Source organism: Lemur catta, chromosome 2, assembly GCF_020740605.2.
Source record: "Lemur catta isolate mLemCat1 chromosome 2, mLemCat1.pri, whole genome shotgun sequence".
Classification (NCBI taxonomy): domain Eukaryota; kingdom Metazoa; phylum Chordata; class Mammalia; order Primates; family Lemuridae; genus Lemur; species Lemur catta.
The window spans coordinates 61,719,086-61,863,264 of NC_059129.1; the positions used below are offsets into that span (position 1 = coordinate 61,719,086).

Genomic DNA, 144,179 nt, shown 5'->3' on the forward strand with positions numbered 1-144,179 from the left:
ATGAAGAAATCTTCTGGAAGATTTATATATTGTTGGTAATATTAAATTTCTAACTAACTCTAATTTTACATGAATATTTAATAACTTAAATATATGCCTGTTAGAAGTAAATTTACAAAAACTGTTGACTCATCAAATTGCAATTTAAAAAAAATACTTAGAATAAGATATTAGGTGAACTTTATAAAAGCATTCACCATAAATAGTTTCGATGAATGGGAAAATCAAGTTCAGCGACATTGTTTAAAAGAAGACGTTAATTTGAAGCCTAGATATCAGAATGGTATTTTAAATTCATAAAAAATTATACCTTTATATGTTTACTATTCAACAAATATTTATTATTGATTTTATTTAAAAAGATTGAAGTTGATAAGGATATCAAATACATTATGTAATTAAAAGAAAGGCATTCTCTAATATAACTATTTTTGATCATATTTTTGTCTAAACTTAAAAGCATTGGCTCATTTGCTTTTTTAAAAGTAAAAATAGCTGTCTAGGCCAAATGATTTATTCCCTTGCCCTAATAAGATTGGTACAAATTATTAACTTTTTAATAGAGACTTTCTTTTATTTGACTCTTTATTCAAGTCAAATATTGGTAATTCACATATATTGGCCCATTATTCACTAAATAATATTCAGTGAATTTTTATTCATCAGGCAGATTTCTGTCACAGTTTTCAATACACATTTTTTGGTTGCAATCCTTCAATTGTAAGAATAAACCTCCTACTTGAATTTATTAAAATGAGAAGACAGACGAATTTCTGTGAACTTGTAATATAGTGAAAGAATCTCAATATAATATCATTAATTATATGAATAAACACAATCTTTACCTATTAATATGTATTACATTCACACGTACTAGAGGCATCCTGTTTTTAGGAGGGATTCTCTAATAGCAGCACACACAAGTGAGACTTTATTAAAATGCAGATGTTTTGTACATTGTGATTCATTTGACCTAGTGCTGGTATTTCAATAAGACAAAATCATTTGGCTTACAGTCATTCCCTATGTGGCTTTCAGATTAACTTTGAGAAACATAGCTTTGTAATATGAATTATGTCGGTAAAACATCTTCAGTATAGAAGTCAGTATGCTTCCGTGTGAAAGCAATTTAATCAGGAAATGTTGATAATCCTTTTTAAATAAGATTTTTTTACCAACTACAGTATATTTATAATATTCTTAAAGATAATTTTAATAAAGGTAAAATATATTTACAATTTTTTGTAATGTGCAGTTTCTTGCATCATTCTTCAGCAATATTTTTGTTTGTTTGTTTTTGTTCCTTTCCGTCCCAATTAGGGTGAGGGTCATACTTATAATTTATGATAACTAATAACCTTGTATAACTCAAATAAAATCCAGAGAGAAAGGCTACTTTATGACAAAGTAATTGGGTGAGAGGCTTCACTCTCACTGAGATAAAAGGTCTGATTATCTTGATGCTTCACCCTAAGGGCTACTTTAAATTGTACTGACATTCACCTGATACATCACAACGCCTTCTACCTCCAGGGGGTAAAATTTGAAAAAAATGAGTGGTTGACAATCCAAGTAAAAGGTCTGACCTGAAGCCAGAAAATGGCATGTGTATGGAAGCAAACAGGGTCATTTATGTGGAAGGAGAGAAGGTGACATTACAGAACGATTTCCTGCAAGAGCTGGAAAGGGACAGGGAAAGGAACAACAAAGGCTGTTGGTGGGCAGAGATGAATGGTGTGCAACAGTCACTTCTGATTCCCATTCAAGATGGACTCTTCATAGACCACAATGATGGTTTGAAACTTGAGATAAAGGATGATTCAGCCCAGCTGGACTTCATCTTGGTGCTTGGTCACCTAAGAGTTTTTTTTCCCACCAATGGAAAAAAACATATAATTTGGACACGTATGTTAAGGAACTAGCAAAGGGATAATACGTCTTTTCAGGAGATCCTGATTACCTAGCTTTTTAATTTAAGATCACATAACAAAGATAGTAATAGTAAATTGAGTAGTATTTATAACACTAAAATATTAATACTCTTTTGGGTAATAATTCTAAATTGTTAATTTTGAATTAAGGATCTGTTATTTATTTGTCATTAAATGCATTATATTAAATCCAGTTACATTCAAATTAAGCATTTACACTTCCTAGATGGAAGAACATTGTAACATTATGTAATTGAAATCAGAAGTCATAGATTCTAGACTAGATCCCAAGACTTTACCCTAATTAGCGGTGTAATTTTTGGAAGGCAGCTAACATGTCTTGCTATTTTGTTTCCCCATCTATAAAAAATAATATCTCTTTGTTCACTATGCTTATATCACTAAAATGTAAGACTATTTATGTGAAAATGTTTTGTGAACTATAGAGTTCTGCAAATATAACTTATTTCTATGGTCATAGTGAATAATATAAACTTTGTATAAAAATGTAGAATATTTCTCTTACCTATTTTAAAATAACCAGTTATTCTAAGAAAACTTTTATCTTTTAGTATGAAAAAGACAAAAGTTTAAATTCTTATAAAAGCCTAGGGGAAGTTGAACTTTCAGGGATAGTTTTATTTGTTGGGACAACCAGTTCATTTTAGTAATCATAAATGCTTCATACACTGATTAGGCAACCATATGAAAATGAGTATCTAGCATCCCTGATCTTGTAACTCAGGATTTGTTCTCTTTCTGAGCATACAAGATTAAATATACTTCTAGAAAAACAAGCTTTATATACTCCTATACAACTTTTACACTATGACATTATTTTACTTGTTATTCTTAAACAGGTCCCTAAGTTTTCCTACATCTACCCCATTCTCTATCAAATATCCTCTCCATTTCTGCTTGTCAAAAGTTGTAAGTTTAATCACAGTGTTATTTATTATATTAATACACTTAAAACAACATAGGTGTCCATTACAGAGACTATCAATAATAGTCCACTACTTGTTTTCCACGTTTTACTTGAAAATAGAAATGATTATTTTTTTAGCTGTTTCTTAGTTACCTGAAATAAAGGCTATTTTTCTCAGATTCTCTTGCAGTTATTTGTCATGTTGTGACTGAGTTTTATCCTTTGGATGTAAACAAAAATATTGTGTGCAACTTGCAGAAATGTCCATCCTCCTGAAGCTTAAGGAAAAGTCAGAGATTCTATATCCTGTGGCATCATATGAGCCCAGAACTTATATTATGCATGTAAGAAAGAAACTATGTCTCGTTTTATTCACTCTTGGTTTTCTCCCACTTGCAGCCCAACCTAAAACTAAGAAACACAGCTTCCTACTTGAGAAAACAGGTTAAGAAAATTATTTAAACATTAAAATGATGTAACCAAATCGAAAGATAATCACAATCTATTGAGTTCAAAAATCAGATTACAAAATATGAGCATTTACAGTGTGATCTCATTTTTATAAAATACATTATCTGAAAGAACAGAAAACACTATTAGCTATTGACAAAATTATCCTGTATAATAAATCACCCCCAAACTCAGTGGATTAAAACAATAATTATTTATTCTCAGTCACATGCTGTTTGTTGTCTGGGGATTGACTAATCCAGTTAGACTCTACTGGACTTGGCTCCAAACTGTTGATTGGGTACAGGTCTTCTTTGCAAGTTCTTATCCATTTTGGACTAACAGTCTAGCTTATTTTTCTCATGGCAATAAGAGAAATATAAGAGGACAGAACAGCCGCATTTCAAGCCCTGCTTGTATCACATCTGCTAATATCTCATTGGCCAAAGCAAGTCACATGGATAATCTGGAAGTTAAGACACAGGGAAATATATACAGCCTTTGGTGGAAGGAAATTCGTGTCACAAGGCAAACACTATAAATATGCAGAAGGGATAAAACATTGGGACCAGTAAGTCAATTCTCCACAATCACCAAATTAATATTGACTGGCAGGCTTATAGAGTATTTCCTTCAATTTTAAGCTTATTATTTTTAATTTGTAGGAAATAAGCAGGCTTATTTATATATTTATAGAATAAGTTCATAAAACTATATTTTAAAACATGACAACCATGCTTCAAGGGTCATTTCAATGAGACTTTCTCTTTAAAGCCTTCTTGGAGACTCTGGCAGGCTCTAATATTTTCTTCTTCTGAATTATGAAGTATTTGTTTATAATTTATATCTCTTATATGGAATTTCTCGTATATTGTTTTTCTTGTAATTATCATTATCAGCATTTATTTTCCATTAGACTACAGACCAGAGATTATGTGTTGTTCCAAAATAAATCTAGGCCGGGCGTGGTGGCTCACGCCTGTAATCCTAGCACTCTGGGAGGCTGAGATGGGAGGATCACTTGACCTCAGGAGTTTGAGACCAGTCTGAGCAAGAGAAGTAGCTGGGTGTGGTGGCACACGCCTGTAGTCCTGGCTACTTGGCAGGCTAAAGCAGGAGGATCACTTGAGCCCAGCAGTTTAAGGTTACAACGAGCTAGGATGATGCCACTGCACTCTAGCTAGGATGACAGAGTGAGACTCTGTCTCCAGAAAAGAAAAAAAGGGAAGGGAATGGAAGGGAAGGGAAGGGAAGGGAAGGGAAGGGAAGGGAAGGGAAGGGAAGGGAAGGGAAGGGAAGGGAAGGAGAAAGGGAAGGGAAGGGAAGGGAAGGGAAGGAGAAAGGGAAAGGGGAAGGAAAGAAAAAAGAAATCTATTTAGCCCAAATTTTGCACAGAGAAGTTACTGAAGAAATATTCATGAAAATGAGTTGGTAAAGTACAACAAAATTTTTAAAAGACAGGAAACTTCACATATGAAACTATTTACAAAATAATCACAAAACAGACGTTGACAGCTCATACACAAAAAAATATGAAACCCATGCAAAAATAGTATTCATTAGGACAGACTCCCATGAGAGATGCTGTTTGCCTGGTTTTCCCACTCTAATGACCTGAATCTTGCCTCTACAGACAAATGGGAGCATATCCATTTTCGTCAGCTAATTCTTTACCTTAGTATCTTATGAATACCACAAAAAAGATTCAGTGAAAATGACTAAGCAGAATATTAGCACTCCTCTGAGAAATCGCACGAATTATTAATACTTGAAGAGATGTAAATGGTGGGATTGAAGTCTTGCTCTCATGAAAATGAGGAAGACAATATTTTTAATGTGATATTAATATGCCTTTATTTCTGCCGGCTAGGAAGTTTACATATACAGTCAAATCTACTAAACACGGAGTGGGCTATGTTATCATTCTCTAGTGCTTCATGATAGACTTTGAGAAAAGCCTTATCTGAGGAAGTAGTTGTATCTGGTCCAGTTCCCTCTTTCAGATGTCTCACGTAATTCTTGCTCTATGCCACTTGGTCTGTTCAAAGTGTATCAGCTCTTTCTTTTCACACTCTGTCATCTACATTTTTAATGGACTTTTTCAAAGTGCCAGTGCTCACCAACACGTTTCTTCAGAAGTCTTTCCATCTCTCCTAAATGATCTGACTGGGGCTAAGCAAGACCATGGGTGCTACAGCTCTCTGTCTCTCTGAGAGGAGGACTCTTAAGTTGTGTTCTATGATGTAGGCTGAGGAGGATGCACTGCAAAAGAAAGTTTTCGCTCTCTTTAGCTATCAATTCACCTCCTGGTAGAAATGCTACCTGAAAACAAATGTGTCATTATACAAGGCCAGGAGGCCATAGACAACATATAAGACTATTAGACCACAGTGATTTATTGAGAATTTAACATAGTAAGTTCATCATTAGCTTGATTTTACTTCTCATTACTATGAGCCCTTTTAGAAGAAATCAGAGTTATTCTCCTTTAGCTTCACAAAAGGGTAGCCAATTCTTATTTGTAAAGTATGAATTTTCCTTCTTAGGGTGAGGATATCAGGGGAAAAAGTAAATAGTCCTTTTGTGTTGTGGGTCTAGAAAGAAGTTGCAGGTGTGGATGAAAACCCTGATTGGTACCCTTTACAACATTTCAGGCAAGTAAAGTATCCAGAAGGGAAAGAAATGGCAGCTTTGTATTTAGTGTTGAGGTGTGTACATGGGGAAGGGCATAGAAAGAGAGGACTCCCAGGGCCAGGGAAGAATGCCAAAAAAGAGTATTTTCAATATTTTTATCAGGAGTTAAGATCTCAAAAAAAAGCACGACTTCCTAGATGCCTATTAGCACTGGGGGCCCTAAGTAAAGTGCATGACTTGAGAACCCAAGCAAGGGTTCCCTAAGATAGAACTTGGGCCTGAGGGAAAGGAGTCACAAGTTGAATGGTTTCTAGAAAGCCGGGAAAGACGCCATGTTAGATGCAACTTCACCATTGAAAAGAGCCAATAGATTAGAGCCCATCAAGATATTCAACATCTGCTAGGAACTGAGGTTGCTATGGAAACCAACCAAATAAACAAATGAGCCTATATGGCTGTACAAATTCAGTGATAGAGAAGTTCCAAGAAAAACATTGATAGAGGTAGCTCCAGCTGCACTAAACTTAATTTGGGTGATCCGAAATCCATGACACCACTTTTTTTTTTAACTGTGGTCAGAACACTTAATATGAGCTCTACCCTCTTAACAAACTTTTTAATTGTACAATACACTATTGTTAACTGTAGGCACAATATTGTGGAGCAGACATCTGGCACTTACTCATCTTGTATAACAAATTTTACACTTGTTGTCTAGCAACTCTCCATTTTCCCTTCCCCTCAACTCCTGGCATCCACCATTCTAATCTTTGCTTCCATAGGTTTGACTATTTTACGTGCCTCATATAAGTGATTTCACAGGACTTGTCCTTTTGTTATTGGCTTATCGCACTTAGCATAATGTTCTCCTGGTCATCCATGTTGTCTCATATGGCAGGATTTCCTTTTTTAAGGCTGAATAATATTCCATTGCATATCAATACCATGTTTTCTTTATTTATCCCTTGATGAACTTTTAAATTGTTTCCACATCTTCACTGTTGTGAATAATGTGCCAATGAACATGGGAGTACAAACATCCCTTTGAGATCCTGATTTCAATTCTTTTGGATAATCAGAAATGGGATTGCTGGATTATATGGTATCTTTATGTTTTATTTCTACTTTTTTCCCTCTATGTCCTAATTTGCTGTAACTGCATAGCCCATATTCCTCCACCCACTCACCCATGGAGTCAGTGCCCAGAAAGCCTTTTGCTGCTCTGCCAGACCCTGGGGCTCCCCATGAGTGAAGGTTGGCACAGGCTGACCAACTCACACAGAACCCTAAGTATTGCATTCTTTGTGATGCTATTGTAAATAAAATTGTTTTCTTAATTTACTTTTAAGGTGGTTTGTTCTTAGTGTTTAGAATTGCAACTGATTTTTGTATGTTGATTTGTATCCTGCAATTTGACTGAACTTGTTTATTAGTTCTAATGTTCTAATAGTTTTGGGGTCTTCTTGGTGGAGTGTTTGGGGTTTTCTACATATAAGATCATGTCATCTGCAAATGGAGATAATTTAACTTCTTGCTTTATGATTTTGATGCCTTTTATTTCTTTTTTTCAACTGAGTTAGCAAACTGAATTCAATAGCATATTAAAATGATCATATACTATGTCCCAGTGGAATTTATTCCTGGGACACAAGGGTAGTTCCACATATGAAAATCAATAATTGTGATATGCCACATTAACAGAATGAAGGATTAAAACCATATGATCATCTCAATAGATGCAGAAAAAATTGACAAAATACAATACCATTCATGATAAAACTCTCAACAAACTAGAAATAGAAGGAAATTACCTTAACATAATAAAGGCCGTATATGAAAAGCCCACAGCTAACATACCAAATGTTGAAAACAATGAAAGCTTTTGTTCTACGATCAAGAATAAGGCAAGGGTGCCTACTTTTGCTACTTCTATTCAACATAATACTGGAAGTTCTAGCCAGAGCAATTTGGCAAGAAAAAGAAATAAAATTTAAACCACTTTTGTATCCTGAGCATGCTATCGTGGAGCAAATGAAACCTACTACCCTAAAACTATTGGTGTTTATTTTGTCCAAAAATGGATGGGTTAAACTTTTATTTTAAAAAGAGTTCCTAGTGAGTTTGATGTATGTAAAAATAACATAACAAATAATTAAATTATGGTATAAAAATTTTAGCAATTCAGTGTGGAAATGGATATTACCCCATTAGTTTTCTAAAGTGCATTGGAGTAGGGTCCCTGAGATTTTTGTTTTACATGTTAGAAATATATTATTTAAGGTCAGGTTGTGCCAAAAACATTCTAATCACAATGAACTTATTTCTAATTCACCTTCATAATAATTCACCTTATATAGACATATTATGAAGTGATTGGCAGTAGGATAGAGGTATAGATATATGTTCTTCACTGCATAAATTTTTAAATATTTTTTCAAGTTTTATTAGTCTGGAAAATTTTATTAAGTTCTCTCATTTATTAGTCCTGATGTAATATAGTTATATTGCCCCTTGATTCACACCAAAGATACTAAGACAGATTCTCCTTAATTAAACATGTATACATATATATATACACACACATAAATATATATACACACATAAATATATATACACACACACATATATATAGAAATCAAAACTTGGTCCCTCTTTGTGTTAAGTAGTTGTACCACATATCTATCTGAGACTCTACTGACTTAACTGACAATTTGACCTAGGAGCAGCTTTATGCAATAGGTAAAAGCCTCTTAAATTAATTATTGGAAGTATTTAGATGGAGTTTTAATTACTATACATAATCTATGCATTGTCTACTGAGAGCTTTTCATCATTTCAGTGAAGCTAATGTGACTAATGACACAAGTATTTAAAGCTCTTTTCTCCTTATAGTTTGCTTAGGTCAGAGAACAATAAGCCTGGAAATGACCAGAGATAAGTAAGCCTCTCTACATCATGGTGAACATAGGCTAGGCTCTCTTCAGCATTTCCTATGAGTTTTGGGGCTTGGGAAGCTATTGATTCTGTTGGTAATGCCTAGGTATAAAACAGCAGATAGACGAAAGTACAGCAAAAACAGCCCTGAGAGTCTGCTACCACCAGTGGGCAATTTATGGCTTTTTCTAACCTAGTAAATTCTTTCTGCCTTTTTTCCCTTGTAAAATTGAAATAATTATGTTTACCAACGTTTTATAGACTGTGGTTTGGGATACTCATTTGAAATATGTTATTAGATGTACAGAATATTTTACAGACATAATCTAATTACCCAGACATAATCTGGTTTGAAGACATAATCTAATTAACCTCACTTCTTGGGTTAAGTGCCTGTAATTATTTTTATGTGATCATGGAATCTAAGAAATGATGGGGTTAAGTGATATGCTGAGAGAAATTTGGTAAATTAGGGACAGTGCTAGAAATATAGCCTGTTGATGATAAAACTTACAGCTATAGATCCAAATAGAATCAAAGAAATTCACTGGCCATTTGTTTTAGGTAGTTTTTTGACTGGTTTGGTAAGTTTTAGTAAGAAAGACACTATAATCTAAAAAAAATAGTATTATAAAGTATATTTTCTTCTGAAGTTCTTATATTTTATATTCATTATATTCATTGACATTATAGTTGTGCCAATCTGAAAATTCTAGAGATAGCATGAACTACTGGTCTGAGAATGGAATTAAAATGAAAATGCTATAGGAGCTAATCTGAGCAGTGAGATCTTTTGGTGGGAAATATTATGGATTTTATAAATCCTGAATCAAAGCCATTTGTTCTCCATCCTTTTCATCTCCTGAACTTTCCAAGAGTCCAAAACTACTTCTCAAACTTTATTGGGTACATGTTTTGCAATATATCTTTTACATATTATAATAGTTTTCTACTGCTGCTGTGACAAAATACCACAAACTTAGTGGCTTAAAACAGCACAAATTTATTATAGTTCTGGAGCACAGGAGTGTAAAATGGATCTCATGGGCTAGAATCAAAGTGTCAACAGGGCTTTGTTCCTTCTGGAGGCTCTAAGAGAGAATTGGTTCGCTTGCTTTTGCAGCTTCTAGAAGCTGCCCATATTCTTTGATTCCTGTTTCTCTTCTGTGTTCAAATCTATCAGTGGCCCTTTTAGTCTTTTCCATGTTGTCATCACTCTGGTTCTTCCTCTTTGGCCTCCCTTTTATATTTATATAAACCCTTATATTTATCTCAACCGCCCCCCCCCCCCCAATAATCCAGGATAAACTCCCCATCTCAAGGTCAGATTATTGACAACTTTAATTCCCTCTGCTACCTTATTACTTCCACTGCCATGTAAAGTAACATATTCCCAGGTTCTGGGAATTATTAATAGGATGGGGACACGCTAGGATGGACATTATTCTGCAGACTGCATATGTTAAGAAATAAGGGCCCTCAAATGAAAGGTAGACACACGGAAATACATTGCCAACTTAACCTTGTTAATTTCAAAAGTCCTAACCTTCTTTAGTATGTTAAATACCATTTTAATTAGATAATATTTTTTAAAAATCAAAGCTTTTGTATCTTAAAATTTTTTTCTTATTAATAAAGATGAAAATATTCTGGGCTGATAATTATTTGAAAGCATACAATAAATTAAATTATATAATTATATGTGACCAGTAACAATATCATTCAGGTAGCACAAATACACAGAATTTATAAATCTGCATGATTATAGGAATAGAAACTCAAGCTAAGAGAAATTATTTTGGGCATTTTGAACAGAAAACACAACCTTATTATATTTGAAAGTGATCACATACAGTTTGTGCTCCTTGAGGGTTTTCTTTTTAACAATAAGCTGCATTAGGCCGGGCGTGGTGGCTCACGCCTGTAATCCTAGCACTCTGGGAGGCCGAGGCGGGTGGATCGCTCGAGGTCAGGAGTTCGAGACCAGCCTGAGCAAGAGTGAGACCCCGTCTCTACTAAAAATAGAAACAAATTATCTGGCCAACTAAAATATATATATAGAAAAAATTAGCCGGGCATGGTGGCACATGCCTGTAGTCCCAGGTACTGGGGAGGCTGAGGCAGGAGGATCGCTTAAACCCAGGAGTTCGAGGTTGCTGTGAGCTAGGCTGATGCCACGGCACTCACTCTAGCCCGGGCAACACAGCGAGACTCTGTTTAAAAAAAAAAAAAAAAAACAATAAGCTACATTAAAGTCAGAGAGAAACTTTGTTACAGGTAGAATAGTTTTAAATTATAAATATAATTTATATCATATGGTTTTCTTAAAAGGTTGATTGAAATAAATATATTTTCAAAGGAATTGGCCAAATTCAACTTTTAAATATAAGGATTTTTTTCAACTTCCTCAATACTAAGAACACCACTGTTCTCCTACTTACCCAGCATTATAATTTATGCTATTATTTCCTTCATACAGATATCAAATTTTGTTATTCTTTTGAAATGATATTCTCACTGTTGCCTACTATAAACCCTAAGCAATTAATACCAAAATTCCTATAAGAACAGACTTTAAGGATTGGTCTACATTGATTTGTTTATTTGAAAGTTAATGGGAAAAAAATCAACGCACATGTATTGAATAACTTACCATGTCCTAAGCAGCATTCCAAAGACTTTAAAACTTTAATCTTCACCTTGATCCTATGAGTTAAATACTGTTATTAACCTAGCTTCACATGCGAGAACACTGAGACATGGAGAAGTTAAATAATTTGCCCTAGGTTGAAGAAACATAAGCAGTGAAGCCAGGATTCAAATCCACCATGGTCTGGGGGGAGCATTTACATGAAACTGCTCACTGTGCTGCCTGAACAATTTCATGGGAAGGAAATCGGCTCCATTTGTGTCTTTTGGGGTTTGTGTGACCCATCATCCTAATTCTAATTATGTTCTCCCCCTGATGGATTCCATAAGGAAATAGAGGACATATTTATACTGGGTGTGAGGAGGAGCAAGTCCTACCACCCTCAGATAGAAACCAGCAGAATCCTGTTTCCTTAGTCTTGCCTTGTCATCCTTCTTTGAACCTAGCTAAACAAAGCTACCAGGTAATTTGTCGCATAGCACCTCTTACATCATGTGATTCTACTACCTAAGAACTAAAGTGACTTTGTGATGCTTGCAGGAGCAAGTCCAAACTACTCCATCTGGCACTGAATGTTCTTTTTACTCAGCTCCATTGTATTTATCTAATCTCTCACTTCTTCCAAACACAAATCTTCCATTCCAAAACCTTGGGGTCACCCTTGAGTCTTCTCTTTCTCTAATGTAGCTAATCTATCAGCAAATCCCACTGACTAACTTTAAAACACATCCCAATCCAACCATTTCTGGGCACCTTTGCAGCTACCGCCCTAGACCATGTAACTATTATCCCTCTTTTGCACCATTGACATAGCTGCCTAACTGGTTCAACTGCTTCCACCCTTACTCTCCTACAGAAAGTTCCAAACACTGCAGTCAAAGCACTGTTTTCATATAAATTACTCCTCTGCTAAAATCCTTCTAGTATCTCTCTATCTCATGCAGCATAAAAGTCCAAAGGCTTTATCAGAGCCTACAAAGCATTACATCATTTGGCCCTAGCAATCTCTCTGATTTTATCTCTTTCCACTCTCCCACTGGGTCACTTTTTCTAGCCACATTGGTAGATGGTAATCTTAGTAGTTTTATATTTAGGAGTAATTTCCAAAAATATAGATAGTTTCTATGCATCATTCCCTGGAGCATTAAGATAGACTAAAATGGAAACCCTGGGCTTTATATATGAAAATATTGGTTGAAATTCCTGTGGGTAAAAATAATGGTTATTAGAGTTGAAATGTAGTCTTTGGAGAAATATAGTTTTTTATATACTCCTGTACTTAGATAACAACAGAGATTGTAGGTCACCCTTCAATTCTCTTAAAGGTTTTGAAAAAAATCATTTAAACTAGACATAATGTACCACTGATGAAAACATAACATCAGAAACATTAATAAATTGACATTTTCTAAAAGAAGAGAGCTTATGCATATGAAAATCTAACCCTGAATTATCTTTTAGTAAGATTATTTAATTTGAATTTTGGTAATACCTAGTAAAAATTGAGCCTGAGAAGTAGCCAAACCTTTTTCCTTCTTGAAATAAAATCACTGTTAAAACTAATAAAAGTGGATTTTACTTTATCTTCTGTTTAAATATATGCCTCATAAAAGTCAACACAATGGAGGGTTTTTTTTTTTTCAGCCTTTTAAAAAGAAATTCCATTTTAAGGTTAAACTATTATAAAACAGAACAGATAAATATCTTTATGTAAACTTATTTAGCATTGGTCCAGTTCTGGCAACTGACCAATGAATCAAATATTAAAATTTAAAAAATGAAACTATAAAAGTACTAGATGATATCTTGGGACATTTTTTTTTAATTTTGGTAAAATATACATAAAATTTACTATTGTAACCATTTTTAAGTATATAATTCAGTGACACTAAGTTCCTTTACATTGTTGTGCAGCCATTACAACTATTCTTCTTCGGAATTTTTCCATTATCTCAAATTGAAACTTTGTACCAACCAAACAATAACTCCTCATTTCCCTCTCCCTTAGCCCCCGATAAGCAATATTTTGCTTTCTTTTCTATGAATTTGATTATTCAAGTTTCTTCATTTAAGTGGAACCATACAATATTTGTTCTTTTGTGCCTTGCTTATTTCAGTTAGCATAATGTCATCAAGGTTCATCCATGTTGTAACATGTATCAGAATTTCATCCCTTTTTAATGCTGAATAATATTCCATTTTATGCGTATACTACATTTTGTTTATCCATTCATCCGCCATCTGAATTATTTCCACCTTTTGATTATTGTGAATAATTCTGCTATGAACATTGGTGTACAAATATTAGTTTGAGTTCCTGCTTTCAGTTCCTTTGTGTATATGTTTAAAAGTGGAATTACTGGATCATGAGATGATTCTATGTTTCATTTTGTTATTTTTTTGAGAAAGGGCCTCATTCTGTTGCCCAGGCTAGAGTGCAGTGGTGTCATAATAGTTCACTACAACCTCAAACTCCTGGGCTCAAGTGATCCTCCCTCCTTGGCTTCCCAAAGTGCTAGGAATACAGGCGTGAGCCACCACACCCAGCCTATGTTTAATTTTTTGAGTAACTGCCATGCTGTTTTCTGCAGAAGCTATGCATTTTACCTTCCTACCAATAATGCCCAAATGGTTCTTTTCCACATCTTCTCCAATACTCGTTATTCTCTGTTTTTTGTTTTATGTTCAACACTCATACATAAGTGAAATTGCTAATGTTCAAGTTTATTCACTGATGCATTGTTTATCATAGTGGCAAATAGATACAACACAAATGTCTATTAGTAGGAGATTACTTAAATACGTGTCTAGAATGTGTTCATCTGATAATGCGGTTGTGGATCTGATGAATTGATAATGATGTTTGACATGGGGAAAGTAGCAAAAGTGAAAATGAAATTGCTTTTTATAGCATCTTAAGCTGATTCCAGAAATAAGAAATATGGTGAATTAGATATTTGTTTGAAATAATGTAAGGATTAGAGAGATATTGTCTACAGGAGTAGTCAAGAAAAATCTCTTGTTAATGAGGTCATATCCAGTAAGCCATATGAATATTTGAGGGAAGTATATTCCAGGGAGAAGTAATGGTGTGTGCAAAGGCACTGAGGTAGGACTATGTTTGAAATGTATGAGTAACAGCGAGAGGGTCAATGTGTGTGTGGAATATTGAGTGTGTGTGTGTGGGGGGAATCAATGGCAATGAAATCAGAGAGGTAGCCGGAGGCAATTTTGTGCAGGACATTGCAGGCTCTTGTAAAGACAGTGGATGTTATTCTGAGTGGCATGAGATGCCATTAAAAGGTTTTATGATATGATTAGATATATTTTTAAAATTTCGCTCTGCCTGCATTGTGAAAATAGGTAAGGGCAGGAAGACCAAGTAAGAGGCTCTTTCAGTAACTAAGGTGATAGTCTCTTTTCAGTCCTACACAGGCTGGGTGTCTGAATAGTTGTTCCTGTTGAAAACAACTGAATGTGTTGAAGAATACACTATAGCAAAGTGTGGTGGAAACTGCAAGCTATCTCCCAAGGTCTACTATTCTCTTATTTTCTGGTAACAGAATCCTCATTTTTAGCTTGACACACTGATGGGAAGCTTCTATTAACAATACTTCCCCACTTCTCTTACAGTTATGTATGTGAAGTGACAAAGTTCTTGGAAATAAGATATAAGGAGAAATTTTATGCAAAGACTTTCAGGAAGACTCCTTAAAGGGTAGGGCTTTTTGCACTCTCATCCCTCCTTGCTCATCAGAATGCAGATGGGTGCCCAGGCTAGTGTGGGCATCTTAGATTGTAAAGCGATTCTCTTAGTATGATGAAGCAGTGAAATAGGAGCCTGGGTCCCTGATGACTATGGAATCTCCTGGAAATGTCTATATTCTTCATGCCACTGCTGTATATTCCTATTAAATATCATGGAACTTGAGCTTGGTGAACATAGGAGCAAAGCTGAAAGCAGATCGATTGTCCAAGATTAAGTGGCCAAGATTAAGAGACAGTAGAATAATACTAAGTGATGAGATTCAGGATAAATTTTAAAGGACAGTACAATAGAACTTGATGGATTGAATGCAGATTAATTATGAAGGTATAAATTGAGCATGCATCCTTATTTTTAGCCAGAATGGAGTTGCTATTTATTGAGTTGAATAAAGTTGCATGTGGGGCAGTGATTTTTTAAATTTTGTTATTCATTTAAAAAGTCTAACTAAGACTTTATTTTTGGATATGTTTGTTTTAGGTGCTATTATATTTCTTAATTGAAATGTGATGGGATCACTTGATAAATGACAGCATTTTAAGGGAGAGAACTGGACTCGAGATACAATTATGGACATATCAAAGGTCACCTAGGGAATAAGTATAGATAAAGAAGAGATCAAAAGACTCAGTTGAGGGGTGCTCTGTTGTTTGCAAGTCCAGAAGAAGGTAAGGACAGCAAAGAAAACTAAAAAGGATCAGCCACTGAGGTGTCTTGGAAGCGAAAGTCTTGTGTTTCAAGAAGAATACAGTGATCAGTTGTAACAAATGCTGCTGATAGGTGCAGTTAAATAAAAATCAATAAATGACCACTGGATTTGGCAGCGTGAATGACATGAATAGTCTTTGTCAAAAGCTGCTTTTATAGAGTAAGGAGAAAAAAGCCTCACTGAAATGGATTCAAGAAAGAATGAGAAGATAGGCACACATGGTACAAAAATCTCTTTAAGGACCTTTCTTATAAAAAAGAGTAGAGAAATGGGGAAGTAACATTTTTGAAATTTTCTTTTAGATGGAAAATGCTATAACATGTTTCTACGTTCATGGAAGAGACTCAGTAGAAAAGATCACTAGAAAGAATGAAGCAGGAGAGAAGGAAGCCATGTCCTATCTTTGCATGGGTGACAGAGGATGGAATCCTGAACACATGAGAAAGGGCTGGAATTTTGTGTGAGTGAAAATAGTTCATCCAAAGGACAGAACAAGATTGTTTTAGGATTTATATTTGGTTGTTGGAATGTTGAGATATTTTCTTTTGGTTTCTTCAGTTTTTCAGTAAAATAATAGACAAAGTCATCAGCTGAGAGTGCACGGATGGAGATGTTAGAGTGTTGGGGATGGATGAGAAGATGGGAAATAGAAAAAAACAGTGGGAAGAGTGAATTGAACAAGGGAAATGCAGTAAGGCAGTTGTCCTAAGGGTCGCTAGCAGTTAATAATCATAAATGTAAACTGGGAGCAGTCAGCACTGTGGTGAGTTTTTCTTCAGCTATATTCTCCCCTTAAGTGTAGGTTCAGAAGGGGTGGAGGGTTATATTCACCCAGGATTGGAAACTTGGCCAAGAGAATACAATGGAGGGAAAGAACAGGGAAGGAATTGCAAGCATAAAAGGCAATGATTATAGTGGTAGACCATAGAATCTAAGCCAGGTAGGAGAGAAGTAAGGAATGAGGGAGACCAGAAGGAGTAAAAAAGTGTTAGAGTCAATGAATTGAAGGTCCACTGGAGTTGAGGTTTTAGATGTTGGATATCTAGTAGGGACAAACAAGAATGAAAGTCGTGGTCAGAGTGTGTAATGTTTGGAATTAATATTGTAGAGAGGGTATTGTTGGTAATGGCAAAGACCAGTATATGACCACGACACAGTTACCTGAGGTAGGCTGAAGGCTAAGATTATTGGAGAAGAGGTGAAAACTTTGTGGTCAGGGTATTGGAAAGATGATTTATATGGATATTCCACTCACCAAGAATTAGAGAACAAGCCATGTGCTAGAATCTTCCAGGGAATAGAGAGAGTGATGTAGAAGTCTGTAGATGACAGCAACAAGGACAGATAATAGATGGCCAACTCCTCATAACTCTTTAAAATTGAACGGTCTTACGTACGTGAATGCACTGGAACCTTGAAATGATTCTGTGTTTGATATAATATTGGTTCACTTTACCTGTTTGTATCAAATGCTAACAATGGTCTAGGCACCAAAGAAGGAAAAGGAAATCAGTCTAATAAAGGTAGCAAACCTGAAAACAAATCATAATTAGTGAAAATACAATTTGTGGAACATTAACAGGAAATGATGTTAGTGACGAATTGTTGCAATGAAAGCCTTCTGGATCACATACAAGTCGTCCCTGGATGCAGTTCAAAATTGAATCCAACTTATATTGATTTTCTCAAAAATATATAGTGCATGCTACATAATAGTGTACAAAGTGTGGTGGAAGATAAAATGATATATTAGATTCTAACCCTGGCTTTATATTGAATTATATTATGGTAGGTCATGGCATAGGTAAGAGTCCCTGTGGTTAATTTTTTTCCAGACATTTTATTTAGACAGCACATGAGTTCTGTTCAGCTAGGGGCAAAGTTTTTCTTTCATGTTACATCAAATTGCCTGAGTCATGTAAGCATTTGTTTAAAGTTTAAAGGCAGAGCTTCAGGTAAGAAAAATATCAGGGAGAAAACAAAACCGGATACTGAAGATGGAGTATACTATTATCTCTCTGTACATAGTCACAAGATTTTCTCTGAGAACTTAAAACAGGCTCAGTATCAGTAGGATACTGAGTTTTTGGTTTTTGGTTTTAGGGGAATTTTTTTGATCAAGTAATAGTATCTGTCAGAGTGACTCATAATGCCACCTGATGACTAGAATTTACCTCTCAGTAACAATCATAATGTGCTAGTGAATAACCAATACCGAGAAGAGAACTTGCTGCCTTCCTAGAATTATTTCTCACCTTTTTGGTCGGAAGTTTATTATAATATCATAGTTTACTTAAAGGGACTCAATATCTATTGATATAATGCATGCATAATAACAAAATACTCAACTACTTCATATCTGGAGGAACCTAAAATTGTGTGGTCATAGGCTTGGCTGAAGCCAATCATTCTATTTAAGAAAAATGGGGTACTATCTGTGGCCAGTGCAGTGTCATGTGTTTACGTCTGAGGCTGGGGCATATAGATGGGGGAGGATGTGATCTATGATTGACAGCCCCACCGGAACCACATAAATGGGGACAGAATGGCTCTACAAAGGTAGAAGTGCTGACAAAATATTTTCCAACCCATTGGTACATTCCAACCCCAGCTGCTTAGCATCCACATTATTAGCAAGTATTAAATATCTCCACCTAACAAACTATAATAATCCCCCAAACACCAATGTACACTCAGTGCCTCTCCAAAGGGCAATAAATCAATAGCGTTTCCAGACAACACATATGCTGATGTGCATTCCCCTGATCGGGTCCAGATGTGGTTCTCTGTGATGTATTTAACCACTCTAAACACTTAAAATCCATCATGAGGGTAAGTGAGGGATGTGTGTGTGGGGGGAATAACCACAATATACCTGTTATTTGTGAAAAGGTAGAGAAGGAAAACTAACAAATAACTGTCACTAAACCTTTGCATAAATCTTAATTTATAGGAAGGGGTAGTAAGGCCCACCACCTTGGCCATAGAATAAATTCCTGGTCACATATCTGCCTCCCTTTGCTCTGACTGCCAGGAGGATTGCCAAGGTCCATTTTCTTCCATGATCATGTTTGAAAGGAGCATATAGTAAGATTTTCCCTGTAGGAACATAACTGCCTGGTCCACTCATTTTCTGTGGATATGGTTATAGTGAACTGGGAACTGAATTAATGGTTGAGCAAAAATAGGTTCTTGTTTTATAGGCTTGGGGGTTTTCTGACAATTATATTTCTTAAAATACCTATGCTTTTGCTTATTAATTTATTTCTGAAATCCCCACAGGATAATAATCAGCATTAGCAATCTTGGCTCAAGAACACTGAATTTAATTCTACTGGTATTTCTCCCAATAACTGCTTTAGGTGCTTTGCTGGTCTCTTGAGACCACTGGCTTGAAGCTTACTCTCTTCCACTGAGCCCTCAGCTGATAAGAGGGAACTCATCTCTGCCCTGGCCTGCTGCATCCTAGTAGAGAGTGCTTCACGGTATCCACCACCTGGAGAGAAAATTACCTCTGTAAGTCTGGGAGCAAACATCAAGAGATACTTGGAAGATAAAAATCTATGACTTAAGCTACTCCTGGATACCAATCTTATTTTCTCACCTCCTTCCTTTTGCCCAGTCTAACTTTTGCTTTGGAAAAATATATTTTTTTTCTTTTAAAATTCACAGAGCACTGATTTTTCTGACTCTAAGCCATCTCATATTCTTGTGCTGTGCTTTATTAACAAAGCTAAATGCTGTTTCCTTTCTGCTTGCAGATAACTGGCTTAACAACCTAAGCATGTCCCTTTCTTGCAGGATCTTACTGGAACCTACCAAAAGTATTTGCTAACATTCTCATCTATTTCTCTTAGGTCTCCCAAAGTTACACCTGAGGAAGGCAAAGGATTTGAATTCAAGGATACACCAGAGGCATAACAAGCACTTCCAACTTCCTGTCCAGAGATACAGAAATCATTGCTGTTTGCAATAACATCTGGACTCAGATAATTTCCCATTTCAGGGTTTTGTTACCTGCAGTGTTCCTTTCAAAATACCAATTTATATATCAGCACTCTTTTGGTTATAGGAACAAAACCCAACTCATATCAGATTAAGTTTAAAATGGGAACTGGGTTGATGGTTTTAGGCTTGGCTATATCCAGGACTCAATCAATTTAGTACAATTTCTTCCTTATTTTCCTCCAAAAGTTGGCTTCATTTCCTACTCCTTTATACATCATTCCTCCGTGCAGTTAGGAAAGATGGAAGCCAACATTCCAGGCTACTCACCCCAGTTTAACAAGCTAAATAGAAAACTTCTAACTTCTCTAATTATACTATGATATATTGATATATTTTTTTAAATTTTTTAATTGACACATTATGGGTTACAATTTGATGTCTTCATGCAAATACTGAATGATCTCACTCATGTGGAATCTAAAAAACCTTGATATCACAAAGGCAGAGAGTAGAATAGTGGTTACTAGAAACTGAGACGGGAGGGGAGAGGGGAAGATGGGGAGAGGTTGGTCGGTGAGTACAAAGTTATAATTAGTCACTAGAGTGACAATGGTTAGCAGTAAAACATTAATATAGTTCTAAACTCTACCAAATAATCCTATATATCATTTAGGGATGCATATGTATATATAAAAAAGTATCAGGACAGACATGAGAATGATAAACACGAAATTAAGGAGAGTACTTACCTCTGCAGGACTACAAGAGAGTGAGCTGTGGTGGGGGATGTACAAACTTTAGCTGTATTGGTTAATATTTTATTTCTCAAATTAGTTGGTGGTTATATGCATCCTTGTAAAACATTTTAGCTTGGCCAAGATATTTTATAAGTTTAAAAAAGAATTTGGGTGCTAGAGACAACCTCTGATTGGCCCTATTTGGCTGATTCGAGCACCCTGGTCCCTCATTTGTCCCAGTGAAACATGGATGGCTAGACCCAGTGCTGATCTCTGTGGCTGTGGGGCAGGTGGGGAGATACTGAGGTTCCCAGTTCCATTACATCCAAAAGGAATAGGGAAAATATGACTTTCCAGAGAGAAGGATGTTGGCCAGACAAAAACAACTGAGGACCATTTTAGTCTGGGTTAATTTTTCGTAAGTGAGGCTCGTGCCTTTCTCTAGTTCATTCTCAATCTGTTCAGGCATGAATTCTCATCACCTTATAGACTGTGCCCTACAATTATAAATTTAACCATGGCCAACACACCTGATTAACAATCGTGGAGGGAAAAAAAAAAGGATTTTTTTGTTAAACAAATCTTAATCTTTTCCTTATGTAGTGCTGTTCAAAGCCGCCCTGAGAGGAGCATGAGGAAGGCTCCTCTCTGAGTGGGCGTGTGTGTTTACACACACGCATAGGTATGCAAACACCACTGACTTCCTACTGGTGGTTAAATTTGGATCTGAGGATGACCTAAGTAGTTAACACACTCCCCACTATTTGTTATCATGGGTCACTGTTCCTCACAGTTTCAAATTGTCTTAATACTCATGGGCTGCCTTTTGAATCAGCTTGCTAAACAAAAAACAAAAAACAAAAACCATGTTTCCATATGACGCTCTATAGAGACACTCCCCAAACCCTATTCTACCGTGAAAGCTCCCTGCCTGTGATGATGAGCTATCTTTTCTCTGCTGAATGAACTCAGCCGCAAACCACTAATGGGTAGCAATGACCACGGTAACAGTGGGATGAGGAAGAAGCCTTTCTTGCCCTGATCTCACCCTGCCCCTTCCTCCTGACAATGTTGTGATGAGTTTTAAAATGTAATGTGGAGATTATTATTATTTGGAACAAATGTTAGAGGACGGTTTTAAAGACCTAGGGTTAGAGAAAGGGAAAATGGTCAGGTTTTATATATGCATACCCAATATTAGAATTCGGTAGTTTTTCAATCAGCATCAGTATTATCCATTGTTCCTACTGAATCTATCTACTGCCATTCATTTGAGTCATGATTAATTTTTTTTGGCCTGGACCTCAAATATTTTAAACCAGTAACCCAGCTCTTTATGTACTTACAATTGAGCACAGGATTGGAGCATGTTTGGGGCTAAACCTAAGAATCTCAGGGTGCAAACAACACAGTCCAATATGTGCAGTTATTTGCTACTATTTATGCTAAAGTTTCATCATTGGTAAGCACTCAGCCTAAATGTCAAGAGACAAGTGATAATAGCGTCACCAAAAACTTCATGATGGTATGGTATAGACTACTAATTTCTCCCTCTGGGTCAGGAAAACTCTCCCTGGACCTGAACCTTACCTGACTTAGCCAGTTCCAGATTCTCAGCCCTTTACGTGATGCTAAAATCAGTTATGAGTTAGAATTCTTTAGATTATGAGTACCAGAAACCTGCTTGTGTTTACAAATATAGGAATGGGAAATGTGTTACAAGGAATTATACATATCTCCCAGAGCCTAAGGACAGGATCATATTCAAGCCCCCAAAAGAACGTCAACCTAGGAAGTGGAAAACAATTAGGACTCAGTTTCATCTTTTGTCTTTACTTCATTCTATGCCTCTGTGTCCTTGTTCTCTTTGCAGACAAGTTTTTTTTTTTTCTTTACCTGATTATATATGGCTATTCAACACGTTAATTTTATAGCTCCAGACACATGCTGAATTTGTCTCTAAATTCCAAGAGAAAACCTGATTGGCTTAATTTAAGACAAAGTCTTCCCCTAGTCCATAGGTTGTGCTAGGTGAAAATTTAATTTTGGGGAGTTATTTTGAAACATCAGCTGATCTATTTAAAACACAATCATTCAAGATAAATCAGCAGAATGGAATTTTTGCCACTTAGCAAATAAGACTGTGTTTCTGTTTTAATTCATCTTAGAGCTTGTCTTGGCTTTGATGTCTGAAAGAGGTGTGGAATGTCTGCAGTAATGATAACCATAGTAATACTGGACTTTTGTATGATAATTGCAGGTTTTATAAGCTACCTAACATCTCTTTGAGGTTGGTCAGTATTATTATAATTATGCTAGATTTAGGGATATGGAGATGGAGACACAGGAATTTAAGTGGCTGTGCTAAGGGGTCATGACAAATCCAGAATCAAACCAGGATTTGAATTACAATCAACTAGCTATAAAACTTGGGCCTAGACTTACTAATGGCATTGGATTTTAAATTCTATTCCATCTGGATTTTTATTTTCTTCTCACTATTTCTCATTTCAGATGCTCAATGGCCCAGCTAATTTCATAATAGATTTTTAACTAAAAGATAGTCTGTTCTTTATACAATAACAAATAGCAATGCATCTGTGTATAGCAATAGTATCCTACATGTTTTTGTAAATTTTTCATTTGGTTAAACACTCTCCCTTAATTCCCTTTTTTCAAATAATAATTATAGTGATCAAGGATTTTATTTTGCCAACAATTATAAGCAGGAATTAAAGCCTTAAGGAATATCTACTTAAATCAAGTTAGAAATATACTTTCGATTGGAATATGGGGGTAGTGAAGGCAGAAAAGGAAATTATTCAAAAGAGTATCTGTTTGTGATTTAAATATGAATAATTTCACCCTGAAATATAAATAGTTTCACTCTAATGCTTAGAGCAGTGATTAGGAAATAAATTTTGATATTGGAAGTTTAATATGAGGAATGTAGATGCCAAATCCTTCCAGGCTCAGTTTCTTCCATTTATCTTTTTTGACACCATATCCATTCTCAATTCTCAGAAGGAAAAGAGGACATGTCAGCCATAGAAGTTGCTAAGAAATAAAAGAGAGAGTATGAAATCATTATTTGCAAGCATTGGAGAGGATGCTGTCAGTTATAATGCTTGATGAATTCACTCACTTCATTCATCCCCTCATTCATTCTTTGAATATTGAATGAGCCTCTACCAAGTACCTACTTTGCACTGAGGGTACAGTGGTGAACAGAAACAGACACATGCTTGTTCTTTGGAAACTAGTGAGAGTCCTCTGGGAACTAGAGGAGTTGATATTTGGCAAAAAATAAACCTCAAATTATAATTATGATAAATTTTTTAAAAGTACATGGAAGCTTAAAAACCTACAACTTACCTGGTCTGAGATGCCAGGAAAATTTCCTGTAAAAGGGAGTGTCGAGGTGAACTCTGAAGGAGGAGTTCATAGTAAATTATTTTTCTTAAACACACAAGGATGTTGATTGCAACATTATGAACAGTAGGAAAAAAACCTGGATATAAAATTGTAATCAATAAGGGAGTGTCACATATATGTCATATATCCTCACAGAAGTATATTATGTACCCATTAAAAGAATCAATTAGAGCTCTGACTTTTGACATGGGGGGATTTCCATGAAGTAATACTGAATGAGAAGAGAAGCGTATATTTTAAAAAGCACAGGGATAGTTCCAGAGAGAGGTTTCCTCACGGGAAAGAGGAGAATGAGGGTGATATATAAAGATGAGTTAGCTATCTAGGCATAAGGAACAGCATATGTAAATGCCCCGAGGAATAAGAGAGGCTGGTGAAACACATGAACTGAGAGGAGGTTGATGGAGCTGGAGCTCAGAAAGTGAGGTAGGTCATGGGCTGTATAGGATGAGGGGAGGTGGGAGGGATACCAGGTGAGGTAGAGAAGTAGACAGGTTAGAACATGCAAGAGAAGGTCACATTAAGGTCTTTGTTATTAACCTTCAGTGAATGTTTTATACTCTGAACTATTTCTTCTTTCATTACTTAATGATTGCAGGTCATCATGGGGCTAGCCCTGCAGAACATTCAATATATATTAGAATCTAATACATTGTGCCTGGTACAAAGGAAATACCCAATAAGCCTAGTTTTTCAGTTCATTTTCTCCTTGTTTTCAGTGTTTTTCTCCTGTGAATGGGTATAATCTGGTTCCGTAGTTCTCAACTCTCAGATTCATTGCCTCTTCTTGGTTTTAATGTCCTCTTATTATACTGAAACATAAAGGAAATTTATTGATAATATAATTTAACCTACACATATAATTTTAAAAAGTAATATTAGGTTCTAATTGTAATACAAATGCATTTATAAAAAATTCTATTTGTTGCAGTATTCAAATGTTCATACACAAATATACCAGAAGACAAGAAGTCATCAGATGCTTGAACTTTGGATGTGAAAGGAGACTGATGAGTTTTCCTGTAACTCTAGAGCAGTTGAGTTAGTGCTATGATCTACAAAATGATGAATAATTCTTAGCAAATGTCTAAATTAAGCAAAACATATTGTAATTGGATGCCTGTAATTCAGTGTATATTAAAACTGTGCCAAAATATTTCTTTTATTGGTATGTAAAACAGAAAGAAGTTCTAGACTTAAGTAATTATAAATGGATTTTTCACCTTCATTGTGTCTGGCAGCACTGCTGTTATTTTCTCAGGATATTAGATAGTTTTCCATTGTACAAGACACATTATAGGACATTGTCATTTCCTGCCCACCAAATATCAGTAGAGCCCACAATCATAATATTTTCCAAGTATCCCCTATGGGTTGATCCACTGAGAACCACTGATCTGATTGGAAGATGAGACATTGGAAATGTTGAATTGTACCAGAAGACTTCATTAAGGAGCCCAGAAAAACAATAAAAGGAATATTATAAAGTCACATATCATTGGCAGAGACACAGTAAAGGGCTTAAGTCTTAGGCATTTTGCAGAGTCCATACTAGTCAAAGCTGATGTAGAAATAGAGATGGCTTTTGAACAATGGCCAACCTGAAGAGAGACAGAGAGGAACAAGGGAGGCATCACAGGCTGGAGATCCACCGAGTAGAGGTAGGCAAAGATGTGATGTGCAAATAAACATGATATATCTGGGAGTCAGTGATACAGAATCGCAGACATCCCCAAATTAAGCCTTCCAGAAAAGGCAGTTGTAGTGGCAGTTTACTGCCGCTCCCCCCGCCCCAGTTTTCCTCTCCCTGTCTTAATTATAAAAGTACAAGTTATATCCCAGATCTCAGCTGACTTGTGTGAAATCCAGTCCAGGTAGTAAGTGACTCTAAGGACACCAAGAATGATCACTACTTATGTATTTCTACCTAATTCATACAACATAGGGTAGCAATGGATTTCTATGATTATGTTAACAATGTCAGTGATAATGACCTTTACATATCGCTATGCTAAAATACCTTTTAAAATGTCTATTTGTATTCATCTATAACAATAAATAGCTAATGACTTCAGAAGTTAGATTTAATATTTTAAAAGATGTTTAAAATGTACAATTTTCATATGTCTTAACAAATACTGGTAACAAAAGACTAATGGATTTTTTTAAATTGAATAATTAAAATAATTATTACTTTATATCAAATATCTTCTATTTGTTCACTCTGTGTTCTTTCTGTCCTTCCCCCTAATGACATGATTATGCAATTTACCAGTAAATACCAGCAAGATTTTTAAAGTTATTTATGTGTATTATAAAAACGTAAGAACTCTTTTTCATATGCTTGATCTGCCCAAGAGACAGAGAAGAGGAAATGCATCATAAAAGGGTAGGATCAAATGAATTTATTTATTTAAAAATAAAAGAACATGATTTTATGCTGCTTTAATTAAGTCATTTTATTTCTCTTTATCTCATTCCCTAAAATAATTTGCTACAATTATCTAACCTTTTACAGATGCTTGTAGGTTAAAAAAATTATTACCCAGTACACCACCATAATTGTGAAGAATGGAGGAAGCACAAAGTAGAATAATGTGTTTCTCATCCTTCTATAGGAATTTAGTGATGGAAAAAATAAAAAAATTCTTAATCCACATATCTGTTTAATTTTAATTAATTACATTTGTTTCCACTCCGCTTTTTACAAATGCTTGTATTTAATTTGTTTCATCTTTACATATATGAACACACACATACCAGTCAAAAAATCATATAAACATAGATAACAAGTTACATTACCTGCTGCTCTTTATTAATCTTTCCATCCTCTGCCCCAACCAGTGCCTTTCGTATAGAAAACTTTCAATAAATGTGCTGAATTAATGACACTTACATAATGTTTTATGTAACAATTTAAATGTGTGCAATATATGAAATGATTATGAAGTTCATTTCAATAATTTTCACAGTAGTCTTATATGAAATGTCGTAAGACTATTACACTAATTTGATGATTCATCCAGCAGTAGGTTTTGCCAACACTAACAGGAATTTTGCTTGTTAACTTCCCCAAAGTACTTGGAGAAAATGTTTTTGATAAACACATCTATTTTCTTATTGTTGGATGTGAACTCTTTGTGTATTAATGGCTTTATTTGCCTGGAAGCCATTGCCCTGTACTGCATTAAAATATACATATATTCTAAAGCTCCTGAAGGAATTAGAATCCTAGTGCTTCCTCTGTGGGCAAATAATGACTCAGACCTGGTAACCAATTGGAATAGCTACTTATCATAGTTCTAAGAATTTTTGAACACGCTTGTTAAAAGCAAAATAAACAATTAAAAAAGAAAAAAATTTCCTCTAGATTATAATTTCCTTCTTTCTCAATAAACTTTAGCTGCTTTCTTCTATGATTTCTGTCTGTTTTTATCTATATCTTTATTTGTGTATGTATTATTCTTTGGATTATTCTAATTCACATATATTTTATCTTTTCAGTTAAATTATAAGTACTTTGAGGGCAGAAAAAAAATACCTGATTACTGCTTTTGAACTCCCTTGTGTACTTGAACTCAATGTGGGAGGCAAATAAAGATCTTTTGAATGTAATTTAATATTTCTGCTAATTTATTCTTAGATTTCAGACTAAATTTTGTAAAATGGGATAAAGGTGTAATGAAGATTGACTTGTTTTGTCTATAGATATTGTCTTAAGAGCCTCTTAATCATGAGTATGATCTTCTTACTCATCCTGTTAGTTACTTTTAGTTGTAAAATTGTAAAATTGTGGTTTTAGATCCTGTCTTCAATATAACCTATCCATTTTTTTTTAATCATAGAGTTGAGAATTTATTAGGCATAGTTTTCATATGGAGAGACTGAGGTTTTCTGTCTCCCTTCCCAAACCATCTGGACCTTCCTTGTTCATTGCTCACTATTCTTTCTTTCCTCTGCTATTTCCTTTCCAGAGTCTTTTTCTGAATACCTATAGCTATAGAGATGTCCCTAACATCTAGAAAATAACCTTTCACATGATCCTGCTTTTGCCTCTTCCTACTTTTCACATACATGGCCATTTTATAATATTTCTTTCCTCTGCTCCTCTGATGACTTTTAGCAGCTTAAAAACCCAATTATTGCTTTTTCTCTAACTTCCACATCCAATTTGACTCAAACCATAGTTTTCCAATCTCATTGGCTCTCAAACTGGTCTCCACCTTTTCATTTCCACTACTCTCACCCTTGTCACACTTTCATACCACAGCTAGGCATAACTGCTCTTCCTGACTCCCTAGAATTTCTACCAAAAGGCACTGTTAGATTATTCACCATATTCCCATCACTAGACACCACTTCGTATTTTTCAGCTTGCAATCAGGGTTCTTCACAATCTGACACCCAGTATAATAGCAGTGGCCACTTATGGGGCTTAACACATATCTCAAATCGAGATGCTTCAGATAGACTATTTCTAATTCATAATTCTCACAACAATCTTAGATCTAAATAACATTGTCTTCATTCTGTGAGAAAATTACTCCAAACTTTATTTCTAAACTTACCTTCCACCACAACCATGCCATGGTCATGGCCAAATCTGGTAATTGATCTGTATGGTCCTGGAATTTGCTTTAACATTCTGCCTATATCCTTTACTCTGCTCTTTCAGCATCTAATGGCTCATCAGTTAGGACCCAACTCAAATTCCAAACATTCTATGAAGTTCTGTCAGCATTCCTCACCTACCTTCTAGGCTCCTTAAGAGTGTGGTCAATTTTATATATCTTCCCATCCCAGTAAGGATGGAAAGCTCTTACATAGCATAGTGCCTTTAATGGATTCTCCCTCTCCACTTAAATTTTCCTCTCTTTTATTTGTTTTTAATAATTAACACTCTAGTAGACATCCTTCTTTCTTTGTGATTTCATTTGACCTATACAGGAATGCATATCTTAATAAAATTATACTTCCTGTGGGCCTATTTCAATTTGTTCAGTGTAAATATTCTTGAACTCAATGCTTTTAAGGAGGGATAAGTATATATTTACAAATATAGTCTCAGAATATGCATAAATATTTCACTTTTAAGAAACATCCAGAATTATTTTCAAAGGCTGTAGAAGCATACCAGTGTATGAAGTACCACACAGACAACGTGAATTGAGTTGAAAAATTGCATGTCAAAAATGAAGACCCAGAATTGCTAAAATATTAAAAAGTGAGACATGGAAATTAGTGGGAATAGAAGGAAATAATTGAATATGTAAAACAAGACAATTCCCTATTTTTTTGGAGAAAAGAAACTACGGTGCACAGATACCATGATTTGGAAGCTTTGCTTTGTACTATCCTGGAACTTGCTTTTACTTTCCTGCCTTTGGCCTTTGCTCTGAGGTTTCAGTATCCAGACTACGTAAATTTTATTTTCCAGTCTACATCAGCTCATCAGTCAGGGCCTAATTCAAATCCCAACGGTTTAGGGTTTTCCCAAAGTGTTTTATTTGGGGCAAAACAGCCATAAAAGTCATTTTTAAGGGTCAGTTCCCTTTTACGATGATTTACATATCATGCCAGAAGCTTAAAATATGCCTATTATTACCCTAAATTTCATTCTTCCCGTACTAGGCTGCATTTTAAACATTTGCTGCAAATGGCTATATCTTGAAGATTACACGATTATACAAGTTATTATAAATACTCATTAACAGATTAACTGAGATGTAGGCAAGGAAATAAAAAATGAATTTTATTAATTGCCGTATATTATGTTAAAACTAAATTATAATTTCTCTTGTTCCATAACATTGCTCCACAGTATCCCAACTAGAGTGACCTGCTTTTCATGCATATATACCTATTTTGAACAGTGCTCTTTCATCCCAAATCAGTAACTAGGACAGTTGAAAGTCAGTAGTAAGCCTTTGATGATATTTAAAATTCTTTTACATTAAAAGGTAAATGCACAAGCACTTTTCTTTCACTTTTCCACCTCCTAGTCTTTTCCAAGCCTGGAAACATTTCCTGCGGTTGAGTAGGGGTCCGCACTGCGGGCTGCTGATTGGAATTCCCTACCGTGGGCTGAATCCGCCCCACACTCTGGAGGGTGGTACAACCCTTGCTGTCACCCTGCGGCCCCCAGGTCTCCCCTCCAGGCATTCCGGAGCCCAGGAGGACGGCGGCGGGGACCGCAGCCCCGCGCCGCCGAGATCCACCTTCTTCCCAGGTGCGCGTCGCTGTCCTCCAGCGTTTCTGCTTGCGCCAGCCCAGGTGTCGGGACTTGTCATTGCCCCATGGCCCCAGGGGCGGGCGGGAAAGAAAGGCTTTTTTATACTTCGCCGGTAGAGGGTTGGGTTTTTGAGTTCAGACAGGTTCCGAGGCGCTTTCTGGCTGCGCGGGGGTTTGGCGTGACACCACTAAGGACTTGTTGCAACCGGTCCCCGCACCCGCCCTTTCTCAGCCCTGCACCCAGTCAGCCCTCAGGGGGCGCGGCCCGACCGGAATGAGCCTCCCCGCGCCGACCTGACGCCCGGCAGGTAACTCCCCTCCCCTGCCCGGGCTCCCGCTTCCTGGGAGGCAGAGCTTCGGCGGCGGGCGCGGCGGCGGGGGGTCGGCGCGCTGCGGGCCGTAAGTGGGGCTCGGGCTGCCCTCCCGCGCCTCGGGAGGCGGGTGGGAGGCGGGCGGGCGCGGGGCGCGGGGGGCCGCTGCGCGCGCGGGATCGCAGATTCCCCGGGGTGCAGAGTTGGGCGTCCTCGGTCTTTTCGACTTTTCACTAGGGTGTAGGTGCAAGTGAGTTGAGAAGTCTGAAAAGTTAAGTCTCGGGCGGAGTGGGCTCGCGTTCCCCGGGGACAGGCGCCGCCCACCACGGAGTTGGGTTCGTTTCCTCTTTCCTCCGGGAGTGGGCGGGGGGCCCCGGGAGTGGGCGGGGGACCCCGGGAGTCGGCGGGGGACCCGGGAGGAGTGGGCGGGGGACCCCGGGAGTCGTCGGCGGGGGGCCCCGGGAGAGGGAACGGGAGCAGCGCGCGGCCGGGAAGAGCCTGGGGCGGGAAGTGGAGGCGGGAAGCCGGGGGCGTGGGGGCCGCCCGGGAAAGGCGGGAGAGCTCAGGCTGCAGGGGGGCGTGGGTGCTCTTTGGATCCCGAGTGGGGAGCAGAACTGGAAAAGAACAGATGTAGTTTTTCCGCACAAATCTCTTACTTGGGGAGGACCCGTTTCTGTCTGCTGATTGGTAGAAACCTGTGGTTTCCTAACTTGGGTCGGCCTGAGTCTGGGTGTGTGTCCTCTGTTAGCTCTCCGGGAGCTTGCGGTACAGACCGAAGTTGGAGAACCACGGCTGTAGATTGAGGAGAGTGTGACTCCCGGTATGGAACTTGGAGACCTTAGGCCTGTTCTGTGGGGTATGGCGAGGGACTTCTTACCTGTGAGCCAGGAAGCAGAGAATGTGCGTGTGTTCCTCGCAGGAATCGTGGGCATGTAAGGAGACAATAGTGCTTTATAGGGAGGAGAGTGGGAGGTTATGGAAACACAGGATAGCATGTTGGCCTGTGCTCAGAGTGATGAAGTTATAGGTCTCTCTGACCTAGAAGAGGAGATGAGAGCTAACAAACAGAACATTCAAAGAAGGCATGCCGGTGGCAAGCAGTCACGGCTAGATTTTAATGCCCAACAGCTCATGTACAAATTCTCACTTGCTAAGCACCTTGCCAGGTTACTGGCAGGCACCTCCCTTCTTTCTCTTTCTCATCCCAACAAGTGCAAGAGTCAGGAGGAAATCCATGACTGAGGCTGAATCAGTGCTGACAAGCAACAGGAAAGGGGACAGTGATGAAAGGGACTCAGAAGAGAGAGCTGGGTGTTTTTTTTTTTTTTGGTTATTCACAATAACTAATGAATGAGAATGACGTGAACCGGGGTGACAGACAGGAGGGGTGGGAGTGTAGGTCTTTGTTTTGTTTGTTTCTCCCTGTCTTACTACTGTTTCCAGAATGGCAGAAGTCCCCACAGCTTCCAATTGCATATTCCACCCCCTTGCTTTTGGGACTCTGGCCCACGTGGTGTGTACACCTATTGAGGGTGCTGGTTGCACCATGCAGAGCCTGCCTGAGGGGCTGGGAGGATCCTGCCTTTAAAGCTGGCAGGCTCTTGACCGCAGATGCTGAGGATTTATTGTGGGAAGAATCACCAATTGCTGAAAGAGATTGCATAGATGGAGACAAACCACACCTCTGGTGCTGATTCAGTGACGTCTTTTATGATTATACTTTTGAATTTATGATTTAAACTATAACTGACTAAACTCTTTGGGAATCAATTGATTTGATCATTCCTTCTATTTTATCTCTTCTTGCTACCAAGACCTCCACTTACAGTTGACAGTGGAGTTTCGTTCATTGAGCACCTTCTTGACCATAACTTGCTCACCTTGCAGTGACTCACCTAAGTTTCCCATTCAGTTATAATACAGTATACAAAACTGAGTTGCCAAAAATGTAACAGTGTTATTCTTTTAAATCTGCAAGATCTTGTGGTGAAACTGTGATCCCAGTAAAGCAGGCCTCTTCTAAAACATAAATCTAGTTGAAGGAGGCCTTTTGGTAAGGCCCCACTTAGCTTAATTTAACTAATTAGTGGTAAAGTTACAAGTTGCCCTTGTTTAGCTAGTTAGGTAAGTTTGCTTGTCTGTTCCTTTGTAAGTTGCAAAATGTGAATGTCCCAGGCTTGTTTCACAATTCAGAGTCTGTTAAGCACAATGCTGTTGTTAATTTGAAACGTACTTTTGTTCATTTAAGTTCTAATCTGGGACTGGAATGTGTTTTAGAACTTTGTTGTTGAATTTATCATCTGAAAATCGGAATACATCCTGACCCCACTCCCATGGAAACAATTCTAAATAATGGTTATTCACAGCCCAGCTTTAAGGATGCCATGGATAAAATTTTGTACAAATAACACTTAAACTTCATCAAGAATCAAAGCCACCAACATTTCTCTGAGAAAATATGTCAGAGTTGTCAGAATGAGTTTTCTTCCTACTGAGAGGGATGGTGTGGTGGGCATGGGTACTGTCTTGAGGTGTCCCAGCCTACAGGGCAGAGCAAGCTTCCCAGGAGGGTTGGCACTGCCAGTTGTTGGCAGGCTGAGTGCTGAGGGCTGTTGAGATAGGAGGGGGAAGTGGTGCACTCTAGTGGAAAGGATATGTGTGGAGGTGAAGTACAGTGGGGGCAAGTTGGCTCTAGATTGGGGAGGAGGGTGCATTAAAGAGTAGGGATGGGGGGGTTGAGGAAGCAAGGAACATTTTCAGTGGCTATGATGCTGTGAGAAAGATGAACCTGGGTGGAGAGATGATCCAAATATAAGGGATATTCATTGGGCACATCTATGTTGGGAAATGGTTGAATCACATGATCATGAATGATAGGAGGAAACTTTCCCTCTGGGGACATCTAATTACTACCCAGTTTGTCTTTTATTTTTACACTGTCCTTAGGAGGGGGGCCAGATGTCCCCTAAGGACACATGACCCTTATCTTTTGAGTAGTTTGTCAAGTAATTTGCAGACTACTCATCCCTGGGAAATGGGCAGCCTCTCTTGAATAATGGCATAGGGTTATGTATAATCTCCAGGTTACTGACGGGGGCCTATGTTGAAGAGTTTATACAAAACTTATACAGTGAAGATGACATGTAATGGCTATACCTTTGTGCTCTTCTACACTCTCCGTTCAGTAAACATATATTTATTGACCATTATGTGTCATTTTGTTCCCCTAAGAAGATAGGAAAGTAACAAAATAATCCTGGATCTTAGGAAGCTCACAGTTTAGCACCCTAGTAATAATTACAAATACACACAGAAATAATGGATCAGGTCCATTGATTTAGTATTTCCTTCATATTCTCTGAAGGTCCCAGCAGATATTGTTTCTGTTCATTAATCATTTGTGAAATTAAACATTAGCAGACCTGAGTTAGTCATTATTTTGGACAAAGCATTTAAATTCTTTTGGCCTTTCAGTTTTTTCACTGGTGGTATGAAAGCTTTGGACGATGTGATCACTCCTGTGTCCTACCCTGCTCTGAAATTCTGTGATCAGTTCTTATTGAGGGTACCATAAAATAATGTTAACTAAGATCTCCCCGAAGTATCACTAGGAAGTTCATTATTTCCACTTCTATTGCCAGATTTTCATTTCAAAGGGTTTTAGTTCTCTATTTAACATCAGGTTGCCTCTGTGATTGTATAAACATTATTCACTTGGGGAAGAAAAGGCAGTTTTCAAAGCACTAAAAAGTCACATCTTCCACCTCGATGGTGGTAATAGAATCATTCAACAAGGAATGTGTGGGCTATCATTTATATACATGCATAAGCAATGATGGCTTTAATTCTTAACAGCACATTGCTCCAAATACTTAGTCTCATCTGAGTCATTCAACAACTGTTTCCTGCTGTTTTAAAAGAATTGCATTTTCCTCATATAAATATAACTTCACAGTTATTTATTAGAGAAGGGTGCAATATAGGTAAGTTGTTTTTAGAGTAACTATTGACAATGGCCCCCATGAATCTTTTCTTTAGTCTCAACCCTTCCTTTCCATTTTCATCTTTATTGTCCTTTTCATCTTTCTTGTCTCATCTCATCCTTTCCAGCCCCCTTTTATCCAATTTTGTTCCTTTTCTGTTTTTTCTTCTTAATGGTTCTTTTCTCTTCCCTCTTTTCCTTTCTCATCAATTCCTTTCCTTTTTATCCCTTCTTATCCCTTCTCTTGTTTTATCTTTCTACCTCATCTTTCATGTTTCTTTTTCTGTCTCTCCCACTCCCTTCTTCTATTTGTCTATTTCTCCATCTGCTCACCTACTTATTTACTTATAGCTCTTTATTTCTGTCATCTCTATCAACACAGTTCTCCACATTGGTACATTATATGTTTCTAGACATTTATGAAAGTCAAATTATAGGCAAACCTCATTTTATTGCATTTCACTTCATTGAACATCACAGATGTTGTATTTTCACAAATGGAAGATTTGCGACACCTCTTCATTGACCAAGTCTGTTGGAGCCATTTTTTCAATAATATGTGCTCATTTCTTGTCTCTTTGTCACATTTCGGTAATTCTCATAATAAGTGAAACTTTTTCATTACTATTATATCCATTATAGTGATCCATGATTAGTGATCTTTGATGTTGTTATTGTAATTGCTTCAGGGCACCAACAACACTGCCATATAAGATGGCCAACTTAATAAATGCTATATGTGTTCTGACTGCACTGCTGACCAGCCTTTCCCCTATCTCTCTCCCTTTTCTTGGACTTTCCTATTTCTGAGACACAATAAGATTGAAATTAGGCTAATAACCCTACAATGGCCTCTAAGTGTTCAAGTGAAAGAAGAGTCCCATATCTCTCACTTTAAATCACTAGAAGCTTAGTGAGGTTACGTTTAGTGAGGAAAACATGTTGAAAGCCCAAGATAGTTCAAAATCTAGGCATCTTATGCCAAAGAGCCATATTGTGAATACAAAGGAAAAGTTCTTGAAGAAAATTAGAATCGCTACTCTAGTGAATCCACAAATGATAAGGACATGAACAAGCCTTATTTCTGGTAGGGAGAAAATTTTACTGGTCTCGATAGAAGATCTAACCAGCAACAACATTCCCTTATTCCAAAGCCCTAACTCTTCAAATCTATGAAGATTGAGAGAGGTGAGAAACTGCAGAAGAAAAGTTAGACACTAGCAGAGGTTGGGTCATGATGTTTAAGGGAAGAAGCCATTTCCATAACGTAAAAGTGCAAGGTGAAGCAGCAGGTAATGATGAAGAAGCTGCAGCAAGTTACCAGAAGATTTAGCTAAGATCATTGATGAAATTGATTCCATTAAACAACAGATTTTCAGTGTAAATGAAATAGCCTTAGATTTTAAAAAGATGCCATCTAGGACTTTCACAGCTAGAGAGAACTCAATGCCTGGCTTCAAATCTTCAAAGAACAGACTGATTCTTGTTAGGGGCTGATGTAGCTGGTGACTTTAAGTTGAAGCCAGTGCTCATTTGCTATTCTGGAAATCCTAGGGCCCTTTAAGATTTTGTTAAATCTACTCTGCCTGTGCTCTATATATAGAGCAACAAAGGCTGGATAACAGCACATCTGTTTACAACATGTTTTATTGAATATTTTAAGCCCACTCTTGAGATCTCCTTAGAAAAAATGATTCCATTCAAAATATTGCTGCTTATTGACAATACACTTAGTTGCCCAAGATCTCTAATGGAGATATACGAGGTGATTAATGCTGGCTAACACAACATTCATTCTGTGGCCCATGGATCAAGAAGTTATTAGATTTTCAAGTCTTTTTATTTAAGAAATAGCCTTTAATAAGGCTACAGCTGTTATAGATAGTGATTCCTCTGAGGGATCTGGGCAAAGTAAATCATAAGCTTTTAGGAAAGGATTTACCATTGTAGATATCATTAAGAATAGTCATAATTCATGGGAGGAGGTCAAAATATCAACATTAACCAGGGTTTTGGAAAAAGTTGATACCAACCCTCATGGATGACTTTGAGGGTTTCAAAAATGCAGTAGAGGAAGTAACTACAGATGTGGTTGAAATAGTAGGAGAATTAGAAGTGGAGCCTGAATTGCTGCAATCTCATTTTGAAACTTGAACAGACGAGGAGTTGTTTCTTATGGATGAGGAAAGAAAGTGGTTTCTTGAGATGGAATCTACTCCTGGTGAAGATGTTATGAACCTTGTTGAAATGACAACACAGGATTGAGAATACTGCATAAACTTAATTAATAATGCAGTAGCAGAGTTTGAGAGAATCGACTCCAATTTTGAAAGAATTCTCCTGTGGGTAAAATGATAGCATCACATGCTACAAAGAAATCTTTCATGAAAGGAAAAGTCAATCGATGCATCGAACTTCATTGCTGTGTTATTTGAAGAAATTGCCACGATCACCCCAACCACCACCTCTATCAATTAGTAGCTGTCAACATCAAGGCAAGACCCTTGACCCTCTGACTTGCTGAAGGCTCAGATGATTGTTAGCATTCTTTAGTAGTAAAGTATTTTTTAATTAAGATACATACCTTTTTTAAGACATAATGCTATAGCACACACGATAGACTACAGTATAGTATAAACATAACTTTTATGGGCACTGGCATACAAAAAAATCATGTGACTAGTTTTACTGTAGTATTCACTTTATTGTAATGGTCTGAACTGAACCAACAATATCTCTGAGGTATGCCTATATATTATACAAAAGTCAAGTAGTCAACATATATCACAAAGGGAATTTTATTCCCTATTAGCTAAATATAGATTATAAATGAAATCGACAATTATACTTTGAAGGTTATATACAATAATCAACCGTACAGTACATTTCAAGCATTTTATACATTTTAAAAATAATTATTCTCTTTCTTTACAATAAAATATATGTACAACGATCATCTGATCAAAACCAAAGATTTGCTTCTTCTGGTATGACCAAATATTTCCACCTTTGCTTCAATTATCTTTGACTTATGAGGTAAACATCTTATCATTAACATTAGGACTTTCATTTTTACCATTTTTAAAAACTTATAAGTTTAAGTCATAATAAAATATTCAAGTAAGTATGCAAATAAAATAGTAAAGTGAAAAAATATGTAGTTATTGAAACTATATATTGGCATACTGACAGCCCCACTGTACAGTTAAGTTGAAATATTTGGTAATTGATGGATTAAAGACTAGAATTATCAAAGGAAAGTTATTTTCAGTGTCATTGTCTCATGTTGAAAAGTTCAGCTTTTCAAAGATCAAAAGAACTAAGTAGAAGACCACTTGTACTTATGACTGAACTTTTGTTTTAAAAAAATCTCAGTGGGAAAATATTACTGAAGAAAATTAAAATTATAATATGTCTACAATTTCTGTCAATGTTAGGCAAAAAACAGTCCATAAACAGTGAAAGTAATGTAGAAAGTGCTTTACTGCAAAAGTACTTATTTGTGCAATACTAGGCCAATTCATGTACACTCATATATAATATACTTTCTATGAAATTAGTCATCTTTTGTTCATACTCAAAACTATGACTCAGAGCCCTGTTATTAATATAGGGTCTTCAAACTATTTGAAATATTTTGTTTACAGAGTAGATTTATTCCTATTTAGCATGTTAAATCTTACATGTAAAAGAGTTAGAATAGGAAATTTTAAAGGAAAAGAGAAAAAAACCTCCCCAAGATCTTTGAGTGCAAAATGTGATCCCTCAGAAAGCCAGGGCAGATCCAAGACAAGACTCACCAGAAAGTTGGGGCAGAAGCCTTTGACTTTCCTAAGTAGGGGTGTGAATTGATCACAAAAAGAATAAAGGGGTTTATAAAATCATTAATTATTTAGTTAAACTAATCATCATGTTTGACTTTAATAACATAGCGATGCCATTGTCCCCAAAACAATTCAGCTTATTTTGTATAAATAATTTTCTTGATTTGTATAGAGAATGGTTAAAACTAAAGCAACGAGAAGGTAGTTTTAGATAATGTAATCAATGATGACATCATAGGAATATAGTGTTTATGGGTGATGAACATACTTATAATTTTGACTGAAACTGTACAAAACCAATTCTTGTAACCAAAACGTTTGTACCCCCTTAATATTCTGAAATAAATTAAAAAAAGAATATATAGTGTTGCAGGAATTGCTGAGTACTCCCACAACACTATGTTGAAAGCTTAATTGGGAGACTAAAAGAGGAGCTCTGCCTTTGAAATCAGAACTTTGAGATGCAAAAAAAGTAGAAAAAGCAAGATTTATGTACCTGCACACACGTACACACACATAGGTAAGTTGTGCAGAGGAGATAACAACCAGTGAGGGTCTCAATACCATGTGGCCAGGCTGTCCCTTTCTCCCTCACTGTTAGGCTGGCATAGGCCCTAAGGACTAATGAAAGTGAAACAAAGCAGCTGCCAGGTGCATTGTCTGGTTCAGGTGTGGTTTAAGCAACTGTGACTAGAGTTGTATAAACATCAGCTTTGTCTCCATGTTACAGTCTCCCAGTGTCAGCCCCACTGTCAGAGGAATTGAGCACAATTTTGCAGAGAGAAAGCAGGAACCCAGGTTACTGTTCATGTGACATCCCCAAGACCTAGAAATTCAGCAGCATTTTACACATTTGAAGATGGATTTCTCTATCTCTATTTATTAATCCTTGTTTATAGAGAACTTCTGTGTGCAAGTGATCTATAAACAAGTGAGAGGGACTACTGAGGAAGGTTATAGAAAAGAATAAAAAGTTTGAACTAGAGTCGGCTAGTTTTCAGATCAGATTTTGTTGGGAGTTTCTGGGGAAAATAAAAAGAAAAGCACTTTATTTCACTCATAATATAGCTAGCTATCTAGGCAGGTTTGATTAAAAGTGAATCCTAAAGGAAATGACTAATAAAGAATTGGTAGGATTGGGATTATTTTAGACATTGTGATTATTTGTATGGCTCTTTACCTAAGTTAAATCTTTCCCAGGTAGATTTAATTAACATTTAATGTTTTTTTTTTTTTTTTTGCATTCTAAATAAATTTGTGTCCACTTACACAATATCCACAAAATTCTTTCTGGTTTTAAAGCTCTACTTTCCAACAGTCTGAGAGTGCTTTTCTGCTGCTAAGTATATAGAACACTTTTTACTTTTGATAGCTATTCCTAAAATAACTAAGCAAAATACATTTTCTTAAGACATCTTATTTACAGACTTCCACTTTTTCATAGATGAGGCACACTGCTCTTGTTAAATGTACTTGGGAAACCATTTTAAGAGTTCATATTGGAGCTCATATTTATTATGTTTTCCTACAGCATTTACTCTGTAAATGTCAGCAGGTACCAAGAGTGACTTTTTTTGTGTCTTAAATAGACCCAAGAGGTGGGACAAGAGTGCCTATGACACATGTTCGACATTTCACTCCATGCGGCTCTTGCTGCCTGTGGTATTTGTGTCTAAAAATATCTGTTATAAATTATACTGAGGTTTTGAAACCGAGGTCGAAAGAGCCTGGACCCTACTTCCTATGGTATTTAGGGAGTTAGGGATGGGTGTTGTGAAGGGAGCAGGAGTAGAGGCAAGGCAAACAAGTAAGGGGTAGTTGGATAGATCCCTGGTTATTTCTCCTTTGTAATTGCACAGTGAAGGCAGAACTGAACACACTGGGACTGGAAGAAAATAGGCTTTGTCCAAGACAGTGGTGATACGCAAAATATGGAACCAACATGCTGGACCACTGATAAAGTAGAATGTTCCAACTCTGTGGCCTTTTAAGCAGCTTCTGTTCTAGTGAGGGGGATACAGGCAATAGCAAGTACATAAATACCTTAATTATTTCATATAGTAAGTACATAAAGCGGGGGTAATAAGATTAAGTATGGTAGAGAGGGTGGGTTCTCTTTAAAATGAGTAGTCTGGAAGACCTCTTGAAGAAGTTGACATATGAACACAATAGGAAAGGAAAAAGAGCATTCAGGTAAATGGAACAACTAGCGCAAAGATTCTAAGGTGGGAATTAACTCAGGAGGTTAAACGAGGAAGGGGAAAGGAAACCTGTTAGATAGCCAGGCAAAGTATCCACAAACCAATAGAATATGTGAGTCTAGAGCTTAAGGGAGCAGTTAAGTCTGGAGATTTGCAAGTCATCCGTGGATATAAGACAGGATCATCCTGGGAGAGTAATGAGAAAGAAGAGTGAAGAAAGATAAGCAGACTCCCATGTCCAAACCCTGACTGGCAATAGGAAAATTAATAGCTTTGATGATGTTTGAGGGAAATTCTTAGTTTTCTGTCCCAGAACCCAGTATTCAGGATATCTTAGCAATGATTTTCATATACCATTGGAATTAGCAATAGCCACTATTTAGTGTTTTGAAGAAAAGGAGATCCTCATCCTGTTGCAAGTTTTGCCTACCTTCAGAGTGGACAGATACACATTCTTCTTAAAACCAGAATCTGGGTTCATATCTGGATGATTTATTGGATTAACTTAAGCCTTTCTCTGCTCTGTTTTATCAAGTTGGAAAATATAGATTTCACTTTGCAGGGGCTGCTATGGAATATATAGTTTAGTCCAATTCACCTTAATTATATACCAGACATCTGTAATCATAATTTATTTAAATACCCAATTAATCCTTTCTTCCTGTTGAAATAAATTTATATAATAACAAAACTGATACCAGAAACACAGGAAAAATCAGTAATGCTTTGCGCCTAATTTGTATCACTACTGGTGTTGAAAAACAGAAGACTTAGAAATAAAGAACTTTATTTCATTATAATTAATTTAAATGCTCAGAAACTGCTTGGAGAATGACTTGAACATAATTAAACAATGAAAAAGAAATTAGGGAGAATCTCCAAAAGATACGTGATATCAACTCTATTCTTCTGACAGAGTTCTCATTTGAAATTAATATTTATGTTTTTGATATGGATCAGTCAATCTACCTAATTACTTTTACAGTACTCAATATATTCCTGATTACTCTTTCAGAAGGCTTTCAAAAATGGGTAATATTTTATATTGCCAAAAAAACTAACCTCCACTTAACAGAAGCAAATATGTGTTTAAATCTTAAAAAAGTTCTGCAGGGGTATTATAATTGTTAAAAATTTAACCTTCAGCATTTTCTGGCTGCTGCTTTAATCAACTCTCATTCGGATACCTTGAGTTATTAAGGCAGTGTATTATTAGCTTATTATTTAGCAATTATGTACTAAGCATTTAGAATTGTGTTAAAGAGACACAATCTCTGCCCTCATAGAGCTCATAGTCTGCTGGAGAGGGCAGAGAATGATGCTTTTAAATAAAGCATGAGAAGTGATAGCCTTGCAGGGGATTGCTGTGAGAACTCCTTGAGGTGCCTATGGTACTAGCCCGAGAAGTAGGAATGATATTGTGTGTCAGTGAGCTGCTTACTAACTCCCGGTTAAGTGCATCAGGTTATTTTTTATTTCTTTTTTCCTTTGTGGTTCCTGTACTCATATAGCTTTAGTTTCTGGATATTCTTTACTTGTTAATGTGTTGCTCTTCAGAATTATTAAACTTTGATATACAGGGTTTTGAATCACCAATTAGTCAACTCAGTACATGAATGAAAAAAGAGGTGGCTATTCCAAAGTCAAAAATAACTATTAAGGTACTTCTTTTTAAAAACTTCTTTTTCCTCATTGCAAAATAATGCATATTCATTGATAAACATTTGTTAAATACAGAAGAGTGAAGAGAAGCTTCAAAAATATCACCTGTAGAACCACCAATCAAAAAAAAAAAACTGTCCTCATTTTGTGTGTGTGTGTGTGTGTGTGTGTGTGTTTTCCTTTTGTTTTTGGATGAATGTTCTCCAATTATAATTTTACTCTTCTATAGTTTTGTAGCCTGCTTGTTATCTACATAGCATCATAACAAGCATTTTTGAATGCTATTAAAACCATTAGAGGCTGCTTTCAACATTCTTGTTTTGCATTTGCATTTGAACACAGATGTATATAATGTTGTTTAGTTAGCTTAAAAAAGAAATGAAGCTGAAGCTTCCAGGTTGGTGAACACATTGACTTGCTGAGAGGGGTGATGTGCCAGGAGATGGCATGGAAGCTCCCCATTTCCCCCACCCTCCTATACCTTGCCCTATGCAAGGAAACTGAACTTTGAAGGCTGACTCAAGAAACTGAGAAGAGCTGTATAGTTTTACACAGCTTTATTATTAAAGAAAACTCCTTCCCAGATTATTACCTAACAATTTTTAAAGCAGTGTTTTATGGCAGGTATAGAGTTGAGGCCTTCATCTCATTTAGTTCCCACAGAAACCGTTTGAGGTTAGTACTATTATTTTATCCATTTTCCTGGTTAGGAATACGAGGCTGAGTACCTTAAATAATGTGACTGAGGTTTTACAACTAAGAAGTGGCAGAGCAGAAGTCAAAACCTGTGCCATTTTAGCCACTGTGCCACTGAGAAAACCTGTGATTTTTGTCATTTGGTCCTTAAAATACTTCTGCTTCCCTACTTTATATAACCGAAGAGTAATCTTATGTATCTCTCTTAGTGTTCTTTTTGGACTAAGCATTTGAATCTTTAGCTGTTCTTCATGGACCTAAACCCTGCTCAATACCGTACTTGTATAGTTAATTTTTGATGTAAATTCAAACTCGAGCTTAACATCACTCATGTTGATTCATTGTTTCACCACCTTAACATCATTTCGAATGTTTATTCTGGCAACTAGCTTATATACTATTGTTCACGTCTTCAGATTATATCAATATGTTTCTATTTATTTATCCAAATAATTGTTGCACTTACTGATCAGGGCCAGACCAAAAATGAAGTACTTTGGCACAGCACAAAATACAACTTCATAAGGATGGCCTTGTTCCATTCATAAGGCTTCTGGGATGCTGATATCATGATGGAATGCAATTCAGGAGTAGTTTAGATGTTGCTAAAAGAATAATTTGCCTTTGATTTACATTTTAAACTGTGCACAGAGTAATTCTCTGGAATTTGAGCATTTAATATAAGCTCGCTCAGTAAACTGTTAATTGTTTTTCTCATGAATTTCTCTGTAGGAATTATGCAATAAGTGGTTCTAAATGACAATGAATTATTTTTAATGTCATTGCCATATATTGGGAAATTTTTCCCCCTGCCCCTGATATCTGAAATTTCTATAGTTTAGATCAGGAATGGCAAATATATTGAATAACAGCTAATGTAAACAAACCCTGGTGTTATATTGGTATGAAAGTGGTATTGCTACCTCCGCCCTTCAGTTAAAAGAAATTGAGATTAAGAAATGAGTAGGTAATGCACAAATAGAATTTCCATTTGGGATTTATAAAATAAATTGGAGGCATTTATGTTTGTCCTTTTTATGAGTTTGATAAGATGGCTGATTCAACTGGTGATGCAAATATGCAGATGTTTGCTCCCAATACCCTGTGACTGAGTGTGGCATGTGTTCATGTATTCCTTGGCCTGCTGAAAATCATACTGTGTGGATGACTATAATCTTTGCTGTTGGGCCATTTTGTCATAAGCGTTATTATGAAGCCAGTTTAGAATCTTTTAATGAGTTTGGATGCCAAAATTAGATATAAATTGCAGTTGACAGCTTGAGTATAATAGTGGATTTTTAATTTAATAGTAGATTCTTTAATGTTTTAATTGTCATCTTAAATTTCTGGTAATCATATTCAAAGGCAAACACAATCTTGACAACTAAACATTTGGAGAAAGAAGAGATCTCTGACTTTCAACTGTTATGGGACATGGATTATGATTTTATAAGACAGATGTTCTGAAGCAATCCTTTATGAAACATTTCCTTACCTTCTATAGGCAGACATTTTGGTATACATTAGAAAGTCAGTTACCAAAACATAAAATACTGATTTGAGAATTTTCTTGTCAATATTTGAAAGATTGCAAAATGTTTCTTAATGACCTTTGCTTAACATTGAAGTTATATCAGAGAACTAGTTTCATTATATCATATAAACTACAACCCCCCCACAGTTCTAGATGTTAAATTTACTTTTTATTAAGTTCTTTTATTTAAAAAGTTTGAAGTTAAAATAAAAATGATTTTGGTATGCGTTTGTATTAGTTTCCTAGTGCTGCTTTGACAAAGTACCGTAAATATTGGCTTAAAACAACAGAATTTATTCCTCTTAGTTCTGAAGACTAAGTGTTTGAAGTCATGGTGTTTGGCAGGGCCCTGCTCTCTTTGAAGTGCTCTGGGGGAGAATCTGCTCCTTGCCTCTCTGTTATCTCTGGTGTTACTGGCAATTCTTGGCATTCCAATCTCTGCCTCTGTCTTCACCTAGAGTTCTCCCCCTGTGTCTGTCTTTGTGTCTCCTCTCTCCTTATAAAGATACCAGTCATTTTGGAGTAGAGTTCTTCCTTGACACAATATGACCTCATTCTAACTAGCTTATATCTGAAAAAGCCTTATTTCCAGATAAGGTCCCATTCAGTGGTATTGCAGGTTAGATCTTCAACATATCTTGTTGGAGGACGCAATGCAACCCGTCGCAGCATTCAACAGTTGAAGAAAAACAGCTTTAGGAAGATGTTGGAAAAGGGACCACAGCAGTATTAGCCCCTGTGATCCTTTTTGTATTTCTTCCCATCAAAGTCCTGACTTTGGGTCATCTCCTTGCACATTAGGTAATTATAGCCTCAAACTATTTGTGATTTAAGAAAGTTGTAAATTTCCCTTGGGAGCATTTTTCCACTTACCTATTATTTCAGAAGTCTTTTCAATGAATCTTCTAAGGTCAGAAACCATAAACAAACTGACTGGGTTTGGCTGTCTTATACCGCCGGTGATTAAATGATTACAAATTATATGACTTTGCTAATGACATGACAGAAAACATTATATTTTTTAAATCTTCAAATACCTTATGATCAGACTTATTTGTATATTTATATTAATTATACTGTAACAGATTGTGAAAATGAAAAATAGTCATAATAACAAAAATAATAGTAATGTTAAAAGCTAAGCACTTGAAGTGAATTACCTCATTTATTTCTTAGAATGACCCCGTAAGATAAAGATTGTTGTGATTCTTCTCTCTACATATGCCCACACTGAGGCTTGTGGTCATGTGTATCTTGTCCAAGAGCTTCATGGTAATTGATGAAGCAGGGTTTAAACCTGGCAGTTTGAGCCTACACATGAGCTCCCATCCTCTGTGCTACACGTTGTTTTGATTTTTGTTATTTTTCTGTCCAAGACTTGTGACATTGCTCGTCAGTATGATTTTTTAATTAAACTTTTTATTTTGACATAATTGTAGATTCACATATAGTTGAGAAATAATACAAAGAGATTCCTTGTATCCTTTACCCAGTTTCTCCTAGTGATACTATCTTGCAAACTTTAATACTGTTTCAACCAGTATATTGACATTGATATCGTCAAGATACAGAGTATTTCTAACATCACAAAAATCCCTCTTGTTGCCATTTTATAGCCACTTCTACCTCCCCAGCCCCCACCATATCCCTCCCTTCTCCACTGGCAATCACTAATCCAATCTCCATTTTTATAATCTTGTCATTTCAAGAGTGGAACATGTAACCAAATGAAATTATGTAGCATGTAACCGTTGGGGATTGGTGCTTTTTCTCTCAGCATAAGTCTCTGGAGATTTGTCCAGGTTGTTGCCTGTATCAATAGACCATTCATTTTACTACTACTAAATAGTATTCCACAGTATCAGTGTACCACAGTTTAATACTCACCTGTTGATGTTTGGGTTGTTTCCAGCTTTGGGCTATTATGGATGAAGTGGCTATAAACATTCATGTACAGGTTTTGTGTGAAGATAAGTTTTTATTTTTCTTGCATAAATCCCAAAAATGGAAGTGTTGTATTGTATGTTAGTTGTAAGTTTTATATATGAAATTGCCAAAGAGTTTTCCAAAGCAGCCAATGAATTGAAATCACTTTTTTATGCCTTATTTTATAGCTGTGTATTTGCAGAATTTACATTTGGAATTTCTTCTAGCTACAAATGACCCTAAATATTCATTATCAAGTGTAATTTGCAATGCTTTTGAGGCCTAGATTTATAAGGAGATTTTTTTTCTGGAATGAGTCAGTTAACTAGTAGATAAGCCTAGTGGTCTGCTCAGCTTTTATATCATAGTGAGATTTTATTTTTCTCCTTAACTCTACTTTGTACAATAAAAGAATATACATAGTAGGGGTTTTTAATAGTTATTAATAAAATAATGGCTTACTTTTATATATTAAAAGAGCACTTGATTTTGTACTTGAATGAAACCCTCCAAATGTTCAGTGATTGAACTGTTGAGAATGCTATATTTATTCTGTAACTAAATACAGGTGATATTTTATTGCAATACTCATTTATGCAAGTGTCATTACTTTGTTTTCCTCTGATAAAATTTGTTTGTAGATGGTTCCTTCACAAGTATCCCTTGTAAACATCTCTTGTGATAAAGGAGTCTTGGAGTGGCTAAAGCTTTCCAGCAGGACAATATCGAGTGTATTTATCAGTCTTAACTCATGTATATTATATCTTAACTTCATTGCTCGTGGCTGTTGTATTTTTCCTATAGTATGTTTTTCTGCATGGCATCTGGCATTACTACTTGATTAGTCCTATGTTTTACTTTTTTCTTATTTCCAATTTTTTTCATAATTAATATTTCATTTATGTCTTCATGGTTTTATGTGCTTTCATAATCCTTTTGATCTCTATGATTTCTCAGTTTACACATAGTTCAAAAATGAATTGTTTATAGTTGTATTTATTTGCAGATATAGTTCAGAAATTAGTAATATTTTTAATGTACTTTATGCATTTTAACTTCCAAATAGGTAACAGATGTTTAATGTCACATTATAGGAATTTGTAAGTTAAATTTTAAAAAATAAATTCTCAGACAACTTAGATTGTTTATGATCAACTAGTAATTCCCTAGACTTTTAACAATTATGAGTTATAGATGTGATTTCTAATGTAGTCACCAGATGCTTGTCTCTTTATGGGCTGGAATTATCAAATGAAAACTATACCTCGCTAAACCTTGGGAAACTATAAGCATATGAATTGATTCTGTCAAGTGAATACAGACCTTATTTGTTTGTTAAAAATGAGCATAAAGTGCAAAAGAGAACTTTAATGAATGTGGTTGATGGTTATTAATTAGTGGTATATCATGCATATGAATGCAACTTGGTGAAGATTTCTCAAAGTTGGCACTATTGACATGTTGGGTGGGATTATTCCTTATTATGTGTGGCTGTCCTGTGCTTTGCATCATGTTTAGCAGCATCCCTGGTCTCCTTGCACACAAGATGCCAGTAGTCCTCCTACAGGTGGTTACATTTAAAAATGTCTCCACATATTGTTACCTGGGGAGCAAATCTCCCCGGTTGAGACCAGTGAACTTGAGTGAAAGGTAATTGGGAAGAAGATGGCACCTTCTTCTACAATGATTGAGAAGTTTATGAAAGTTTCAGCATGTGTCCTTGGTACATATCAATAGATTATTAACTTTAATTAGATAAAATAAATAAATTTATTTTATTTTGGACAAATGATTGAATGAATAACATTGTGTGGACATTATGATGAATGAAGTGTGAGCTTGGATAGACAGATTTTGATTTCTAAGGGAAATTCCCAAGTTATCTTTGAGTCTTAAATTTCTTCATCACCTATATGCTGTCAAGTAACCAAATCTCAGAGGTTCTTTCTTTGAACTGCCTCTTGAGTAGTCTTGTCACTTCCTCACTGGGTGTTTGAAAGCTGAAAGAGTCTCCTAGCTACCTGTCTCTCCTTTAGTCCCCTGCTACTGCTAGACTAATTGTTTTAAACACAAGTTTTGTTGAATCACAAAAATCTCTTTTGTTCTTCCATGCCTGACTTTATCTTGTCTATTCAACTTTATCTCCAAATCCTAATAAAAGGAACCTGTTTTCCAGCATGCCAAGTTTTTTTTTTTCTTTCTCATTCCTGAATATACTAAGCTCATATCTGTTCTGTGCTTTTGCTTGTTTTTACCCTGGTGTGGGATAAAGGTATTTCTTCTTGGCCTGATCAGATTCTTACTCATCACCCCAGGTTCACCTAAAGCCCACCTGCAGCACAGGGCTATCCAAAACTCATTTACTCCATACTGGTCTCAACTTGCTTTTATTCTTAAAGCACTGAATCCAGGCATTACTCATTTTGGCTCTTAGCAATACATGGCTTTGTTCAAAATATAACTAACAGTTTTGTGTGTACAATTTGTCTCTTCAACTAATAAGTTCCTGGAAGACAAGTGTTTCGTGCTTTTTACATTTCATCTAGCACATTATTATAGGTATAACATGTACTCAGTAGTGACTTGTATAAATGGGTGGCTAGTCATTGATTGTATTCTAATTCTGTTTTAATACCTAAATGGTTTATAGCAACTGATAACAACACATGTAGTCCCAGATTAAAGTTAAGAAAGACTTTCTGGATGTCAGAGAAAGAAGGTGTATTATCGTAGGTGAAAATTTGAAAGTAGAGACACCTTGGAAAAGGAAAATCAAACAGCAGTCTGTAAAGGAAATCTGTTTAGCTTATTTGTGTTAGATATGTGAATTATGGTGCTATTAATGTCATTTTGGATATGAAATATATGTCATTTTGAGCTGTTAGTAATGGAAATGAATAAATGTAAAAGTAGTAGTTGGCATGTATCTTAAAACATTTGATTACAGAATTCTAACTGACCTTAATTTCCTTCTTTTCAAACACCAGATACATCTCACTACTGCATGAATGGACATTTGAAAGTGCCATAGTCAAATGCTTGCGACCATGGAGACCTCATCATTGCTTTCTTCACTGAACGATGAGTGTAAATCTGACAACTACATTGAGCCGCACTACAAGGAATGGTATCGAGTAGCCGTTGATACTCTGATTGAATATGGGTTAGAAGCATATCAAGAATTTCTTGTCAAGGAACGAGTCTCAGACTTTCTAGCTGAGGAAGAAATTAATTACATTTTGAAAAATGTCCAGAAAGTTGCACAAAGTACAGCACATGGTACTGATAATTCCTGTGATGATACCTCATCTTCAGGGACTTACTGGCCTATTGAGTCTGATGTGGAAGCTCCAAATCTTGACTTAGGCTGGCCCTATGTGATGCCTGGACTCTTAGGGGGAACCCATATAGACCTCCTCTTTCATCCACCAAGAGCACACCTACTTACAATAAAGGAAACTATTCGGAAGATGATAAAAGAAGCCAGAAAGGTAATAACATTCTATTTTGAAATGAAAAATTTGAAACATGTACAAAAGTGCAGAGTGGTATAACAGATATGTATATTAATAAAATAATCTCTGTATGTATAACATAAATCTGAGAGAGTGGCATTAGGTCCCTGTTAAAGGTCGAGATTTTCTTCTCTTCTTAATGTACCCAAAAGACCTTCCCCAGAAGGCTAAGGTATATGGGCTGGGTATAAGGTGCTTTGACACTTTCATAAATTTAAAACACCTACATTTTTCTTACTCTCTGAAAGGAAACATGTTGGTGGATCTGGTGAAGTTTTCCTTGTTCTTAACAGGACTGAGTGCTAATTCTTGCTTTGAATGTTGTATGCTATTAAACCATAGGTTAAGTATTTCCTGAGTTGTATGGAAATAGTATAAAATCAACTTGATAATGTAAGATTCTAAAGTAAGTTCCTGATATATTTAGCATTTTAAGGCCTTAGTGATCTTTATTATATATTTATATTGTCTTATACATCCTATTTTAGAACTCAAAACTATAGAAATTTTCTTTTAATCATTCAATAAAAGTTATTGAAAATTTTCTTTGTACTCAGCAACATGACAGGCACTTTATAGAATACAACAAATTCCCCAAGCTCAACCTAGAGTTTTAAAATGTTATGGACAAAAGGTTTTGATTTTTAGCTTTAATAAATTGTCTATTTTTTTAGCTACAAAGACTAGACAATAGAGAAATTTAGCTCTAAGAGGGACCTCTGGATGCACATAGATATGACATTGCTTTCTTCTGTGTCAACAAGACACAGAAATGCTTGAAAAAGCATGCTTTTATGAAGTACAGAAATGTAAGACCCTTGAAATTTGCTGTGACATGGTAGTTTGCAAGATAGGCAACTAAAAGCCTAGCAATCATGTTAGGGAGACACAATGTTCTGAGGCTAATGTCAAAGGTAGACTTTACAAAAATAAAGTGATTTTTCCCCAAACCTTTTGAGCCGAAATAACCTGACTTTTTATCTGTGTTAACTTCTTTAGCAGTATCATGTTAATAAATTCTAATCTACTCCAATTGTTAAAAAATTAGCTATGGAATCTGGCACACAGTAAGTGGCCAAACTTTTATTGAATTAATTGAACTGTCAATTCAATTTTCTGAATTGAACCATGAGTATTTTTTAAACTATACTATCCTGTGCTCTCTGAACAAATGATACAATTGTATTTTGTAAAACAACAGAACAAAATTCAAGAATAAATATGAGTCTTTATAATTGCAAAATAATAAATATCAAGTACTAACATTTGCTAATTTCTATTTGGGGACACAATATGCTTTTGAAACAAAATGTTAAAGGAAAATTGAAAAAAATACATCAGTGAAGATTAAGATGATTATTGTAGTAACTTTGTAGTTATGTATTCATCAGCCTACACCATAGCTAGTTTCCTTTGGGGCATTGCATTTCTGTGATGTAAAATGTTCATTCAGGAGCTATCATAAGTTTTTTGACTAGCACTCACTGGAAACTATTAGTCATGGCTGTTTGATGTATGTTTCTCACTAATCTGTCAGCTATGTATTTAATGAGTGTCTACAAGTAAGTATCCTCTACCTGGTCATTGTCTGCTGGGAACTCCCACTTGAATTAGCAAGCTGAGGAAATTAAAGTCTATCCTATAAAATAGTGATCTAATGTTCTGCTTCTCTTCCATAAAATCAAAGTGGCATAAAATAAAAAAGAATTTTACTTTTATTTGATTTATATACATATATCTAAGCTGAAATCAAAGAAATAATTTTAGATCTTGTAAATTGAGTATATTGTAATTGAATATAAATCATAACAGATAACTTAGTTGTTGGTTTTTAAAGCATTGGAGAATGTGCTAATTGCTCCCCAGATGCAATAAATATTGAGTTCAAACTGGCTATATATGCATGGAATGTATATGTCTCAAGTATTTTGGAAGTTTCTTCATGTCACCATGTTTATATAAAGGTTTTTGAAGGATCAAGTATTCTGGAAAAAAAGTTATTGACCCCGTTTTTTAAAAATTAAGATTTTTTATCTTATAACTGGAAAAACTCCGTGAAAACTTTTAAAAGGAGAAGAGCAAATATTATGAAATAGAAGCTTGTCAGAACACATTGTTTTTTAAAGATTAAATATGGTTTTCATGACTGTCATTTACTCAACAGATAAATCACATTATCCTTCAGAATCAATGGAAGCCTGGTAGTCATCAGGATAAACTTTGGGTTTGAACCCATTTCAGAGGATAAATTATCTTTATTGGTAGCTCAGTGAATTGTCATCCCCACTATAAATGGGATGATCTTTTTTTCATAAAGTGTCTGAAAAATATATATTTTAGTAGGGGTAGAATAAAGTTTCTTGCCTGCACATTTCTCAGGGAGATTCTTTTGGTAATCAACATTGTAAAACTCTGTGGAAATATGAGGCCAAACAAGTAGGGCTAGGAACCAGCAAAGCAGAACCCAAGAATTGATCTCAGATAAGAATTTAAATCCATTTTCACTGTTCTATTTGCAGTTGAGATAAGGTACTTATGAAAATAAATGCCATTTTGTGGAAAAATCTTAAATTAATGAAAAGACTCCAAAAGCAGTCTGCTTAGAGGCCAAACATTTGAAGTCTGATTATAAGCACCAGCTTAACCTTCCAGTCCCTGTGAAAGGAATTAAAAATGATACTGTATTCCATCTGTCTTTACTGGAAATATTTGAAATATTTTGTGTTTGAATTTCACTAATTTATATGCTCTTATTTCTAGCTTAAGTTATATAGAATCCTAATCATTTTGTTTTTATAAGCAGAACGTGATCTTTATAGTATTTCAAAAGTCTGTTGGTTTTTTCATTAATTTTATTTATTTTTGCCAATTGTCACTTAGAAGTTGTTTAGAGGATATTTTTCCTTTCTTTTACTTATTTTTGCATATGTTTGCTTGTTTTGTTTGAGAATTTTCCTTTGGGAAAATCTAATTATAGATAATATCTTACTTGTACCCTAAAGGGACATAATCTAATTTACTGGCTCTTCCCCCTACCCCACCCCTTTCTATTTTTCAGTATGTTGTTGACAGAATTACATTTGGGTCAACTTTGTAAAGTCTGATAGTGTCTAGCAAGACTTTTCCCATGTAATTATTTGTCTCCCAAGAAGTGTTCCCAAGATGATATATGCATATATTCCTAATTACTGTGAACTCCCCTTATGAAAACATCCCCTCTAATTACTTAAAAAAGTCATCTTTCATTAAAGTAATTTGTTTCCTAGCCACTCAGTGGTACATAAAGTTATAACTTTGGATCTAAATGTTTCGCCAGAATGTTGTTTGCATCTCTGTTTCCTAATTGTAGGCTAGCTTCTTTTGTGAGAAGTGAATCTTACTCTTGTGAAATACAGAATCAAAAAGACACATAAGCAAAAGTCTAGTGAGAATTAGGGCAGAGTAATTCTGTACCACATCACCTGAGTTCAGGGCTGGGTTCTTCCCTGAATCACTGTTCCTGGGTGTGTCTCTTATGGCTTTGGGAGTTATTAGTAATATAGAGAAATATTAACTCTTGATTGGCCCCACAGATGCAAAGGGAAAGAGGAACAGATGATGGGGACTCTTTCCAGGAGTCAGCTGGTGTTATAAAAGTACTCCCAGAGGCTTGGTCACCAGGACTCTGCACTGACTGTGGCATTAAACGGGTCTTTGCACCTCCCCAGGCATCTTCATTTATTTAGGGAAAGATATGAAGCAAAAACCTTTTAGTATTTTTTAAATCTAGTGTGCCTACCCAAATCTCTAATATTTCTTACCAACTTAAGATTATTTTAATGTGTTATATGCCTTCCTAAATTAGTTCTTGATATGAACGATTTTTATTGTGTCATGGCATGTTACTTCCATCTGTATCACTTTCACTTTGCAACCATATCCTGCCCAGCTAAGTGACATTTATATATTTATCAGTGCCTTCTTTAAACTAAAATTATCTCTGTCCTAATATTCCCAATTTTTATTAAGAATTTCTTCTCTGCCCTGTCCCTGTTGGCTACTCCCACTCTGAATCCTTTCATTCTTTGAATTTGAGTCAAAATTAATTTTTTTCCAGGAAATATATTTTGCTTAGTAAGATTTAATGACCTTACTATTCTGTGACATTAATTTGAATATCTATGAATAAAATATTATATACTAATATATATTTAGGTTTGAGTGTGTATTTATGAGAAAGAATGAAGGAGGAAAAGAGAGAGGGAGGAGCAGGAAGGAAATATGGAGGGAGAGAGGAAGGGAAAGAGAGGGAAGAGGGAAAGTTGCAGAAAGGAAGAGTAAGGGAATATGGGAGGGAGACAGGAGAGAAGGAAGGGAGGAAGGGAGAGAGAGAGAGAGAAAGAGAGAGATCTTAAAATTGCACTGACTTCACTATGCCACCTTATTGCTGTGTCTGTGTGGGAATACTTTGTTTATGCCAAACTCCTGGTGCTATGCAGAGAGATAATATGTTCTATGTTTTTTTCAGTTCATTCATCTGCTTGCTTCCTCCACTATTACCAATAACCTTGATGATATTAAGTTGCTTTTTTTAATGCACTTACTTAGAGAGTGGAGAGAGGAAAGAAGGTGCCATACAGGGACTTTTTAACCTTATTGCAAGACAGTTTTGTGCCTCCTTGATTGATTTGATAACTTCAAAAGCTATAGACTCTTTTTTTTTTTCTTTTAATTGTCCAAATTCTATTTTTTTTTTTAAGAGGCATCATGGAATGGTATGAAGTCCCTAAATCTTAGAGTCAGTAAGGGCTGGGTTGAATCCCAGCTCAACCAGCTCTTCATGTTAGACATGACAAATGCAATCTCTCAGAGCTTTATCTTCCCCATCTGTGAAATATGCTAATACTTCATAGAATCCTTGTGAGAATTGAATGAAACAGCTGACACATATAACACAACACCTACTGTGTTATTTAGCACCCTGTGAGTGGTACTGAGGTTCCTCCTCCCTTCCTCTCCCTCTTTTCTTCCTCCTCCCCTTTTACTTCCTTCCCCTTCTCCTACTTCTGTATTATTCCTGAACTTAATTTTGTAAAAAAAAATCCATCTGTTTATATTTTTCCATCATTGTGATTTGGCATTTGTTCTTTTAAAGTGAGAACAATCTCTGACCAAATTTAGTATTTAATAAGACAGTATCTTACTAGGAATATCAACTAAGATTATAAGCTATTTTTCCTGAAAAGACTTAAACATATTTCTCAGTTATCATAATGATTACGTATACTTCATCAGTTGCAGAGCAACACAGTGTTTTCCAAATTTTATTGCTTAGAAGGTTCAAACTGGGAAAATAGTGATTAAAGATAAGTATGTTAAAAAATAAGACCTACTGTGCAGATAGTTCAGATTTATATATTTTACATTCAGGGTGGGCAAAAAGGTATCTTCCTTTGTGGAAAACTATTAAATGTTGAAGAAAAAAATGCTAAACCATGGTTTCTTACTTGAAGATTTGAAAAGATCCAGAGCTCTGATAAAAAGCTAAAGGAGAGGGATGTGTTCTATAGAGCAAGAGGAAAAAAATGATCATTTCTTTTTCATCTAGAATTTAAAAAATAATTGTATTGAATTTTTAAATAAAGACATTATGAAAGGGTTCCATATTTACGTAAAAGAATAAGATTTTGTAAATTTTTAAAGTCCATATTCATTATAGACCTCACATCTTAGTATCAAAAGTTGGCTAAGTAACTCTTAGGCATTATTACTTACTGAAATATTTCTGACATAATTCTAAAGGGGACAAGGATAATTATTTAATGCCTACCCTAATTCATCCTTTTAGCTTAAAAATTTCTAGTTTAGTGATAGTGGTGCTATTATATGCTTTGTGGAAGCAAAAATTCTGAAAAGTATGAAAACACAAAAATTTGTATGAGATCTCCAACCTGGTTGCAGACCAAACTCATTAGTAACTTATAAGTTTCAGATGTTTTAGTCTATAGTATATGACCAGGTAAAATCTAAATATCATCCATGATTTTTATTTTTTAACAGATTTTCACTTAAAACTTGGCAATTTAAAAAGGAGTTTAGCTCTAAAAAGAAAAAAATGCAGTTACTTGTAGGTGACAGTAAATTTATCAGAGACTTTGCCTTATTAATAATCACCTGTATCTCTATTAATAGTTGGGAAGAAAAAATTTAAAATGTGAATTATATAGAAGTACATATGGTTTATCTGATTAACAGAAATGTTTTAAGTCCATTTTCTCTAATCAATTATTACTCTTTGATACTCTTAAGTTCTCTTTTTTCCAAAATAAGCTGTGAGAAACAGTTCCTGTGGGGACTGCCATGGAGTATACAATCTCTCTACCGTACCTTGAGGGATTGTTATCGACTATGGCACAAGATTTAGTTCTGTGTATTCTGGGATCTCTGAAGTATAATGCTTATTTATTATGATTGTTTATGTTTACTCATCTTCTTTCCTGTCACAAGTTTAAAATAAAAAACCAAATGCTTATTTAGTTCTTTAATACTTATCGATATGTGTACTATTTTTCTGATGACACACCTTTCTTTAGTAGTTTGTTGAATCGGTGAAGCTAATTGGCATCATAAAACATTATCACAAAATACTGAGCTTTTCTAATGCCTAAATAACACCTACATTCCAGAGGGTTAGAAGTTAACAGTTTTATAGACTCAGATGTTTTCAGGGCTAAGCTGGGAAAAAAACTCTGCAAAAGAGAAGGAGCAGGTGGTATTCCAATAGGGCGTTAAAGGGACATGGGCAAAGAGGAGATAAGTTGACTTTAGGCTTCTTGTTCAAAATTATTATAGAATTGATCAGCTTAGGATCTTAGGTACACATTGAGGCATTTTATCAAAAGTTAACTTTCATGAGAATAAGAGCGTATTACTCTCCTTGTCTGTCCTCTCAATGATATGTAAAATGTAATGGAGTTTGCTGTGGGAGCCTTTTGAGATGATGAGGGCTGTAACACCAGACTGACATTGTATTTAAAGGATTCTGCCTGCTCTTCTATGGTTGCTACAGATCCATCATGTGGTGTATAGTTTTATATCAATCATTGGTGTCTTTTAACTAGTCACTCTTCAAATTATCTTGAAAAAATTGGTTGACTTTTATCATCAGGACTGGAGCTATCACGTGATTTTGAGTAATGGATTTATATTATATAATCTAGTAACAATAGCAGGTAATACAGTTTGAGCACTTATGTGTCAGGCACAGTGCTAAGCCCTTTACAGGCATTATCTTAAGTTGACCTTCACAACAACCCTGTGAAATATGTATTTTCATTATCCACATTTTACTGACAAATCTGCTTTCTTATGATAGATATGACCTCAGTAAGTGGTAACGGAGCGTAGTAATGATCATAATTGGAAAATAGTAATGACCCAACATTCCTAAATGGAAAAGACCTGATTGAGAGGGTCTAGCATTGAAATCAGTAGGTGGAGATGTGGAAACATTGGTTTCCAAATAAACAACGTACAAGGACATCATTGGGTTGTTACTAGAAGTCCAAAGTAACTCACCTGGAACTGACAGGTTATGATAAGTAAATGAGGTATAGTACCTAGAAGGCAGACCAAGTCAGGAGGTACTGAAAAGTAATGAGTTCTCTGAGTTCAAATATAGGGGAAATTTGAAGCAGGAAGAAAAGGACAGTCAGATAATGAAGTTGTCCTTTGGTTTCTGCTGGCTCAACTATGAAGGAGATTAGTTGGTCTTTCGCCAGCCTCAGATTAAAAGTATGGCAGACCATTTATTCATTTAGCAAATATTTATTTAGTGCCTACTGTGTGTAAGGTACTGTTCTAAATTCTGGAAATATATATGAGAATACCAAAGAAACTCTGCCTGCCCTTAAATGAAGCTTACATACAAATGGGAAGAGCATAATAAATAAGGAACACAAAGGAGGAAAAAAACAAAGCACAAATATAGTTGGTTAAAGGAAATTAGTAGTGGTAGTGGGAGGTAGTTTGCAATTTTAAAGAGGGTGTTCAGAGTAGGCCTTAAGAAAGTGACATTTGGGCCAAGATTTGAGGAAAGAAGGACTAGGTCGTGCATATATTTGTGGGCAGAACACACCAGACATGGTGGAAGCTTTAGACAGGGACATGGCTTCTTGTTTGTTAAAGGAACAACAAAGAGGCCCATTGCTAGGCCTAAAAGAGCAAAGGAAAGATGAGGAGAAGATGAGTTCAGAGAGGTGACACAAAAGCCAGACATTGTGGGTCCTCATCGGCCATTATAAGGAACTTGGCTTATACTTTGTAAATTGGGGATCCACTAGAGAATTTTGAACAAAAGACAGGCATGATCAATTTCAAACATGCTATATCTTAAAAGGATACTTTTAATCTGACTGCGGTATTGAAAATTGACCTTAGGGCTATAAGAATGAGCATATCAGAGACTGTTAAAATAATTCAGGTGTGGGATGATGGTGTCTTAGCTGGTCAAGGTGGTGGCAGTAATGGCTAGGCTTTGGATATATCTTGAAGATAGTTAAATGTGAAGTATGAAATAAGTTAAAGGTTATAAGATGACTTAAAAATTTCTGGCCTGAGCGATTGGAATAATGGTGTTGTCATTTGAAGTTGGCATCAGAGACGTCAAAGTTGGGATCAGAAAGCAGACACAAGGAGTTATAGGGGTCTTTAAGTTATCACTTTCACCACAGCCTTGGGATGGTTGACCCATAACCCTGCCACTGAGACCCAGGCCACAGACATGTCCAGGTGTCTCTAGATTAGGGTTCACATTAGAACTCAAACACAGTGACTGGACTTGGAGAACAGTCCTAACCCTGAGGTCCTAGGGGAGAAACAGAGCTGGAAGTAATTTCAGATGCAAAGGAGTGGGTAAATACCGAGTATGAGATAAGAACAAGACTGATTAGATGCTAACCCAGGACCTAATAAAACAGGAGATTATCTACCCTGCTAAACAGCAGAACCTCCCAACACTTAGTCTTTTCAAACAAACTTTACAGGCAGTTATTACGCAATTTCCCTATGCTGGGTCAGCTGAGTGAAAGACACAGAATAAGAAACTGAGCAAGTGTCACATACGCCCCTTTTTTAACAGGCCTTTTGGGATGAATAAATTTTGAACAGTAGGAGATGTATGGTGGAGAGCTTGGCATTTTCAGACAACAGGGAATGTGGGAGAAGTAGAATAGGGCAGGAAAAAAGGGAGGCAGCAGGGTTGTTGAGAGATGTTGATTGAAGCCCACTGGAGAGGTGCTTCCATCTGACTTTGTAGAAGTGAATGGTGGGGAGTCATGAAATGTCTTTGAGTAAGACAATGATGTCATCAAACCTTATGCTGGACATATTAATATCTTGGTTAGTTAAAACATGGAGAAAACTATAAAGCAGGTTGTAACAGGTGTTGGGACAATAGTCAACAGCAAGCTAGCCATAGGCGGAAGCTGACTAACGTTGACTAGAAAACGAAATGTCTTGAAGTGAGAATATAGCTTCAATTTCCTTCTGGAATACAAAAAAGTATAACTACTTAATCCTGTATCTTAAGGAAACTGCTTTTTTTTGTCTTAAAGCTATTTTAAGATGTCTTAATTTTCTGATTTTAAGTTAATAAAATTTATTTCTGTGCAAAAAAATTTCAACCATATACACATAGTTTAATTCTATATATGCTTATTGAGTCCTTGCTGTGTGCATGGCACTCCGTTTTGTCATACAAATGGAAAAGCGAACACTGCAAGTGATTTAGCGTCTAATATTTGAGGGATGAGATGAAAGATTTATGGGAAATAAATAAGTAAAATCCTGTGGGTGAATGAGCATCATCCAAATGACCTATGTATTATAAAGGGTCTGGATTTTTCTTTCCACCTTTTTACTCTATGGTTTATCAGAAGATTATAGAGATACTTCCTGAAATTTCACAGTAGAAAAGTTATGATCCAGATAAAATACTTACAAAATATTTGCTAGCAAACATGTTACTAGTCTAACAGATGTATATATTAAAGATCTATTTTTTCTTATTATCAGAGTACATATATTCTTCATGGAAAATAGAGGGAAATACAGAAAGGGTTAGGGAAATAAAATTTAATCATAATCTCCCAGTAGAGATAATCATTGCTACTAATGTTAGAAAATTTTCTTCCCTGTTAAATAGATGAACAGAGAAATACATGAACACACACAAGTATGTGTACATGTATTTTAATGCCTTATTTAAATCTCTGAAATAGAATATTCATATGCAATATACTTGAGATCATGTTACATATAAAAAAATGCCTCCTGTCTTTTTTCACTTAGAAGTTTTCCTATAGTAAAATAATTGATTTCCTGTTTTGAAATGCAATGCTATAACAAAATAGGGGGCAGCAGGAGTTGCCTTGTCTATAGGGAATTTGAAAACAATAATAAGATTGACTAGAAGGCAGTCTGCTTTTTGCTACAGCATGTGCTGCCAATTGTAAATAATATCAGTGATAATGTACTTCTCCTCATTCCCGCTACCTCTACCCATCTCTTACTCATCTCCCTACCCCTTGGTATGCCAGTGCTGATATGATGAAGTTCTCATAGTAGTAATTGTTTACAAATAAAAAAAACCTCATAACTGCTTTTTATAAAAGTAAGAAAAATTAGTAAGGGTACATTTTCTTTCAAAAGTGAATATTTTCCTTTGGACTATATTAATTTATTAATCACATTTTGATTTTTTACTCCACAAACTCAAACACAAGCAATATTTTGAACAAGTAAATAAACATAAAAGGCAAAAACATTGACATTTGGCTAAATATCAATCCGATATGTGCTACTAAAAAATCCATAATCATGAAAAAAAATCAGTATGTGAGTCATAGTAGTCATATTTCAGGTTGCTGAAATCCTGGAGCAATTACTGGAAAAAAAAAAAATTGAGATTTGTGACCACATAGTCTTTTTACAAATGGGCCCTGAGAAATTAAGAAAGTTCAAAAGTCTAAAGTTATTCAACTGATTAGTCACTGTAAGGACTGATAGTATTTGGGCATGTGGACTTCTGAGACTGTTATAGCAAGCTGCTTTTCTAGTGGGAAGAGAGATACAATTTATTCATTAATGACACTAATAATATGTTTAGTGCTATGTGCCAGGCAGTGTTCTAAGCACGCTATATGTACTAACACATTTATCTTCACAATAGTTCTCTAAGACAGGTACTTCTTTTGCCCCCTTTCAGAAGTGAAGAACAAAGAAGTGAAATGATTTATTCTAGGCTTTAGAAGTAGGAAGTGGAAGGTCTGGTGTATTTGAGCCCAGGTTGTGGACTCAGGCATAGCCTGCTGGGGTTTTTAACCCTTGTAGCACAATTAGCTCTGATAGACCACTCCAGGCTGGCATGATGCAAACCAGCTGAATGCTCATGACAACCTTTTGACCAGGTGCTATTACATTTGATTCCTGGTTATCTGCCAGATGGAATCCAATTCATACGCATGGCATTTATGAGGCTCTTTGTGGGGAGGGTTCTTACCTTTGTGCTTTATCTCCTTCTACTCACTTCCACTCCAATGCTACTGAATTGCCATCCTCTGGGCCTCCCATGGTAGAAGGCATTCCTTCCTAATTTTGTACATGATTATTCCTCTACTTGGAGCATCCTTTACCATTTTTGGCATTCCATTCATCCGTTAAATTTTACTTGTTTGGGGAAGCTTCAATCAGTTCCCTTATCAGACTTTGATTACTCATCCTCTATATTATTGTCACCTTTGTACTTCTCCTTTGATTTTAGATGAGATATATTCTCCATTTTGTCATAGGACCCATAAATCTTCAGTAATATTTTTTTCTTTTTTCCCCTAAGTTATCATCTTTATAAATTGATTTACAGGAATTTTTTATGCTGTATGTGAATTCTTTGTCAGACACACGTTGCAGATATTCTCTATGGCTTTTTCACTCCAATAATGGTATTTTTGATGAATAGAAGTTCTTAATTTCAATGTAGCCCAATTTTTTAATCTTTTTTTTTAAGGTTAGCTATTTTTGAGTTTTATTGAGGAAATATTTGCCTACCACAAGATCAAGAGAATATTCTCCTTTATGGCCTCTAGAAGTTTGTCTTTTTTATATGCAAGTTTATAAGTCCTTTTGGTATTGATTTATGCATATGATGTGAAGTCAGGGTCTATTTTAATTTTTGCATGAATATCCAGTTGACCTAGAATCATTTATTGAAAAAGTCTTCTCTTTCATGCTGTATTGTAGTGTCAGTCTTGTCATGACTCAAGTGACCACTTATATATGGGTATATTTCTGGACTCTATTCTGATTCATTGATTTATTGGACTATCCTTGTTCCAAGACCACATGTCTCAGTATAGCTTTATAGCAAGCCTCTATTTGGTAGTAGAAATCGTCCAGCATTGTTCTTCAGTGTTGCCTTGGCTGTTCTAACTCATTTGCTTTTCTATAGGAATTGTAGAATCATCTTGTAGATTTTCAGAGAACAAATAATGCTGGGATTTTGTTGGATTGCATTGCATGTATAGAATAGTTTGAGTAGATTTCAAATTCACAATATTGAGTCTTCCAATCCATGAACTAGGTGGATTCTTTTATTTAATTACTTATGTTTAATTTCTTTTTGTAAGATTTTATTGTTTTCTGCATATAGGTCTTGCATATCATTTGGTTGCTTTATTCTTAATTTATTTTTATTCTGTTGGAAATGGTACTTTTAAAATTTTCTGTTCTAGTTTTTTTTTCTTCTTTACTAATATATAGAAATATAATTTTTTAATATATTCACCTTGGGTTCAATGACTTGATATTCACTTATTAATTTTAATAGTTTATGTATAGATTATTTTGGATTTTCTAGATATATCATCTGTAAATAATGGTAATTTTATTTTCTCTTTTCCAACCCATATAACTTTTAAATCTTTTGATTACTTTAGTGCATAGGCTAGGTGCTCCATTACAATGTTTAATATAATATTAAATGTAAATAATATTTGCTATTCATTTCTTAAAAAGAAACTATCATACATATAAAGGAAGTTCTATTCCTACTTTGAGTTTTTGTGATGAATCATTGTTGGTCATATGATTCTTCTCTTTTATTCTGATAATTTTTGAAGCTACATTAATTGATTTTCTAGGTATATATCACCAGTGCAATCCTGGAATTAATTTGGGCTGGCTGTGATATATTATTCTATTTATATAAAGCCAGATTATATTTGCCAATATTTGTGCATTTTGTGTTTATGGTCAGGAAAAATATTGGCTCATAATTTTCATTATTTTTTACTAGTCAGTTTTTAGTATCACAGTTATGCTACTCATATAATGATTTCTTTCTTTTTTTTTTTTTTTTGCTGCTTATTCTCTGAAAGAGTTTGCATAAGATTTCTACCTTGAATATTTGGAAAGATTTACCAATAAAGCCATTTGGGCTTGAAGTTTTCTTTATGAGTAGATTTTTGATTCCAGGTTTAATTTCTTCAGTAGATTAAAGACCATTCAGATCATTCAGATTTTCTCTTTTTTTTTTTTGCTATTCATTTTGGTAAGTTATGTTTTTATAGAAATTTGTTCAGTACATCTGAGTTTTTCGTATATATTCACTTAAAATTGTTTATAATACTGCCTTTTTACATTTTTGTAAAAGCAGACCTATTCTAATTCAATCAACAGAAATTTTAGGATTTATTTACACAATTTCACAGTAGCAGAATCCCTGGAGCTCAGTCACAGATTTCCCAGAACTTAGTTTCACATTAAAGTGTAGGTCCACATTGTTTTATTTTTAAGAGTGAGATCGAAGAAATTGGGAGTCCAAACAAGTGCTTTAAAATAACACTGCAGGACATGTGACCCAAAGAATGCACTCATCAGTCACACCTAATTCTGAGGAAAATTCTTTCCTCAACTCCAGAGGTAGAAAAAGTATGTTCCTCCCAACCCCCTTGTTACTGCTGAAGAAACTGCTGCATACTGCTATCACCTGTGTATCAGTACATTACGTTTATGTGATCAATGAGAGGAAACAAAGATAAGATCAGTTTAAAAAATCGCATGTTTATCATGTGGCTTAACATTCAAAACTGGAGTGAACCTCTTGTTCCCCTTCCCTGGATAATTCCCTGATGCTTCCTTCCTGGTAGGGGATGTTAAGGGTGAACGTCCCACTTTTCTAACGTCAGAAGCCCACTTTCAGCTACCCTTACTTCTAATCTGTTTTCTTGAGGGAAAATAAAATCTATGATCTTGAGCCACCTGCAATTTTATTACTTTAATTTTTATGCCTTTAATTTGTATTTATGGTTACTTCTCTGCTCCTCTCCAACACAACACTCCTTAGAGTGAGTTGCTTGCCTCCATCCTGCTATTGTCTCATGCTGCCATTCTTTATTTCTTATTATTTCACTCTTACACATTTTTTAAGAAGTACTTTCCATCATGTGTCTCTACTTCCTTACTTCTCTTTCCTCCCAATCCTGCAGTCTGAATTTCACTTTCCTTCCTCTCCTAACCTGGTGTCTCAGGTTACGGTTGTCCACACAGTCAAGACATGCCAGCGACCTTTTCATATCCCTTAGTCTCTTCTTCTCTGTAAACACTGTCTGCCTTTAATTAGCTTATAATTGCATATTACTCTCTCTTTGTTCTTTTCCTCTCTCTCCAACTGTTGTTTCTTAATTTTCTTTGCTCTTTATGGAGCTCCTGAAAGAGAATGTTTCACGATTTTTATCCTTGGATTCATTCTCTCTTTACCTTTTATTCCTTATTGCTGCTTTCTACTGCCATACTTTCGGCCACTATTGCTGTTTGCAGTCCTGGTGTGGCCTGTCCTGAATGTCAGCCTATAGTTTAGCTGACAGTCCAACATCTTTACCTATATGGCCCACTGGCATCTCAAATACAACACGTCCAAAATAGAAGCTAGAAGTTTAAGAAGCTCACTAAACGTTTTCTCCTGTTTTCTCTCTGTTAATGGCATCATTACATTCTTCGACATCAAAGCCTCAATACCTTGGAATCAGATACGATTCTTTCCTCTCTCACTACAGACCCTCAATTTTGTCATCAGGCACTGGGTTTTAGACTTTCACCCTGACTATCTCCTCCTAATGCTCTCTGTTGCTACCACCCATTTTCTGCCATCGATTTTTCACGATAAACTACAGCAGTCCCTTTAACTTACCTTGCTACACAACAACTCTGCTTTCTCCGGGATTCCTATGGTCACTTGCCTGAATGATCACTGACTATGTCATCTTTTTCTGATTATAAACCTCTGTATCTTTGCAAACTACAAGTTCCACAGAAGTACTGGCCTTTCTAGATTTGACGTAACTACTTTTTCTGCTTCTGATCTTTTCCTTTACCCTTCCCTATTCCAGAAATATTCTTCTTAATCTCCACTTGTTAATATTGTATATATTTTTGAACAGCAAATTTAAATGTTACATGTGATAATTTTAAATTATGTCCACAACTCTTCAACAGTCCTCCTTCCAAAAGGCGGAGCCTGCTCCCTTCCGCTTGAGTGTGGACTGGGCTTCGTGGCTCCCTTCTGATGGATAGAACTTAGCAGAAGTGATGCCATGTCTAGGTTACAAAGGTCTCATTCTTCCCTCTTGCTCTCTCTTGGATTACCCACCCAGCTGGGGGAAGCCAGCTGCTGCGTCATGAGGTCACTCAGCAGCTTATATACAGGCCCCTGGGGTGAGGAGCTGAGACCTTCTACCAACAATCATGTGAATGAACCGTCTTGGGAACAAATATTCTTTCCCAGACAACTTTAGATGACTGCAGCCTTGATTCATAAGAGGCTCTGAGTCAACACCGCCCAGCTAAGTTCCTCTCAAATTGCTCATCCACATAAACTGTGAGATAATAAATGTTTATTGTTTTAAGCCATCAAGTTTTGGGGGTAATTTTTCTGCAGCAATGAATAACTAAAACAGTGTATTTTCTAGGAGGTCTGATCTCTCCTAGTGAGTTGATACTACTCCTGAGAATTCTTGATTTACACCGTTGACATGTTACTTGTCACAGTCTATTTATGTTGTGGTTATTTGTTAATACATTTTATGATTTGGTGTGTTAGGGCAAATTTTGACAAGTCTATACTGTTTAATAAACCCTGTACATACGTAAAAGCTTAAGATAGGAGCCAAATTTCTGGTATCTAGTCGGTCTCTACATATTTTGGGAGATTTTTAGGTGTGAATGTTTACCATCACCTGGTGGCTCCTAAAAGACAGTCTTATCATCATGAATTTCACATTTCTGATTATGATATATATCTGACATATATGAACTAATTAAAGCATTATGATTCTACTAAATCAAGTAACATACAGAGCCAGTGTCTACATTAAATCCAAGGTCGAATACATTATTCTTTTTTACAAGAACCTTCTAAAGTTTTGCACCAAGGGGTCTTGATTGCTAATATTTATATTCAGAGAAATATAAAAGGAGCCTCCAAAGAGTAATTTATAGTGCACATATGTTTATGTGTCAGGCTTCAATATATTTAACATTACAGCCATCCTAGTTTTCTCTATTTTGAAAGTGATTTGACATTCTAATCACTTTTAGGTATTATAAGCACTAAAAGATAATTGGTTCCTTCTCACCTTATTTTAACCTGAGTCAGTATGTTTTATGGTAGTCAAACAACAGTATTATTTATTCCATGAAGTACGCTGTGTTCTTTCCTGTTTGGTCTTTTATGTTTTTCTATAGAGGGTTAATTTAAGGATGAGGGAGAAGCGTTCTTTCAGGGCTTATATTTAACAGCGTGACTTTTGTGCTTTAATCACATAAATGCTGTATGTATGTAGCCAATGGCCTTCAGTAATTGCAGTGTCCGTTGATTTAAGTGGCTCTCCAAGTGTTCCATATCTAAATCAGGAAACAAAGGGTCTGACAAGAATTTGCATACTTAAGTCCTAGTATCTTTTTTTCCCTGATAGAATATAGTAAGATGGTACAGGTGGTCTATTTAGATTCTGATCAATCTCTTGATTTTGTTTAGGGTCACAGTCTCATAGGTACATTGGGAAAATATAATCTACTTTCTGTAACTTAACATATAGGTATAGTGTCTGCCAAGAAAATGCACACACATGCCATGCAAAATGTACAAATATAATTTATGCAGGTGTCTTATACTTGTGAGAACATGCTTAAAGAGATTTTAATTAAGTATATGTGTCATCTTAGGGAAGCTAAATAGAATTCTGCAGGAGTTTATCCTCAACCTTCTGGTGTTTAAATTAACAAATTTTATTTTTTACTGGAATAGAATATAAAACCTTAAGCTTTTTTGTTTAGTAGATGACATATTGGGAAGGGTCACAGGCCCTCAGAATTTGGGATTCAAATACTGAATTGCTTGTTTGGCTCGAAAAGTATTAGAAATAAGCAGGAGCAAATCTGATGGTGTGTCTTTCAGAAAGAAACTTCAGAATGCACAGATGTCTGAGGCAGGTTGGCGTAGTGGTTGTGAGCACAGACCCTGGATCTGGACTGCCTGGCTTTGAATCTCAGTTCTGTCACTTAGTTTTCATTATGCACTAGGTATTATGCTGCACACCTAAGAGTATTTCACTTGATCCTTAAAACCAATTGTGAGGTAGGTATTATTTTTCCATTTTTCAGATAAAGAGATTGAGATTTCAAGATAAATGTAGTGGATCCAAGACTGGAACCTAAGTCTCTGACTCCAAAGCCTAGGTCTTAACTCGTTTATGACCAGGGCCTTTGAAAATACTTTAGTGTGTGGACTGTGTAACTCAGAAGGAACGTGGGAAAACAACGTCATCCAAAACCTGGATAAGTGAGAAAGAAGATGACAAAAAAATGTTGAAAGAATTATTAGTATTGAGCATGAAGAGAACAAATTTGGCTTAGCTGAAACAGCCATGTTCTTGGGAAGGTAGAAGGATAGAGTCAATGCTATTTCAAAGTCCCTTTAATTTTTATTATTTTAGCCTTGCATAAAATTCTATTATGCTTCCTTTAGACTTGTACATTTCCTTTCATAAGATATGTGTCTTTCTTATATCCTCAAGTAGATTTGCCAATTTGGTCTGGCTTTTACTAGTTTTTGTTTGTTTGTTTTTTACTTTTACAAGCAATATGCGTTCAAACACATTGGTTGCATTGGAGTACTTAAACACACACTCACATATCAAGGCATTATATATTCTGAAAATAAATGTAAATTCATGTTCATAGTTCAATAACATAGCACACAACATAGGTTAAAAACAAAACAAAAACAGGAAAACAACCACTGATTAAAATAACTTTATTAATTGTTTATACCAAAAGCATAATCCTAACATCCTACTTTTCTGGATTTGTCTGCCTTTACTGTAGTATCCATCCACCTAGAATGATGCAAGAACCAAGAAATAAATCGTCTAGTCTAGAGCATCCAAAATAGTTGTGATGATAAACAAAAGCTTGCTTATTGGTGGAAAGGCCTCCTGGTCCTATTCCAGAGCGCATTTACCATTATTTCATGCACATACACAAGGAGGTAAGCTCCTTGATCTTCTTTCCAAACCTAGATCAGATTACAAGTATCAAATTAAAACACAAGAATCCATGCTGACAAGAAAAGAAAGTGTTAGTTTGACATCTAACAGAAAAACAAGCAAGAGAAAAGCTATGAGATTCATGCAGAAGAGTACCATAAGCACAGCAGCACAAGTCCCTAGAATATAGTGACTGCCACTCTCAGTAGCCTTTAAAGTTGTCATTGTCTTAGAGTACACTTAAATAACACCAAATTTAAATTATGTTCTGTATACTATTTTTGAGAAGTCAGAGAAGAGTATTTTGTATTTAAAAGTGAAAGAATGAAAATGACAAAAATATTTTGGCACTTAAAGTCATATTTCTACAACCAGCAGGAAAACTTACCTGGTTTGAGCATATACATGGTAGCCAAAATCTTTGGAAGGAACTTCTTCAATCAACATCAATTATATGTGTTGAAGATTAAGCACAATTGGATATTATAGTCAGGTCTAGATTCTTAGAAGTCATACTGAAACAGTAAGAATATAAAACAGTAGGAAAATATATTTGGCAACATCCTTGTTAGTATTTAGGTAGAAGTTTTTTCTGTTTCCTTTGCTGGAGTCTTCTTTTTTATCCTTGCTGCTGCTGCTGTTATTGTCACTGTTACATTCTTCTCCTTGTCCTCTCTCTGACGCCCTTTAAGTTACTACTTTCCCATAAACCTGGGGATAGCTTTATCAGCTAATACTTCTGCTATGCTGGTATGGCAGTAACTCATGACGTGACCTAAAAGGGAAAAAAAAATACCATCTGGATAGCAAGGAAACCACAGATGGGAAAGTCATGGGTACCATGATTAATCTAAAGCCATATTTATAATCTCCTTGCTGATAATGAAAGCCTTGATTGCATTGTTATATATGCACAGTAGTTTAATTGTTACAAATAGGAAAGCCCTTAAAAGACATTAAAATTTCTGACATTTACTTATATTTTATTCTCTGCAAATTGAATATAGGGACAGAGAGCTCAGAAAATTTTCTTAGAACTTTTGACAGACATCCCAATAACAATTCCCATCTGAAAAAATCTGTAGATGTCAAAAAAAAGCAAAACAATCCCAAAACCTCACTATTAAGTTAGCTGTCAAAGTCAGGTCAAAGTGTTTAATCTTTCATTTGGTAGATTTATATTCTGGAATTTCTTAGTCACACTTTCTTTTTATCTGAACTAGTAGGATAATGATTCAGTAAAAAAGAAACGTAAGCAACACTAAGATATCTAGCAGATGAAGAATGAAACAGGTCACGTGGCAGTTCACAACAGCAATGCTTTTGGCAAGCAAGTAGGGATTAAACAAGTATCAAATAGAAATAGTGCCTGAACTATTTTCTAATCAGCAGCCTTAAGACTTAAAAAATTTGAGTGTTATAATTACATGATCAAGTAAAACAATCAATTATTTGAGGCAAAGAGAAAACCTGAATGATAAGGAAAATATCTGAATTACTATACATTTTTAACTAGCATTAGCAGAAATTTCAAAGATTATATCATTTATACTCCTTGCTTGTAACATTTCATTTCTTCCTCTATTCAGTTGGTCTTGGGGTGGCTAATGATATATTCTTCCTTCTCTTTGGGGCATTTGGCTGAAATTTTTGGGTTAAATAGGGTTTTCAAGGATCCAACATAGCTTTCTCTGTATTTTCTCTTAGAATTAATGCCTGAGAGGAACAAGGAGCTCTGGCATACTTGAACCTCCTCGGTGCTGCTTTCTGATCCTCTTCTCCCAATCTGTGTCTAGCTCAGAAAGGAATTCTCTGCCAGCCCCACAGCAGTGCAGGAATAACAGGATTCCTCAGAATACTCATCACTAGCCCTGTTCAGATGGGAAGCAGGATTGGGTTGTGCTCTACACTTTTTGGGGACTCAGAAATGGAGATAATGGGTCTCTGTAGGTCATTTGTTACATGTTGAGAATTGAGACGAAGGTGAGAAAGAATGAGGTGCTGCCCATTGTCGCCATTTAGGACCATGGTCTTCTGAACATCCCTGCCTGATTGTCCCATAGACCCCAAGCTTAGTATGTCCCCAACCGAACTCATTGCTACTCTGCTTCCAAACTGGATATTGCACTTTTGTATAAACACAAGGCACAACATGAACCCAAGAATCAAGCTATTTTTAGATCACTTCCTTGCAGTGGGGATGGAGTAATGAGAAGAAAGTGAGGCCTCATCTCACCTCATGCCAAGATATCAAAATCTCTGGGAAGCCTTTTCAAACTGCTCCTTCCTCTTGGCCCCATTCGGAAGCACCAGGTATAATGAGAGCTTTTACTTGATGGGAGTGTGCCATTCTTGAAGAATATTAAGGCAGAAAAAAAATGAGAATACTATTGGAGGAAAAAGTTAATACTTGATTTAACTTTTGTTTCATGGCTTAAAAATATCAAAAATAAAATTATTTTTGTATTTTTAAATATTTAAAATGAAGCATTTAATTTAAAATAGTTTTGGTGCTGCAGATTCTGTCTTTGCTGTTGTCAAATAAGTGTCGATGACAGAGGGGTACAAAAAGGAGACCAGATGTGAATTAAGTATGTGTCAGTGACCATGCATACATACATGTAACATGCATACATACATGTAACATATGTACATATGAAATTTAGTGCTTGACATAGAAGGCTGAGTCGACTCTACAGCTTGCAGCTAAATGGCGGGATGCTTCAAACAAGTAAATTCCTTTAATGAGAAAGTGAGAGATGTCCAAACTCTTGAGTGTGATAGACCATCCCATTCTACTTAGTATGAAAGACCGAGAACCACAAGAACTATATCTACATGTGTAACAAATACGTAATAGCTGGCACTTGTGGGCTCAACATTCCAAAAATCAATTAAAGCAACTATTATGTGTATTCAGACATTAAGAATGGTCATAAATCAAAATTTAAAATTTTTCAATAGAACATGACTGATCTTTGACACTGTAAAACATTGCTGACAACAAAAGCTATTGTTGACGTGTGGGAAGAAGAGCTGGGAGCCTATTTATCTAGCCAAAACAAGGAATCTTGAATAGTCTAAAAACAAAAAGCCTGGAGGTTAAAGATGACAAATGTCTCAGAATACAATTTATATTGTTCCTACTTGTCAGGCTTTTATCCTTGAGAACTATTGTGCTCCTCTAATACATTTACCATGTGTTTCTAGACTACCTACACTTATGGGACAGGGGAATTTGGTGGCACCTAGCTCAACATAGAATACCAGTAAGTAAATTGTATCAGGTTTACAGTGTTTTTCACAATTACAAAAAATTATATATTGTTTTCCTCTTGAACAAATGTAGTAAAAGCTGTTATAATAAGGCAAATAGAGGTGATTGTCTTATCCCTTGAAATCATCACGTTAAAGAGTTTTCTATCATATTAAAGGATATGTAGCACATCACATTTACTGAAAGAAGCTTTTAAAAATATTGAGATACGGCATTGTTATGATATAGCAAGTTAATAAAAACAACTTACATAAGTTCTTAGTAAAAATAGCATTGCTTCCTTTATTCATTCCTTTAATATTGAAACAAGGAAAAGAAACAATAGTTGCTGGTTAAAGTTTTGCTGTCAAGGTACTAAGTTCTTTCTTGGAATGACCTTGAAAAGAATTTAGTATTTTACATTCAGATCATTTTTATTAACCAAATTTATAGAGAAGTAATTTAAGGTAATTAGGCACTTTAACTCTGACAGGTTGATGTTATTTGGTTGACAGATATGTCATTTTTATGACAAATATGTTAACTTGAAGACTATACTTCCTTCCTGTAAGCCCTCTTTTCCCTCCTTTTCAACCCTTTAGCAGTCAGCTATCTTCCTATCCACTAGTCCTTCTTTTTTAGGGATCATAAAACTGACTTGATTGTCATTCATAATATGTGAAATTGCTACCATTTGCCTGAATTGCTTTCAGTGAAGTTATTTCTAATTTCATCTAACTCATAGCAAAGGGATTGACTAACTGGGTCAAACATTATTTCTTACATCTCAGTGTTTTGTTTCTGACATTGGCATCAAGGTGCATGTTTGAGATAGTAGAACAATTGTGTTCTATCATGTTGACTCCAAAAAGTAAGCTTTGTCCCCAGATGCCCTCGAATTCCATTTCAGAGGCATTTGCAGATCTAGAAATTATGAATTTATTTTTAGTCATTTTGTATCATACTTTTTGTTTGACTCTACCAACTTTTGCAGGTAGAACTTTTGTAGGTCTAATATCTACTATGTGGAATTTCCTCATATCTGAGGGTACAATATTAGGAATTGTCCAGGTCTCATGATTTCAATCTTCAACTCTATTGTGATCGTAGTCTTTCTGAGAGTTCTAATTAGTTTGTCTTGTTTCTGAGGGAGGCTACACATACCCTTATTGATCATTATACTTACCTTATATTTGACATTTTCCCACATTTTGGTGTTTGTCTTAAGATAAAAAGACCATAGAATTCCAGGCAAAACCTCCTCTTATTTTGTGTGAGTTAAAGATTGCCCTCCTCATTTTATTTCTAGTACTCTACTAGTAACGCCCAACATGTTATATACATACAACCAGTAACTTGGACAGAAATGTCTTATTAAGAAACAATTTTTCAGGGAGTGCTGACTGCTGTGTTTGTTCTCTCTATGCACAAGAATCTTAAGGGTCCTTTCACTTCAGCTTTTAGGATTAAAACAACATGATTTTTTCAGAATAACTGAACCCCAATGTGTAGAATGAGGTTTATACAGTTTATTTTCACAAATATTTTAAACAAATATATTTTTATAATCAGAAAAAATAGAATGAGTCATGTTTATGATAATATTCATGCATCACAAGAAGGTATCTAGGAGATAATAAAAATAATCTGTTATAATTTTCATAATTATAGATGTTTCTGTGTATATATTTGCCTATATTTCAATAAATGAGTTTAAATTCAACATACTTTTGAACTCAACTTATTTTCCCCACTATTTTCCATTTTATGGGTAGACCACAACTGTAATTTTCTATTAGTTATAGCACATTGAGGTTTCTTACAAATGTATGTAATTGTAGAGAGTGTAGTGCTGAACATATAAGTATATACATCTCCATATGCTTTGCAGTAATGCTTCCCCTTAGGGTAAGTCCAGAGAACTGGACTAGTGCGGTAAACGAGTGTGGTTTTTTCACCTATTAAATATGAAGAACATTGCCAGATTACTATCCAGGAAAATTATCTTAATTTATACTACCACTGAGATTTCACGTAAGTACCTATTTCTCTCACTCCCTGGTAACATTCAGTGTTGTCAGTCTCTTCAGTTTTTTAGATGATAGATAAAACATGATAGTTTAATTTGCAATCCTCTGTTACTGAGGTCTTGTACATCTTATATGTTTATTGGCCACACATATTGGTTTTAATCATTTTTCTGTTGAGGTATTAGTCTTTTTTTCCACCTTATTTTCTAACTCCATTAATGTAATATTCCATTCTTTCTTAACTACTATAAAATTATCTTCATCAAAATGTACCTTGGATATGTTTTTTACTTATTCTTCTTTATTTTTCCTGTTTCTTTCTCTTGGTCTCTTTTTTATATGCCAGTAGCATACTGTTTTATTCTAACACAATATTACACTTTTTAATTACTCCTTTCTCTGAATTTTTCTATGTATTCTCACATTTCATTTTCCAGGCAAATATTGGATTCATTGCTCCATATGGGTATATACCTCACATATACAGAGTAGGTTCTAATATTACTTCCCAGATCTTCCTCACTAGGGTATTATTGTCAACCCTTAACAACTATGGCCTGGGTAAGAGTTCTTTGTTAGGCTAAAAACTGTCCGATGCATCCTATATTGTTTTTTTCCCACCCCATTTGGCCACAATAATTTGCTGCTTATTTTAAGGCTCTTCAGACTAATCACAAATAGTTTAAAATCTGTTTACATATTGTTCAGTGATCAATTGTTAATTAATAAGTCAATGTTTCTTAAAAATTACAAATGAAAGTGTAATTCTTTCTCTTCTGAAATACTCTACAAAGTAGTTGGACTTCACAGATATTCAGTGTTGTTCGGGAGTGATGATCAGTACATATGCTCGTATGCAGACATTTATCAACAAGTCTACCTAATGAAACAAACTTGTTCAAAAGCGTCAGTAGCATTATCTTCCCAAAAAAGTCTTAAGGTACCCTGTTGAGTGAATCTACAGGTACTACCATTCCCCACCACCCCCATCCCTTTTCTAAGACAATTTAAGATGAACACTCCCCCCATCCCCTGCCCCACTGCCCCCCGCCCCACCCCCGTTTTAATACCTCTCGCAGAGCCTGGCAGAGAATGAGAACCCAGTACATATTTTTTGAACAAATACCTTTGTCCACCCTGGTCATTACTGTTTGTTCTATGGGTGGACCAAAGAGATTCTGGCTGTTAAGACAGTAGACTAAGAGACTCAGAGACTGAAGTCCATCCATGACATCAGCACTAGAGCTGTGAAGCCAAAACATAGTAAGAGCCAGAATCTGACCATGGCTACATGAACTTAACGCAAGCCAGAGTTGGCATTGTAGGAGTGGGTGGCAAATACTAAGAACATTCTGGAGAAGCCAAGCAGTAAATAAGAGCAAAGAAAAAATATACCCAGAGGAACAGAGACAAAAAAAAAAAAAATATAGCGATAGAGAAAATGAGAGAGAAGGAAAACAGCTGAGAAAGGAGAAAGAGGAGGGGAGATCAGTTACGTGTAAGGAAAAGGAAGGACATTCAGGCAAGGCATGGAAATGATTCCCAAAGGTAGTAGCAATGGTAGTTAAGGCAGGAATGGAGTAGACTGATAAGAGAAGTAGGTGCTAGGCACCTGATAGTGACATGCTACTTCCTGGGAGTAAAGTCTTTTCTGCTTTCACACAAAGTAAGAGAAAAGAACCCAGGATCAGCAGCCAGCATTCATTTGCTGCAGAGAAAATGGAAGGCTGTGTGGCTGTTTGGAACCACTGTTGGCTCCCATTGTGCTGGTCATGGTTGCAGTTCCTACTGAGCAGGTGCCAGGAATCCACTCCTCAGGAAGCCAGTTCCCTCCCTAACATGAAGCTACCAGTGTGATTGTGCTGAAAGGACTAAATTAAGAAACTTTTTTAAAAATGTTTTTTTAAATTTTTAATGTTTTTTGAATTGACAAATAATAATTGTATATATGTGTAGGGTACAATGTGATGTTTTAACATATGTATACATTGTGGAATGATGAAATCAAGCTAATTAGCACATCCATTACCTCACATTCTTAGTGTATTTTGTGGTAAGAACTTTTAAAATTTACTCTTGGCAATTTTGAAATGCAATCCATTATTATTAACTATAAGGAACATGCTGTACAATAGAGCTCACAAATTTATTTCTCCTAACTGAAAGCTTTTTGTGTGAGATAGTCTTTATTATTTTCTAAATTACACAGTCAAGAAAATAAAGAGTTCAGAAAGGTTATATAACTTATTGAAGGCCAAAATGTGTGTGTTAAGAAAATAGTTAATAGAGATAGATTTAAGAAAATTAAATAAAACCAAAACAGAAATTAAGATGCAGCTATAGGATCACAGTCTTTGGTGACAAATTATTCCCTTTATGTTACAAATCTTTCACTTCTGTTTTTCCCCATTTGCCCCCTATAAACATGTTTTTCTCACCTATGTGGAAGAATAAAATTCCTCTATTTACCCTATTTATGTTAGTTATGATCTTTCCTCTTTCTTTTCATGGTTAAGATTTTATAAAAAGTAGCTTATGTATATTATCCCTGTCTCTTTTTTATGTTCCTCACCTACTATTCTTTAAAAAACAAAAACAAAAAACAAAAAAACCTTATTAAAATCACCAATGGCATTCTACATGATGAAGACTCTTTGTTTCAACTGATCATCTTGTTCTATCTCTATGGAAAATCCAAATTCTCTTTAAATGGAATTGTCAAAAGATCACAGCATACATAATGTCTAGTTCAATTTGGAAATAAACTAGGTCATTTATACTATTAAAAGCAGATAAAAATGCCACAACTTGTGACAATGACCCCATATAGGTAACATACATGGACTGAATTAACTTGGTTTTTTAGTATCTGATTTATCATCTAAATTTAAGTTAAGAAAAAAAATCAATTTTTTTTTAGACTGAGAACTCAATCTAATATAGTATAGTCTATAGTTAAAGCAAGACAAGTTATTGACTATTCTTTCAGTTAATAGATGATTTTAAAAATATGGTGATTTGATAGAGGATGTTTCTACGAGTTATGTTTAAGTCCTGGCAATATATTATCTCTAAATAACAACATACTGAACTATACATTCACAAGTACAGCAGGTATTATATTAGTACTTTCATCCAATATATATTTGTGAACCCTTTTGGTTAGACATTCTTTCCTGCTTGTAATGAAATTCATTCTGTTTTATGAATACTCATTTCTGTTTTCTTCTATTATTATAATGTGTTAAGGGTGAACAGTACCATCAAATTTAAACCTCATTACAGTTATATGGAGGAAGCCTACTTTTTAATATGCACTGTGCATACATTATTAGCCTGTGCCTTTTCTTGAATGCCAGTTAGCTGCAAAATAAAACAAATGGTGGAAACATATTCCAGACTCATTGTTGTTTCTTTAGTGTAGAAAAGCCATTATCTAGATTAGTCTTATTATATTTTTAATTGAAATAAGATTATTAGTATCATTGTTTTAGTCAATCAAATGGTATTTAAGAACATATTATTTTTCTTAGATAATTTTATTTACAGATCTCAATGGTTTGAAAATGTTATCATGGAAAATAACCAAACAATCGTAAACCATTATTAAATGTTGCTAAAATATGAAAGTAAAAAAAAGTTCAGTGTGGCTTTTTGAGTAACATTAGTAGCCATTCTCATGAGCCTAGCACTGTATCTCTTCAATTCTTTATTCCCTTTGCTCTTGTTTGATCTTTACTTTCAACTTCTATACTTAAAATCTCATTAGACTTCTGACAGTATGAAACTGAGGAAGTAGAAGAGGGGTCTTGATAATTTTTTCATAGGGAATGTTTTATGGAGATTTTTAAAAAACCAGAATCACAGACTCTCAGAGTTTGAAGGCACCTCAGAGGTCAAACTGATCTAATTTATGTCTTTGCTCAGTGTATGAATTTCTTCTGTTTCATTGAGGGTTCTAGGTAAACACTGTAGTGTTGACTAGATTTTAGAGAATGTATTAAGATTTGAAGGAATATCAATTTCTAATGCTAATACATTTTTTATATTGGCTTGGGATGAGACCTAATGCCATAAATGTTATGAGAACACATTTAGCTTGAATAAGTTGCCATATCATTTTTATCGAAGGAATGGCATGAAACAGATGTGATAGAGAACACTGTTATGAAACAAAGTCCAAACAAGGAACAAAAAATTACTATTATTTAAGGCTATTCTTGGCCAAAATCTAGAGGAAGAAAAAAAAATGGGGCTTGATACTTGCAAAATATTCATACAAGCAGCTGTTACTACCTCATTTGTTGACCAAATGGAGATCTCTGCCTTCTTGGGATTGCATGAGCAAAAAGGAAAAAGGCTAGAATGTGCTGACAACAGTGTTGTGTAAAGGGTGCCCATCCTACAAACAGGAGTTTTATTTAGTGGTTTCGTTCACCCTCAAATTCCTTATTCTCTTATCCCTCTTTCTTCTTTCCTCCATTTCTTTATTAGAAACTAAATAATTTCTTTCATAAGCCATTGTATTTATACTGTTGGGATTCTGATTCCTTAATAGGCAAACTTCTTCAATTTTGAAAGTTATTTCCAAAGTATAATTCTACCACCAAGAAGAAGAGCTACTTTAAACATTGAAATCTGTCTTATTTAAATGTTCTATGCATTTTAGCATAGATGAACATACAATTTATTCTGATTACTTAACTTTTAATTTTTAAATTAACTAATGAGATGGATTTTTCAAATAATAACTTTTTAGCTTTTTTTAGAAAAAATCTAGCCATAATATTTATGTCTCATATCGCTTATGCATATATTAGAAATCATCCATAATGGGTTTAGGTGCATTTGGAATTGAGCCTCTTGGGCCGATTCTGTCTCAGACTGGCTTCAGATATAGCTCACCATAGACTACAGAGATAAAGTAGAATTTACTCCTAGCTTCATGCCAATGACATGTATTTCAGAAATGGATCTCTGCATCAAACTATTCCTTGTTTCTTATTATTAATACAGCATTAGCCATACATCTGGCATGAGTTTGGATTCACCAAAAGAGATGGCCACCATATCCTGGAACCCTCCCAGGTATATGCATTTTCCCTTGATTCAGACATGAAGCTGGCATTGTAATAGTAGACAACTGAACTGGAAGAAAACTAGTCCTAGTCATAGCTTCATCACTTACTGTGTGATCTTAAATAAATATTAGTTTCTATGATCTTTAGCTTTTTGTTGCTTATGATGTTGGTCTGTATCTGCATTAAGAAATACTACTACTTGTCTAACCCAACATATGTCTGTTTTGAGAAATTTGATTTTTATAACACCTTCCACAATGTAAGTAATAGTATTCCAAACTTACTAGGATCCATGTTTTTTGCATGTATTACTTGTGGATTTAAAATATATTTCAGATTATACTTCCTTTGCATATATATGACAAATGACCTTTAGGAGTCTTCTAGCTATTTCCTACAGGTGTTTGTGCATAAAATATTGCCTAGAACCAGAAGACTAGTAAACAAAGTAATAGTAACAGTCTGTATGCTCCAACCCAACTCCCTCCTGAACTCTGTAGATTTCATATGAAAAATACCATGAAAGACTTCTGAGACATTGCTTCATTTAGAAAATCACTAGAATTTTCAGGAATTCAAAAGAAAAAAATGGAAATATTCAAATATATATATATATATTTGCTTGTTTACTCTTTGAAAATAACTGCACTTGATGCTTTGGAGAAACAACAATGAATAATTTAACAAATGTTATTGAGTTATATTGGTAAGGTGACTGAGATACAAACATGATTCCCTCCCTCAAGTAGCTTATTATCCCCAAGAAAGTAATATGTAAACAGCAAGGCTGAATAAAATAAACACTACACTGAAGATATAAATAAACTGTAGAGGGAGCATAAATTAGGATGCAATTCATTTAGGCTCAGGGAATTGGCAAAGGCTTTGTGAAGGGGCCAGCAAGTACGCTCTGCCTTTAAAGATGAGTCAAACTTTCACAGAGAAAGAGAAGATGGGGATTTGAGACAACAGGCACCCTGTAAGCATGATACTGTGCACGTACAAAGCCATCAGAGCAGAATGCATGGAATATGCAGCGAGGTATGGCACTAAGAAGAAAAGTTAGATTGCAATAGACATTGAAGACAATTGGAAAGAATTAAATTTGATTCTATCCATTATTTTTAAATAGTTTATGTGAAAGATAGATTCGAAACTGGGGGCCAGGAGCTTTCTTCTGAGTCCCAGACCCTGGTAACCAGCTGGCTGTAAGCGTTTCCACCTAGCTGTGTCACGGACGCTGAAACTCCACAGACCCAAAGCCAAACTCATTCTTTCCAACCTACAGTCTGCCTAGGTCTTTCATTGACAGCACCAATCACTTAGCCAGCTAATCCAGAAATCTGGAATTTATCTGGAAATAGATTCTCCTCGTGTATTTCACAATCCAATTGACCGGCAGGTTTTATATTTGCCACCTAGGTTCCCAGTGTCTCTGAAAAATCTCTAAGTCCCCTGTTCTGTATTCCTGAGCATGTTCTTCTCTATCCCCACCCCTACCTGATTGAATTTCTAGCCTTCTCTTGTCCTTCTTTGGTTTTCTGAGGCTGATTCCATGAACTGTGTGACCCGGGCTTCCATACTACCTGCCTTTCTGGTGGCGAAGAGGTTGCCCAGTGGGAGGCACCAGCCACAGAGTGGAACCCTGGAGAAAGAGAACTTCATTTTCTGTTTGCTTGTTTGTTTTTTTCCCTTGCTCACTCCCTGCTCAAGTGCCAGAGTTCTGTCTCCCTTGCTGGTTCCTTTAACCATGCCCACACTTCTGTAAATAGTCTGTTCATAAATGTCTCATTTTCATAAATGTCAGCATTGAAAACTCTCAGGGAAATTTGTATTTCTGCCAGAACCCTGAATGATATAATCCCCCTTTGCCGCCGGCGAGCAGCTTGTTTCTGGACTTGTTGCAGATTTCTCACTGGTCTTTCTGTGTGCAGACTGCATTCTTCAGAATGCTTTGGAGAACTATTTTTTTCCAAACATGTAATGTAACCACAGTTTGTAATAATAGGAAAATATTTATTCTATCATGAGAAATACACAACACACAACATTACATAAATAAGATGATCTCAGCTTTGTAAAAATGTGCATATACCAAGATGAAAGGAAAAGAATCATTGTCCTTGGTTGTGAAATTACTGCTGCTGTTTGGTCTGTTTTCTATAATTTTCCTCTGGGGTAGAGAGAGTGAGAGCAAGAGAGGGAGACAGGGAGACAGAGAGTCTAACTGTGTGTGTGTGTGTGTGTGCGCGTGTGCGTGTGTGTCTGTGTGTGTGTTTGTGTGTGTGTGTAATAGAAAAATACAATTTTTTTGTATTTCCATAATACAATGTAATTTGTTTCATGTTATGAGAATGTTTTTACCACTTGTTTGCTTTTTTGTTTTTTGATCTAAATGCTAGAATTGAAAGAAATGCCCCCAAGTTTTACTTAGGAAGTTTGAGTTCAATGTACAAAAAAGAAAGGCAACCTGACATCAGTGTAAACAATCAGTGAGATGATCTTTTAACTGGATAATTAGTAATAATGCCATCTTAAGAAGTATTGTTGGGAGCCTTGTTTAAATGCTCATGAATTGTAATTTAATGTAAAACTAATTATGCTATTGAAAATGTTACCTTCTATCAGGTATTTAAATTGACAAGAGTATTTTTCATAATCTTTTCTTCCCTCTTCTCAGAGGACAGATTACTTTAGGCCCCTCTTGTCAGTTGCCAGGCTTTGCTGTATTTGATCAGCTCAATAATAAAAGCTTAAGGTTAGATTTTTTTATTGAACTGCTTCACATTTTAATAATTTGGGTAACTTTTTCCTGTGTCGTGACTATCTGAATGTTTTAATGTCCATCTGACAAAATTTTCTCTTGCCACTCGATCTGTTTCCAAAAATGAAGTTGCAAGAAATGTAAATTACAGGCATATTTAAATTATCTCAGAAAGATTTCGTTTGAAATATTGAAATTAAAATTCCAACTTGAATTTTGCTTGTCAAAATGGATGTATCTTTTTAATACTCTGTCCGAATATATGAAAAATGAAATTATTCAGCTTTTCGAAACGTAAAGTTTAAATAAGTTTTAAAAAGCCATTTTATATTTTTGGTACAGAAACAAAATTTAATGTATTCCTCTAAGAGAATTTGTATAATGTTTTTCTCCTCCATTTTGTCCTCCTCTGTTTGTTCTTTTCCTCCTCTTTAATCATTAACTTCCATTTCCTTTATGGTTACAGCTTAACTGCCTGCTTGAGAATATTTTTATATGGATCATATTTTATTTTCAAATAACTTTTATTTAGAATATCAATCAGGTGTGATACCTAAGGATGTGGAACTTCCTTAATTTTACAGATAAAGCAATTTGGGTTAATCTAATGAAAATAGTTGGAATAAATGTGGTTATTTCAGCTTTTGATATAGACAATCTCACTTTTAATAAAATGTCAATGTTTAGATGAAAGATATATAATAAACAGAAACAACCTTTTAACTCAGAACACTGACAAGTTCCTTTTTATTATCCTGCTTTAGGAAAGTAAATACATTATATTTTATAATTTTCTTGGTAGAAAAATGAAGATTATGACAATGCTAATTTTCATTTTAATTATATTCTTGAAGACCTGAAAATAAAAGCCGCTAATAAAATATGAAATCTGCACCTTACAACCCAACTGAAAAACATTTGCTGTTTTGTATCTCTATATTATCTATGTGGAAAGACTATTATTAGGGGTTCAAAATACCTAATGAACCTAAAATGTGAGTGGAGGGGATAATTATTAAGTTATTTTCACAATTTATAGAGGCTAGTAGTGTTAAAATAATCTAAGAAAGGAAAGTGGAGTAGTAGAGTGAAATAAACAAGAGATTAGGTACATCTAAGTAGACTATTGGGTATAGACATAGGAAGGCATTACATTAAACACAAAACTGCTAATTTTATGTTTCATGACTTTAACTTCTTTATATTTAAGTTTCTTATTCAAATGGAAATCACTATAGAATAAATAGGACTTGTATTTTTGCTGGGCAGTATGTTTGATTTTTTTTTTTTATGGCAGGTTAATTACTTGTTTACAGTTGATGTCAAAGTACAACAATTATCACCCAGGTAATGGACGCAGCCTCTTAAAACAGGAATAGAAAGTTTTGTTTTGTTGTATTTATTATTTTAATTGTTAGAAGAATATTTGGTTAAGGTCAACATAAATTTTAAAAAATAATGGCTTGAGAAATGTGAAATACCTCACTCGTCTTCTCTTTATATTTGGAGCTATAAAGTTCTACTCAACTATCACAGAGCATCTATTCTTCAAGCTGTGTTATCATCAACATTTTTATTAATAATAGCAACTATTTAATGATCCCTTACCATGTGCTTACCATCTTGTTATTCATCATCTCAATTTTCCCAACAATCCCATGGGGACAGGAAGTTATTTACTTGATTTTATAGATGAGGAAATTGAGGCTCAAAGATAATTTTCTTCTCTCTATTCACCCAGTTGGAAAATGGCAGATTCCAGACTCTAATAGACAGATAGAAACACACTGAAAAGTGACTTAGGAAGAAGGACAAAAAGAAAAAGGGGATATTTAGCAAGCATAATAAATTAGTTAAAAAGATAAAAATAGAAAAAAATGGGAAGAAAGAATAAGGTGGATGGAATGAAAGTTAAAATAGTTCATTGAATACTTATTGTCTTAGTATGGAAATTTTCAAACATATGTAAAAGAAGAAAGAATAATATAGTGTACCATCACCCAGTTTCAATAATTATTAACTTGTGGTCAGTTTGGTTTCCTCCATATCCCCAACCGCTGGTGAATTATCTTAAAGCAAATCTCATGCATGAGATCATTTTATTTCATCTGATTTGTTTCAGTGTGATTGTCTTTTAAAACTAAGGGCTTCTTAAAAATATAATCCACATATATTATAATTAGCAAACCTAAAGAACAAAAAAATAATTACTATTATTTTATATCCAGTCGTTGAAATTTCCCTGATTGTTACATAATGTCTTTTTACAGTTTTGTTGAAATCCAGACAAGGTCCAGTTCACACATTATATTTGATTGATAGTCCCTTAATTATCTTTTAGCATGTATGTTTCTTTCTCATTTTTTTAAAATAGTGATGGGATATTTATTGAACATTTTTTAGGTGTCTGTTAAATAAAAGAAACCAACTGGTGTGTTCCCATTAACATTGACAAAGTTCTGTGAAAATTAGAATGTATTCATGCATTATGTGCCATATAATGTTGCTGCTGGAAAGGACAAAACCTTAAGTTTATTTTATATATTAGAATGACCAAGTTCCATGACATAATAGAAAATAACCTGTTTACTTATATCTATATTTACTTATATGCTAGGTTCACTAGCATGCACCTTCTCTCTGACTCCTACAGGTCACTTTTCATCAAATCCACTGGACTTGAATTTTGCCCTCATTCTGATTTCTGGTCTCTACCTGTTCTTATCAATTCATCAGTCTCTTTGGTTGTCATTTGGTCATATCAGAACCTATCTCTCTATTACCCTGAAGAATCCCTAATCCTGAGTAAACTCCACCATCTGTTCCCTTTGCTTCCACTCTAGGCTTGTTGAGCATGGCTCGAAAATGTCTCAAAAACTTGCTAAAATGTCAATTTCAAGCTTACATTTTTTTAACCTCAATTGGGCTCTCACTGTTAACTCTGCCAAACTTTTTAAATTTCTCATTAACTCTAACTATATTCCTCAGAACAGCTATTCTCAATCTTTTTCACTCCCGTGTAAGCTACAATCTGAGCCCTTACTGACTATGTACCCAAGAGGGAATCTTGATCTCCAACTCTAAAGTGTATTTTAAGGACAGCAAGTGACAACTGTTTCCCTTTCCTTCTCTCCCTGTGTCCCACTTACCCCAAAATACATCTTTCTTTTATTACTTCTTCCCTATAGTCTATATGTATAACTTAATTCCAAGGCAGACTGTTATACTTGTGCTTATCCCATATCATTCTAAGACAAATGAGATTTTACACCATTAACCAAATCACCTCTTTCTAATTTTATTCTTTTGGTGTTCACCCCTCTGTTCCTGTATGCCTAAAAATGCCTAAGTTTCAATAATTGAAAAAAAAAAAACAAAAACCAAAAACAAAAACAGCATAGATAGATGAGTGGGTGGGTAGATGAATAGGTAGGTAGATAAAAAAAAAAAAAAAAAATGCATACAACTTCACAACTTTTTGTCACATTGTTTTGCCCTAAGCTGATGGCTTTCCTTATATACAAAAATGAATACTTCTTTTGAATTATAAATTATTTTTTTATAATGGTATAATAATTCTCCATATAATTTAGATCTCTAAACCCTAGAGATCCCTGTCCATCTTTTCTTTGTTGTCCAGCAGAAGCAATCAACTAATGAGTGTTGTAAAATCAGCCAATGAGTCTTGTCAAATCATCCTTTACAAATTTATCTCCATCCCTTTTATTCCTGCTATCACCATCCACATAAGGATCTTATGGTAGATTAGGACTGAAACCCCTTAACTCTTCTACCTACTTGTAGATATTCCTATTTCTAACTAATCCCATGTATACAAGCATATTAATCTTTTTAAGTATTATTTTAATCTCACAATTCTTTGGTAATAAAGCTATAAGTGGCTCCCCATTGCACCTCATGGAATCCATAGTGAACTTGGTGTTCAACGACTTCCCTCTACAATCTGGGCCAAATTTACCATTATAATCTTTCTAGCTTTATTACCAACTTCTCCTTCACAGAATTCCATTTCCCAACAAAATCAGGCCACTAGCTGTTCCTGCCGTAGTGTTGCTTGGCCTCTGAACCTTCCTAATACTTCAGCTCCTATTACCCAAGCCCCTCCTCTTCTTCACACACTATTTTACAATTTTCCTCGTACATTTGGGATTCTTATTCCTTTCCTCCCTTTCTCTTTCTGCCTGAAGTGCCCTACACTCTTTTCTTCATGACAGACATCAGTTTAAATCACTCAAGTTCAAATAAGATAATAGCTATTCTATGCCCATTGATGATGTTACTGAGAAACAGCTCTCTCTCAAGAAGTCTCAGGAGATCAAAAAAATTGGCCAATTTTCCATGATCTAAAGTAGATTCTGGACCTTAGACTTAGGAATTAAAAGCCTAACCCTTGAATTGACTAAGCTTGAAACACTCATGTTGGAGAAGAGAGCGCCATTTTACAGTGCCAGTTGTGAGTGCTGAGCATCTTAACAGACTTAAGCTACGCAGCTGGCTCATTCTCTCTTTATGGCAATGTATACAATAAGCCCCAGTATACCTGAAGGCCATGAAATTAGAACAAGAGGAACTAGTAAGATGTTTAAAATGCATCTGGCTCAGATGCCATCACTAAACCAATATACCTAACCTTTATATCAGAAAGATCAAACCCATGCCTTTGGATTTCCATGCTCCCTTCTGGACAGGACTAAGAAGAACATGGGCAGTATTTGTCTCTGTAACCTGAGTCTATTTGTGTGATTTACCAACCAACTGCCATATTCTTCTACTGAAATATCTGTTTTTGTATATGTTACTATCATTTATTTGGCTATTACCACATCTTGCAGGCCTTACTCTCTGCTAAATGACTTTGTATGCCAGTGCTTTGATCCACTATCCCTTAACATTTAATTCTTAGAAGGCAGTTTCATTTCCCACATTAACAAGATCTAAGAGGATGCCTCATTCACTGTAGGCTCCAGGTACTGATGACACATAATTCTTAGTCAGAAACAATTATTCCCTTAGAGTAGTTTGTTCATAATTTTATCATAAGTGTCACATTGAGTTATATATTGAGTTATAGTTCTATGAATGAATCTCTCAAAACTGTATACTTTTTGAGAACAGGCATCATGTTGACATCCATCCAACAAAAATTTGTTGAATACCTGCTATATGTCAGTTATAAGTCCCTCAGAAGCAAAGTATAACAGAGTAAATACACTCATGTTATGTGGAGTTAATTATGCAAATATCCAGCTAACCTCATAATTGCAAAGCAGATATTCAGAAAGATCAAATATGTTTTAGTCTAACCCAGAGGTTTTACTTAGAACTAATGTTTTCACTTAACTCTAAAATGATTTTTAAAATTTTATACTTTTAAATATTCCCTTCCTATATTTGGGAAAAATGGCTTCTTCTTAGATTTAAATTAATTCATTAATCATTACTCATTTTAATGTCATGCTTATATTCATGATTGTTGAAAATTAAAAAGCCAGAGAAAATAAAAAATGTAATAATCTACCCTTTGCTATATTTTTCCCTCCTTGGTCAGAATTTTCAGTAGTTTAACTTGCAGCAAATTAGTAATTTAAAATAATAGTTATTATAATACACTCATTTTCTCCATAATAAGTTTTCTTTTAAATAGCTCCAGTGAAAATAACCAATTACACATAACAATTCTGGTACAAAATTGAAAGGTTAATAGCAAGCTATTAGGAAATTAAGTAGGGAAATGTTTATTACTTTTAACGAATGGCTTTTAGTCTCTTTAAAAAGTCTTTTATTTCATCAAGTTGCCTTATATATCTACCTTGAGGCCTCTTTCTAACCCTTCTTGAGAAATATAGCCATATGAAATCTGTCTCAGCTGTTACTCTGAATTTTGAAACCAAATCACATGATAAATATCTGTAAAATTAAATAAATTATGACAAAATTTTAACGTTTTTAAGATATTGGTGATGGGCTATAGATATTCATTGTATTATTCCTTCAACTTTTCTGTAGGTTTGACAATTTTAATCAAAAAATATTGGAAATGAAGTAAAAAGTCATACTTAAATATTACATTTTGTTATTCATTTCCAGTAAAGTAATTCTACTTTACATGTATCTTCTCTGTACCTGTATACCTTGAAGTATGAGAATACTATAGCATGTACTTTATCTATGAAAAATTACAAATGCTTCATCGTTCCCTAGTAAAATCATTACTTTCAAATGAATATATAAACTTAACTTTCTCCTTCTATTCTTACAAATATCACCAGAATTTAATTAAAACATGGCTCTGATTCTTCAGTAGCAGCAATTCAGAAAACACTAGCATTTTTAGTTCTGTAATGACCCAGAACACATCTTTATTTTAAAGAGCGTCCCTCTGACATACCTAGAGTTGGATTGTGCACAAAGTGTGAGGCATTTTAATTATTTTCTGGTTGCTCAAAATCTGCTGCGGTGCTTCCTCCTCTCTCTTCCAGCCCCTCAAGCGGTGTTACTCTCCACAAAACTTCCTCTTGAGCTCTGTAAGGTAGACTCTGTGTGATCACATAGCTAGACTATCCCAGTATTGGAGAGGCTGGGGAGTCTTGAGCTCATTTTTTCCATCACTAACTACTGTGTCCAGAGTCTCTGGCTCCTTGGCTTTTGGGGCCCATGCCAGACCAAGTATCAGGAAAAAGTAACTTTTGAGGAAGTAGTGGAGAAATGAGAACATGAAAGATTATTGAATTATTGAAATCAGTAAAAGGACTGTGACTCTTTGTAGTTTCTTTTAGGCCTGTGCCTCCTTCTTTCTTTCCTCCCAATTTCTTTTAGAGTTCCTTTTAGAGTAATAGTTACTTTAAAAAGCAAAGATAGGGTTGGGAGTGGTGGCTCATGCCTGTTATCCTAGCACATTGGGAGACTGAGGTGGGAGGATCACTTGAGCCTACGAGTTCAAAAATAGTCTGAGCAACAAGTGAGACCATGTTTCTACAAACAATAAAATAAAATAAAATATTAGCCGGGCATGGTGGCACATACCTGTAGTCCCAGCTACTGGAGAGGCTGAGGCAGGAGGATCACTTGAGCCCAGGAGTTCAAGGCTGCAGTGAGGTACAGTGTGAGACCCTGTCTCTGGAATAAAAACAAACACAAAAAGCACAAAAAAACAAAACAAAACAACAACAACAAAAAAAACAAAGGTGTCTTCTTGCACAGAGATGATATAAAGGTTTGCTTAAATAGGACAAAGGTAAAAACATGATTCATTTTTGTGGTGATTAAGTATTTTCAATTATATCATGCAAAGAATGTGGGAAATAATGTATGCAAATTCCCTTTTGAGTTGCCATGTATTTAGTATTAGTTCTATAAATTAATACTATTGCAATAACAGAGCCTAAACATTCCCCTTTACATCTCCTATTGAATTTTACTACAATATCCTAGATTTCCCCCCAACTTTTTTATCAAGTTGTGGTTGGTGAGATTTTTGCAAGCTATTTAAAATGTACCTTTTAATCCAATTTTTGAAGAATAGTGAGATCTCATTCTTTACATATCCTGGATAATTAGGATTCTAGGTATCAGTTCCCAAGACATCTAGGGTGACTCGGTTCTCATGTTTTAGTATATATAAATGAAACTCTCAGATACTATTTTATGATAGAGCTTGAAATCTATGCCTGTTATGTTATTTTAGCCCTCATAATCAAAAGTGAATGAACAGTTAATGCAACATAGAATTTTAGAATCTGGTACATATAAGATATTCTCTGGCATATTTATTTATAATATACAGCAGTCAGTGAGACTCAGAGTCATTTCAGTGACTTCACCAGGATCACTTAATTTATGAAACCAGTAGATATATAGATAACTGCTATGAGTATAGATACTTAAACATCTGCAAAAATTATTAACATATTCAAAATGTAAAGCTGTAACTTGCTAAATGATGCTATAGTGCGCAGCGTGGGCAAAATAGCAAGACCTCATCTCTACCAAAAATTAAAAAAAAAAAAAAAAAAAGCTGGGAGTGGTGACATGCCCATGTAGTCCCAGCTCTGGAGAGGCTAAGGTAGGACTGCTTGATCTGGTCAATGTAGTGTCTTACTGAGGATGCAGAAGGTTTAGGTCAAAGGTACTTCTTCTTTATCAGCCTTTTTGTTTTTCTGAAATCCATTTAGCACATTAATTTTGACAGATTTTACAGACTTAGAAATATATGTATCTTAAGTGATCATTTCACTTTATTTCTACTAATTCTTAAAAGTTTTTTCAGTTCTGTCGAATTTTATTATGAATACAGTTATTACAGAGCTCCATTAATCTTTTTTTGAAAATTTGAACTCCATATTAGTTTTTCTTCTATTGGAAAAAAAATAAATCTTCTTGTCTCTATTCAGACAATTACCAAGGAAGTCTGAGTCTCTTCAAATGAAGCATAAAAGGTATAATATTCCATTTTCAGAGTGATAATGAAAATTATGTGACTATAGAACATTAACCCAAGGTACACCTACATTTCATTAAGTATGTAGGTCTTACAAAAGCATATTGCTAATAGCTTTGTGTCCTAATAGATTACAAAGGGAAAGACAATATAGAGTTCAAGAACAAAATACTATTGATAGCAGAGCATATTTCTAAGGAAATGCAAGTATCCAATGTCAACATTGTGATAAATAATTTTTATAAAATCTATCATTGATTTTAAGTTCTTTTTATTTTTGTTATCACTGGTTTCTACCATACTTTTTGGTACTTCAGTGCATTTATAATACTGCAATAAAAAAATCATTAAGAAGGCTTCACAGTCTTCTGCAGTCAAATGACTCAGTAGAACTTTGATATATTTGGTATGCATATTATTATCAGACACATTTTCCCAAGACACTGTTTTGACTAGGTATTCTCTTCAATAGGATTTGTATTGCTTTCCAGATCAAATCTAAATAAATATGTATCAGATTTTCAAGATCTTTCATAATCTGTATAAATCTTATCTAACTAAATTTTTTCTATATTTGTAAGCTTAATGATCTTTGTGTTAACTTTAAGTTAATTTAATAAATATTTATTAAAATATTTCTATCATCTTCATTCTAATCTTTGCCTCTGTGTCTTTGCAATGGAATCTTCTAGCTTGCATGGCTAAAAATAAACTTTTTTTGGCGGGGGACAGGGTCTTGCTCTGTCACCCAGCCTAAAGTGCAGTGGTGTCATCATAGCTAACTGCAACCTCAAATTCCTGGGCTCAAGCAATCCTTGATCCTCGTGCCTCAGCCTCCCAAGTACTGGGGAGTACAAACACCACCACATCTGACTAATCTTTTCTATTTTTAGTAGAGTCGGGGTCTCATTCTTGCTCAGGCTGGTCTTGAACTCCTGACCTCAAGTGATCCTCCCGCCTCAGCCTTCCAAGTAGCTGGTACTACACTGTGCCTGGCTTAAAAATAATCTTTATTTATTATTTAAGGCTTATCTATGAAGCCCTGTTGTCTATTTCCTCCTACTGTGCATCCACCTGTACATATAGAGCAACTTTTTTTCTTTCTCTGAATTACCATTACAGTGTATTACTTAACACCTAATTATGTACATTCCTGAATGGCCTTAAATTGTGCCATGCATTTGAACTTATCAAAATCCATTGTCAGTATTTATATTATTTTAATTTATTGTGACCTCCAGGGTCTGAGTCACTTTAGGAAAATTTAGTACTGGGAGAAAGACAAGTGAAAACCAATGTCCTTGAGTCAGGTTCTTGGAGATAGATGTGATGTTTCACTCAAAAACCCAGAATATCTTTCTAAAATTTTTCTAAGTCCCATGTTTCTGATAAATGAATTTATTTACTTTTTAAGTTTATAATGAAAGAATTGTGAATTTATAACAAGAATTAATGAAGAAGGGAAAAATTTAAGTGACATAATGTCATGGTAGTTTAATGAGTACCATTTAATATAACTGGTTTCTGTATTAACTTATACGAGTGTAATCAATTGATATACCTTTTGAAAAGCCTTATACTAAGCAGGCATATAATTTGTCTTTGATTATATATAGCTACTGTGCTCATATCTACAGCACAGTGTGATTTAGATAACTAACTGGCCATGTAATAATTTCAGATCTGGTTTGGCATACCTCATTTCTAATGATTATTCCTTCCCCATAATGTAACTTTACCATTAAAAAAAAGAACTATTTTACTTTTGCCCTTTGTGCCATAGCTGAAATTTTCTGTAGATTTCATGTAATCTTTCAACACATCAAGTGTGAGGGTACAAGGAAACAGAAGCCCTGAGAAGCAAGCTGATTTGGTTGACATCAGATAAACTTGTCAGAGAAGTATAATCTAGTCTCCTGAATCCTAATGGTGTATTGTGTGTCATGCAAGAAAGATAGTCATTTGTTCTACCTTTGGCAGGACAGAATCATCCATTGGCTGAATGACTTCAATTACTTTTTGCAAACAAAAACCTTTATGTATCCTGGGAATGTGTTTTTGTTCATTTCCAAAGTCTAAAGTAATTTGTTATGTGAGACTATCTGGCAAGTTAAAAATAAATTTTTAGATATACTGATTAAAGAATATCACATTGCACAATAATGTTTCTTGCTTTAAAAATTTTTTCTAGTTAAAATAATTAGTGCCAGACTGCACTAGACATGTTTTTTTTTAATTATTTTGTAAAATAAATTATAACATAGACATTTTCTTTTCTTTATGTCAATGCCCATATTTCATTACACAACTCATTAAAGCATAGGAAATGCATTAAGTTAATAGTTGTGGATACAATTTAACACATTAACTGCCATGTGAGTTGTATTTAACTCAAGCTAATTTTAAGTCTGGGGCCTCGTGAAGCATATGTAACTCACATGTCTCTTCACCTTGGGAGCTGTGAGAACTATTTTTTAAGTTGCATATAACTCATACACGGCAAACAATAAAAAAATAACAAATTTTGCATTAAATTAGAAAGGATCATTTTGTTTTCAAAGTTTTTATTCTATTTTTGTAATAAAACACCGTGGCCCCAAGGAAATTTTTTTTTCTAGTGTGACAGTCAACGTGTTAAAGATTTTTCATATATTTGATGTTATGAAAAGTATTCATAAACATGGGTGAGATTGTGATCACTAGCTTCTCCCTTCACCTGGCACTTCATACCATTTATAAAGAAGAATGTTCTAGGCCACTGGAATTATTCAAGTTGTTCTTCCTAGAGAAAATCTGATTGGAGTATGTTTTGCAAATAGTTTGAAGAATGTCATCATTGATATAATTTGAGCATGGTACAGTATTTTGTTTCAGCATCATATTACAGTAAATAAAAATGAATTCACATATTGTCTACAACATTGCTCATCTTCTAACATAGTCACAATATATTCATTACATTTTCCTGGTGTTTTGCCATGTGCCTATTCTCATTTCATTCCACCCCCTTTCATTTCTTGATGATTTTTGCTCCCTAGTCTCTGTTACTCTTTCCGACACTACTCTTGTCTCAATCCCTTGCAAAACTTCAATATACATGTAAGAGATCTTTCTAAAGACCAATTTCTTGCCCTTCTCTCCTCTAATGATCTTGTCTTTATATACCTCAGCCATTGGCTCCCAATCATACCTTGAAAATGTCATAGCTATAACATGCAGATCCTGCATAACCTAATTCATAAATCTCCATGTGACTTCTACCTCTGCTTATATTTCTGGCTTACTACCTCTTGTATCTGCTACAATCAAATGTTCATTTCTTTTTTTTTTCATTTCTTTTTAATTTTTTAAAAACTTTATGTTATATAAAGTTTCAAAAGTAGGAAGAACAGGATACAGAACTCTCATGTACAGTCAGCAGGCTTCAGAAATTATCAAATCATGGCCGATTTTGTTTCATTTGTTATAATGTGAAATAACTACAAGGCACAGTCTTTTCATCTGTAGCTATATTAACAAATATATTTAAAAGATAAGATAGATATTAAACCTAAAAAGTTAGCAATAATCCCTTAATATCTAACAGTTCTTTAACCCTAGGAGAATCTCTCATTCATTGATCATAGGCCCATTTCACTGCCTCTCACATTCGCGACATCCTCTCTCATGTTTATATCCAGCTTAAAGCCCACAGTCAATCATTTTAGCCGCTCCACATTATATACACCTTCACTGCCCCTGCCCTCTCTCAGTTTGTTATACGCTCATGGCAGAACCAAACCATGGTTAAATAAACTCTCTGCCTACTCTCTGCCTGCAGCCCTACAGCTGAACAAGGTTGGAGAATAATTCACAACCACATTGACCGGCCTTTAAAGTTCTTTAAGGTCAATCCTAAAGCTAACTAGTAGTCATACTATATTTCCTTAGTCTATTTCCGTTCTTATCTTCCTAGATGACTACTTAAAACCCTTTTCCTCAAACCTTGGAAGTGTCTTCTGGAATTCTCACTCTCAGTTGAGGACCCTGCTTCCACTACACTGAGCGAATCAAAGCATCCAGAACAGAACTTCCACAGCTCCACTCACTTCCGCTGCCCCACCAGCATCTACATCTTTATACTTGGACTTCCGGCTTCATATCATACATAGATGATCAGATCATTTACTAGATTTACTCTCTGTGCTATAATATAATTCCTTTACTTTTGCCCTGGTAGATTCTGCTCCAGAAATTCTCTCTTTCTCCATCTCACTTCCCACCTTCTCTTGCACCATTAATTTTAACCTTTTACTGGAGCACCTCATTAGCATAAAGACATAGTATTAGTTCACTTTTAAATAAAACATTTTTAGATTCCACATATGAATGACATCATGTGGTATTTGTCTTTCTGTGTCTGTCTTATTTCACTTAACATAATGTCCTTCAGGTTCATTCATGTTGTCACTAATGGGAGGATTTTGTTCTTTTTATGGCTAAATAGTATTCCTGTGTGTGTGTGTGTGTGTGTGTGTGTGCATGTGCACGCATGCACGCAGATATATATACCACATTTTCTTTGACCATTCATCTGCTGATGAACATGTAGTTAACATCATCTACATGATAAATACATACAATTTTATCTGTCAGTTTAAGAAAAAAAGAGAAACAAAAGTACAACTTCTCTAGACCCAGCTTCACCCACAGCTACGGCTTAATTTCTCTGTTTCCTATAGCAGCCAAATTACACAAAAATAGTTTTTTAGACTTGCTATATCCAGTATCTGTTCCCTATTCTCTCTTAAATGCCTTCCAATAAAGCTTTTGCTGTTTCTACTCCACTAACATCACATTTGGTCTCGCAGTCCAATTTGACCCTCTTGAGTACACCGTGCTCATTATAGATACGCTATCCTACTTGACATTCTGGATTCCACCTGCTCTTTTTACTCAGTTTCCTTTGCTGGTACCTCCTTTTATGTTAGACCTCTTCACTTTGGAGCATCCCAGAGCGTGGTTCCTTGGTTGTCTTTTCTATATATCCTCTCTCCCCTGATGACTTGGATTTAACTATCACCTCTATACCACCACAACCTAATTTATATCTCTGACCCAGAGCTCTCTCTGCTCAGCATTCCACTTGGATACCTAGGCTCCTCAAACTTAACTTTCCATTTTAACCTTGCACCTAAAATTTACTGCTGCTGATGACAACTCTGTCTTTTAGGTCAATGAGCCTAAAAATGTTAGTCTCCCCTTTTTCTCCCACTCCTCACATTCAATCCATCCACGAGTCCTTCAGGCTCAAGGATATCTGGTATCTGACCATTTCTCTTCACCATTGACACTACCATCCTGGTCCTAGCCGCCATCCACCTCCCACTTGAATTGCCCCAATAGTTCTAACCGGCCTCCCTATTTCCACCCTTGCTATCATCCTTCAAGTCTGTTCTTAACACAGTAACCACAACAATCCTTTCAAAATATAATCAGATCATATCATTACTTTAACTTAAAACCTTCTAATAGCTTACAGTCTTAGAGAGAGAAAAAAAAAAAACCACCTAAGGCTTTATAATTCCCTTAAGACATTGTGATAAGTCTCCCTTTCTCATTTCTTTACCATCTCTTTGCTGTTTCTTGAATGTGCCAGAGAACTGCTGGTTTCCTCTGCCTGGAACACTCTTCCTCAAGATATCCATTTGCATAACATTAAATCCTTTTAAGTCTTAGCTCAGAAGACACTATCTCAAAGAGACCTGCCCTGAAACCCCCAAACTCCTCCTTCTTAATTTCCTGGAACCCATGATCCTCTTATCCTGCTCTGTTTTTTTCCTCCAAAAAACATATAACTGACTATATCATTTATTTATTATATTTATTGCTTACTGTGTCTTCCCCCATTAGAATATAAGCTTCTTAAGGACATAAATTTTATTCTTCTGGTCTGGCATATAGCAGGTGGTCAGTAAATATGTCTGGCACATAGTAGGTGGTCAACCAATTAAATGATTTTTTTTTTCTTCTTCCAGCATTATTTCCCTCTCATTGTTCTCAGAGTCAATAATGGTTTTCTTTCCAGCAATCCACAAGGACTCTTTCCATTTTAGGGGCCTGTTCTTTAGGACATTTTCCTTTGCATTTACTTTCTAAATCCTGTCACCTTTTTTATTCATTATTTTTTCCTTTGCTTATTCTGTCTGCTAAGCTAATTTTAGGCAGGTAGAGTTGGCTCTTGAAAAACATGGGTTTGAACTGTGTAGGTCAACTTATAAATGGATTTTTTTCAACCATTCATGGATAGAAATTATACTTGCAGGATGCAAAACCAACTTATGTGGAGGGCCCACTTTTTGTACATGTAGCTTTTCCAGGGCCAACAGCCAGACTTGAGTATGTGTGGATTTGGGTATACGCAGCGGTCCTGGGACCAATCCCACACATGTACCAAGGGATGACTTCATAGTTAATTTTCTGGTTTTCAAGTCGTCTTATACCCTTTCTCTGTATTTCATCCTTTCCTAGATATATTTCTATTTCTAGAAGATTTTTTGCTCTGTCCCAGTTTCTCAAGACCTTTATTCCTAACAACTAGTTCCAGAAATTTTATTTTTCCCTGAAAATGGCTCCAAAGAATAAGATTGTAATACTAGTCCCCCGCCCCGCCCCCCGCCGACCCTCAATCTATTCTACAGGCAACCTTGTAACCCATGATTTGGATTCACCCTTCATTTAAAATCCTACTGAAATGCAGATTCCCTTGAACTTAAAGCTAATATGAAAATTACTTAGTGGTAGAAATCTGTATATAGTAATTTACTTATTTTTAGCATAGTTTTACCTTATATTTTAGAAAACTGCGTGAATATTTGTATATATATTTATATGTATATTTATGTCTTTAAATTTTATTTTATCTTATATGTACTGAAAGTTAGCTATCTCTTAATCTTTCTCTTTTAAGTATCTAAAATTGTTTCATATTCTTACCTTTAACAGGTTATTGCTTTAGTAATGGATATATTTACAGATGTGGACATTTTCAAAGAAATAGTTGAGGCATCAACTCGAGGGATATCTGTATACCTTCTGCTTGATGAGTCCAATTTTAATCATTTTCTAAATATGACTGAGAAACAGGGTTGTCAAGTTCAACGTCTCAGGGTAAGAATTCTATGTTTTTTTCTCAAGTATTTTGTGTATCATTTTCATCTCAGTTAAATTTAAGGCATGCTAAGGTAGATTAATGCAAAAGCAAAAAATGTATTATATATATATATTTAAAGTGGTATGTTGATCACAGAAGCTTCCCCTGTACTTCTGAAATGCGATTGAAAACACACATCTTCATGAGTGTTTTATCATGTGCTTTTCTCGACGGTGGGACACAAGTTTCTGAGTTAACTTTGCCACCATTCATACTTAATACTTCAGTTTTATATGCACAACCTTGAAACCACTGACTCAAATGCTTCTATGGTTCAGTAGGTATTGCATATCAAAATAATTTGGCATAATGTTTTCAATTGTGTTTGACTTTTTAAAAGGAAGATAGATTTTAATTTTAGTTATTTTATCATTGTGGTACTATAACCCAAAAGGCTTTATTACAATGGGATCCTAAGTGATGTATGAAACCATTCTATATAAATATAAAGTAATATCTCCTATTTAAGCTATGTTAATATATGTATTTTAAGTGATTATTTTTCTTAAGTATTTAATTTTAGGGTGTTTTTTGAAATTTTATTTTTACTAAATGTTTTGTTTTTCAAAAATGTACTTCAGGTAATTTTGGGGGGGTATTGAGGTTTTATATTGATATGCATTTTGTTTTTTAAAATATCCCCTTTCTAGCCATAATTTTTACCTCATATTTACATATAATTCTAGAATATCCGCGTGCGGACAGTTAAAGGCCAAGACTATGTTTCAAAAACAGGGGCAAAATTCCATGGAAAAATGGAACAGAAATTTTTGTTAGTCGACTGCCAGAAAGTGATGTACGGTTCTTACAGGTAAGATCATTGTGCTTACCTTCAGTGTTCTCAATCATTTAAATAATTTATTAGTTTCAAATTTTAATATAATCGATTTAGCTTTCCGGAAAATAAAGAAGAATGCTTGCATGGAAGCTTGGAGACCTAGGTTTGAGTTATGGGTCTGTCTCTGAAGGACATTAAGACATTAAGACAGATTAGGTAAATCACATAACTTCTTCACCTTCATGTTCTTCATCCAGAAATTGAGGAGGTTGACTAATATCTAAGAGAAAACAGCTCCCTACAGTTCCCTACAGCTCACCAACACTAAAAGTGGTTTTGCTTCCTATGAAAACACTATGTAGTATGAATTTAATAACAATTGTTCGTAAAAATAGAAGCTGTTTGCCACTTTGAAAAACTTGTTGATTGGGTTTTTCTTATTTTGTATTATTAAGAGTCTTATCAAAGCAGAACTGGCTGCCCAGTCTAGGTCAGGCTTGCTTCAGAGTATAGGCACAGCCCTAATATTCCCTTATAAATAAATCCCCGACATCAGTCCTAAATCAGATTCATATCGAAGCTATATAAACAGGCAGATAAAACCACCAGCAAACACTTGTCAACTGCTGGGTCACTGAGGCAGAGTAAATTCATTATTAAAGACTAAGGGAAGATTCCAGGACAGCTGTGGATATAAACAGGACAGTGTAAGGGGAAACCTTTGTCTCTTCTCTTAATAACTTAAAAAGTCCATGAAAAGGAGGTAACATCTTGAAATGCATGGCTTTGAGCAAATTACTTTATTTGGTTGCTGCCCTTTAGTTTACTGGGCTGTAAAACGAGGATAATCATAGAACCTACCACATGTCATTGTTGTAAGGCTGAAATGAAGTTAATATATCCAAACCCCTAATGTTAACTATTATTTCAGGACTTGTTTCAACTGTTACTTTCTGCTAACTTTTCCTTTAAGCTCAGGAACCTTTATAAAAAACATGCTGTTTGGAGTTCCAAATGAAAACTTGTTAAGAACAGAAATTACAACTAGTGCTTGAAATTAGTGAGTTCTTTTAAAGACTCATTATAAGTGAATATATTTGTTCAGATCCACTTGGTTTTAGAGAGTTTTTATTTGAAATTTTAATTAAAATTAAGTGTTCACTTGACTTCTATAGAATGGTGTTTATTATTTAAGCTCATCATAATGAGTGCTATTTTTGTTATTTAACTTGACTGTTAAGATTATTTTCAACTGTAAATTCACCTCAATTTTGTTTTGTTACCACTAGGTATTAATAGGTGCTATGTGTTGATATGACTATAGCTGAGCTGCTTTTAGATTAATGTGGGGAAAATCAAACAGCAATGACAAAAAAAAAATCTATATCTTTCTATTTCTGTCATAAGCCAGAGGCAGAATTTAAGTTACTATTATGTTAGTGATTATGCAATTCCTAGGACCATAGATTATAAAAATTCATGAAAACACTTTATCTGACAACTCTATTCTCTTTGTTATTTCAAGTTCATTTTAAATGTATTATACTTCTTTAAAAAATTAATGGTTGTCAACCATTGTCATTTTTATTTTCCTGACTAATTATCATGGACCTTTCCTTTTGCTAACAATATTCTAACAGGCTCTGGTGGAATAGTTATGAACTAGTTTGGTTAAAAATGCATTTCATTTTGGTTAAAAACAGCCTTTGTCCCTCATGTTTTCATATTGCCATTGTTTTCCTCATAGGCAAGTTGAAAATGCCTTCATTAATTCAGAATTCTTTGTCATGGGATGTCATTGGGTTCTAAATTCCTAGCATTGCTGGAGAGGCCTGGCATCTGTATTCACCACAATGACATTTCGTTTGAAAGGTCACTCATTATGGTGACCGTTTTATCAGGAAAACACAGGAGGAGTTTTTTTAATAACATGGTACCAACATTGACAAGATAAAACACATATCTATGTGTTAATGTGTATAAATGATGTTTTGAATTTGATAACCCCATTTGAAATTATGTGAAAATCTGGAATATATTTAGTAAAGCATTGTCTACAAATTGGACTGAGAATTTTATAAGCTTCTATTTTTTGAATCTTTTGATCCCTATAAAAGTTACTTTCAAAAGACAAGTTTCACTTAAGTTGGTGCCTGTTAGCTGCCATGTTTGATCAGACATGAAGAGCCTCACAGTTGAGATCCATGCTACAACCAGTGTACTGTTAGTCCTTACACTCCATGAACTTTGCTTCTTAGTCACCAGCCAGGAACCAAGAGTTCTCAAGCTACTTTTTTCTGTGTGAATTTATAACCACATTCTCAACTTCATGACTAGTGTGTTAAAGTATATGGGTAGTGGGGGATGGGAGTGATTAGTTAATTTTTTATGCACAAAAATATCTGCACATATGTGAAAAAGCAAATATTACTAAAATACGAGCAATAGAAAAACAGAAGTTTTTGTTCTCCATCCCTAGCCACCCCTGGTCCTGACCACCAGATATAATTGCTCAATTATTTTAATTAGTTCTTCTGATACTTATTCCATTCTGTTAAATAATGTGATTGTACTGTTCTTTTTTGTTTTATCAATTTCATATATTATCTCTTGGCTTTTTATTATAGTTATTAAGGAATTAAATTTTCTACTCACCCATATCCACTTTCCCTTCTTGGCTTCATTCTCCCAATATAGTTCTATCACAATTTTTCATTAAGTAAGTCTAGGTTTAAATTATTAAACTGTGTCAAAATTGATCATTGATGAGCTATGGAGTGATTTGTATGTTTCCTTTTTTATAACAAAGTTAACAATGACCATTTTATTTTTATTCATTGTCTTTGTTTTCTGTTTATCTATTGCTATTTCTTTCCAATTGACCACACAAATTTTGTAGCACATGAGTGACTTTTCCAAATGCTCAGTAACTACCAACAATCTCTGATGTCTAATCAGGACTAGCAGGTCTTTACACTGGGAGCACATCTGCAGTCCTGGTATTTCCCATATTTCTGGGTGGTTTCACCCATGATTCATCAAATCCCACTTTTTTCTCACTTTTGTTTCCAAGTCTCCATTTTTTTCCCAAGTTTTAAGTCCAGAAATTCATAATTCTAGGTAATTTATGTCTTAACATGGGATGGCATTCTAAGCTGAATTAGTTATCCTCCTAATTGGGAAGGTATTGCTCTGTAATCAAAGTTGCTGTTGTCTCAACAATTATTAGCAAGTAGAGATTGGACATTGATTCCAGAGATGAGGAGGTCATCCCTGAAAATACAGATTTGGTAGTTATTGGCATATAGGTGATACAAATCACCTGGGATGACAGACTAACACAGGGATTCATTCCCAAACCCTGAAGTATATCTCTAATTTCTCAGGTTTACTTATTGAATATATTCAATTAAATTGTCCCCTATTACCTGAAATTTTATTACAATGTTATTTTCCCATGTACCACGGCAGGGAAACTTTTCCAATTGGCCTACAATCATTAGTACCACTAGCTTCTCAGTTTCCTATGCTCAATACCCAGAAGTTATTTTTATTTCATAACCTATGGACATCCTTTTACATGAAAATCTTCTGGTTATTTCTTCTTTCCACTGGCTCAACATTTTTACTCATTATTCCAATTTCTACTTTGGTTTGAGCTCTTACTTTATTCTAAGTACTTAACTTTCCATAGTTAAATTCAATCCCTCATCTTTCAAGTGTACACTGCAAATAGCTACTAGAAAAATAATTACTCAAACATCTCTTCCTATTATAATTTATCCAAATTTGGAAACACATCCTACATAATCAAACTTTCTGCTTTTCTTTCATCATTTTCCCCACTAGTTCATAAATTTCTTACATAGCGTCTTTACTCCAGATAAATGTAATCTGTTTTCTGTGTTCAGCCAACCATGGCCCTTATTGCTTCCTTCTCTTTTCGACGTTTCTTCTTCCACATAAATTATCCTCTAATACCTTTTGTCTCAGAACTTCTGGGTATCTGGTCTTCATCAAAATATTACAAAACTTCCACTTTCTCCCAGGATATCTTCATACTTGATAGCTGACGATTCATTCCATTACTTCATGTTTCTAAGATAATTTGTATTCATATCTTCAGTCAAATTGAAAATTTTTTTAGTCATTCATTTTTGTACCATTCCTTTTAAGTAAGCCTGGCAGCCCAATTGTGTTCACAGACAGAGAGCATTTAGTAAATATTCTTCTCATACCATGCATTCAAAGGCTTACTAGATTAACTTAAGCATATCAGAATAACATTCTTAAGTGCCACGCTGATGGTTTTGATATTTTATGTATTTTAAGTGATTATGCTGCACATTCTTTTAATCTTTTTATCTGCATTTCTTGTGTGCCCTATATAAATAGTAAAATCGTACAATGTGGAGAATGTCTGCGTCTCCTTTTTCTTTTATATTAACTCCCCTTGTGTCATATGCCATTATTTGATGTATAGCATATTAGCAATTCTTCTAGCTTTCAGTTAAGTGACTCTATCTATATACATCATCTAGGTTTTCAAAAATCAGAGTTAAAATTTGATTTTAAATTTCAAAATAGTTACCACTTGAAACCTAGGAAAGGAATTGGAAGTTCCATAAAGTACTGTAAAGTCATACAAACTTTAGTTTCCTAAAAATTATATTCCATATTAAAAGATCCTGATTGGCATTTTGACTGGCATGGTTGCCAAGGACTACATTTACTAATACAGTGCACACTGAGTACAGTGAAATCTGCCCTTTCATAATTGAGGCTGCTGCCCACAATCCTGTTTACAGCTCCTGGTATTCTAAATTGTAATTACTGAGTAAGCCACAGTGATAACAGTCTGAAAACATTGAGCCTCTTGAAATACAGGCATTAACACAGATGCATCTTACATTGTATCATATTAGAACTATTAGGCATTGTAGCTATTATGCTGTCTATGTCCTCATTTTGGACATGAGGAAAGGGAGGCCCAAACTCATGTGGCTACAACTCAACGGAAACCAGGTCTCTCAACTTCTCCTCCAATACTGGCTTCCCCACATTCTGCCAGGATGTTGTATATGAAATAATTCAATTTTTACTTCATAAAATCTTGCTAGGCATAGATCCAAAATCCAAGCTTTTCTTTGGACTTCTGGAAGGTACATAAGGAATTATCAGTGGATTGAAAGTCCTAACTTGAGTTGCACTGTTATCTAAAATATGATTATGAGGATGGGGAGACACATGTATTGCAAGCATGTAATGACTGAAAATATTCTAAATTACGGTAGCCAAGATAAACACACAAAAACATTCTTTTGTTGACATTAAATGATATATTTTTAGTAGACCTATATGTTAGCATCAATCTTTTGTCTTAGCAAAATTGAAAATTTTCCTTTTCTTTATTTTTTTTTCTCCAGCTATATGTGGTCATTTGAGAAAGCTCACCTCAGCATGGTTCAGATAATCACAGGACAACTTGTGGAGTCGTTTGATGAAGAATTCAGAACCCTGTATGCCAGATCCCGCGTGCCCGGCGCGTTGGCTCAGGAAGAGGCGGCGAGGGTGAGGCCTGGCAGAGCCCTCTGGGAAAACGGCACTTACCAGCGTTCGGTTTCTTCCTTAGCTTCCATTTCCAGCCAGAGAAACCTTTTTGGCAGACAAGACAAACTTCATACACTAGATGCCACTTACTTCAAAACCAGAGGGCTGTATGCTCCGAATGAACACGACAAATACAACATCAGAAATCACGCCTACAAACCTCATTTTGTTCCGAACTTGAACGGCCCCAATGCAAGACGTCAGTTTCAGCCCGGCCAGCTAAGCGACAACTGGAAAAGGCACAGTTACGCGGGGGAGCAGCCGGAAGCGACGCCGTACCTCCTGCTCGGCAGGGCGCCGCCCGGGGCCGGCCACGCGCCCGGGCCCCGGCCGCGGCCGGCGGACAGTCTCGGCGGGGCCTCCGCGTCGCGGGGAGGCGGCCCGGGCCGCGGGGACGCGCCCGCCCAGAGTCTCGCCCATCGGCTCGCCCCGCGCAAACCGGGCCTGGCGGACAGGAATTCAACCGTGCGGCGGTCTTTCAACGGCACGGACAATCACATCCGCTTTCTGCAACAGCGAATGCCAACCCTGGAGCACACCACGAGGTCATTCCTACGCAACTGGAGAATTGAGTCCTACCTAAATGACCGCTCCGAAGCCACACCGGACTCAAACGGCTCGGCTTTGGCTGACCGATTGGAGGGCTGCGATAGCCTGGAGAATTTGAAAGCCAGTGCCCTGTACACGCACTCTCGGCTTCGATCCTCTTTTGTATTTAAACCCACTTTACCGGAGCAACAGGAAGTCAGCAGTTGTACAACGGGCTCCTCAAATTCAACGATCATTGGTTCCCAGGGAAGTGACACACCGAAGGAGGCCCCAGACAGCCCCGCAAGCGCGCGGCATTTGACGGACACACCCGCGCCAGAAGCCATCCCCAAGCCCCCCGCACCGTCAGAGGCATCAAAAATGCACACCTTGCAGGTTCCCGAAAACCCTTCGGCCGTCTCAAACCAAACTACAAATGGCCACACAGAATCAAACAACTATCTCTATACAACCTTGTGTGTAAATAAGCCGACAGAAAATCTAAAGAATCAACAAAATGAGCTTCTACTTAAAAGGCGAAGTTTCCCATACTTTGACCACTCAAAAGCCAATTTAGATCACGGCAATAGTAAGCATTATGTGTATAGTACACTTACCAGGAATCGAGTGAGACAACCAGAAAAACCCAAAGAAGATTTGCTGAAAAGTGCCAGAAGCATGCACAATGTGACACAAAATGTGGAAGAGGAGGAGGAGGAGGTTGGCAAGAGACAACCTCCAAGTGGCCCCACTCCCAAATCAGTTTCCATTGCTGCTTTACTTGATGTGAATAAGGAGGAACCCAACAAAGAATTCACTTCCAAGAAGGAAGTTAAGGGTTCCCCAAGTTTTTTGAAAAAGGGATCTCAGAAGTTAAGGTCGTTACTTAGCCTTACCCCAGAAAAGAAAGAAAATTTATCCAAAAATAAAGCACCTGCCTTTTATAAAATGTGCAGTAGCTCTGACACATTAGTTTCTGAGTGTGAAGAAAATCAAAAACTGAAGAAATCAGAACCAAAAGTCGATTCATCTCCTAGAAGAAAGCGTTCTTCCTCATCAAACTCCCAGGGCAGCATCCACAAGAGTAAGGAAGACGTGACAGTTGGCTCATCTCAGGGAATAAATTCAGATGAAGGTAATAAAGTAATACCTTCCCCAGGTCCAGTTGAAAGTAAGTCTCTGGAAAGGGCAGGAGATGCTTCTGCCCCGAGATTTAACACGGAACAGATCCAATACCGAGATTCAAAAGAGATAAAAGCAGTTGTTGCTCCTGAAAGAAGACCAACTTCTTCTCCAAGGCTGAAGCCCAGTGAGCTTCTACGATCTCATTCAACTGACCGGCGAGTTTACAGTCGTTTTGAACCATTTTGTAAGATTGAAAGCTCTATCCAGCCAACAGGCAACATGCCAAATACCAGTATAAATCGCCCAGAAATAAAATCTACAACTATGGGCAACAGTTATGGCAGGTCCAGTCCAATGCTTAATTACAACACTGGTGTTTACCACTCATATCAACCAAATGAAAACAAGTTTCGAGGATTTATGCAAAAGTTTGGAAACTTCATACACAAAAATAAATAAAATACTATAATTTCAAATAGCTATTAAGATACAAAATGAATGAGGCTATAAATATTTGTCCAAAGAACACTGTGGACAGTTTTTGTTATGTGCCAATAGATTTCTGTAAGGACAGAGTTATAAGTATATGTATATGTTCACCAGTGTACTAATGTACAGTCAAGTTATTGTTCTATGTGGTAAAGTTAGTATCCACTATAGATGGACTTTCTCTGTAAACACATGATTTTTAATTGATAATGGTAAAAAACTGGTGTATTTAAATTGTTTTCTTCAGACTGAAGGTCTTGTTAAGTCTTAATTGGAAACTTTTGTGGAGAGATGGTATGTGGATTTTAAGCATTCATTCCAAAGTTTTTTCTTTTAAAAAAAAGATCATACTGCTATTGAGGACTCTTTATTACATGTTTTTATGGTGTTTTCATATCTTCAAAAATATAAGAAAATGGGACAAAACCTCTTTTGCTTTTAATTAACTTTAAATTTTACAGGATTTGTTATATTTTATTAATGTTTTATTAATTTTCCTGTGTAGCATTGTACAATTGTTTGGGCAACAATAGTACCATTTCAACTATATGGCTCAGCAAGTTTTTTTATTTTGCCTAAAATGTTTGCAAATTGTCAGCCTCATGTAGTATAATTACATTCACTGGAATTTATCTTTCTAAATCTTTGAAAACTGTCCAGGGTATGCTTCTTTTTACTCTGAAACTCAGGGAGCCTATACTCTACTCAACTATCAGCTGCTGATATTTTACAGTCATTTTTTTACTTCAAATTTATAGCAAGCCAGCAGGAATTTAGAAAACCTGAACTATTCCCCCTCCTTTTTTCAGTGTATAAATGCTTTTAGAAATGTAAACTTCTGCCTAATTTTTTATGTTAGATTAGCATAACAATGCTGAGATGTTTTGCTTGCAACAATTTTTGCTCTTTTTTAAGTTGTGCCAAATATGGTATAACTACATAGTGTGTTCATAAAAGTACTTTGCAGAAAATGAGAAGTGGGACCTAGCTTAGTTCTTTCATCATTTGATGATGATATTCAGATTGTAAGACACCCTTTGCCTTTCTTAGGATAATGAAATAAAAACTCCACATCCATTCCAGAGACTTTAACTTGGCTTCGCTTCTTTCACAAAGGACAAAATTCAAGAAGCACTGTATCATGTGAGAAGTATAAAGTGTTTTTACATCACTTTAAACATAACTACTTAATATATTCTAAGTTGCTATGGGGCCAGTTTTAAAAATGCAAGTTTCAGTCAAATATGAATATCTGTGTTATGAAATCATTTTCCACAGTATTTAGAAACCATGAAAAGAAACATGAAAAGAGAAAATATGATGGGGGGTGGGGACCTAACAAAGTCCAGAACCCACAATTAACTGAACTAGATGGACTTTAATATTACCCATTCTTGGTTAGTATTGGATGGGGAATCTTTCAGAGCTGAAAGGATAATAAACTATTAATAATTGCCATTAGCAGCTCTGAAATAGAAAGCCCTGAAATCTAGTGCAATGTAACTTTAAAGCTGAAATTGTATAAAGACTAGAAGTTTAATTATGTTTAATTATAAGCAAAAGCCTGTTACCTTTTTGTACAGCAATTTCCTTAATTTTTGGAAACATAGCTTATAGAAAAATCCTTTTAAATAGTTCCTAAACTCTTCCTCTGCAGTGGAATTGGAAAGTACATGATGCTTTATTTCATCTACCCCTGACAGGTAACTTAGGCTTTTGCATAGCAGATTTATTCTCCCTGCCTTTTTGCATTGGTTATTTTCCTTCTATTTTTTTCCCTCCATAAACACTTATATATCAGAATCTGTACATAATAACTTTCTCAAGTTTCCACGAGTGACAAACTACCCACAGATAAGACTGACCAACAACACAATACTTCAAAAAATTTACTCAACATTTAAGTTTGAAAAAGACACTATCACAGTTTGTGGATATAATACTTTCAAAAAATATACTTTCTTTTTCTTCCCATATTAATATTGAGGGAAAGATAATGTTACTTAGATGTACTTTGATATTAAAGTTTGATAATATAATTTTACTCTCTACATAGTACTGTACATTAATACGTAAGCAGAAACTCAAGAAAGTGGATATGATTCCAAAGTAGTTCTTGGCAGATGGCTTCAGAATATTGTAAGTGACCCTATATCCTGAATGCACTGATATCCCTCTATTATAATGATGGAGATTAGCCATAATTCTGACATGCTCTGTTGAGGTATGGGTGTATATTCTCAGTCTACATTTGTGGAAGCAAATATCTGGTTTAATCGAGATGATATCTAGTGCGATCTAGATAAACAATGGAAAAAGTTGAATTCTGTTTGTATTCAACTTGACTCAAGATCTATCTAGTTATTCAAGTATTATCCCACAGATATTTCTGTGGTTTGTGAATATCTGTTGATTCTTAATGTGCTAAGGGATACAAAGTAGAATTATTGTTTTATATTGACTATGTATCGACTTATGTGACGCTGTTTAAAAAAAAACTTTTATCATAATATTCAGGTAGGTTCTAGAATATTTAAAACAAAAAGAATGAAATGATAAACCAAAGAGTCAATTTGTCAACTATATTTTTTCTTTTTTTAGAGATGGGGTCTCCCTATGTTGCCCAGGCGGGACTCCAATTCCTGGGCTCAAGCGATCTTCCCCATCCCCCAGCCTCCCAAGTAGCTCAACTTTTTATGTATATACAATGTTATAAAGAAATAGTCTTCCAAATTCACTTTTGTTTTTAGATCAATAAATGAATAATAAATAATTTTGTACAAACATCAATATATTGTAAGTTGTTGCTATTTTATCTTCACACTCTGGATCTTTTCATTCAAGCTCACTCTTTCAGTTATTATAGTCAGGAATTTTTTTTTTATTTATATAGTCAGGAATTTAAGTTTGTACACATTGTCAAAGATTTCTCCATGAGCTTTGAAATCTTCTCTAAAACACTTATTTTTATTAGCAATTATATTGCATATAATAACTTATCCATATTTAATATCCAGTGACAATACACTTCCCTCAAGCAACAATAACATATGTACTCATTCTCTTTATTTCCATTTTTTATTATACTACAGTGGTTGTTTTAAGTAATTGTTTACTTTAAAAAACAGAATTTTATAGTTGGTAGCTTTTGTATAACTTTGTAGCATTTGATTTGAGTAAAACATTCTAAAGTTAGATTTTTATTAGATCAATTAGTGACATTAACCTGTAATCTAAAAATTAGCGATTTAAAACTCAAAATTTCTTAGAAAAAACATATCCTTTATATCACAGATTATGATGTAGTTGAAATGCTGTGTTGAAAATTAAAAGTAGTGTCCTTTTAAAGGTAAATGTGATTTTTAACTAGTTAAGTATAATGATACAACAGACTTATAAATCCCAATGTTTAAGAAAAACCTGATTCAATTAGGCTAGGGAAATAGATAAGGTCTCACTTTTGTGGCTATAATAAAGGAAATTATGAATAGGTTCAATTGGTTTAAGGAGTCAAAGACCATGTTGAGGTCATTGGACCTGAGAAAGATGGAAGAGCATTAAAGGGGATATGTGTGTATCCTATCTGGAGAAGCATCATATAAGGGGAGTTACTTGAGCTGAAAGCAGTGAGAAACAGATGCAAGAGACATATAGAAGAATAGATCTGAGTTAATACAAGGGTAATATGCTGGACACTTCTCTCATAACATTAATCTGTTTCAACAATCTGGCTCATTTATTTAGCAGTTATCCTGGGGACATACTTTCTTCCAAGTATGTAGGTTATAGTAGACTTTAGACATAAGAAAAAGGAGTACGTTGAAATATTCAGAGGCTGCCAGCAAATTTAAATGAGTGTTTTAAGGCTAGCCCAAACTTACAACGAAAGTCCATGTGCTATTTGTGAGCTGTTTGTCCTAACTTGTGCCTTGTTGTATTCCTAGTACCTAGAAAAGGGTGCACATAAGAGAGCCTGATAAATATTTGCTGTGAAAATCCAGCCATTTCCTTAGCTGCAGTTAAGAAAGGATATAGTCCATTAATATCCATACATTACAATGGACATTTTGTAACTACCTGTATAGTCATTTGTATTAAAAGGCATAGATTGATTAGTGCAGCAGGAATCCTAGTTTCCTAGTTTAAATTTCAGCCACAGGAACCCTAGCATCTGGACCATCTTCCTAGGATATATTTTTGTGCAGGAAAAAAAATCCCTGAGGAACTCATCCTCAAGGAAAAGGGTAGAGCTGCACAAATTAAATTCAAAGGCTGTTGGCACATGAGGGAAAGGAGTGGTGATTTTATGTTAGTTAGATTGTCGACTAAAATAGGCTGGTTGTGTGGGATTGCAATGGAAGAATAGCTCCTCTAAAATCTTCATAGTGCAAGCAAACAGTCTGGTGTCAGGAGTGTCAGCAGAGAGCACCTTCACTGTGGCCCTCAGAACACTTAGCTTCCTGCTTTCAACAGCAGCCTCCGCTAATATTGAAAGGTTATAGCAACCACTGCAGACACAACAATACACAAAATGTGACTTTGACAGAATGACCTCCACTATTTCACTTTCATTAGAAAGAGGTAAATGAAAAACAAAAAAAGAGCCTCTTATCAGACATTTATCACAGAAAACAATATTCAATGTAAATCCTGATATTAGTATATTTTGCCATTAAGTTTCTTTTTTTTCTATCTATAGGAATAAAGGTTAGCAATCTTTATGGAACTCAATAATTAGGCAGACTGAATTAGATTCAACCTACATTTCAGAAAGAAACTTGTTTTTGTATATTTTTGGTTTGGTTGGTTGATTGTTTTGCAAGCTATGAAAATTTAATTTTAGTTAACTGCTAAGGCTAAGTCAGATGTTTATTAAATTAAAATAAACATTCTAGTTAATAGTGATCTACCATAAAGCTCAGAATTACATGCGTTACCTACCCTAAATGGGGAGATCTTACAGTACTTGAAGTTTGATTTCTCATTTTTCTCATCTTGCAATCAAAATATGCTTTTTAAAGGCAGAAGAAAACCCTGTTTATATTTTTCTAATTCAAGTATAAAAAATATTTAGCTTTGCAAAGCATTTTTAAAAGTGTATTTTATGGGATACAAAATCAACCAATGCTGGTTATGGCAAGCATTTGACAACAAGGAAGGGCCTGATTATGTGCTGATCTTATTTGATTTCCAGAGGAAAAATTTTAGAGAGATATTTTGCATTCTAATCACGACAAGGTGAAAGGCATTGTGTTAAAATAAAATTAGATAAAAATGGAAGAAAGAGCAAGTGGAAGGCTGAATGTTGCTTCTATCTTCTGACAAAACACTTTTTGACACTAAACTTCTGTGTGCTTGGTTTCCTTCATGTTAAAAGTGATAACATTTTACTTCAAAGGAGTATGCAGATATCAAAGACATCTACCTTGTAATTTGAGTCCCCTTGAAAGCAGGCACAAGGTAAATATTAGCCTAGTAAGATCATCATCTGGCTTGCATTACTTCGTTGTTCTGTATTAAGGTGAAGGTAGTAATAACTTTTAAATTCTTAGTAGTTCTCTCCAGTGGACTCAAAGTTTGACAAAAGGGTTGTTTTCTAGTTGCTGGGTATGGTATTAAAACTCTGTATCTGAGAGTAAATTATTTTTTTAAATGTCATCCACCATAAAATGTTTTTGTATTAGCTCCAAGACATATAAAACCAGAGGTCAGAGATTGGCTGGAATAGAGCAACTTGGGAGGCAGAGCACATCGGCAGCAGGGGCTGCCGTACCTCGGCTGGCCATAACCTGGTGCAGCCGCCCTGTGACATGCTTGGAGTAACAGCTACTCCATCAGTCAAAAGTGACAGAACCCATTTCCTCTTATTAGAATCCTAAAGGCAATGGTGCAAAAGATTGTAAGATTTCTTAATATTTAATGAATCCTGGAATTTATTTTCAGATTATCTTTATTTCATGTAGGAAAATCGTAAGAACGTTTGGGATTCTGATAGACCATCCACTGCAAAAGTAACACACCTCAGTTTGGTTAATGGCAAAGCATGTATTTAAAGTGTGGCAACCAGGTTTGATTATTATACACATTACATTCTAGATTTTAGATTAGTTACAAATTTTTCCATCTTAGGCTCCATATTGACTAATCCCAAATTCATGCAAAGTGTTTTTTTCATAATATTACTCAATGTGTAATTATCAAAAACTATTTTTTCAAGTGCTTACCCAGTTATTTTCTTTTTTACACCTAGAAATATTCTTGTTCTTATGTCTTCCTATGCCAGAGTAATAAATTGAAGATCTGGGATGAGTTGGGAATTTAGTTCAATATAAATAATATTAAATTACCCAGCATACATCATCAAACATTGTGAAGGAGCTCAGGGAATTTCACCCCAAAGTACGACTCTTTCATATAAAGAGTACTTTTAACTAAAGGCCCCTATAAATCAACAGGCATTCAAAGGGGCTTTCCCTCTATTTGCATAAAACCAGAGGGACCCATGAAAAAGAACAATTGTCTTTCCTTCTCCTCCCTGTTTTCTCTATATAGCTCAGAAAAGAAGATCAATAATGCCACCAGACTTGGCCTAACCCATTTTAAAAATAATACCTGTTTCTCAGGTTAATTTATTAATAATTTCTGAAGAGAATTATTGACAAGTCAATCTGTTTCTCTCCCCATCCATTCACTCTCCAAAGTATCTATTCATCCTCCCTAGTATGCATTTATTACCACTCAACACAATTGCCTGTATTACTCATCTCTCCCTCCCCTCTAAAATGAGGGCATATACACTTCTGGACCCCACTGAGATACTGCATAATCACTCTGTGATTCTCTCTGTGCACATGGTAAATAAATTTGTAATCTCTTCCTCTTATTAATCTGCGTTATTATAAGTTGATCTTTTAATGAAGCTTCCAGGAGCAAAGATGAAGTTTTCCTTCTCCCCCATAGCTGTCCTCAACATTATGGGGTACTCAAGGCCTCGATGACCTTAAAACACATCTGTTAAAATAATGTAACACATAAGAACAATTACTGAGAGATTCATTTTTATCAAGCCTTTTGATTTTTAAAGTAGTATGGATAAATATTAAACGATCAAAAACTGTTATATGTGTCGCTATTTAGATGTTTATATGGCTTGTTAATATCAAGAACCTAGTGGTACTCAGTTTTTCATTTTTCTATACATTTATTTGATCAGTTAAAATAGGTTTGTGGCTCTAAGTTGGAGGTGACAATAAAAAAGGCAATTCAGTGAGACTGCGTAGTATTCAACATTATCATTGAGCTAAATGCTGCAATATAAAAAGTATTTATTGTTTATAGATGGCACATCCCTGGAGGCCTAGACTGTGCTATAGAAAATTAAATGACCTTGGTAAAGGGAAGCATATTTGAAAACACAGAATGACATTCAATTAAAAAAAATAGGCAGTAAAAATAAAAGCTAAGGAGTGACTTGGGATGCCTGGAAAAATCTATGAAATTGAAAGTTTCCATATTGTTGCAATGCTAACGGATAATCAGAACGTAATATTACAAAGACAAGTAAAATAAAGAGATTTGTAGATGATTATACACAAAGCAGAACACAGGGAAAAGTGCACATTCAGGAAGGCTCATTTTTTTATATTAAGGTCAAGTTTAAATAAAGGGTAAAAATTATCTGGGATAACAATGTTTCATTCAAAGTAATGTTTCTGTTCAACTATATACAGTCAGGAAAACAACTTTATGATGTCATATATTGTTCTTCCTAAAGGACAATTGGACACCAAAGTATAGCTTTGTCCATGGCCTGCCTTAACTTTCATCTGTTCCAATCCCAGAAAACACTTATGCAGCAGACTATGACAAGAGCCATGTGACAAAATTAGAGTGACATCAGGAAGATGTTCAAAAGTCTGGGAGCCTTATGAGAAGATTAATATTTAATATGGATTATGGAAAAATTTTAGAGGAAGCACTGGACAAAGGGAAGACTAATACACAAATGATTATTCCATTGTGTAGAATAGTGTTTGCCACTACCCTTTAGCAAAAACAAATAAATTTAGTGGTTCATCACTAGGTTTTATTTAAAATAAGAAAAAATAGAAGAGAATACAAAATATCAGAGTACATCACAAATAGCAAGAACAATTTTTTGATGTCACTTTAATTGTTCATATTTATGTAGGCACTAGTCATGATGAAAATGTATTTCTTTTTATAACTTTATTGTATATAATTTCAAACACACAAAAGAGAAAAGATATTTTAATGACTGCTCATTACCCATCACCAGTTCTAAACACCCATCAACCCATGGATAAACCTGCCTTGTTCACATCCAAAAATGTGTTTATGGTTCATGTTCACCATCTACATTTTGATTAGAAGACATGTCCCTGAGAGTACACATGGGGGATTAACTTGATATTACACATGAAAAATTTCTGACAAAATTTTTAAATTAGTTTTTGACAAAAATGTAAAATAGTAATATATGGTCTACTTTACACATAAAATCCACTTTTCCTTCACATTGCAAATAAATGAGAAGAAAAAAAGTGATGTCTTTTTGGATGTTTAATCCATCCTCAATTGTGTATATCTGGAACAATTTACTACTCACTGATTTATCGACTTTATCCTATTACTAAGATTCTTATCTATGGGCATAATTACTATACATGTTGCATTGTGTTCATTCATTTATTCATTCTCTGAAATTAAATATCTAGATATCTAAATATCTAGATACCCATGGTTTACTATTAATCCCATCCCTCCAGGAGCACAGTTCAGTGAGCAAAGAGCCACAAATGTGCAACTAATCTGCCATGTGAGAAGCCATAGTGGAGACACGGTATGCCAGTAAGACAAAATGGGCAAAGGGAAAGCACATACTGTACAGAAGAATACAAGTATAAAAGGCATTTTTCTAAAACAAGGAAGAGTTTGTGAGGTTTGATCTTAGCATTTATGGGGGTGCAAAGGAGAAGCAGTAAATGTTAGAAAAGAGATTTTAGAGCCAAATCGTAAGGGATCTTATGTGCCTAGCTAAAGTTTAGACGTTATCTTGGAAAAAGTGAGGAATCTTTGAAGTCTCTTAAGTACAGAAAGATCTTTTTTTTTTTTTTGAAAAAGAAATTTCAAGACGTGACACAGAAGACAGGTTAGAAAAAAATGTAGAGATTTGAAGATCAACTAGGCATCTATTACAGTAATCCAAGAAATTTTTAATAGGGGATCAACTAATATATTGGCATTGGGGGATGAATAAGAGGCAAAAATGAGGAATATTATAGAATTAGGATAAAAAATTGATGACCAAATATTTTTGTTGAAAAAATGAAATGTATTTCAGATAATTATGATATTTTTATCACAGAAAAATACATAGACTCCTTAACTTAAATAAGGCTCACTGAAGGAGGAGTAGGTTTGGTTTGTGTGTGGAGAGGGTGGGCAGAGCCATTTGCAGTTGCACTGTGTTTCAAACGCCCGTGAGAAGCCTTGTTGTAAGTAGCCATTAATGGTATAAACCTGGAGCTCTGGAGAGAAGCATGAGATAAATGTGGAAGTAATCTGCATTGAAGTAGATAACTGAAATGGATAAGTACACCTGTTAAGATTGTACAGGGAGATAATAAGGGAAGAGAAAAGAAGAGGGGAGAGAAAAGCAGACAGTTTTTTCAGCCTTTTTTCCCCACTAGAGTCCACAAATAAATGTGACTTTGTCAGGTTTTATTCTGAAACCCTCAGTTTTTGGCTCACTCATGGCCAAAGAATGACCAGACATGCCAAAGTTAGGCAAGCACGAAAATGAGGTTTATTGAGGAGAGAAAGATAGGATAATAGGGCAAGAGCAAGGTATGTTTACAGAGCATGGTGCATACGTCACAGATGATGACTGGACACATGTTGCAGCAGGGCAAGCAAAAGGAAGGGCAAAGAGAGAGTTTGGCTATGGTCTGCATCTTATTTTATAGTGTCTGGATAGGGACCACCCTCATGGTTCAGAGGTCACCATGGAATAACTTTGATTGGACAGTTGGGAGTCACATGACCTGAGCCTTAACTACACATATGGGTTCTAAGTCACTTTCCAGACTCTATGGTACCCACGCTGCTTGGCCTGTGGGCTAGAAATTCCTCTTCATTCTTTTGCAGCTGGTGGGCCAAGTTCTGATTGGCAGATTTGCAGGGTACTCCCTCCTCCCAGGTATGAAGAATTAGGGTGGGGCAGGACCAAGATGGGGGCAAGAGCACCCACTTTTGTCCCTAGGAGACCCGAATCCCTCGCTATCTACCTAACAACTTCTCTGCTGAAAATGTGTTTATTTATTTTTGCTATTTATTGTGTGTTTTAAATAACCAGAGACCCCTCCTGAAATATTTATGTGGAAACCCTTGATTAAAATCCAAGATGCTGGCTGTGCATTTTAAATACTGCTTCCACACTTATGATGAAGGTATAAATGTGTATAAATACGTACCAAAATTTCTCAAGATGGCGACAACCATAAAACTGCCTTAGGCTAAAGGCAGCAATCAAAGAAGCTTTTCTTTTTTTTTTTTTTGAGACAGAGTCTCACTCTGTTGCCAGGCTAGAGTGCTGTGGCATCAGCCTAGCTCACAGCAACCTCAAACTCCTGGGCTCAAGCAATCCTCCTGCCTCAGCTTTCCAAGTAGCTGGGACTACAGGCCTGTGCCACCACGCCCAGCTAAATTTTTCTATTTTTAGTTGTCCAGCTAATTTCTATTTTTAGTAGAGACGGGAGTCTTGCTCTTGTTCTGGCTGGTCTCGAACTCCTGACCTCAAGCGATCCTTCCACCTCAGCCTCCCAGAACGCTAGGATTATAGGCATGAGCCACCAGTCCCAGCCTTAATGGTTTTCTATGTGTGTCATCTATTGAATTTCTCTTTATCCAGATGGTCTTTCACAGTGAAAATGCAAACTCAAAGGTGCAACATTTTCCAAAGATCTCTTCTAGCCTGATACTATTTGTCAAGTAAAGTTATTATATTTCACAATAGGACCAGGCTTGGTCAGAGTAACTTTAACAGAATTGTAAAGAAAAATCTAAGAGCTAAAACTAGAGTTAGACTCACTTCTAATGGGGCATGGGAAGACTATAGTTATTTCAGCTGAGACAATAAGAGGAAGGCAGAACTTATAATATCACAAGTATAACAGGAGACCACAAGAGATGATCCAAAACAGAAATCAACATTTGGAAGCACCAACAAAAAGTAAGGTAAGTCCCCCAAATTGGCAAATGGAGCATATAAACAGCTGGTTACCTAAGAGTTGGTGTAGGGAGTTATGGCGGATCACAGGAACCATTCTGTACATTATTCCTTCTGTCATCTGGGATTCTCTGATAAGAAAGCACCTGATATACTGGCACCCATTCCTCACCACTTGCAAGGCTTAGCTGAGCCAGGAATTAGAGCTAAATGTAGATCTATCAGGCTGCTGGATGCTTCCTACTGCAGTTCTGTCCCTCTCTGCCCCACGTTTAGCCTCATGTACACACCTGGTATTCTTGCATACTCCTGAAGAAAAGCCTATTCAATGACTTAGTCTCTGACTAACTTAATACTTAATCCACCCTTGCAGAAAAATAGAGAGCAGCCAGAGGCACGTGCTTGGATGGGCATTCTATCTTCTGTGGTAACAAATGGAAATGTGAGAAAGGAGCATAAATATTTTACTCTTCTCCAAAAATAGGGACTTGATTAGATATAATAACTACACAAAATAGAACTGGACCCTATGGTGGGTCAGACTGGCAATGAGTGTCACAACACTTGAGCCCTAAAATTATTGATCTGGAGTTACTTTGAATGTGATCAAAGTCATTTTTAGTGACCAAAATGAAATTGAGCTTGAATTTGTTAAAGAGCAAAAGTGAAACAGGTATGGCACAATATAAATCATTCTCTGAATTAGTCCAAGGAGCAAAATAAATAGGACCTGAAAGTATCTGGAAAATGCATCAGTGGCAAACCTCCTACTTAATTAATAATTTCAGATGTTTTCTCCTGGACTTCTTGGCAAATACATCAAATTTCTCCTTTTTGTGAGGAACTGACTTAGACCAAAGGTCCTCAGACTTTGGTGTACATCTAAATTGCTTGGAGAGTTCATTAAAGCACAGATTTCTTGATCCCACCCCCAGAGTTTCGGAATCAGTAAGTCTGAGTGAAGCCTGAGAATTTGCATTTCTAGTAAATCCCTGAAATTGTACACTCTATAACATTGCAGATCATTAAAAAAAATCTAATTTGCCATTTGAGAATGAAATCTCTTTTTTTTCCCTAAAGGTTTTACCATATTCAGTGACTAGGGAGCTAGTTGCTCCAGAGCTCTGTGGTTGGAATCATTTTGATCTGCATGCCTTATAGAAAGAAAGACATTATCAAATACCCTGGAATTCAAATGTGAATTATAAAATTTTAGAGAAACCCCTAGCATCCAATATAATTTTATTAAGTTTGAGTACCAGATAACAAGATACTCTTCACAAGAGCCCCATCTTCATAAATAATAGAAGAATTACCTATTTAGCCAATTAAACTACCCTTCCCTTCACTTCTTGAATCAATGTCATATAATCAGAGTAAGGAGATAATCAGTGATTGTGTTGGCACCATCCTAACACTTAACACACTAGAACTGTATTTTAAAAATATACTATTTGTTTATATATTCTGTCCAGATTAAATTTAAATAACTAATAAATTTTAAGGTATATGTTAATACATCTCACTATTTAGAGTTGCATCAAAAATTAAAATAAAAATCGAAAGATAATCAAAATTGGTGATTCTGTGCTTTTTTAAGTGTGAAAAGAGAATACCAGGGACTCTTGGGCTTGGGAGAATTCTCTTTTCATAAAGTATCAAAAGTGCTTATTCACACCAACTAATAAATTCAAACATTACCAGCATTAATTATCCATTCAAAAATGTCTGCCCCATAAGATAGGAGATTTAAAATAGGAAGAGGTACACAACAGATCAAGAATAAGTATAATAGTATTAATAAGCAGTATTTACTGAGCCCTTATAACATGCTAGCTATTTTCAGTGCATAATTGATCCTCATAGAAATTTTTTTGGCTAAGTCCTACTAAAATCTCCAGGTACCCAATGAAGCAAGTGAAGCTTAAAAAACTTCCTTAATAGTCTCACAGGACAAGGAACTAGTAAATGGTAGAACCCAAATTTGAACTGAGACAACAGCTTTAAAAGCCTATATGAGGGAAAAAAACATGTTTTAAAACAGACTCATCTTTCATTGGATTAATTGGCTATGGTTCAAAACACATTACATGCCCACATAAATGTCTTCACCGCAAAGTCTGTTCAGACCAGATATATTATCATAAATTAGAATACAGAATCATATTTATCTATCTACCCCACCAAAATTAATCTGAGGCACTTAGAATATAAAATGTAGGTATGGTTCCTAGCAGAATTGTCTGGATGTACTAAATGCTTAATAAGAATTAGAGACGGGAAAAGAGAGGAGGAATGTGCTCGAACGTCATGATTATATCTGGAAGGAATATAATGTTGAAGACTGTGCATGCTCTCCAACCTTCCTGGTATAATATCTATTTCTCTTGCTTTGGGAATTGCAAGTTCTTTTCATGTCTAGTCCTCTTACTTCTCTCTGAAGTTCCCCTTCTTCTCTACCTTTTTCTCAAAATATAAATTCTCCTCTCCGCTACATATTTATCTTCTCTTTGTCTTTGTAAATGATCAAAGCAAATCAAACATTATAAATGGACAGGTTTTTTTTAACTAACACAAGAAACTATGTGGCATATCTAATTTCCCTGTGCCTGTCAAACAAAAGCACATATCTTTCCTAATAATAGATATTTCCATAGTTAAATGTTTTATTCAATTCGAATTAATTCTTTCTCATTTGTCATCTACAGTTAGAAAGAAAAATACCTTTTGAAGATTTGGTACCTGCCTTCAAAGAGTTTAGAATACAGAGGGCCCTGCAAAAGGATTGAAGTAGGTAAACAGCTGTAATAAAAGACCAAAAATACAGTAAGAGGCATACACACCAGGTATTAATACTAAGAGGACACAGAGGAGGCAGAAAACATAACCTGATGAAAATTCACTTGTTTTACTTACTGTTTGAAAATGGCTTACTTTTGAGGCAAGCTTTGTTCAAAAAATGAGTCAAAGATAACCAAAAGTAAGAAAGACAGTTTAGGAATATCTAGCTTACTTTAATTTTTAAGCAAGAAATTTACCCTGTACAATTTTCTAAAAAGTATCTCTCCTATTATCATCTAAAACTAACTAACTAAATAAATAAGCCTTACTATCTTTTACCTCTCTACTTAAAGTAAATACTAGTCTAACAAAGGCAGTGCTCTTCCAAGCTGTGCCATTTGCCTTTACTGCCAAGTCACAAAAATAGATATCCTAAGATCCAATGTAGCAATAATTGGAGGACAAAGCTTTCCAGAATAGGCAGCCATGAAACAAGTAAGATCAAGTGTGTCAGTCCAAAGATCTTAATACCATTGACAATGTGGAAAGTATGCAATACTAAGACACAAATTTGCTAATTTGTAGGTCAATGCATAATCACAATATTATGTGCCCCAATCTATGCCCCAATCTATGCATTTCTGTGCCCCAATCTATGCATTTCTGCAAAGATTTCAGAACAGATTTTCCTTAATCCTTCATGTTCCTGGTTGTGTGCCCTAATAGACTACAAAATAGTATCCTTGAACATTATCACAATATCTTTCAGTATAGTGAAAAAGAACAAAAACAAGTTATATAATTATTTCAAGGTATTATATCAAAAGTTAAAAGTTGTCAAGGTACAAATTAAAATAATATTATAAATGCATTTAAAGGTGGAACTGAAAATGAATATTAGATATTAAAATATTGTTCTCTAAGATTCTGACAATGTAATTTTTTTTTTTTCATTTGTTTAATGGACTGAATCTTGTTGCCACTATTTCTGGCTTCTGAAACCAGGAAGGGATTATTTTTTTCACTTTACTGGCAATTAACTGAATGTATAATTTTGAATAATCATTTGTAATTATTTCTTGGGCATGGTCCCCACACCTTTTATCCAATTCCAAAAGCCTAGCATATGTGCTGTGCTTTGAAGTTAGGTTAGAAGTGGAAGTGTTTATACTACAGGGTTGGCAATCATTCCATTGAAATGGGACCAGAACTTCACTGTGCCACGCAGGTGTCAGCAAAACAAAGCACTCTCCTTCCATATTCAGCAGCACACCATTTTACGGAAATGGTAAGCAGTTACCTTCTGCCAAACTTTTCTGCAATGGTCAAGATAGAAAGTATAACTAGAGTCACCGAAATGCGATTTACTTTCCATGTGTGAGATTCACTGATTTGCTAACATCCTGAACTGTCCCAGCAGTGTATAGTTGCTAAGAGTATGATCTCTAGGATCAGCCAGGCATGAATTTTATCTGTTTCACCACTTATTTTTAGGGTAGTCTTAGGTTAAGTTACAGAATTCTCTGAGCTTCATCACCTATAAATGGAGTCAGCAAAGTTTTCTACAAAGGGTCAGATTGCAAATATTTTAGGCTTTGTGAACTATGGGGTCTCTGTTACAACTACTCAATTCTATCTTGTAGAGCACAATCAGCCATAGAAAATATATTAAAAAATGGATGTGTCTGTGTACTAATAAAACTTCACTTTTGGATGCTGAAATTTGAATTGCATATAATTTTCACATGGCAAAAAATATTATTCTCCCTTTGATTTTGTTTCAGCCACTTAAAAATGTGACTGTACATAGACCATACAAAAACAGATGGCAGGACGCACCCATGGGTCATAGTTTGCCAAGTGTGGATCTATAAAATGGCCATAATAATATAGCTCCCTTAGGGAGTTCTGATAAAGAGTAAGAGAGAAAGCAGGTAAAATCCTTAGCATTATTTTGGCCTTTCCAATTTATAGTTAGGTAAATGTGGTTTTTACAAACTAGTCTTCCAAGAAGCCAGTATATGTTTTTCAATCACGTTGTTACTGGGAACAGTTTTGTGTACCTTTTGGGGAGTGGTTTAATACACTGAATTAGACCCTCCTTCTTGCTGAGAACTTGGCAGCACGAGCCAGCAGCAAAAGGAAGCATGAATGTACCAGGGGAAATCAAATGGCTTAGCTTTGTAGCCAGCCTCTCAGGGCCACAGGACTTGAGTAATTCAAGGTTTCAGACATGCCAACAACAACGCTGAAGGAAATCCAATTCAGTGGGTTGAACAAGGCAGCGGGGGTCACTCACATCAAGAGATGTTTAAGTCACTAAGTCACCAATACAATGTACCCTCTTGATGAATACATTCAGAATTAGTAAAGTGATCAGAGGTTTACAGCAGGGTTTCAAGCTAGTGGGGATCTGACATGCTAAGCATGCTAAGTTCAAAAATGTGATAACAAACGTAGGGAGCAGAGACTAACATCAGCTGTGGCTTGGTACGTATTTGAATTTCCAGTGCTCAACGAGGCACCCTGCCTGCCAAGTTTCCAGCATTAAAACTTATTCCAGTTTATTTGTCTTGATAATTCAGGATACTCAGGAGACATGGTAGCGATTTAACATTAAACATGTACAGACCAAGCACTATACTGTCATTTGCACATATAATATTTCATTTAATACTCAATAGTTCAGAGTTTGTTTTCCTTCAACTTCATAAAAAATAGTAAGTGATAGAGCCAGACATGGTCTATCTGAATCCAGGCCCATTTTCTTTTATAGCATTAGGAGAGAGAAAATTTTTCTCCTTAATATCCCTATTGTCTCTTGCTTAACCTAACAGAAAGTTGGCTAGCAGGACTAAACTGGCTCGACAGAAGAACCCAAGGTCTCTAGGAGAAAGGCATTGTTGGTGTTCAGACTCACCTAGATTTGTGCATTTTCTAACAAGCCATTTCCCTGGCTAGGAAATTTCCACTGTTGCATAGTCCATGGGTGTTACTTGCCATCTCCTAACTTCTCTATAAATATATGAAGTATTACAGCCAGAGGTAGCATATCAGGAAGCTAATAGAGCATGATGAGGAGTGCATGTGGAGAAGTACTGGGAGCATGGCATGGTGCCCAGCTTGGGTATCCAACGATGGTGGCCCTGGGGCTGAGGACAGGCAAATAGGCTGCCATCTTTATCTCTAATAGCTAAGTCAGTGCCCAGTAGACTTCATCATTCATCAGGACCCATCTTTGACCTAACGAAGATGGATCTGATTTAGAGTCTGTTCCATTGCTTCTTTCCCAGAGGTTACTATGACCACGCTTCACAGCTATCTCATGCTCTGCACACCAAGGACCGGGTGAGGGCCGCCATGGTTCGGGGAGCACCTGGTCAAGCTGAACCAGTTGCTGTCATTGTAATTCTCTGATGACCTGCCCCTTGGCAAAAAGCACTGTCTCAGCAGATGTGGCATTATTAGTAAGAAATGTAAAACAGAAAGACACTTTTGAGTCAATAATTTTTAAAAGCACACTCATCTTTCCATCAAGCATGCTAGAAGAGAGATTAACTATTAGAAAATTATGGAAATTTCTAGAAAATTATATTACAAAGTTGTTGTCATGAGAAGAGGCAGTCAGAGAGTATGCACCAAAAACTGTAGGAAATAAAGTGTTAGATAAGTATATCAAGTTGGTAATTATAATGCTAATATGTTATTTTTATTCATTTTGTGATACTTGTGGTACTTGGTTTAATCTTTTTTAATTTGCTGAGATTTCTCACTTCTAATAAATAATACATTTTCATCCCTTATTTTTATTCATATTTTATAATCTTTTCCTTAAAGGGCAGGGCCCCAAATTGAATATGCTTCAGGTACCACAAAACTTGAACCAAACTGAATCCAAGATTGGAGTTTCTTTTTTGGTATGCAATGACAAAAATTCAATGCCAAGTTCAATCCTGCTTCTCTGATAAATAGAAAACTGGATGGAGGAGGGGGTCATATCTACTCTATTGCAAACTCTTTCCTTGTTATTTTTCCACAATAAGGCTTTTTTTGCTCTGTGTTAGTAAAGGTATGTCTGTGTCACTTATCCATGTATTCTTGCATTGGTCAGAGATGACTTGGAAATGGGCAACATCAAGCTTGTATATGGAGAACATTTTCCTAGCTGTGACTATAGGTATGACATCTTTCAATATCTCATTGAAAATTTCTCATATGGGATAATAGTTCCCATTCCACAGAGTTGTATTGAGCATTAAAATTATGCAAATAAAGGGCTTAGGATAGTTTCTGGCTTACAGGAAATATTTAGTAAAATGTTAGCTAACATTATGTATATGAATATCATTTTATTGAACAGCTCTGTGAAGGCAGGAACTATTTTGTTATTCTTTGAATATTTACAATGGTGATATAAATCTTCATCATGAGAATAATGTTATAGAAAGCAACAATAAGAAAAACAATAAAAATAAGTTGGAACTGTGTTTGATGAGAGAAGAATGTGCTCAGACAGTGATGTGTGGTATTAAAGTGGTCCATCAACTGGCTCTGAAGGCAATGCCACCCTTCAACAAAAAGGGACAATATGTATTTGATACAGTACCAGTTTCAGGAAATGTTTATACTTCCAAGGTGACTACTTTGACAAGATCCTACAAACACAAACCCATACATGGATGCCTAAGTTTCATTATGTAAATATGTAAATCAAACTGATAACTTATGTAATTCTACTTGGTTCTGCTCAGTTCCCTTGACTGGAAGGCAGAGGGGTTAGTATTCATTCTGCCAGGCACGTCGCAGCGCATAAAAGAACACAGTAAAGACTGGCAGCCTGACAAGCATCTCGTAAGAATAAATGCAAGTAATTTTGAGTTCCTGGGAAGAAAACTACTTTATAAATTCAAGGAAGCTTTATATCTAACTTCCTTCCCGATGTTTTGTCAAAATTGAGCTTGAAATATAAAAGAACAAAGAAGCCCAGTTTCACACTGTATAGAGGAAGTCATAGTCAATTATATTTTGCTTAATATTATGTGTCTGAATTCGTGGTTAATGATAAAAAAACAAATTTCACATAATCAGTATGGTAAAATATCCATACTGGAGGTAATACAAAGAAAAATCTTAGTACCAGTGATCATGCATTTATCATGTATTTCAATGATTTTTTTTCTGCAGTACTCTAGTAGTTAAAAAGGAATTTTAGTAGCTTAAATTAACATTTCTATCTTATTTAGAAGTTACATATCGTTTAGCAGTTACATTTTTTGCCACACATTTTCTCCAGTAAATTAGAAAATGTATAGAGACATGGCTTTCATAGTTTTGATCACATAAATATACACATACAAAAAGCAAACAAAAAACAGTATTCCAGCACTAGAATACTGTATATTGAAAACGTTGCACTTATTGGGCATTTTCATGTTTATTTTTATAAAAAGACAGACATAATTGTTTCTTGGAAATATGAAATAATTTAAAATTACAGTGCACCATTTAAAATATATTCTGTAATTTCTTCCTGTACATAGTTTGCATTTGATATTCATAATTAGGTCTCTAAAAATGACTCAGGGAAACTATCCCACCTAAGGTAATTTTCTAAATTTAATAAATCTGCAATTCTCAAACTGTGATGTAACCCAAAAGAGAGATTTCCAGGTGATTGTCACGTAACTACATTTTGAGAAACATTTGTACTATGGTAACTGCCAGGTTTGAGCAGGCATCCACTATGATTTCTTCTTTTCTTTCATATTTTATTTGACAGTAAAGTCAAAGTCAAAGTCAAGTTTCCTGCATAGATTAACAACCACATTATGTCACCTATTTTGTTGACATCATTCCAATGTTCCAGTGCTGGAATAGAATTACAAATCAGATACAATCTTCTAAGAGATAGCTGAATGAAAATTATTTCAACATATATGTTAAAGCCCTCCTTCACATAAAATAGTTCCATGACAGTTGGCAGTCTTTACAACCACACCTATGAAAGAATAAAAGGAAATCAAAACAATTTTGGTAAAAATGATTGTATATGGGCATAAATAGGAGATGCACTGAGCAGCATGAAATATGTAGGGGAATGTTTTGAACCCTTCTTTTCTACCACAGTTAAAAGTGAAGATCTTTCAAAACAGTTACTACAAATTAAAGTCTATGACAATTGTATTCCCTGGGAAGCTCAGAAAAGCGTATGTTTTCTCAGTGATGCCAACAGGCTGGTCTCAGTGGGCTCAGGTTGACTGGAACCCAAGGAAGAATCCCCAATCCTGCAATCTAACGTGAGACAGGAGGCAGAGAACTGGCAAGAGAAAGGGTGGGACTGTGTAGAACTGGTTATGCCGCAGATAGTCTTTAACACTGTAGTCAGGAAACTGCAAGCTGCCTCTACCCTCCCTGGCCAGATTTTCCCAATCTCTGTTCTTTCCTTTTAACCTCCATTTCTACTTCACAGCTCGATCTCCCTACTAGGCTCAGCCCTTGCCTACCTGACACTCGATGCTGCTCAAGCTCTATGTGCTGCCCCCTACACAGAAATCACCGCCAGGAGTCATAAAACAAGACAAATCAACAAGGTGCCCAGCGTATGCATCATCTTAAATAATTTTCTATATTAGGATTTGAATTGGTGGGCTGTAGTTGCCAAATCAGCCCCCTTGAAGGTGGGTCTGCTTAACTCTCAGTTCCTCCTTGACTTTTTGCATGCTGCAGTTTTTATTCCCAGGCATTGGCTAAGCCAGGGCTGGCTGACAGCTTTGTAATAGGGTCGCTCAAGCTTTTAGCCTTTGATTCAGATTGAGATTCCAGCAAACATGAGCTACAGACACCTAAATTAAACATGTATACCATATTAATTATTTAAAGATTATCATAGTGATCGTGGCAAATACCTGGACTTTCCATCTTCACTTTCTCTGAAGCCTGTGGAAAAGACTGCAAATGGATCTCAAAGCTCTTTCTGAGCCTGATGCTGCTCAGAGAACTTTCAGCTCTTCTTAAATAATAGGTACAGCAAACTACTACCAACAGATTAGAAGAGGAAAAAAAAATCTTTTTATTTTTTTAAGATTTTTATTTATTTATTTATTTTTTTGAGACAGAGTCTTTCTCTGTTGCCTGGGGTAGAGTGCCGTGATGTCAGCCTAGCTCACAGCAACCTCAAACTCCTGGGCTCAAGCAATCCTCCTGCTTCAGCTTCCTGAGTAGCTGGGACTACAGGCATGTGCCACCATGCCCAGCTAATTTTATATGTATATTTTTTTATTTGTCCGTATAATTTCTTTCTATTTTTAGTAGAGACAGGGGTCTCGCTCTTGCTCAGGCTGGTCTCGAACTCCTGAACTCAAACGATCCTCCCACTTCAGCCTCCCAGAATGCTAGGATTACAAGTGTGAGCCACTGTGCCCAGCCTGGAAAAAAATCTTTAAGACCTTTTTCCACATGAAGAAACTTTTATCCAAAGGGTTCTTTAAGGAGCTTGTAGACCCTTCTTATATAGTCGTGAAAAATGCTATAAAAATTAGGGAAGATGGAAAGGGACATAGGAACAGATTTTTAATAAAAGTGATGCAATTTAAGGCACTTCAATGAATAAAAGACCCTCAGTACAAATCAGAACATCAATATTCTTTTAAGAAAATTAATAGTGATTCCCTTCTCTGAGATTGAGCTTTATTTGATTTTTTGAGAGTATAAAGAGGAGGTAAATGCCAGGAAAATTAGAGATATAGACTGACCAAAAAGGAATATCCTGTCCTTCAGTTCTTTATTAAATATAATACTGTATAAATCTATCACTAGTATTCCTTCCAGTTTCATTCTCATTTGGGATTTGTTACTTGCCCTGTCAATTTTGAGCCTGAGGCTTATGATGCTTTTGCAATAATTGGGGATGAAAAACAGAGAAGTGCTTGAACTTTGCAGCTGCTGGGTTGCAAGGTGTGACCTGTCAGGCCAGTGGGATTCCCTTCTAAAATATGAGTGACTTTTTTCCATTACCTTCATTGGGTAGATTTTGTAGATTTTTGGGTGATTTTCAGTTATAACTTCCTTAATTTATATTACCAAGAATCCAGTTACTTTCTAATGCTAATAAAAATATAATAAACCAAGCAAACAGTTTTTACAAACAAAAAGCAATTACGAGAGTTGAACTGTAGACTTTCATAATTCCATTCCTTGTTTTATATGCTGTCTGTCTTGGAACGAGTATTAAAGACTTCTTCTTTGCTTTACACCAAAGCCCACAGTTTGTAATTCCTTTGCACTCTACAAGAAGGGAAGATCATTATGTGAAAGAGGTCTCAAGGCCCGTCGAGACCTTTATGAGGATCTCCCTTAACAAATATCTTTTCCCATAGCTCTGTATCCTTTTAGGTCCCCTCACTGCTTACTTTGCTTCATTCTAACTCTTAGTAACTTCTGTTTTAAGATAGGTCCTGAAGCTGGTACAGAAGCTCTCCACGTTGCACTAGCTTATGGCAAAGTTTAGGATATCAAGTCTTTCAGAGCCCGGCAGGTAAGCTGAGTCATTGAGGGACACCAGGTATAGCTTAACTGTGAGTGGTGAGCAACGTGGTCAACAGGAGAGAGAGAGCAGCTTTCAAGTGGTGAAAGAAGGAAGGAAGAAGGAAGGAAGGAAAGAAGGAAGGAAGAAGAAGGAAGGAAGGAAGGAAGGAAGGAAGGAAGGAAGGAAGGAAGGAAGGAAGGAAGGAAGGAAGGAAGAAAGGAGGGAAGGGAGGAAGAAGGAAAGAGAAAGAGAGGGACGAAGGAAGGAAGGAAGAAATCTATGGCTGAAATTTGGCTTGAGCTTTTCCCAGATTGCCACCTCCAATAGGAATTGAAATAGTAATTTATTCAGATTCTGCGAGCTGGCTTTTGAGTTTTGTTTCCCCCAGTTTTTAGCTATGAGACTTGAGCCATGAACAAATCCCTTATTTCTCTGAATTTCAGGGAAACAATTTTATTTGGCACAGCTGCTTCTCTGTTTGATTGTAGATTAAGTTTGTGAAAGCACATCATGACCACAAAGCCTATAAAGGTAAAATATTGTTTTGTCAACCACCACATATCAGGTGTTTATTATTCATAAATTAGTACAATTAATAATGCTATCATAGAAACAAAAGAATGTAAAATATATGGTTCTTATTCTTAGGGAGCTAACCTTGAAGAAATAAAACTATTAAAACTGCCATGCAGAAATGAACTACAAAAATACAAAAAAAAAATCATTATTATAAATGTAACTGGTATGCTGCATTTCTCCTTTGGGATGAAAGCTAAATATATTTGTTTTCATACTTTTATTTTCAAATGACAAGAGCTCCAAGTGGAAATACTTCTCACTTCAGAACTAGGCTCAATTGTTACAGAGCAGCTCTTTTATTCATACCTACAGTCTCTAATCCTACACACACCCACCTATGCTATATAAAATGGCCCCACAGGAGGGATTCCAGCATCGCTCACACAGTGAACAGAACCAGGCCTCCTCAATGGTGATTCTGGGTCATGGGCCAGATCCTCCTCTCAAAACACAGTTTCTTCTTAGGGAAACCATGGTCTCTTTTTACTGGAGCAACATGTAATCTATCTAACCAGTTCTAAAGATTCAAACCTTAAAAAGGAAGGAGTGTATGTTTTACTCCCAATCCTTTCAGTTCTCTCATCTCTAAGTAAATTCCTAGATGCAAAAATGTACAGAAGGCACTGCATTAATAATATACCACACTGAACACGAGCACCTAAGCCAAAGGTCTTTGCCAAGACCAAAATATATCACTTTCCCCCCACCCCTCGGTCATTTGCTTGCTTTGTATTGGGGTAATAACTTGGAATGGATTTTGGTGACACTTCCTATACTTAGGACTTGGTTACCTCCACCACAAGAGAGAGAAACTGCCAACAACATTCAAAGGACCTTTTTCTTAAATAAAAATAAATGAAAATTTTTATTCTTATTTATACCAACAATGATCAAGTACTGAGAAATTCAAGATAGGGAAGTGGTTGATGCAGAATAAAAATTACCAGAACAATAATCTAGGAAGAAGTTGTACATATACACCAGTAGATGTCTAGATGGTTTGCTAAAAAATATTTAAGACATTACAACAAACCCATGCCTTTGTTTGGAATTTTGCAGCATTTCTCTGAATTCAATATCATAAAGATTAAGGCATATATGGCATAGGGAAAAATAAAAACAAAACAATGTCTTGGGAGAGTAATGTAGCATAAATGATTGCCTGACATATTTAATGATTGCATTCATGTGAATTTCAGAGACCACCTATTTGGGATGCCAGTTTTGCTTGAATTGAACTTAGATCTAAGATTTTTTTAATATTGAACTTCATTTCCCTTGGAATAGCAATAATGAAAAATGACATTTTAATACAATCTGGGCTTGACTATAATAATAGCACTTTTATTTTGTTTATAGAAAATTTCAAACATAGGCCCTGCATTTGGAAAAGCAGTGGTGTTTACACAGCGAGGACACAAGTCTGTAATTTGGGATTGGCTTGGAATAATCTTCACATGTTGAAACCACTCATTCTGCTGTTGTGAGTCTGAATGGACAGTGCCTCAAACCACTGTCCCTAAACAAATGACATTTTTCTCCCAGTATGGTGCTACAGAGTCATGCTGAGGTAATGGTTTAGAGCTGATTCTGTAACAGGGCTGCCTCTAGAATTAGTTCCTGCAAGTCTGCCTATAGATGATACAACATCATGCAGCATATATAATACATTTTAAATGTGGGAATAAACTAGAATAAATTGCCATGTAATTTTTTTGTTTGTTTTTGTTTCTTCCAATTCTGTATTTCTTTTTTTTTAAATTTTTTTTTAATTTCAGAATTTTATTGGGGTACACATGTTTTGGTTATATAATTTGCTTTTGCACAGTTTGAGTCAAAGTTGTAAGTCTGCCCTTCACCCAGTTAGTGTGTACTATACTCGTTAGGTGTGAATTTACCCATCCCCTTCCCGCCTCCCACCTGCTTGATTTCCCTTGAGTTTTACTTCTATATGTGCACGAGTGTTGATTGATTAGTTCTAATTTAGTATCGAGTGCATGTTGTGTGTGGTTTTTCATTCTTGTGATATTGCACTAAGAAGAATGGTCTCCAGTTCCATCCAGGCTGCTACAAACGACACTAGATCACCATTTTTATTAATGGCTGAGTAGTGCTCCCTGGTATACATATACCACATTTTATTAATCCACTCATGTGTTGGCGGGCATTTGGGTTGTTTCCACATCTTTGCAATTGCCATATAATTTAATATAGAGATATAAATAATATTAATATATACTGATACTAAGTCCAAAGCAGCTTTAAAATAAAACAGTTGCTAGATACAATTCATAACGCATAGCAGAACACTACCTTTTATATGGTTTGCCAAAAGGAATAGGGGCTTGAACGGGCCAAAAAATCTTAATAGTTCATTGCTCCCAGATTTCTCACTGCTTTCAAAATTAAATAAAGATTTACTTTGAAGACCAAATCTATAACCCATCCAGTGAATAAGTAATGCTTAGTATATCTCAAATATTTAATTGATACCTTATTCAATACATCTTACTGAGAATTTCCAAGATCACCAAAATTACCATATTTAGTATGTATTTTTCCTTCTTATATTTTGAATAAAGACTTTGAAAAGAAAGCAAGGAAACTGGCTCTCACTTCATGCTATTATTTTGTACTTTGAAACTGTTAGTACAGCTTCCAAGCGAGGTTTCTCTAAGCTAAACACCACATATTAAATTAAGGAAGCAATTTAAAGGGTCACTAAGTATATTACCCAACATAACATTTCTGCCACTTCCCCACAGTCATGAATCTTTTCTTCTTTCATTGCCTCCAGTAAAGCAGGGTGGTGGCAGTTGCTTGTTTATACTTTCCCTGCATTGGGTGAAGTAGTTTGTCACCTCTCCTATACTATGTGATTGAAGAGGTGCTGAAAAATATCTTTCAGTCTGTCATTACTGTCTGACCCCATAAGCCATTATTGTGCATTAACCCTAAACAAGCCCTTTTTTATAAGAAAATTTCCAACTAATTAAGAAGATGAGTCTAAGCAATGACATACTAATTCAGTACATTTTGATAATTGGGAGGGTTATGAGAGATGTTCAGAGTCAAGAGATAGTCTCCTTGAAGACAGAAATAGGTATGTTGTCATAACTTGACAAGCAGGGGTACTGTGAGTTAAATTGGGTCCCCTCAAAAAGATATGTTGAAATCCCCCTCTGTAATATTTCAGACTGTGACCTTATTTGGAAATGAGGTCTTTACAGAGATAATCAAGTTAATCCAATATGACCAGTGTGCTCATAAAAAGGAGAAATTGGACGAGGGGACAGACATGCACAGAAGGTGAAGATGGAGGCAGAAGAAGATGATATAAAGGCACAGGGAGAACATCATGTGAAGATGGAGGCAGAGATTCGACTTGGGATGTCACAAGCCAAGGAACATCAAGGACTCACTGCCACCCACCAGAAGTTAGGAAGAGGCAAGGAAAGCTTTTTCCCTACAGGCTCCAGAAGGAGAATAGACATAGCAAGACCTTGATTTTGGAACTCTAATCTCCAGAACTGTCATGCAATAAATTTCTGTTATTTTAAGTCACCCAGTAACGATATTTTGTTATGGCAGCCCTAGGAAACCAATATAAGGGGAAAAAATTACCAGACACAAAATAAAAGGAAAGGATGCTAAGAAAAATAAGGAAAATATTTTTCAGATCATTAATTTGTAAAATAGCTTCTCTTATTACTCTTTAGTATATTACCTCCTCATTGCAGATAATTTACAAAATACATAAAAATATTTAAAAATTTAAAATAAACTTGTCAACTGCAGAAAATCTTTCTTGATATTCGTACAAATTTTCTTTCAGTTTTTGGTTTATTAATATGTACCAATTTAAAAGTTAAAACCAAACTGTATACATAATTATATTTTATTAACACAATGTATTATAAGCATTTCCCCATAAAATAGGACCTTGCAAACATCAATGTTAATGCCCACATAATAGTCTATAGTATAATAGATAGAACTATAATGCACTTAACTGTTCTTTGCTCATTAGACACTTTGGTTTTTTTCATTATAAATTTTCTATAAAACAGCAGTCTTATTTGAATGTATTTTAAACATCTAGCCATATATTTGGGTTAAATGGGTAAAAACTTTAGGACATTTGAAATGAATTGTCAAATAATTGAATTCCCATACTCACAAGTAGTATATAATAATGTTTACTATATCACATGCTTGCTAGCATTAAATATTCTCATTCAAATTCATTTTTTGTGTGAATTTGGCAAATGAAAAACAGTTTCTTAGTTCTCAATTTATGTATTGTTTACTACTGAGCTTCTATTTCTATGCTTATTCATGTTTATATTTGTCATTTAAATTCCCAATTAATAATTTTCTTCTGTTTATCTATTGGAATCTTAATATTTTTCTTATAGATTTGTATGAACAATTTTTCTTGTGTTTATTCAAATGTCTCCCTTGTATTACTTTTTGTATTTTTGGATACAGAGTCTCACTTTGTCACCTGAGCTATAGTGCAGTGGCATCATCCATAACTCACTGCAACCTCAAACCCCTGGCCTCAAGTAATCCTCCTGCCTCAGCCTCCCAAGTAGCTGGGACTACAGTTGTGCACCACCAAGCCAGGCTAATTTTTCTTTCTTTTTTTTTTTTATAGAGATAGGGTCTTGCTCTTGCTCATCATGGTCTCAAACTCCTGACCTCAAACAATCCTCCCTCCTCAGCCTCCCAAAGTGCTAGGATTACAGGCATGTACCATCGTGCCTGGCTTTCCCCTTTCTTTTTTTTTTGAGACAGAGTCTCACTCTGTTGCCTGGACTAGACTGTCGTGGCGTCAGCCTAGCTCACAGCAACCTCAAACTCCTGGGCTCAAGCAATCCTTCTGCATCAGCTTCTCGAGTAGCTGGGACTACAGGCATGAACCACCATGCCCGGCTAATTTTTTCTATATATATTTTTAGTTGTCTGGCTAATTTCTTTCTATTTTTAGTAGAGATGGGGTCTCACTCTTGCTCAGGCTGCTCTCAAACTCCTGACCTCAAACAATCCTTCTGCTTCAGCCTCCCAGAGTGCTAGGATTACAGTCATGAGCCACCGTGCCCCACTCTTGCCTACCTTTTATTACATTTTAAAATCTTATTCAATTATTTATTTTTTAATGTACAGCAGCTTTATAATTTTAAAAATGTCCAATTTAAAGCTGATTTTATTTTTAATTTTTTCAGATGGTTTTAAACTTAGAAAGTTGTATAGGATTACATTAAGGTGGTTGACTGAGTACACACTCTAGACAACTCTCCCTTATCAAATGCATAACCCTATATTTTTACAAACCTATAACAGAACTAGAAATTCAAATGTTATCCAGAACCCTCCAGTGTAGAAACACTTGAAAGTTAAAGCTTACAGTTATAATAAAAGGATAGCACAAGAGGGAAAACAAAATAATGAGATGGAAAAAACAGTATCCCACATATCAATACTAACACTGAATGTGAACAGTCTTCATGCTCCATTTAAAAGGCACAGACTGGGTGAATGGATGAAAAAACACACCCAAAGTAAATGCTGTCTCCAAGAAGCACAACTAACTTGCAAGGCTGTACACAGACTCAGGGTAATGGGATGAAAAAAAAAAATATCCCATGAAAATTTAAATCAAAAGTGAGCAGGTGTAGTCATTTTCATAACAGAGAAAATAGACTTTAAATCAACAATGGTAAAAAAAAGACAAATATGGTCATTATATAATAGTAAAGGGCATAATACAACAAGAAGACATAATAATCCTAAATATATATGCACCTAACACAGGAGCAGCCAGATTCATAAAGCAAATTCTACTAGACCTAAGCAAACAAATAGAATAGCATCATAATTACCAGGGACTTCAACACCACACTGACAGAACTGGACAGATCGTCAAAGCAGAAAGTCAATAAAGAAACACTGAACTTAAATGAGACTCTAGAATAAATGGACCTAACAGACATTTACAGAAAATTCTACCCCCAAACTACTGAATATACATTCTTCTCATCAGCACATGGGGTATTTGCCAAGATTGATCGTATCTTAGGCCAGAAAACAAGTCTCAGCAAATTCAAAATATCAAAATAATAAAATGTGTCTTCTCACACCACAGTGGAAAAAAACTGGAAATCAATGCCAAGAGGAAGTACTCACATCTACACAAAGCCATGTAAATTAAAGAACCCACTACTGAACAATCCTTGGGTCAATTATACAATTAAAATGTAAATCAAAAGATTCCTCAAACTGAATGACAAAAGGGACATAAGATATCAACATTTATGGGATACAGCAAAAGCAGTCTAAAGGGAAAATTAATAGCCTTAAATGCCTACATCAAAAACATAGAAAGATCACAAATTAATAATCTAACATTATATCCCAAGAAACTAGAAAATAAAAGAGCAAACCAAACCCAAAGTCAGCAAAAGAAAAGAAACAACAAAGCTCACAGCAGAACTAAAGGAAATGGAAACCAATCAACCAAACAAACAAAAAAAAACAAAAAACAAAGGGTCAATGAAACAAAAAGTTGGTTTTCTGAAAAAATAAAACAAAATTGATACACAATTAGCCAGACTAAACAGAAATAGAAGGGAAAGGATTTAAATAAGCTCAATCAGAAATGAAAAAAAAAAGACATTACAACTAATACCATAGAATTAAAAAATATTCATGAATACTATGAAAACATATACACCCACAAACCAGAAAAGGTAGAGGAAATGGATAAAATCCTGAAAACACATATTCCAAGGCAGAGTCAGAAAGAAATAGAAATCAGTAATGAGAAGACACCAGTAATGAGAGTAAGATTAAAGTAGTAATTAAAAAACTCCCAACAACAAAGAAAGCCCTGAACAAGATGGATTTACAACCAAATTCTATCAGAGCTACAAAGAAGAACTAGTACCTATCCTACAGAAATTATTCCATAATATTGAGAATGAGGGAATGTTTCTAGCTCATTCTAGGAAGCCAGTATTACCTTGATACCAAAGCCAGGAAAGGATACAATAAGAAAAGAAAATTACAGACAAATATCCCTTATGAATATAGGTACAAAAATTCTCAACAAAATACTAGCAAACTGAATTCAACAGCACATCAAAAAAAATAATAATAATAATAACCCACCATGAACAAGTGGGCTTCATTCCACAGATGCAAGAATGGTTCAACATACATAAATCAATACATGTGATTCATCACATGAACAGAGACAAAAACAAAGACCACATGATCACCTCAATAGATGCAGAAAAAGCATTTGGCAAAAATCCAGCAACCTTTCATGATAAAAACTCTCAGCAAACTAAGCATAGAAGGAACATATCTAAAAATTATAAAATCCATATATGACAAACCCACAGCCAACATTCTGCTGAATGGGGAAAAGTTGAAAACATTCCCACAAACAAACATACAAGAGAAGGGGTTCACTGTCACTGATTTTATTCAACATAATGCCAGAAGACCTAGCCAGATCAATCAGGCACGAGAAAAAAAAGAGCAAATCAAATCCAAAGTCAGCAGAAGAAAAAGGTATCCAATAGGGAAAGAGGAGGCCAAGCTATTGCTTTTTGCTGATGATATGATCTTATATACAGAAAACCCAAAGACTCTACCAAGATGCTACTGAAATTAGTAAATAAATTCAGCAAAGTTTCAACTTACAAAATCAATGTACATAAATCAGTAGCATTTCTATATACTAAAAACAGTCAAGCTGAGAGTCAAATCGAAGACCCAATACCCTTCACGATAGCTACAAAGAAAATAAAATACGTAGGAAGATACTTAACCAAAGAGGTAAAAGATCTCTACAAGAAGAACCATGAAATGCTGAGGAAAGAATTCATAGATGACACAAACAAATGGAAGTACATATCATGCTCATGGATTGGTAGAATCAACATTGTTCAAATGTCCATACTACCCAAAGTGATTTACAAATTCAATGCAATCCCCATCAAAATACCAACATAATTTTTTGCATATCTAGAAAAAATAATTCTACATTTCACTTGGAACCAGAAAAGAGCCAACATAGCCAAAGCAATCTTAAGCCAAAAGAACAGATCTGGAGGCATCACATTATCACACTTCAAACTATACTACAAGGCTATAGTAACCAAAAGAGCATGGTATTGGTACAAAATAGAGACATAGACCAATGAAACAGAATAGAGAATCCAGATATAAAACCATCTACTTATAGCCAACTGATCTTTGACAAAGCAGACAACTACACATACTGGGAAATAGAAGCCTTATTCAATAAATGGTGCTAGGAAAACTGGATAGTCACATGAAGAAGAATGAAATAGGGATCCTATCTCTCACCACTCACAAAAAGTCAGTCAAGATGGATAAAATGCTTAAATGTAAGGCAGGAAACCATAAAAATTCTAGAAGATAATATAGAACAACTCTCCTAGAAATTAGTCTAGGCAAAGAATTTATGACTAAGACCCCAATGGCAATTACAGCAACAACAAAAATAAATAAATGGGATTTGATTAAACTAAAAAGCTTTTATACAGCTAAGGAAATAATCAACAGACAACCTACAGAATGGGAGAAAATATTTGCAAACTATACATCCAATAAAGGGCTAAGATCCAGAATCTACAAAAACCTCAAGAAAATCAACAAGAAAAAGACAATTAACCCCACTAAAAAGTGAGCAAAGGACATGAACAGAAGCTTTTCAAAAGAAAACAGACAAATGGCCAATAAACATATGAAAAAATATTCAATGTCACAAATCATCCGGGAAATGCAAATTAAAGCCACAATGAGATACCACTTCACTCCTGTTGAGAATGGCCACTATTAAAAAGTAAAAAAAAAAAAAAAATAGATACTGGCATGGATTCAGAGAAAGGAAAGGAATGCTCATATCCTGTTGATGGGACTGCAAATTAATACAACCTCTATGGAAAACAGTATGAAGATTCATCAAGAACTAAAAGAAGACCTACCATTCAATCTAGCAATCTCACTACTGGGTATCTACCCAAAGGAAAAGAAGTCATTTTATAAAAAAGGCACCTGCACTGTAATGTTATTGTGCCACAATTCACAACTGCAAAGATGTGGAATCAACATAAGTGCCCATCAATTTATGAATGAATGGACGAAGAAAATGTGCTCAGAGAGTGTGTGTGTGTGTGTGTGTGTGTGTGTGTGTGTGTGTATAATACATATAAAACATGGAGTACTACTCAACCATGAAAAGAATGAAATAATGTCTTTTGGAACTGGAGACCATTATTCTAAGTGAATTAACTCAGGAACGGAAAAACAAACACCACATGTACTTCTTAATAATCGCGAGCTAAATGATGGGCACGCATGTGCATACAGAGATGTAAAGGATAGTGGAAACCAAGAAGGGTGAGGATGGAAGGAGAGGAGTAAAAACTTACCTATCAGGCACAATGAAGGTGATTCTGGTGATGGGCACACAAAAACTCAACCTAGGCATTATAAAAGGTGTCCATAAGACAAAAATATTTGTACCCCCTTAATATTTTGCAATAAAAAATGAATCATTGGAAGGTGGAACACAATGGAATCAGATTAAAGGAGAGAGAATCACAGTTGTAAAGCTATACTCATGAAAACTCCTGATGGAAAGAATAATATAGTGTGTACTGAGGGGTGGGGAGTTGTTCTAAGCTTGGATTTGATGCATGTATTAAAGAGAAAGGGACTGTGAGTCGTTTAACAGAGTCTCCATAGGTGTGGCTGCCTCAGAAGGCCTCAAACCCTTTCCTCTCTCTTCTAGCTTAAGGCCAAATAGAGTTCTTCTTCATGGTCAGGCAGGAGCTGTAAGATGGGTCATGTGGACCAGAGGCCTGGCAATGTGATGGGAAGCCAGGGACACCCAGGAGGAAATGGAAAATGCTGTGACCAAAAAATTAGCTTCTGATCAAATCCTCCCTATAGCATACCATTCCTTGCCAGTTTTCCTAGTAAATCAAGTACACACAAAAAATCTTCAGCCATGTGAGAAAAACAACTCTATGAAAAAGAAGCATGAATGTCAAGAAATAGAACTAACACCTAATCAAAGAGTATTAACAGAGGACAAAAACTACAATTTTAAAGTAGATAAAATTATTAGCCTCAGAATGATGAAGAAATTTAGCCCCCCCCCCCCCGTCCCTCCCCCCCAGAAAGCTAACAAGAAACTTTGGAAGCATTAAAATTTGTTAAAATATGTACAATTCAACAGATAGAATGAATATCAAAATGGATCCAGATGATAAGTGGATTAATGACCAAATAAAAAATCCTCCCGAATTCAACCATAAAGAATAGAGAAGTGAAATGTATGAAAATAGAAGTTAGAAAACAAGGAGGATAGATCTAGAAGTTCTGACATCTGTCTAAAGAAATTTCAGCACAAATAGAATACTCAAAATAGAAAGGAGAAAATAATGCATACTAAAGGAATTGAAGAAAGACATGCATGAATCTTGTTAACTGGATGCTTAACAAGTTGAAAAAATATGAAACAAAGAAAAATTCACACGTGGACATACTGGGAACATTTTAGAAAACCTAGGATAGAGTGAAAAGTACTATGAGCTTCAACATAAAATAGTTAGAGACTGTAAAGCTGCAGTCCCCAACTCCCTGGGCTGCAGGCGGGAACTGGTCGCTGGCCTGTTAGGAACTGGCCACACAGCAGGAGGTCAGCTGCATGCTCGTGCTAGGGAGGGAAGCTTCATCTGTATTTACAGCCACTTCCCATTGCTCTCATCACCACCTGAGCTCCACCTCCTGTCAGATCAGGGACTTCAGATTCTCGTAGGAACACGAACCCTACTGTAAACTGCACATGTGAGGGATCTAGGTTGTGCGCTCCTTATCAGAACCTAATACTTGACGATCTGAGGTGGAGCTGAGGCGGTGATGCTAGTGCTGGGGAGTGGCTGCAAATACAGATTATCATTAGCAGAGAGGTTTGACTGCACAGAGACCATAATAAATCAATTGCTTGCAGACTCATATCAAAGAACCTATCTGTGAGTGGCAAGTGACAATTGTATAATTATTTCATTATATATTACACATATGTGATATATATTATACATATATGTAATTTCCTTATATATTATATATGTAATAATAATAGAAATAAAGTGCACAATAAATACAATGTGCTTGAATCATCCAGAAACCATCGCCCCACCCCCACCACCATCTGTGGAAAAATTGTCTTCTATAAAACCTGTCCCTGGTGACAAAAAGGTTGGGGACCACTGCTCTAAAGGACAGTTACATCGGAATTCTAGTTGACAACTCTGAATGTAATAGATCAGCACTTTTATGATCTGATCAACAGTGATCTCAAGTTTAGAATTTTTGACACCCAGAGGAATTATATGTGTGAGAACAATATAAAACATTTTCAAACATCTAGAACTCAAAAAGTTTACTCAAAAACATCCTAGCTGAAGAAATACTACTGGATAGATGTTAGCATCATAAATGAATCCAAAAGGAAGGTAAGGAAAACAAGAAGCATAAATAAGTAAAGAAACTATAAAAGTTATTGAATTAGACTAGAAAATTGAGGTTAGTTCAGTTTGAAGATGGTACAGAATGATTTTGTGAGAAAATACAGGAAGCATTCAGAACAATTGATAGTGGCTCAATATATTCCAACCAAAAAAGAGAGAACTACACATACAAGAAGAGAGAGAAGGCGTATTTTGCTTAATTGGAAATGTAAATATAATAAAAAAGATTTGTCTTTTTTGACTATCAAATTGGAAAGATAATATAAAAAGTTTTATATTATTCAAGTTTTCCAATGTAGGCAAATTGGAAAGTCTCATGTATTTATGAAAGCTGATAAAACTTTCTAGTTGACAAGCTATACTGAGATTGCTTAACATTTAACCTTTTCATCCAGAGTATTGATGTATTAATAGGATTCCTTAGTTGCCAGCAACAGAAACAGATATGTGTGTGTTTGTGTATCACTGATCCTCATGATTCATGGTAGTTATGTTCTATGAAGTCACTGTGATCACTGATTTAACAAATACTGACTGAATTACTGCTCCAAGGAGAAATTAGATTTCTTTGAGCCTGTGGTCACAATATTTTTGTCACTCAAAATGCTATTTGTGTTATCTGGGTTTGTTTGCCAAGTTTCTGCTAAAATAAACCAGTCTCATCACTGTTGAAAACCTGCTTTTCCACATAACCCCTTCTCTGTATGACAGTTGGCAAGTATTTTTTAATTGCCTTGCCTGCCAGTTCAACATTTTCTATGCAGCATTGCCTTCGGAAACATGCAAGCCAGCCAGCGCTAACTGAGAAGGGTTTAACATCTTCCTGACTCTGGGTGATGTGATGATAAATTTTTCTGGCTTTCAGCCTCACAACAATGCTGACCACTATGCTTTTTTTTTTTTTTAAGAAGTATTTTTTTATAAATCTATAATAATCTCATGAATTCATACATTTATACATTAACTTTTCCATCTTTTCTATAGTTTCATCATACACTACAGATGTTACTTTAGCACTTTCCAAAGGAGTCTCATGTACACACATCAGTGAATTTTCTGTTCCTTTTTCTAGATATATTGTTGATTCATAACATAGAAGTCATGGTCAACATTACTGTAATTCATGCCTGAACATAGGTTATCTAACACACTTATTTCTCCTTAAGGAACATCACAGTCTTCTTGTGCTTAGAAACGTAAGACAGCAGCACTTTAGCTTAACACTCAGAGGCCGTTTTAAACATCAAAATCACCCCCAGAAAAGCACAGAAATGAGAAAATATGGCACTAAATAGACTATGAAAAAGGATACTTATTTTTTTGTAATTACAGGATTGAAGTCCCTGTTTTCTTGCTGACTGTCACCAGGGTTTGCTTTCTGCTCCCAAGGGACACTTGTGCTTCCATGTCATGTGATCCTCTCCTAGGCTCTCTCTCAACGTGGCAGCTTACTTCTTTTATTTTATTTTTTTTTATTTCACCATATTATGGGGGTAAAAATGTTTGGGTTACATGTATTGCCTTTGCCCCACCTGAGTCAGAGCTTCAAGCATGTCCATCCCCCAGACAGTGCTCACCACACCCATTAGGTGTGTATACACCCATCCCCTCCTCCTCCCTCCCATCTGTCCGACACCCGATGAATGTTACTACCATATGTACAGATAAGTGTGAATCAGTTAATACCAATTTGTTGGTGAGTACATGTGGTGCTTGTTTTCCCATTCCTGTGATACTTCACTTAGTAGAATGGGTTCCAGCTCTATCCAAGGTAATACAAGGGGAACTAGATCACCATTGTTTTTTGTGGCTGAGTAGAACTCCATAGTACACATATACCACATTTTATTAATCCACTCACGTATTGATGGAAACTTGGGTTCTTTCCACATCTTTACAATTGTGAATTGTGCTGCTATAAACATTCTAGTGCAGATGTCTTTTATATAGAATGTCTTTTGTTCTTTTGGGTAGATGTCCAGTAATGGGATCACTGGATCAAATGGTAGTTCTACTTGTAGGTCTTTGAGGTATCTCTACTTTCCACAGAGGTTGTACTAGTTTGCAGTCCCTCCAGCACATGTCTCTTCAGGGACTGCCAAGGACTTTCTTTTAAAGGACTCTCTTGATTACGTTATGTTTATCCTGGATAATATCCCTTTTGAGAAACTCAAGGGATTTTAATTATAGCTATAAAATATCTGCACCTGTTGTATAAAGAACATAGCAAAATACTAGTAACTCTGCCAGACTCTATTGGTTAGAATCAGATCTCAAGTTCTGCCCTTACTGCAAGGAGAGGATAAGACAAGGCATATACCAGGGGCTGGGGTAATGGGGGGCAGCTTAGAATTCTGTCCACAACTTCAAGGAATATTTAATTATTTGAAAAATGTTCCATAGATACTATTTAATTTAGGGATATTCAAAACAGCTTACAGGGTATTAAAACAGTGTAACTGTTAAAGGACAATGTAGAAATAAACTAAGTATAACTAATGGTCTTCCCTGAGTTGTGTAATTAAGAATAATTTTTATTTTCTCTTCCCAATTTATTTATAATTTCCATATTTGCTACAGTAAGCAGATGATGCTTTTACAGTCAGAAAATAGTATCTATGTTAAGAGCATGAATGTTGGAACCAACTGATTAAGTTTTAATCCCAAACTGTAATTTCCAAGCTTTATATTATGGTAAACTATCCACACTGAGCCTCAGAATTTTTTTGAAATGAAGAATCTGACTTTATTTCTGATGTTTGACTGTTGTCAGCTTTCAAGTCCCACCACCTTTTCTTCCCCTCCTGCCCCATATCTCGAAAATGTGATAAGAGAGCTGGAATGCTCCCTCCTTTGGCTGTGGTGGGAAGTTAAAACCATGTACGAGAACCCTCACCCCATGCTCGCCTGCTAATCACTGTAAAAGCCAAGCTGACTCCTTTCCCTGCTCTTAAACCATTTGGGTCTGCGTGGGAGCCTGCCCTCTTCTCCGCAGAAAGCCTCTTTATGTGAGTAACAACATGTTCACACCATCTGTGCGTGTGTAGTGTCATCATTCTCAACACCTGAACCAGATTTTGAGTGGGGAGGGTCCATCCTGCCTCTTCAGGGTGATCACAACACTTTATTTGTGAAGTTGGGACATTAATAGTATTGACACATTTAGTAATTGTAAGGAGTAAATTTATTAACATGTATAAAAGTGCTTAAAATAGTACTTGCACATAGTAAACACCATATATGTGTTAACTGTGGATATTTATAAAAATTATTGGTGATTTGATGGTTTTCTTATTTTGCTTATTCTGTAAACTATCATTATTTTTTACAAAAGAAAATTTACATAACATTATATGTTACGGCAAAAATTTTAAAAGTCCTATTGGAAAAAAAAACACATGCTGTTAATATATATTAAAATATAGTAAACTAACCTAGATAGCACATTGTGTTTTTAGTGGTTTCCTAAATTAAAGAAAATGGGCTATGTTTTTATTATTTGAATGTTTTGATTGTTCTTAGTTGTCAAATAACATTATATAATTATATATTAAACACCCATTTATTTAAAATTT

At 35.5% G+C, this 144,179-nt stretch overlaps 1 protein-coding gene across 1 annotated transcript; it reads left to right on the plus strand.

Moving 5' to 3' along the window:
- The first annotated feature begins 30,666 nt into the window (after positions 1-30,666).
- On the plus strand, positions 30,667-105,922 carry FAM83B (family with sequence similarity 83 member B). Its single transcript, XM_045542222.1, has 5 exons — positions 30,667-30,752; positions 49,477-49,980; positions 97,156-97,320; positions 98,050-98,174; positions 103,568-105,922. The coding sequence occupies exons 2-5, from the start codon at positions 49,525-49,527 to the stop codon at positions 105,861-105,863; spliced, it is 3,042 nt and encodes a 1,013-aa protein (XP_045398178.1). The 5' UTR covers positions 30,667-30,752; positions 49,477-49,524; the 3' UTR covers positions 105,864-105,922.
- Positions 105,923-144,179: the final 38,257 nt, after the last annotated feature.

Bases quoted from the DNA above. Each gene is read 5' to 3' on its own strand.
- FAM83B (XM_045542222.1), top strand. From the start codon at position 49,525: ATGCTTGCGACCATGGAGACCTCATCATTGCTTTCTTCACTGAACGAT. The intron at 97,321-98,049 runs GTAAGAATTCTA...ATATAATTCTAG, and splicing joins GTCAAGTTCAACGTCTCAGG to AATATCCGCGTGCGGACAGT. The intron at 98,175-103,567 runs GTAAGATCATTG...TTTTTTCTCCAG, and splicing joins GTGATGTACGGTTCTTACAG to CTATATGTGGTCATTTGAGA.